Genomic DNA, 144,179 nt, shown 5'->3' with positions numbered 1-144,179 from the left:
CATTAACCATGTTGGAACTGACTACTACCTCCAAAGATATCACCAAGGGAGTAGTATTACTAGCAGGAACCATGCCAACTGTCGACTCACCAACATCACACATGACCTTTGATACATCTCTAGTCTCTGTGCCTTCAGTACTAGAGGCCACCACCCTGTCAAGCATACAATAATCTGCTACAATACCCAACTCAACTAAACCTGAATCTAGTGGGAATGAACCTAATATGCCAATGTTAGTATCAAGGATGGATGCATCCCCATCTCCACTGTCTCTGACAATCTCAGCCATGGACATCCTCGAATCACCAAACACCATAGCTTGTGACTGTATAGAATTAGATAAAGACTATAGTCACTCTAACTCCATGGTCACCTTAGCCAAATGAAACTGTGACTCCTTGAAAGCCAACTGTGTACTCTCAAGAATCTTAGAAGTCACCTCAAGCTGCTCAGTAAGCTCACTCACCTCATCTTCCTTGGCCAACAATGCATCATATGCTGTACTACCCCACTCCATAAGATAATCTCTGTCAGCTACCAACTGCATATAATTCTATCTCAAAATCCGAATAGCCTCCCATAAAGAGTGGATCTCTATCAAGGAAAGATAACTTCCTTCCTGCTCATCACTAGTAGGAGAACCCCATCCATAAACTGCTAATAACTGACGAGCAGCATCAAAATGTTGGCAAGTGATAGAAATGTCTCGGTCACTAACTCTCAACTGATTAGACACATGATGGCATTGGCTTGACTGTCTCCTACAAACCTCCTTTGATGCATTGTCTAAAGGAGTATCCTCAAAGTTACTAGTCTCTAGAGTATTACCATCCATGTCCTGTGAATCAACTCTAAAGCTCATATCAACATACAGAGTATCAAAAATTGTAGCACTGCTGTCCAACTCCTCTGTACCCAAAGAAACTAAGTCTTCAAAATTTCCCACTACATCCTCCTGGATGTCATCAATGCCAATATGATCTTGGGACTCATCTGTACACACTGCCAAATATGAAAGATCATCAATACATTCCAGCAAGTATGATCGACTAGATATATGAACAAAGCCCAACACCGGTGTATAAAAACTAATACAAACATCGGATAAGCTCCTGGCACAAGAAAAGACAACACCGTGCAATCTACTAATCAAATCCATGGTAGCACCCAAACAATCACTGCTACCAAAAAGTGTTAATGATTTACAGTCAACTGAACCCCAAATGCCAATATAAGAATCTCGAGTCCATATCTGTAAACTAGAATTAGCTGGTAACTCAAGAAAAATCCTGGCTTGAGTAATATGACCAATACCAACTAACTCCACATACCTGTCATGATGAGATAATGTAGTGACAATACTGTCTTCACACACCTTTAGTTGGCGGGATAAATCATGTGAAGTACTACTAGCCTCAACCTCATGTGACGAAGCATCTAACTGTGCCTGGTACTCTCTCTTAGAAAAGTCATGAATGCTCAATGTCTGCTCATCTCTACCAGGTATCTCACCATCCTGATCATGACCTTGAGTAGTCATTCCATGATACCACCAATCATAGGCTGCATCTTCCAAGTGTAGACTTGCAATTTGAACAACATCACTCTCCTTCATGGGGTTAAGTGTGAAGAAGGTCTATAATTTTTGTAGCCATGCTCTAGCTGAAATTTTATTTGTTCCATCAAAAGTAGGTGCTATAAACTTGCTTATTTTATTTTTGAGCTCTCTTCCACTTATGTCATGCTCCCTTCTATACACTTTCTTGGGCATCAAAGTGTTCATCATATCCACATATTCTCTAAAAGGAACTGAACTATGAAAGTCATCATCTAAGCCATTATAAGTAGCTCTTAATGTAATCAAGTTACCTGTAACCTCTTCCATAGGATTAATGGCTAGATTTGGTACTGGTGGCTCATCTGCAGGCAAGAAAATAGTTTTGGTTGATTTAGATGGTGTGGATTTCAGATTTCTTGGCTCCTCTGAAGTGCTCCCTTTCTCATTAATAGATGCAACTCCTTGTAGTTTTTCTGTCAATATTCGCAAAGCCTCTCTAGTTTCTGCCAAACTATCCACTATTTGCTTCTGAGTATTTTGGATGTCTTGGAAGAATTTCTTTGCCATCTCATCTGGATCAGCCATACTTTTCCCTTCCTGGGATTTTGTACTTTTACTTTCAACTGGAGGTTTGATCAAAATTTCTTTATTCTTTTCTCGCTGCAAATATCTTTTTTCTCTTTCACTTAGTTGCATGCGATCATAAATTTTGACCTACAACTAATTAGAAGCAACATGCAACCATAAAATATGACATGCAAGATCTGGGTAGTTGTCAAAATTGACATGCAAGATCTGGGTAGTTGTTAAAACTGACATGCAACTTCTACAAACCCTCGGGCTGGAAAGATCACGGCTCTGATACCACTGAAATGTCCCTTTACTAATTTTTCATGGTATTTCCAGCCTCAAATTAGATCTTTAAAATCAAACAACCAATATTACAAAGATCTGCCAATTTCTCAATAAAACCCAAATCGGGTATGTCCAAATTAGTGCCAAAAAACTTCACAACTTCACAAATTATTAATAAATCTGAGAATGGACATTTTTATAAAAATTTCAACAGCATAACAGCCTAAAAAATGACATTTCCAGATTTGTATAGCTTTAACACAACAGCTCACAAATGTAGGACAAAACTATGCTCAATCGGGGTCCCGAAATTAACACACAATGCCCAGAAACACCACAAAAACACCCATAAACTATCCCAGAAGTTTAATCACGACCCAATACATATATTCAGATCTATTTTAACATCTTAAAGTCTGAAATACAGAAGCAATTCAAACTGATATGAAACACTCAACTAAAAACACCAAACTCAAACCAGAAACAACCCCGAAAACCCACAAATCGGCACTATTCAGCACAAAGGCAAACTCTGTATGAGCATGCACATGGAATGGCTTCAAACTCCCATCCTTAGCCTTCCTAGAAACCTGCAAACTCCCATTCTTGGGTCTCCTTCTCCACAGGTTTGGTAGCCTCTGAAGAACAACAAGAAAATTAGCAAAAATCAAGTTCTGGAATCCCCCCCAAAATGCATCCAAACCTCTTTAAAAAGGGCATAACTGTAACTCACATCCAAGAGAGGTTAATGAAACATATTTTAATAATAATTATCATTTATTAGTCCAACGGTTTTCAAAGATTAACTCCCTTTTTCTGAAACTTCACTTTCTTGGGCCTGCCTGTCTTAGCAAAGATTATTATTTTTTAATTATTTGAAAAGGGGACATGACAGTATTCATGTATGAAGTTCACCTTCATATCTCCTTAGTATCATTTTTCATGGGTCTCATACTAAGTCTTCCCTTAAGCCAAGGTTTATTTTTCATTCAACTTCATAAGAAAGGCTACATTTGTATCTCCCACGATCTCATGTTGATGTCATCTTACATCTCTCATTGATTGTGGCATTGCACCTTGTCCTCATCTATATTTTTTTTGTTAGTCCAACATCCTCTATTTTCTAGCTTTGTTAAAGGCTTTGGTTATCCATTATCCCTCTAAATAGTCTATCTAAGAGCATGTGTTCATTATCACTAATGATCAATATATGTATACAAAAATCAATAGCATTTTTAAATCATGTGAGCACTAGGAAGATTCAACTTTGGTTCAAATCCATCAACACCCATGATCCCACATTGAAAAGTAATTGACCTTTATTTATTGCAAGATCATGAGATCTTGCCACATGTCCGTGGTGGAATAAGGTGGTATGCAGGTCCATAAGTGTATCCAAATCATCAATAGGTGTTTACTTTATGATTGGTTAGGATAGTTTTTAAAGCATTGAGGTGTTTTATACCACACATTACTCGATGTGTGACCTATTTGGCTAGTATGCTTAGATCACGCCACATGTCCTAACTGAATGAAGATTTCAAAAGTTGCTAGTGTTACTAGACATGTCATCCCTTTATTTTATGCCAAATTTGAGATTAAAATTCAATATTGATTTGGCATTTCCCATGATCTTGTGCTAGAACTTGCACAATCTTTAATAATCATAGGGTTACAAGATTATGCCACATCTCTAAGGTTGTTAGAGGGGCATGATATGGAACCTACTTGATAATAATGAGTAGTATTTTGTGATTGGATAATTTTGTATGGTATGGCACTAGTGTTTAGTAAGATCCACTATTATAAAGGTAAACAATGAGATATGAATGGTCAATATTTTATACACATGGATATTTTCAATGGAGATGTTTTAACTTGACAATGATGTTTCTTGTAAGTTAATACATCCTTTATTCATGCATTGGGATATCTTAGTTACGATGACCAAAAAATCCCATATTCTCACACTGAAAGATGCTTGATGGTTATACATCACGGGATCATGGGATGCTTACACATGTCCCAAATAGGGAGAAAGCAAGGTGTTGTAAGTTAGATTGTTGACGTGTATAATTTTGATGGCTTGTTGGTTTCTAATTGGGTATAAGTTGGACCCCTCTAACATGCTATTGGTTAAAAGATGGTGGACTCCTTATTATCCTCAAGTTGAACTAAGTAGATGGAGATCAGTGACTAAACTCCAAAGTTGTACTTTGCATCCTTATGATTGTTTCCTCATACATATGAATTAGTAGTGGAAAGGACTTGAAGTAATGAAGATAAAAGATGTATAAATAGAAAATTATTTTCATTCGATTCTTCTAAATATTATTCTTGGTCCTTTGCAACTATTTTGTGATCTGAAGAAGCTCCCTAAAAAGAAAGATTGAGTAAAAAAATATGTGAAAAAATTATAAGTTACTTGTACCCTAATTTGAATGTACTCGTGTATGTAAGGCCATTTTTTGCTAAATTGGTGAAGGAGTCCTATTATTGGGATAGAGTAAATTTATTTTTGTGATAATTTAATTATGAGGGATGTTCAAAATTATTTGAGAATTTTAGTAGGAAAAACTATACTCTAACAATTTTAGAATTGAAAATCTTAGTTACAAAGATGTTGCATTGTAGAAGATACTCTAGGAAGACAAATTATAGGATAGGAATGTATATTATGATCTCTTGGACCAATTAAAATCCTTTTCAAATGAAAAAAGCAATAATTGGAGATCTAACTAAGTAGGTAAGCCGATTGCTAATGAGTTGTGGGACAAATTTGGAAATGAAGAGGATGATAGGTTACAAATCTTAGGATTTGATCTATATAGGCAATGGCATGGTAAGGCCAACCTATAAAATCCTAGGTTAAATGCATGCAAGTTTGATCTTGGACAATTGGTTGTCCTTAATATCTATCTAGATGTATATTTTCTTCTCAACCTAGCAGAGATATATGACCTAATGAATAGTCTAATTACGGATATTAGTGGTGAAGTTCTAATTAAAGTGAATGTTGATAAAATTAGGAAATTATTTAACATAATTGAATTGTATTCAGTCCTAGAGGACATAGATTTGGGAAGGTTTTAAGTTTAGTATGAAAAAACCATAAATGTGGTGAAGGATAAGCCTCTTGTTACACATTTATCCAAGGTTGGGTGAATTAATTTTTTTGTGGGAGAACATAGCCAAGAGTCATTTATTTTGAGATCATTTAAAAAAAATTATAAGATACATTCTACTCCTTGTCCCAAGTGTTAGGAAGACAGTTTGGACATTGTATTCCATAAGAGTATCTATACATGGCAGTTCAAATCCAACTTTCTAGTTTTCTGAGAGTTTATTATTAACCAAGTTTTTTTGAATTATAAATACAATTGAGTCTATATAATTTGAAGAAGAATGTGAATGAATCATTTTTTTGGTATTCTTTCTTGATATATACAATCCATTATAGAAATGTTGAGTATTTTGGCATGTTCATAAAATTAAATAGAGAGAAACATGGTGAGTCTATGTCATTTTAGACCTGGTCAACAATATTGTCCAAGAAATGTTTTAATTCTAGTTATATTCTCTCTAAGTATTATTTTTCATCTATCCTTGTGGATACACTAGTTATAAATCAACCAAAGGATCCCTATAGAATTTCTACATTTCTTAAGGCCAAGGGAGAGAAAGCCAAACTTGAGTGTGCAACATAATTGTTGGGATATTATCCTTACCCTATCACTACAATCATTAGGATATATGTCTTCCTTTATTTTCCATTTTTTTTCCTTACCATTTTACAATGAGAATAGGCTCTCTTGAAGTTATTAGATGGATTGGGGAAATCAAAGAAAGGGAATTGACAAGGAAGAATATAGACACCTTTTCCCCTCATTATACTTTCCTTCATCACTTTGGACTTACTAAAGGGGGTTCGGTATACTTGGTTAAATTTATTGAACCTTATGGTATGGAAATTAGTATATCCAGATGCAATGATCTTGAAGGTTTCTATAGTATATTCAGGAAAAGGGTTGGACTATAGGAATTTGATCATGCTATCCATTTTCTTGAGGATTGTATATGAAATCTTTATAATGAAGAGGTGAGGGAGGGAAATAAATGAAAGTGTATTTTGTACAAATATTTATTGAATTTGATACATATATTTGATACCACTTACAACCCTCTTAAGTATTTAGTTCCTTTTGATATCAAAATGTCTAATTTATTAAAAAAAATTCAATGAGATTTACACTACCTTTAAATAGGAAATGGGAAGAATTAAATCTTCCAAATTGGTATCCTCAACTGAGAAAGAAGAGGGGACACCATTGGCAGAGATAATTTCACCTCAAAAGAAGAAAGTTGGGGAAAAGGATTTGAGATATTGAGAGGTGAGACGGTCACTAACTCAGATAGTGATGAAGAATAAAGAAATAAAAAGAAAAAGAAAGAAGAAGATGATATATAGAAGGGAAATTTATCCTCATCCATGGAATTTTAATGGAATAAGAATCTTGGAGCCTCATAATCCTCTAAGGAGAGAACCATCATTTCCATCCCATAATCCACCTCCACTTTCCTCTCCTATAGAAATGCAATAGAAAGAAATTAAGTACCAATAAGGAAAAAGAAAATATAAAGGAAAGGATGAAAAATTAGTTCCACTAGTGCATGTTCCAAGTGATAGTTTTAGTGATACAAATGAGGAGGATATTATTTTTATTTCTATGGAAAATTTTAAATTTTCTTTCCCTCTTCACATATAGATATGATGTACTAGAACTAAACACACAAAAAAAAACTACTCATCCTCCTTAGTAGAGTATTATAAGGTGGGAAGGGATAGATTAAGGCCCAGTGAGGCATTAAGATGAGCACTAGCACTGCAAGGACTAGCTCCAGAGTTATTCTTCCATTTTTTTCTCTTCTTCAGCTGATTCATAAATTCTTCTAGTGTTATAGCAAATTCCTCTTTGTCTTTTCCATTAAGTAACCAAATGACGTCTCCTTCTTCTCAAACTTAGCTCTATCTTCATTTAGGAGCTTGAGGAACTTGGTTTCATTTATCTTCATGATAACTGTAACCTACAAAGCAATATCAAATAAGGTGAGCCTTTGGAGAAACCCAGTAAGGGACTTTGACTTGCCAAGAAAAATGTCATTGTTCCTCAACTTCCAAATATACCAAAGCACTACTAGTACATTTTGGCAAATATGCGACTACATGACTATAACTTTTAGTCATGCCACTAAAAAATTTAGCCACGTGACTAAAATTGATCATGTTCTACTATTACTTTAGAATTTGCAACTGACCAAATAAGTGACTAATCTAGTCACTAAGTAAAATTACAAAATCAACCAAATAAAAATGACTAAATAAACTACCTAATAAATGATTAAACACTTAGTCACTAATAATTAGTCACACAGACATGTATGTGTTGAGATTTGGCATTACACTAAGAATGAAATTAACATTCTTCATACATGCAATAAGAATTCAATTCTTATTTGAGAAAGAAATACTACAATAGAATGCCCTTGTTGACACACTACAACCTTCAATAAGAAAATTAAATGATATTATAGCGTGAAAAACTTTTCACAAAACTTAAAATAATTATTTTAAAATTGCATGCAATATTTTCTATGAAATTTTCTACAATTTTAACGATTATGACTCAATCACTCTTTGTTCTCATGAAAATTTTCACACTCAAAATTCAAAGTTCAATTCCATCTAAAATTAAACAAACCAAAGAGAGAAAAACATGAATGCTCGAAATAGAGGCAAAAATGTGCTTGATGTAGGCATGCACTACATATCTAATGCACTTGAAGGTCATGATTATAGAGAATAAAGGGATGCCATTACCCCTCATGGAATGAAACCCAATAGTTATAAATGATTAAAAAATTATATAATAAGTAAATACATTTTATATATACTAGAAATGGTCAAATTTTGAAATGATAGTTATTGATCAACTATATAAGTGATACGATAAGTATGTGTAGGTTTCATCTTCATAAGGGAACATTTATAAAGCTTATAATTTAATGATCACTTATAAGGTAAAATAAAGATTTCAAGAGATGAAGTTCACCTTAATGCATTCAATATATAAATTTACCCATCTTTCGAACCATATACATACATATTCAAAAATTGTAAAGTTTCAAAAGTAAAACATGTATTTGAATAAATATACATCATAAAAATATACATATACATACATACATACATAGATACATATATATTCATAAATATAAGTTAAATATTTTATTAATATAATATATAATTAATTCATAATAAATATACATAAACATTCATAAATATAAATTAAATATGTTATTAATATAATATATAATTAATATGAGGCATTGTATGTACAAAAATATAATTGTTACATATTTTTACACCTTTAAACTAAAAGTAGCCTTATACATGATCTTAGTCCATCATTGAGAAATTTACAGGGGTTTATTATTAAAAGTTTTTTTTTTCATAAAACACCTTTGATTATGTTGTTAAATTTTGAAATAGAGTTTATATAAAAATATAATGATATTAATAAATTAAAATTGGGATTTATTGTTGAATTATAAAGAGAGAAAAGTACATCAAAATACTTCATTTTACTTAATTCTAGGAGACCTCAAAATAGCAATTTGTGACACATTTGACAATTTTAATGAATGATAAAGTTTCCATATGTGTGGTATATCAACTAAGGAAGGTTTTGAAGGTATAATTAGAAATTTATATTTATTTTTGCCTCTTATTTTTTAGGACTTTTAGTTACATCCAACTCATAAAGATAAATTAAGCATATCTAACAAAATTTTCAAAACGTTTCCTTCTCTCTTCTACATTTCAAGGAGATTCATTTTCAAATGAGGGAAAGTCTTTATGAGGCAAAATACAATTTCTTTTCTTGGAGATTATTTCTTTTTATTCCTAATGCATGTGTAAAGGATAAAATATATTGAAACTCAAATTTCAAAGAGATAGGTTTTATGTTTTGGAGAAGCATTTTCAAGTTGAAGCAACAAATCCTTTCATAAAAATGAACTTAGTTTCTTTAACAAATACTTATTGTTTTATATTATGAATGAATTATTTTAATGAAATTATTGTAATTTATTTTAGATTCATTTAATTTTTCATATACATGCAATATTGCAACAAGAAGATTGACAAATTTAATCTAAATGATAGGTTTTATTGAGTTAAAATCAATAGGTTTTAGTTGTGAATATTATTGTAGAACATTATTCATTTTTTCTTATAAGGATTTAGAGCCCTTTTAAAAAATTAATTAAAGGTGTATTTTTACTAAAAAAGGGCAAAAATTGTCTCCTTCTTTACATACAATGAGCTCAATGCTAAACAGAAAAAATAAATAGCCAAACCTCAATTTCTTTTCACTCATTTCAAATTCCTATTTTTCCTATTGTTGTGTTGTCATCATGCTAGGTCAATGCAGGTAGGGATTATTTGTTAATATGATGGATCTTCTCCTCTAGGCCTTCTCATATTTTATCAATGCTGTACAAGCCTATTGATAGGTAATTTCATCTATGTAAGCCCTTAGTTTATTTTTATTTTCATTTATTATTTTTTCAAGGTTGTTTCCTATGAAATAGGGTTTGTATTTTGAAATCTCATTGATGTATTTAGTTCTTTTAAGTCATGATAGCTTTGATAATTTTTTGTAGCTATATTTTCTCAAAAGAAAAGCTATTGTATTTGTGTTTTGCTAAAAATATTTTATAGAGATGATGGCTTCTTTCATTTGCAATGGTTGTGGGATCTTATATTCTTTGTTGTTGGAAAAAGTCTTTGAATTTTACTATGGCTAGGGTTTCATGTTTTATGTCGAGACACTTGAGACAAATATTTATTAATTCAAAGAATGTTACTATAGAACTACACAATAATAATGACTTCATTAAATCATTTAAAACTCTAGATACTCATAACCAAAATGTTTTGTCAATGACTAAAACCATTTATTATCTTTTGGCATGATTATCTATTTCTATATTTTCTAGATAATAAACTATGTTTGATACTCAATGAAACATTTCTATAAATAGAATTAGAATTAATTGTGAGATATTTGTTGGTAAATTCACCAACGTTCATCTTGAAATCTATTCTCTTTTATGGATATAATTTTTTTTAGATTGTTACATCTCCATTGTTGCTCTTGAATCTTGACTAGTGTATAATAAATTTTCCCACTAATATGTTATTCACTCCTCAAATTGGGAATTATAAGATTTAGATATTCTATCTATGATCAAAAAATATCCCCTACAATCTATTATATACCATCCTTCAACATTATGAACACTTATGTTAGATCATAGCATTTAATATGATGCTTCATAGTTGTTTCTTAGTACTTGAGGCTCACAAGTAATCTAGTTTTTTGAAAATGACTTAATCACATTGATGTATCTGAAACATACATTGATTTAGCTTTATTTATGCCACTCCAATCTTTTTATTAAAAAAGAGTATCAAAATATGAGATAGAAATTCCTCAATTCACTAGATGTAATAGTGAAATGCTTCTATGTTTTGTCATTGCTATTGATATAATATCTGATTTTTGTATTGTCTCAAGGCTTCTTTCTTCTTTGAAAAGATTTTGATTTTTCCATCCATAACATTTAGTTCACTTTATTAGGAAATTTAATTAGCATCATGATATTTTGTTCTCTTTTTTACTACACTAATATTGTTGGCTCTCTAACATTATTTTTTTATAAGTTCTCCTTTGAATTTGGAATCAACACATGAGCTAAACACCTCTTTGGAATGCGTCATCATATTGCATTTATCATTAGAAGATTTTTATCTCTATAATGTTCATTAAAAGAAAAACCTTGCCATGTATTTTATCTTGATGCAAAAACTTAATTTTCTTTGTTTTGTTGTAAAATCATTATGCCAAATTATTCACTTTGGAAGTATTCAAGGATTCAACATTTTATTATTAGATAAGATGTCAATAAGATTTACCATAGATGGTGATGTGCGTATTGAATTGGTATTTTTAGTTGAGAAGAATGTCACATGTTTTATCATATTGAGTTTCAAGACTTTGAGTGCAAATTATTTCCATAGAAGCTACTAAGACCATTATTTTTAGTTTGTAATTTGAAGCTTCCAATCATAGTGTATGGCCCTAGAAACATTATCTTTATTATTATTATGGTCTCTATTCTTGAGGTTTTCATCCTAATAATTACTTCATTTTTAGCTGCATTAACAACACATCTTAAGTTATAGTTTTAAATTAATATCATTCATTTCATTACACATTACTCTTGCAAGTATAAGATAATATCATGATTGTTGATATTCTTTTGATGTTGAAATTCAATTGTGTATTATCCTTATGCCTATAGCTCTACATGCTTCTTATGAATAGATTTATTTTTGTCCATATCATGTTTGCATTCAAAACTTTCATTTGTAATGTTGAAGATTTTGGGTATTTTATGCTCTTAAGTTTTTTCTCTCATGGCTCGATGTGAATATTTTGATTTGTATTACATTGATATTCATTTCAAGATGAGGTTGTAGTTGTTTATTAATATATTTATTAAAGCCATGAATTTATTCAACACTCTTTGATTTTTATATTTTCATTAATTGTATGCCTTCTTGAAATGGGTTTTCAACTCTAGCAGTGAAACAAGATGCAACAAAATTATTATATATCTTTTTAAATATTTTTTTTTGATTTTCATAGCTTTTCCTTCATTGAAATAACACATAATTTGATTACTAGTCTCAAATATATGCTTCCATATAGGAATTGAAACCTAACATGACACTCATAGTATTACATCTAATGTTTTGTACCATATAATGCATTTAGGCCTTGTTTAGTTTGTAGTTGTAACTCCTCTATAATGTCATTATTCTCCTTTCCTTAGTAGATCTCATATATTAATAGTTTTCATGTCTTTCCTTTTTAATGATATTTATCTATAATAGAAATGTAATTTGCACATCTTAGAATAATATACTCTTACTTTTGATTGAAGACTCTTTTAATCATAAACGTGTTTACAAATGTCCATATACATGACATAAACTCATTAGTACAAATATGAAACTCTAAAATATTATTTTTGATGCTCTTATTTCTCTAATTTTCTTATTTAAATTTTAGTTTTATGATGTGACTAAAAGTGCCTTGTCATGGAAGTTAGCCGTTAGAGGTGGAATTAAGATTTTTAATTGTTTGTTTTTTGATAGTGGGGAGAAACTTTGGAGGGTCATTGCTATTGATGATACCTCTTTTGAGCCTCCCTCTTTATTGCACAACAACTTCTCCTCTTTGGGGGACAAGGATGACATGCAAGTTGGGTTGACATGAATTGCTTTTCATGGAATGTGTGGGGGCTAATAGACCTCCATAGAAAATATTATGTTTGTGATACCAAGTGTCGGTTTGATCTTGATGTGCTTTGTCTCCAAGAAGTTAAAGCTTTGGGGTTTCTTCTTACCTCATCTTGTCATGCTATTTGGCTGGATAGTACCATTTTTGCTTCTTAGCATGAAGCTAGTTGAGGTGGTGTTGTTACTCTTCTCTCCCCTAGTTTAAATTCCTCTTTTCTTTTGCATGGTTTCAATTGTTTACATAGGGTGGTCTAGATTTTTCTGTCTTTTCAAAATTATTCTTTTGGTATTGTTAACATTTATGCCCCTAATGATGTTTTTGAATGTTCACACCTACAATGTTGGTTGGTGGATTATTTGTCACTTGTGACATGGGTTTTTTGTGGGACTTCAACATGGTTGAGCTGGCCTCTGACAAGGAAGGTATTTTACCATTTAGATGGGTATATAGGGAATGGGAGGCATGGTTTTAAATGTCAAACAAATTAGGATGTTTTATTGTAATGCTACTTGCCGCCACTCATATGGAATTTGGAACACCTGGAAATTTTTTTGAGCTGGGTCTTATAGAGTTTTCAATAGACTATTGGTGTTTTAAAATGCTACAGGTTCCAAATTACCTTGATGAGAACAAGACACATCTAGGGGTAGTTAAATCCCATCCTTAGCACATCCTTTCAGACACTAGGCCAACTATAAGGCTAGACCATTCTTCTACTTTAGGCTCTACAAAACCTAGGTGGGTGGACCCCAGATTCAATTTATATGGTATCAATGCTAAACATATTCTTTAATCTATTAATAACCCTTATTTCTCCTAATGAATCATGCAATAACATAGATCTACAATAGCTAAATGCAAGACAATGTAATTCATAAGCTGAGTGAGGGTTAGAGTTTGAATAACTTTCAACATAAAGGGAAAGGATGATTTAATATGTTGACAACAACAAGACCTAGGTATGAGCAACAAAGCTGAATGATCTTGTAGCTAATCAGTGCCTTATCTATCAGGTAATAACATGAATTACAACCATACATCTTATGGAAATATTTGACATAACTCCTACATTAGGATCCCTGATCTATCTTTTACCTTATGAATAGACATCTACATCAAAATGAATCTAATACTTGACCTATCCCACCATGAAATCTACAAATCCTATGATAAATATCAAAAAATTACATGGCTCTTTGTTCTACAAGCAAGAAATTTCAACCATGTGATTTTTAAAACAAAATGCCACCTAATTCATGCTCTTGGTTCACAAATTAGAAGAAATTACAAACTCATGAATATGAGGCAAGATTCAAAATGAATGTAAACCCTTTGTTGTGTTTTATTCATTTTCCTTGAAAACAAATACATGAAAGATGTATAGAAATTACTCACTACTCACCTAACATATGAGAATTATTTGTATAAAAGTTCATGCTACTCATTACAAGAGAAATTGTTGAATGAAATGGTATCTCAGTAGTGAGTAGTTTTTCTCAAAAATTGGAACCTCTACAAAGAAAAAGATAGAGAATGATATAGAGGAGAGTGAATTCCTTGATCTGTTATGCATCTAACATGTGTCCACTTGGAAAAAATCTCCTAGAAGTTAAAAGCTTCTCTCTAATCTCTCTCTACAACTAGTAAATCAAATACCCTTTCATTTTACCTCCTCAAAAAAAAAATATCTTCAACAGTTGATGAAAATCATAATTGATTGCAAAAGACAAAAATCTTTGAGAAGTTCCATCATAAAGTATGCAAATTGTGAAATAGTAGAGGCAAAAAATAATTATGTATCAAATTTTGAACATAATGAGCCAACCAAGAAAATCAAATGTATTGCAACTAAATTTTGTAACTGCACTAATGAAATCATTGCCTGCAACTGAGCATTTTATTAAAAACACAAAACCCCCTGTAGCATGCACCAATCAACACATGGGTAAAAACTAACTTCAGAAATGGATAGCTCATCTCTTCCTAGTTCTGATAGTATATTGGAGTGTATATTTTGGGAAAAAAATACCCCCTTGGTAGCCATTTGAAAATTCAGGTTCCAAATATATGTTTCATAGTTCAAATGTTAAAAATTGAAAAAATTTAAAAAATCTATAGTATAAAATATAACACATTCATTATTTAAAAAAAAATTTCAAATATCATGTTCAAGCTGAGAAAATATTATTTTTAAAAAGGTAATATCCCCTTGGCCAATCATGTGGCACCACTTGTCAAATTTTGATAGGCCCTTTGGTTGTTGCGGGTCCCACAACCTCTCTTTACTGGACTTTTGGTTTTTTGGGAAGGTGCCATGTCACTTGCCAAAAAACCTCTCATTTTCTAGTGGTGACATGGTGACCACTAGATTCTGGCACATTTTTGGGGAACTTGTCTATCCATTGATGCCACCTCAGCACCACGTCATTATGCCAGATCATCACTAGCTCAGCAGGTCGCTATGTCACTATGGTTAATGGTCATGCATCTTCACTTGGCGACATAGTGACTACTATGAGATCCTCAATATGTCACCATCCTATGCATTTGGTTGTTGAGCTTGCCACATCATCCTTGAGACTGTAGATTTGTTTAAAATTTTCCTATGATCACCTCTAGTTGTCTAGCATCCATAGGTTAGACAAGTGGGATCTTGGCTTATCAAAGTCGATGCCTTTAAGAAATCTTAACACTTATGGTCTCTTCTATTTAAATACATGAAAAACCCCACCAAAAGCAATGTGGGATAAAGTTTTTCATTATTTTTCCTCTATCTTCATTCCTATTGTGGTGACTCCCATATCATATTAGTTTTCTGCCCTTCCATTGCATCTAAATGCCTTCTACCGTGTGGTTTTCTTCTTACCTCCCCTAGTGGCTTCTCCATTGTGGACATCTCCTGCAACTTACATGAATGTGGATTACTCTATGGTGGCTACCCTACTATTTTTCTCAGGCTTTGAATGTCCTGGATGTTAGATTAACTAAAGTCTCTATTTTAAAACAATAGTCTCTCCAATTGAAGTGGTGGCTTTAACATGGTTACCCGGTGCTTTTTTTTGTAGTGGTTTCCTTATGCACATGGGCATCCCCTATTTCCTTCTTAAGGTGTAGATGTTGGCACCTCCCCTATTTCAAGAATTTGATGCTCTACTTCTTTGGTTGTATTTTCATTTTTACTGTGGGCTTCAATTAATAGAAAACAACTTCTCTTATATATGTGGGTGCTCCATTATTTATTATGGTGGTCTTCATTCTAAACTTCAACTTGTGAGCTTGTCTTCTCCACTTCATAAAAACAATGAAAAACAACCATTCTTGCAACAACTACCACTCTAACCACCCCAGCACGACTCCATGACACTCGATTCCCCCAATTGCCACCACAACTATGAGCACTCCCATAAGCTGTATGATATCCTACACAAGTAGGATCTTTGATGGATCATCCCTTTTGCTAAGGTTTCCACAATGTAGCCTTGATATTTACCTTTTTATCTCCTTTAGCTAGCTCATTCTTGTTGACACCCTCATTACATGTCAGTGTTGCTTCATGAGTTGTATAATTAATAAACCCAAAATCTTTGTGTCTAGCAGATGACATATTACATTCCACTTGTACATTCTCAATTTCAACATATTTTTAAAACTTCTCTTTCACATGATCCTCATCCCAAGCAATTGACAAGCCATAAAAAAGAATAGACTTAACTTGGGCCATAATTTCTTCATCTGGTTCAATACCAAACTTGGCAAATGCAACCTTTGCTAAAACATCAACATCAAAGAAAACATCTCATTTCTACAAATGCTTAAATGCATTTATTGCATCAAGATGAGTGTTCAATTCCAAAAATGCAGATCCTCTATTCATGCCTTCATGCTCTAGATCATCCATCAAAGTTAGCTCCTCAACATCTTCTATTCCATAGTCCTTCAATTTGCTTCTTAGATCATCCTTTGTCCAAGCTCTGCTAATGTTGTGTACATAAAGAGTCTCATTATGTTAGCTTTGTGTCACTTCACATCTCTTCCCCTTTACCTATGGATTCTTAAGATCTGCCACAACTTTTTTTGGCTTGCTTAACGATTGCAAAATGAATGAATGCAAAACCCTTATTCTTATGTGTATGGGGATTCTTGGCCAATCTAACCTTAGTAATTTAACCTAATTCACCAAATACTTTCTTCAGGTAATCTTCATTAGCATCCTTGTGAAGACCACCAAACAAAAACTTCAAACTCTTTCTATTTCCTCTGCTCCTTCATAGGTGTTGGCATTTCATCATGTTGTGGGTACTCTTCTTCTCCTTCATCAACCAATTTTTTTTCTCTATATTCCTCTCTTCTTAGCATCACCTCCAACCCAATGTCGACTAGATCATGCAAGCTAATTTTTTGCAAGATTATTAACTTGGTCATTCAAAGTTGCAGACAATAGCAAGTTTTGATACCATTAGTCGGGCCCCCAAAGTGGGTTCGACTAAAAAAATTTCATTTTGATGCAACTTAACTTTCAAATTGATCCATATAACATCAGGTAATAATTTCATTCAAATCCAAGCCTTAAACTACCATTTAAAACTGACTTTATCGCTCATTTGCAAACTATGATTCTCTGCTAACAAGGCCTGTCGACTAGCTTTAAAAACTAATACAAACACCTGACCGAGCTTTGAAATTTGATACACTGATTCTCTTTTCCACATACTCTTACCCTACTGAATCTCATATATTGAAGAATTATCAATCAAAATATATTGATTTTCAAAGTTGCCCTCTCAGAATTGCCTACAAGAAAACATGTCATAAAACCACAAAACTAGTTTAGATTTGGCTTTGAACACTAGGAAAACTGATACTTGGGGGAACAAAAATTGGGGGGTTAGTTCACTATCATAAAGAGAGTATAAATATATGATTTGGGCTCATGATTAATCTCAAGACACATGGTGAATGGTCAAAGTGAGCTACTCAAACTTGTAGATTGGAAACAATGTCAGAAAAATGTTTTTTGCAAATAAAATGGACCTAGGAAAGTGTGTAGATGGATTTGTCAAGACTTGAAAATTGGCACACTTAAAGTATTTTTGGTTGAGAATATAGTAGTACAATCCATTAGATCTCACCTATCACAAATTTCAAGTCATCACCTCACGAACAAGGGTACTAACAAATTTGCACTTCTTGACACCAGTAAAAAGTTACAAGTTGCATTTGGAATCACTTTCAAAAATTGATCAAATAGATTTGTCATAAGCTCAAAATTGAAACATAGCAATTTTCTAACCTCTAAAATGTGACACAAAAAGAATTTTCTCAATTTAGTCAACTGGGTCAAAATTATAACAAGTCAAACAAAGCTTCCCAGAATTTTGAACAATTCACATCAGCACGACAACAACAAATGACCAACTTTGATAGATTCAAAACCTAGTCAAACGTATTTATAATGACTCAAAATATGAAATATAGGTTCTCTAATATAGACACTAAACACTCTCAAAGTGGTGAGTCATGAAATAGTACTGGGTGCAAGATATTCACTGGTAAACAAGGCCTCCTGTCATTGTTTGAGACTCGAGCAAAAATGCAAATTTAGAAATTGCTAAAAATAGGACTTCACGAAATGACTCAAAATGGAAATTTATCATTATGGGATGCATAGAAATATTGAATGTATGGTGTTAGAAACATTAAACACCTCATGGGCCTCAAATAGATAGTCAAGTATGCATGCATCAAAAAATGTTTATAGGGCTTGATTTTTTAAATGGTACTCAAAATCAGGGCTTCAATTTTGAGTCCCAATAGTGGCTCTATTTGGGGATGCATGTACCCTATGGGAATGGCAAGGATTCAAATCTCTAGAAGAAGCAAACCATACACCTGACAGCAAGAACTTCTCTCTTGAAAAACTTTATTGAAAACAAAAACAACTACGCCTACTATGTACAAATGATGGCCCTAGGCCACTGAACTTCAACAAATTTTTTTACTTCTATAATAAATTTGATTCTCATCTAAACATTCATGAGGTAATTTGGTAATATTTCTTCTATCAGTATCACCAATTAGATTAGCATTCTGAAACAAAACACTTGGCAAAACTAAATTCACTTCTTCATTCTCATAGTGCATATATAAATCAACATTAACTTCTACATCACGCTCAGTATGAGAAAAAAATTCAGCTTGCTCATGTAAACTAAGATCAAACTGAAAATCATCACCCACATATGACTGTTACATGCTCTTAACCAGAAATACAAATGATTTGTAGTCTACTTTATTCAACAAGTTGCATATGTCAAAATATTGCAACTCACCTTGTGTAATTGGTGTGAAGAACATATAAAATCTGATCACTTCCTACTTGTAGTCATGTTGCTTATTAAATTAGATTTATCATTTGCTAAAACCTCTTCACATTCAAAAAACTGATTAGTTACCAAGTCTAAAAAACTATCATGAGAGTGCTAACATAGATCATGCTGATCGTAATCTTCATCAATCAATTCATTAGAATGAACTTTTAACTTATCATTAGCATGTAGTGAAAATTCTAAATTAGATTTATCACTTCTAACCTTTGCTTCTTTTCCATATTCAAAACCAATTTCAGTATAATCAGCATGATAAGAATCTTAAAAAAAATGAAACTTCTCCCTATTGGTACTCTCCTCATTAGAAAAGTCATTAGGTGTATTGATACTTAATTTCTTATCAAATACACCTCCAAATCTTGACAATAGATATTCTAATTCTATATCAAATTCAACATCAAACCTTGGTGAAATGATCTCACCTTGAGAAGAAACACAACAAGGGGCATCATGAGCATAGAAAGAAACATTTGCATATCTTTCGAGATCATGAGCTAGTAGTTCTGAAATCTCATCAACACTCAATAAGACTTCATTGCAAGTTTGTTCTCCTAGGTTCTGATCATAAACTGACTGATCTAAAAAATTCATAGCGGTAGTACACCTAATATGATAATATGAAAAACTAGAATCCATACTAAAACATATTAGCTCTTCTTTGCACAATACCTATTTACTAGGTGTATCATTCTCATTTTTACCAAAAGAAGAATTATCCATACTACTATTAAAACTTTTGACATTCCCCTACATATTGTCAAACAATTAATTTTTAGTCATATAACCGTCTTCATCCTCCTGACTAAAATCATCCAACTCAATAGATCTAGAATCCATCTCTTCATAATCACAACAAATGTTGTCATTATCTATGGATTTAGTAGACTCACTATTACTTTCAACACATTCACATTGGCTATATAAATTATTCTCAAATTTCTTCTAAAAATGATCAACATGAAAGATCTTTTGTGGCCTTAAATGTGATGGCCTGTTAACTAAATTAGGCGTAAAGACATCTAGGAAATCAATAGGCCATGAAAATTCCTTGGGTCTTAAAGACACATGTCACTCCATAAGTTCTAATTTAAACTTTTCATAAATCTAATAATCTTCTAGACCCTGAACACTTCCTACCACATTTCTTATAAATATGACAATTTGATTGCGAAGATCTTTCTTAATTTCTTCCACACCTTCCAACACATTTTCACATTTTGGTAACCTAATTTTAGATCCGAGATCTGATTCCATTGTAAAATAAAACTTCTACTTCTTCCTTCTAGTGCTAAAAATCACTAAATAGATGCAACCTTTTTAAACACTTGGCTTCTATTTAAGAGAAACATGAAAACCAAAATACCTATAGTGCTGATGCTAAACTTTGATCTACTAATTTGGCACAGGTGCAATACTAAAATTCCTTCACACCTCTAGTAAAAAATTTGTAGAGTCACCACCTCCTTGCAAGAGGATGAAGAAATCATTGCTGTGATTTTACCTTTTACATTTCAATTTCTTATAACAATAGATTGCAACAACACTTCAAAAAACCTCTCATGAATTTAAAATTGTCTTTCCAAGAGATTATTAAAAGTTTATGATCTACCCATACAACTAAAAATCCTTCAATATATTGTAATGAAATCAACTAGGAACAAACTAGTATAGAGATTTAAGAGTCACCACTCACACTTTGTGAGAAATAAAACATAAATTGTCACTTGACAAATTTGGACTAGACCTTCAACGTAGAGAAACTTGCAAATCATTAACACCTTGAAAAGAAAAAACACTTTATAAATCAATTCTTGACTCTAAACTTTCTCAACAACACTTGATTGAAGATAGACTTATAATAGTCATAGAACACAATGTACATCCAATTTTACAACATACTGCAATCCATAAATAAAGCTCTATTGGGGATCACAAAACCTTGCATACAAAACTGAATATGCAAAACATATCAGATGTTTCTAGCTTTGTAATTTAGGCATTTACAAGCATTTACAACCTTTTTCCCCAACAGAGTCAGCATTTTGTTGGTGTATTAAAATGCTACAGGTTACAAATTACCCTGATGATTACAAGGCACATCTAGGGGCAGCTAACTCCCATCCTTAACATATCCTTTTAGACACCAGGCCAATTATAAGTCTAGACCCTTCTACTTCAAGCTCGCAAAACCTAGGTAGGTGGACCTCAAATTAAATCTATATGGTATCAGTGCTAAACATATTCTTGAATCTATTAATACCAAATTTAACCCTTATTTCTCCTAATGACTCATGCAATAACATAGATCTACAATAGCTAAATGCAAGACAATGCAATTCATATGCTAAGTGAAGGTTAGACTTTGAATAAATTTCAACATAAAGGGAAAGGATGATTTAATATGTTGACAACAAAAAGACCTAGTTATGAGCAACAAAATTGAATGATCCTATAGGTGATTAGTGCCTTATCTATTGGGCAATAAAATGAATTACAACCATACATCTTATGGAAATCTTTGACATAACTCCTACATCAAGATCCCTGATCTATCTTTCACCTTATGAATAAAAATTTGCATCAAAATGAATCTCATACTTGAGCTATCCCACCATGAAATTTGCAAACGCTGTGATAAATATCAAGCAATTACATGGCTCTTTGTTCCACAAGCAAGACATTTCAACCACATGCCTTTTAAAACAAAATGCAACCTAATTCATGCTCTTGGTTCAGAAATTAGAATAAATTACAAACTAATGAACAAGAGAAAAGATTTAAAATGAATGTAAAAACTTTGCTATGTTTTGTTCATTTTCCTTGAAAACAAATACATGAAAGTTGTATGAAAATGACTCACTAATCACCTAACAAATGAGAATTATGTGTATAAAACTTCATGCTACTCATTACAAGAGAAATTTCTGAAGGAAATGGTATCTTAGTAGTGAGTAGTTTTTATCAAAAATTGGAACCTCTAAAAAGAAAAAGAAAGAGAATGATATAGAGGAGAGTGAATTCCCAAATCTGGTATGCATCTAACATGTGTCCACTTGGAAAACATCTCCTAGAAGTTAAAAGCTTCTCTCTAATCTCTCTCAACAATTGGTAAATCAAATCCCCTTTCATTTTTCCTCCTCAAAGCAAAAAATATCTTTAGCGCTTGATGGAAATCATAACCGATTGTAAAAGACGAAAATCTCTGAGAAGTTCCATCATAAAGTATTGTAAAATACTAGAGACAAAATACATCATTATGTATCAAATTTTGAACATAATGAGCCATCCAAGCAAATCAAATGTATCCCAACTAAATTTTGTAATTACACTGATGAAATCATTTCCTGCAACTGAGCATTTTATTAAAAACACAAAACCCCTTGTAGCATGCAACAGTGACCACCTATGTAAAAACCAACTTCAAAAATGGATAGCTTGTCTCTTCCTAGTTCTAACAATAAATTGGAGTGCATATTTTGTGTGAGAAATAGCCCCTTGGTAGCCATTTGAAAATTTAGGTTCCAACTATATGTTTCATAGTTCAAATGCCAAAAACTAAAAAAATAAAAAAAATCTATAGAATAAACTATAGCACATTCATTTCTTTAAAATATATTTTTTCAAATCTCACATTCAAGCTGATAATATATTATTTTTAAAAAGGTCATTGAGCTCATTTGGTCATTGAGCTTGCCATGTTATCCTTTGGATTGTGGATTTGTTTAAAATTTTCCTATGGTCACCTCCAGTAGTTTGGTGTCCATGGGTTGCACAAGTGGGATCTTGGCTTATAAAAGTTGATGCCTTTAAGACATCTTAACACTTATGGTCTCTTGTATTTAAATACATGAAAAACCCCACCACAGGGAATGTGGAATATAGTTTTTCATTATTTTTCCTCTATCTTCATTCCTACAATGGTGACTCCCACGCCAAATCAATTTTCTTCCCTTCCATAGCATCTACCAGCCTTCTACCGCATGGTCTTCTTCTTACCTCCTCTAGTAGCTTCTCCATCATGGGCATTTCCTGCAACTTATGTGAATGTGGGTGCCTCTATAGTGACTCCCCTGCAGTTTGTCTCAGGCTTTGAATGTTGTGGATGTTAGATTAACTAAAGTATTTGTTTTAAAACAATAGTCTCTCCAATTGATGCGGTGACTTTAACATGGTTACTCAATGCTTTGTTTTGTAGTAGTTTCCTTTTGTACATGGGTGTCCCCTATTTCCTTCTTAAGGTGTGGACATTGACACCTACCCTCTTTCAAGCATTTGATGCTCTACTTCCTTGGCTATATTTCTATTTTTACTATAGGCTTCAATTAACAACAAATGACTTCTCTTATACATGTGGGCACTCCATTGTTTGTTGTGGTGGTCTTCATTTTGAACTTCAACTTGCAAGCTTGTCTTCTCAAGTTCATAAAAGTAAACAAAAAAAAAAAATGCTACTGAAACTACCACTCCAACAACCCCACCATGACTCCATGGCACCCAACTCCCCTGACTACCACCATAACTGTGAGCACTCCCATAACCTATATGATATCCTACACAAGTAGGATCTTTCATGGATTGTCCCTTTTGCTAATGTTTCCATAGTGTATCCTTGATATTTACCTTTTTATCCCCTTTAGCTAGCTCATTCTTGTTGACACCCTCAATACATGCCAGTTTTGCTTCATAAGTTGTATAATTAATAAACCCAAAATATTTGTGTCTGGAAGATGGTATATAATTTGCCAATTCTACATTCTCAATTTCAACATATTTTTCCTTCACATGGTCCTCATCCCAACCAGCTGGTAAGCCATCAACAAAAAATTGACTTAACCTAGGCCATAATTTCTTCATCTGGCTCAATATCAGATTTGGTAAATGCAACCTTTGCTGAAACATCAACATCAAAGAAAACATCTCATTTTTGCAAGAACTTAAATAATTTTTTTTGCATCAAGATGAGTGTTAAATTCAAAAAATGTAAATCCTCTATTCATGGCTTCATGCTCAGGATCATCCATCAAAGTTAGCTCCTCAACATCTTCTATTCCATAGTCCTTCAATTTCCTTCTCAGATCATCCTTTGTCCAAGTCCTGCTAATGTTGCATATGTAAAGGGTCTCATTATCCTAACTTCGTGTCTCTCCACATCTGTTCCCCTTTACCTATAGATTCTTAAGCTCTACCACAACTTTATTTGGCTTTCTCAACAATTGCAAAATAAATGAATGCAAAACCCTTGTTCTTCTGTGGATGGGGATTCTTAGCCAATCTAACCTCAATAAGTTTTCCCACTTCACCAAATAATTTCTTCAAGTCATCTTCATTAGCATCCTTGTAAAGACCACTAATAGAAACTTCAAACTCTTTCTATTTCCTCCACTCCTTCATAGGTGTTGGCATTTCATCATGCTGTGGGTGCTCTTCTTCTCCTTCATCAACCAACACTTATTCTCTATATTCCTCTCTTCCCTTAGGATCTCCAATCCAATGTTAACTAGATCATGCAAGCTAATTTTTTGCAAGATTATTAACTTGGTCATTCAAAGTTGTAGACAATAGCAAGTTCTGATGTCATTAGTCGAGCCGCCAAAGTGGGTTTGACTAAAAAAAAATTCTTTTTCATACAACTTAACTTTCAAATTGATCCATAGAACATCAAGTAATGATTGGATTCAAAGTCGAGCCTTAAATTACCATTTAAAACTGACTTTATCACTCATCTACAAACTATGATTCTCTACTAACAAGTCCTATTGGCTAGCTTTAAAAACTGATTAAATACCTAATCAGGCTCTAAAATCTGATACACTGATTATATTTTATACATAATCTTACTCTATTGAATCTAATCTCATGATGAATTATCAGTCAAAAGATATTGACTGTTGAAGTTGCCCTCTCAGAACTACATGTAAGAAAACATGTCAAAAAACCACAAAATGGGTTCGGATTTGGCTTTGAAAACTAGGCAAATTGATACTTAGTGGTATGAAAACTAGCGCATTGGTTCACTATCTTAAAGAGAGTATAAAAATGTGATTTGGGCTCATGATTAATAATAGGACACATTTGGTGAATGGTCAAAGTGAGCTACTCAAACCTGTAGATCAGAAACAATGTCAGAAAAATATTTTTTCCAAATGGAATGGACCTAGGATAGTGTGCTGATGGATTCGTCAAGACTTGTAAATTGGAACACTTAAATTCATTTTAGAGGAGGATATATTAGTCCAATCCATTTGATCTCAACTATCATGAATTTAAAGTTATGACATCAGGAATAGGGGTACTGACAAATCTGCACTTCTTGACACCAATAAAAAGTGACAAGTTGCATTTGGAATGATGTTTGGGATCAAATAGAATTGTCATAAGCTTAAAATTGAAACATAGGAAGTCTCTAACATCTAAAATTAAATGCAAAAGGAATTTTCTCAATTTAGTCAATTGGGTCAAAATTATAACAAGTCAAACAGGGCTCCCTAGAATTCTGAACAATTCACATCAGCATGACAACAACAAACGAGCAACTTTGAGAGATTCAAAACCTAGTCAAAAAGATTTGAAAAGACTCAAAATCTAAAACATAGGTTCTCTAATATGGACACTAAAAACTCCCAAATTTGCAAGTCATGAAATGGTACTAGGTGTAAGATATTCAATTGCAAACAAGGCCCCCTATCATTGTCTCACACAAGCAAAAATGCAAATTTGGAAATTGCTCAAAATAGGACTTCACGCAATGACTTGAAAAGGAAATTTATCATAATGGGATGCATAGAGATACTAAATGCATGGTGTTAGAAACATTAAATACCTCATGGGCCTCAAATAGATAGTTATGTATGCATCCATCAAAAAATGCTTATAGGGCTTGATTTTTTAAATCGTACTCAAAATCGAGGCTTCAATTTTGAGTCCCAATAGTGGCTCTGTCTAATGATGGATGTCCCTTGTGGGCATGGAAAGGATTCAAATCTCTAGAAGAAGTAGACCACACACCTAACAAAAAAAACTTCTCTCTTGAACAACTTTATTGAAAACAAAACCAACTACTCCTACTATATACAAATGATGGCTCTAGGCTACCAAACTTTAGCAAAAAATTTTACCTCTATCAAAAATTTTATTCTCATCTAAAAATGCATGAGGTAATTTGGAAATATTTCATCTATCAATTTCACCAATTAGATTAGCATTATGAAACAAAACATTTGGCAATACTGAATTCACTCCTTCATTCTCATAGTGCATATATAAATTAGCATTAACTTCTACATCACACTCAGTATGAGAAAAAAATTCAGCTTGCTCATGTAAACTAAGATCAAACTGAAAATCATCACCCACATATGACTGTTACATGCTCTTAACCAGAAATACAAATGATTTGTAGTCTACTTTATTCAACAAGTTGCATATGTCAAAATATTGCAACTCACCGTGTGTAATTGGGTGTGAAGAACATATAAAATCTGATCACTTCCTACTTGTAGTCATGTTACTTATTAAATTTGATTTATCATTTGCTGAAACCTCTTCACATTCAAAAAACTGATTAGTTACCAAGTCTAAAAAACTATCATGAGAGTGCTAACATAGATCATGCTGATCGTAATCTTCATCAATCAATTCATTAGAATGAACTTTTAACTTATCATTAGCATGTAGTGAAAATTCTAAATTAGATTTATCACTTCTAACCTTTGCTTCTTTGTCATATTCAAAACCAATTTCAGTATAATCAGCATGATAAGAATCTAAAAAAAAAATGAAACTTCTCCCTATTGGTACTCTCCTCATTAGAAAAGTCATTAAGTGTATTGATACTTAATTTCTTATCAAATACACCTCCAGATCTTGACAATGGATATTCTAATTCTATATCAAATTCAACATCAAACCTTGGTGAAATGATCTCACCTTGAGAAGAAACACCACAAGGGATAGCATGAACATACAAAGAAACATTTGCATATCTTTCAAGATCATGAGCTTGTAGTTCTAAAATCTCATCAACACTCAATAAGACTTCATCACAAGTTTTTTCTCCTAGGTTCTGATCATAAATAAACTGATCTAAAATACTTATATCAGTAGTACCACTAATATGACAATTTGAAAAACCAAAATCAATGCTACAACATATTACCTCTTCTTTGCACAATACCTCTTTACTAGGTGTATCATTCTCATCTTTACCAAAAGAAGAATTATCCATACCACTATTAAAAATTTCAACACACTCATGCATATTGTCACATGATTCATTTTATGTCACATAACCATCTTCATCTTGCTGAATAAAATCCTCCAACTTAGTAGATCTAGAATCCATCTCTTCATAATCACAAGAAACATTGTCATTATCTATGGATTCACTAGACTAACTATTACTTTCAACACATTCACATTGGCTATTTAAATCATTCTCAAAGTTCTTGATAAGAGTATCAACATGAAAGATCTTTTTTAGCCTTAAATGTGATGGCCAATTAACTGAATTAGGCATAAAGACATCTAGGAAAGCAATAGGCCATGAAGATTCCTTGGGTCTTAAAGACACATGTAACTCCATAAGTGCTGATTTAAACTTTTCATAAATTTGATCATCTTCTAGACCTTGAACACTTCCTACCACATTGTTTATAAATCTGACAATCTAAATGCAAAGATCTTTATTAATTTCTACCACACCTTCCAGTACATCTTCATGTTTTGGTAAACTTATTCTAGATTTGAGATCTGATTCCATTATGAAATAAAAATTCTACCTCTTCCTTCTAGTGCTAAAAAAAACTGAATAGAGGCAACCTTTTTAAACACTTGACTTCAATGAAAGAGAAACATGAAATCCAAAACACCTGAAGTGTTGTTTCTAAAATTTGATTTGCTGATTTTGGCACAGGTGCAAGACTAAAATTCCTTCACACCACTGGTCAAAACTTTGTAGAGCTGCCACCTCCTTGAAAGAGGATGAACAAATCATTGTTGTGATTTTACCTATTACACTTTAATTTCTTATAACAAAAAATTCCAACAACACTTAAAAAAACCTATCAAGAATTTAAAACTTCCTCTTCAAGAGATTAGCAAAAGTTTATGATCTGCCCATACAACTAAAAATCCTTCAATATATTGTAATGAAATCAACTAGGAACAAACTGGTACAGAGATTTGAGAGTCACCACTCACACTTTGTGAGAAATAAAACATAATTTTTCACTTGACAAATCTAGACCAGACCTTCAATGTAGTAGAAATTTGAAAATCATTAACAGCTTGAAAAGAAAGTACACTTTATAAATCAAATCTTGACTCTGATATTTCTCAACAACACTTGCAAACTAAATTGATTAAATATGGACTTATAATAGTCATAGAACAAAATGTACATCCAATTTTACAACATACTATTTTCCATGAATAAAGCTTAACTAGAGATCACAAAACCTTGCATACAAAATTGAATATGCAAAATATATCAGAGGTTTCCAGCTTCGTAATTTAGGCATTTACAACCTTTTCCCCCAGTACAGTCACCATTTTTCTGGTGTTTTAAAATGCTACAATTTCCAAATTAATCTCATGAAAAGAAGACACATCTAGGGGCAACTAACTCTCATCCTTAACATATCCTTTCAGACACTAGGCCAACTATAAGGCTAGACCCTTCTTCTACTTCAAGCTTTTAAAAACCTAGGCGGGGGGACCTCAGATTCAATTTATATGGTACTAGTGCTAAACATATTCTTCAATCTATTAATAGAAGATTTAACCCTTATTTCTCCTAATGACTCATGCAATAACATAGATCTACAATAGCTAAATGCAAGACAATGCAATTCATAATCTGAGTAAGGGTTAAACTTTGAATAATTTTCAACATAAAGGGAAAGGATGATTTAATATGTTGACAACATCAAGACCTAGCTATGAGTAACAAAATTGAATGATCCTACAGCTGATCAGTGTCTTATCTATAGGGCAATAACATGAATTAGAACCATACATCTTATGGGAATCTTTTACATAAATCTTACATTAAGATCCCTGATCTATCTTTCACCTTATGAATAGACATCTGCATCAAAATGAATCTCATACTTGAGCTATTCTATCATGAAATCTACAAACCCTTTGATAAATATCAAGTAGTTACATTGCTCTTTGTTCCACAAGCAAGACATTTCAACCACATGATTTTTTAAACAAAATGTAACCTAATTCATGCTCTTGTTTCATAAATTAGAAGAAATTACAAACTTAGGACTAGGAGATAAGATTCAAAATGAATGTAAACCCTTTGTTGTATTTTATTCATTTTCCTTGAAAACAAATACATGAAAGATGTATAGAAATGACTCACTAATCACCTAATAGATGAGATTTATCTATGTAAAACTTCATGCTACTCATTACAAGAGAAATTACTGAAGGAAATGGTATCTCAATAGTGAGTAGTTTTTCTCAAAAATTGGAACATCTACAAAGAAAAATAAAGAGAATGATATAGAGGAGAGTGAATTCCTAGATCTATTATGGATCTAACATGTGTCCACTTGGACGAAATCTCCTAGAAGTTAAAACCTTCTCTCTAATGTCTCTCTACACTTGGTAAATCAAATCCCCTTTCATTTTTCCTCCTTAAAGAAAAAAATATCTTTAGCACTTGATGGAAATCATAACTGATTGCAAAAGAAAAAAATCTCTGAGAAGTTCCATCATAAAGTATTGTAAAATAATAGAGGCAAAATAAATCATTATGTATCAAATTTTGAACATAATGAGCCAACCAAGCAAATGAAATGTATCCCAAATGAATTTTTGAATTGCACTGATGAAATCATTGCTTGCAACTAAGCATTTTATTAAAAACACAAAACCCCCTGTAGCATGCACCAATGACTACCAGTATAAAAACCAACTTTAGAAATGGATAGCTCATCTCTTCTTTGTTCCAAAAATATATTGGAGTGTATATTTTGAGTGAAAAATACCCCCTTGGTAGCCATTTAATAATTTAGGTTCCAACTATATGTTTTACAGTTCAAATGCCAAAAATTGAAAAAGTTTTAAAAATCTATAGAATAAACTATAGCACATTCATTTTAATTTTTAAATTTTTTTCAAATCTCATGTTCAAGCTGAGAAAATATTATTTTTAAAAAGGTAATATCCCCTTGGCCAATCATGTGGCACCACTTGTTAGATTTTGATAGGCCATCTGGTTGCTACAAGTCCCATGGCCTGTCTTTGCCATATTTTTGGTTTTTAGGGAAGGTTCCATGTCACTTGCTAGAGAACCTCCCATTTTCTAGTGGCAACATGGTGAGAACTAGATTCTAGCACATTTTTTGGTGAACTCCTTTGTCCATTGACACCACCTCAACACCACATCATTGTGCCACATCATTGCCAGCTCAATAGGCCGCTATGTCGCTATGGTTGATGGTTGTGCATCTTCACTTGGCGACATAGCAACTACTGCAAGATCTTCCACATGTCACTATCCTATGCATTTGGTCATTGAGCTTGCCACATCATCCTTTAGACTATAGATCTATTTAAAATTTTCCTATGATCACCTCCAATTGTCTTACATCCATAGGTCGCACAAGAGGGATATTGGCTTATAAAAGCCGATGCCCTTAAGACATATTAACACTTATGGTCTCTTATATTTAAATACATGATAAAACCCACCACAGGGAATGTGGGATAAATTTTTTCATTATTTTTCCTTTTTCTTCATTCCTACCATGGTGACTCCCATGCTAGATTAGTTTTCTGCCCTTCCATGGCATCTACCTGCCTTTTGATGCATGGTCTTCTTCTCACCTCTCCTAGTGGCTTCTCCATCATGGGAATCTCTTGAAACTTGCATGAATATGGATGCCTCTATCACAACTCCCCTATGGTTTGTCTCAGACTTTGAATGTAATGGATGTTAGATTAATTAAAGTCTCTATTTTATAAACAATAGTCTCTCCAATTGATGCGATGGCTTTAACATGGTTACTCGTCCATTTTTTCCTTCTTAAGGCATGTACATTGGCATGTTCCCTATTTCAAGCATTTGATGGTCTGCTTCGTTGCCTACGTTTCCATTTTTACTACAGTCTTCAATGAACAATAGACAACTTCTCTTATACATGTAAATACTCCATTGTTTGTTATGGTGGTCTTCATTCTGAACTTCAACTTGTGAGCTTGTCTTCTCCACTTCATAAAAGTAATTAAAAACAACAACTACTACTATAACTACCACTCCAATAGCCCCACCATGACTCCATGGCACCCAACTCTCTTGATTGCCACCATAATTGCTAGCACTCCCATAACTTGTATGATATCCTACATGAGTAGGATCCTTGATGGATTGTCCCTTTTGTTGAGGCTTCTATAGTGTAGCCTTGATATTTACCTTTTTATCTCCTTCAGCTAGCTCATTCTTGTTGACACCCTCAATACATGCCAGTGTTGCTTCATGAGTTGTATAATTAATAAACCCAAAATATTTGCATTTGGTAGATGGCATATTATGTGCCAATTGTACATTCTCAATTTCACCATATTTTTTAAACTTCTCCTTCACATGGTCCTCACCCCAAGTAGCTGGCAAGCCATCAACAAAAAAAAACTTAACTTGGGCCATAATTTCATCATCTAGCTCAATGCCAGACTTGGAAAATGCAACCTTTGTTGAAACATCAACATCAAAGAAAACATCTCATTTCTACAAGCTCTTAAATGCATTTGTTGCATCAAGATGAGTGTTAAATTCAAAAAATAAAAATCCTCTATTCATGCCTTCATGCTCTAGATCATCCATCAAAGTTAGCTCCTCAACATCTTCTATTACATAGTCCTTCAATTGGCTTCTCAGATCATCCTTTGTCCAAGCTATACTAATGGTGTGTACATAAAGATCTAACATGTGTCCACTTGGAAAACATCTCCTAGAAGTTAAAATATTCTCTCTAATCTCTCTCTGCAACTAGTAAATCAAATCCCCTTTCATTTTGCCTCAAAGCAAAAATATCTTTAGCACTTGATGGAAATCATAAGTAATTGCAAAAGACAAAAATATCTGAGAAGTTCCATCAAGTGTGCAAATTGTGAAATACTAGAGGCAAAATACATCATTACATATCAATTTTCAAACATAATAAGCCAACCAAGCAAATCAAATGTATCCCAACTAAATTTTGTAATTGCACTAATCAAATCAGTGCTTGCAACTGAGCATTTTATTGAAAACAAAAAACCCCTTGTAGCATGCACTAGTGACCACCTGTGTAAAAACTAACCTTAGAAATGGATAACTCATCTCTTCCTAGTTTTGATGGTATATTGGAGTGTATATTTTGATTCAAAAATACCCCCTTGGAGCCATTTAAAAATTTAGGTTCCAACTATATGTTTCACAATTCAAATGCCAAAAATTGAAAAAAATTAGAAAATCTATAGAATAAACTATAGCACATTCATTTTTAATTTTTAATTTTTTCAAATCTCACGTTCAAGCTGGAAAATATTATTTTTAAAAAGGTAATATCCCCTTGTTCAATCATGTGGCACCACTTGTGAGATTTTGATAGGCCCTCTGGTCTTTATGGATCCCACAACCTCTCTTTGCCAAATTTTTGGTTTTCAAGGAAGGCCCCATGTTGCTTGCCAGAGAACCTCCCATTTTTTGGTGGCAGCTTGGTGACCACTAGATTCTAGTACATTTTTTGGAAAACTCCTTTGTCCACTAACACCACCTTAGCACCACATCATTGTGCCACATCATCGCAAGCTCAATAGGTCACTATGTTGTTATGGTTAATGGTCGTGCATCTTCACTTGGCAACATAACAACTACCACAAGATCCTCCACATGTCACTATCTTGTGCATTTGGTCATTGAAATTGCCACATTATCCTTTGGACTATAGATTTGTTTAACATTTTCCTACGGTCACCTCCAGTTGTCCAACATCCATAGGTTGCATAAGACGGATCTTGGCTTATAAAAGCCAATGCCCTTAAGACATCTTAACACTTATGGTCTCTTGTATTTAAATACATGATAAACCCCACCATAGGGAATGGGGCATAAAGGTTTTCATTATTTTTCCTTTTTCTTCATTCCTACTGTGGTGACTCCCATGCTGGATCAATTTTCTGCCATTCCATGACATTTACCTACCTTCTAATGCACGATCTTCTTCTTACCTCCTCCAATGGCTTCTCGATCATGGGCATCTCCTACAACTTGTGTGAATGTGGATGCCTCTATGGTGGCTCTTGTATGGTTTGTCTTAAGCTTTGAATGTCATCGATGTTAGATTAACTAAAGTCTCTATTTTACAAGCAAAAGTCTCTCCAATTAATGCGATGGCTTTAACATGGTTATTCGGTGCATTGTTTTGTAGCAGTTTCCTTTTGCACATGGTTGTCCCTTGTTTCCTTCTTAAGGCATGGATGTTGGCACCTCCCTATTTCAAGAATTTGATGCTCTTCTTTGTTGGCTATATTTCCATTTTTATTGTAGTCTTCAATGAACAATAGATGACTTCTCTTATACATGTAGGCACTCCATTTTTTGTTGTGGTGGTCTTCATTCCAAACTTCAAGTTGTGAGCTTGTCTTCTCCACTTCATAAAAGTAACAAAAAACAACAACTGCTATTATAACTACCACTCCAACAGCCCCACCGTGACTCCATGGCACCCAACTCCCTCAATTGCCACCATAAATGCTATCACTCCCATAGCCTGTATGATATCCTACACAAGTAGGATCCTTGATGGATTGTCCCTTTTGCTGAGGTTTCTATAGTGTAGCCTTGATATTTACCTTTTTATCTCCTTCAACTAGCTCATTCTTGTTGACACCCTCAATACATTCCATTGTTGCTTCATGAGTTGTATAATTAATAAACCCAAAATATTTGCATCTGGTAGATGGCATATTATATGCCAATTGTACATTCTCAATTTCACCATATTTTTAAAACTTTTTCTTCACATGGTCCTCATCCCAAGTAGCTGGCAAGCCATCAACAAAAATAGACTTAACCTAGGCCATAATTTCTTCATCTGGCTTAATACTAGACTTGGCAAATGAAACCTTTGTTGAAACATCAACATCAAAGAAAACATCTCATTTTTGCAAGCAATTAAATGCATTTTTTGCATCAAGATGAGTGTTAAATTACAAAAATACAAACCCTCTATTCATGCCTTCATGCTCTGGATCATCCATCAAAGTTAGCTTCTCAACATTTTCTATTGCATAGTCCTTCAATTGGCTTCTTAGATCATCCTTTGTCCAAGCCGTACTAATGTTGCATACATAAAGATTCTCATTATCTTGGCTTCATATCACTCCACATATCTTCCCCTTTACCTACAAATTCTTAAGCTCTGCCACAACTTTTTTGGCTTGCTCAATAGTTGCAAAACAAATGAATGCAAAACCCTTGTTCTTCTATGTATGGGGATTATTGGAAAATCTAACCTCAATAATTTCACCCACTTCACCAAATATTTTCTTCAAGTCATCTTGATTAGCATCCTTGTTAAGACCACCAACAAAAACTTCAAACACTTTCTATTTCCTCTACTCCTTCATACGTGCTAGCATTTCATTGTGTTGTGGGTGCTCTTATTCTCCTTCATCAACAAACTCTTCTTCTCTATATTCCTCTCTTCCCTCAACATCACCTCCAACCCAATGTTGATTGGATCATGCAACCTAATTTTTTACAGGATTATTAACTTGGTCATTCAAAGTTGCAAACAATAGCAAATTATGATGCCGTTAGTTAGGCCCCCAAAGTGGGTCCAACTAAAAAAAAATTGTGTGGTCTTGGCTTGCTTTCTAGCTGCAAGCAAGGGATTTCCCTCTATTCCAAGTGGGTCATACGAGTTCTCATTGGTGACGAGGCTTGGAGAATCTTGTTAGAGCACTACATTTCTTCAGGCTTTTTGATTAATTGGCTAGCCTAAAAGGGGATTGGTTTTCAAACCCTTCTTGTGACTTCTTAACCTATTTAGATTCAAGAACCTTTTGTTGCTAAGAGTATTTGGAAATATAGGGAAGCCATCAAATCTTGGCTTCATTGGGTTGATAATGGATTCAGAGATGGGCTCTCAATGAACCAACAAAACCTTCGATGGTTGCCCTTGTTTTCCATTCAAGGTGTGCCCTTAGCCAAGAGTTAAGGAGCCAGTGCTTTACATTTATTTTTTAGGGGTGTTAAAACACCCAAAGGCTTATTCTCCAAGACTACTATGAGCCTTTTCTCATGGGAGGTTCTGCAAGTGTAGTTTCGGCTTATCCATCCAGATTGACAAATAATTGATCTTCTAGTTTCTATAGTTCCTACCAATTTGTTACACAAGCCTAGAATTCATTCATCCTACCCTTGGTGAAAAGATTGGAAGTGGTACCCTACCACTCCAATGACCAGTTACAAGCCCAGGCTAGGGTATCAGTGGCTAGTACCCTATCTTCCAATGGTTGATACTCTCAATCCTCAATGGTATCTATATTCCTCACATAAGACTTGGAGTCTTAGATTTTCCATTGTCTAGCATTCCGTCATAGAGCCCAAGATTGATCATTTTGCCTGGTGTTTCCTTTTCCAAGGCCTTTGGGGCCTTGGCTCTAACATCTAGGAGTTCCTAATTTGAGATGCCCTTTTTGTGGTCAAATTGAAAGCTTTCTACATATTTTTTGGTTCTGTAGAAGAGCTCAAAATCATTGGCTCTAGATTTATGATTTTTCAGGCCTTTTCATTTGGGGGCTTTCACTTGGCATATGGTGGTCTTGGGTGATGCTCCCAAACTCCCTTTTAGATATGCCAACTATCAAAATCATATCATTGTGTCTATAAAATGTGTAATAGCCAGCTAGTTTATGAGCTTTCTTTGTACAACATGAACTACAAAATATACAATTCTCTTTTTGTTTAAAGTTATTGTACATATATATGCATTTTATCTACATAGCTTCCTTTTTTGGTATGAATTTAAAAAGTATTTAATTCTATTTTTTTTTTAGATTACTATTCTTGTCTGTTAGCTTTATTATTGGTCCTAAATAAATCTGATAAGTAGTTGGTTGATGAGTTATGTTTATAAGGTATGGTTTATTCAAATTATACTATTATGTTTGGGTTATAGTACTTATGCATTAGTTGGTGTTTAAATTTTATTATATAAAGAATTGTAAAAGAGTATTTGATGTTGAAGTTCACTATGTCCTTCAACCTTCATTCAATGCTACAAAAATATATTCTTATTTATAGTATTCTTGAGATAGCTCATTGGTTGTCTTCATTATCCCTTCTTATAATGGTATGGATACATTACATGAGTGAAGACTCCTTGTACTCAATGCTGATCTTAGTCATCATTATTGGTGATAATCTTCTCATTCAATGTCATTATCTTATACATATATGTTTTCATCCCTTTGACCAAAAATTTCTAATTCTTCACTCATTTAGTTTGATTGAATTTGACCATTCCCGTGGTGATTTTAAATGAGGATAAATGTACACTAATTATAAATAGAAAGTTGGTATAAATCAATAAAGAAATGATAAGGAGGTTAACTCAAAAGGTATGACAAAGATAATGTAGAAAGTTACACATTGGATGGTTATTATTTAAAGGGCTCTAGCTCAATGGAAGAGCACATGCCTTACAAGTAGGAGGATGGTGGTTTGATTCCATCATGCCCTATTATAATGAAATATATGATTAAATATGCTACAAAATATGTGACCAAATATACTATTGAATATGCTACTAAATAAACTAGTAAAAATGTGACTAATTATATTAAATATGTGATCAAATATAAAACTAAATATGCTACTAAATATACCACTAAATATGTCACTAAATCAATTATAAAATATATGACTAAATATGTAACTAAATATAGTACTCAATATGTGACTAAATCAATGATCAAAATTAGTGACTAAAATTATTTAGTAGTAATTTTAGTCATGTTATAAATGATTGGATATTAACTACTATTAGTCACATGACTAATTTTAGTCACTTATATATAGTTTTTAGTAGTTTTTTTAGTCACATATTACTATTTATGTACTAGTGCACCAAACAAGAGAAAATAGACCAAAAATTTGTCCATTATTTATAACTACTAATGATGTTCCTAGATATGACATTCAATAGGCTGAAATTAGTAAATGGTTTAAGGTCGAACAGTTCCCAGATAGCTCTAGCCAAAGGGTGATCAAAGAAAACATGCATAACAAATTTAGTTGAAGATAAAAACTACACAAATTTAGCTCTAGCTCTAGCTCTAGCCAAAGGAGGGTGTGAGGGTAGACAGAGGTGCAATAATTCAAGGGAAGATTGAGGGTAGATATTGCCTCCTTAACAATCCTATAGGTCCTCCACTATGATTGGGGTATATCAAACATTATTTTAACCTCATCCCAAGATAATTTTTTATTATCAACAATAAGGTCTCTAAATAGAAAAATTCCTTTCTTTGTCCATTTCTTCATAGAGCAACCTTGGAGAAGGGCCAATGATTTTCCTTTGTGTTTGAGTTTCCACCAAATTGACCTATTACCACATATAGTGTTGTTCTGAACATAGAACTTATTACACTCAAAAGCATGTCTAACATGTTTCCAACACTTCCACAAAGATTTAGACACAACTGAGCCTTGAGCTCACAATTAACACCAAGAGATAGTAGATAAAATAGATGAAACACTCTCCAATATTTACATCTCATAAGGGAGGCTCTAGAAATATTTTTTCTCACAACAACATTTTAGGGATCATTTCCTTATGATGCCTTTGTCAACCATTTAACTGACAAGGTTATGCCTTGTAGCTTCAAATCCTTCAATCCAAGCCCTCCTACTATTTTTGGGTAGATGCACCAACTCCAAATAACTACATGCATATTCTTATCATGAGTGTTTCCAGCCGATAGAAATTTCATTATCACCTTATGGTGAATCTCAAACTTATTACAATTAAAAAGCCATATAGAAGAGAAATATATTGAGTATGAAGATAGGATTTTCTGACAGACTTGTACTCTTCCTAGTAAAAGATGTATTTACAATCCCCTATGTTTAACTTCTTATCCAATTTAATCCTAATCCACTCCCATATCTCCCTCAGGTTGGGATTGACTACAAAAGAAATACATAAATATCTGATAATATGGTTGGGTCCTCCCCATTGTATTCCAAAACTTGTTCACTATTTAGGGGCATTATCATCCCATCCTAGAATGAAAGATTTAGATAAAGAAATATTGCTACTAGAAGTAGCACAAAAAAGATCAAGCTTCCTTATAAGGTAGCACATGTTCTCCTCACTTAGTTTAAATATAACAACAATATCATCAGAAAATTGTACATTAGACACATCTTATCTGTTTGGTAGAGAGAGAACCTTAACCCTTGGAGACAATAAAGAGTCTCTCAACAAGTAGTGAAGAGAGTTAGTTGTAAGTGCAAACAAGGCAAGAGCAATGGGGCATCATTGCCTAATAGATTTTGATAATTGAAATTTATAGAGTCTTACTCCATTCACCTCTATGGTAGCCATTGGCCCCTCAATCAAGGTAAAGACTATGTTGATAAATGATAGAGGAAACCCAAGAGCATCAAGCATCATGTTGAGGAAACCCCATTCAATTCTATCATAGGATTTTTCATAATCTATGATCAACATCCTACCCTGTTGTTGTTGGAAATCTGATTGAAAAGATGATTGTTGAAGATCAAAGAGGGAGATTGTTGTTAAAAGAATGTTTTTAATCATTTTTTTGTCATTGATGTCAAACCTACTATTTGTAGAAGTGGAAATTGCTTATAAGATCCAAGCACTATCACTTAGTTTATTGATGAAGAGGATTTGATCAACAAGATGTAACAAAAGCACCTAAGGGAAAGGTTGAGTTATGATTTTGTAATGAACTGCAAGGATTAGTTAAGACAATGGTTAAATGATATATTGGTAACATACTTGAAGACACAAAGGATGGTCACACTTGGAAACATTAGAAGTATAAGTTAGAATGAGGTTGACTGCAAAGTTTAAACTAAGTTCATCAGTGGGTGTGGAGCATTCTAGTTTAAGTTGAGAAAATTTTCAGTTGGAGCCGAGCATCAAAAAATCTAGTGTGTGTCGAGTGAAGTTCAGATGCCAAGTAAAATTTAGGTGTGTTGGGTGATGAGATGCGCTCCCCTGCATACAGGTGGTTAATTATGCGGTGTTCCATGTGTTGAGCATCAGTAAAACATAGTTAGTGCCAAGTAACATAGCATATGCCGAGCACCAAAATTTTAGTAGTGCCAAGCTACTGCATTATTGGAAATGACAAAGATTCACTAAATATGAGCTGACAAAGTTGTTACCTTGAATTTTGCAAACCAGTTAGAGGATAAGGATGATGAACTGGTGGCACAAAATTTTATGTAAACCATCTTTGAGTGAATTCTAGAGGATTCTTCATGATGTTTCTAGAAGAAACATAATATGGGTTAGATTCAATGAATCCTACCCAATCCGTACAAATTGAAATTAAAGGAGGGAAGAATCGAGTAGGAAAAGGAACTTTAAGACTTCTATTTAAGGAGCCACAAACCAAGAAGCAAGAGTTTTTGGTGTGCCAAATTGTGAAGTGGTTGAAGGGAGTCAAGGAGAAGACATCTAGGAGAAGGAAGAACAAAGCATAGACTTTTCTTCGACAAGTGGTCAGAGAGAGATGACTGGATTGATACATTGAGCATGGAGACTCAAGAAGACAAAGCTTGAAAGGAGGGCAAGCTGTCAAGACTTGTAGAGATTGAAAGCTAGGAAATTTTATGAGTTGAGAAGTGATTTGAAATTAGAAAATTGATTTGTATTCTGTAATTAGGTCAAAATCAATTATTGTTACTCTCTAGCAATTGTATTAGTTAGGGTAGAAGAAAATCCTATGGACTTAGGTTGGTTTAATAGCCATTTGTAAATCCTTTGACAAGGTGGCATTCCAAGTGAATTTTTTAAAGTCCTCTAACCATGCCCACTTCTAATAGGGTGGTTAAATCCTTTAACCAAGTCACATTTTACAATGTGTTGTAGCCTTTAATAGGGCAGGCCTTTCATCAAGCATCACTTCAGAAGAGTGACAATTGAGTAGCATGTTGTTGGTGGTTTTTCCCAAATTGGGCTTCCATGTAAATCATTGTGTTATGAGTTGATCTTACATATGTTATGCTTGCATGTTGATTTATAGTAACTTGCTAAATAGGAATGTTTAAGCTTGGATGAATGAATGGCTGAATGGGCTCACTACACTTAGTAAAAAGTTTGAATTGGAAATTTGAACCTTGAATAACTGATTCACACCCCCCCCCCCTCCCCCTCTCAGTTATCCTAAAGAATTTCTAATAGTTGCTATTAGATCCATCTACTAATTTAGTTTCAAGGTACTAGAAGCAGGAAGATCAAGATGTCCAAGAGAGAAGTACCCAAGCTCAACAAAGACAACTTTTTTGCATGGCAGAGCCTGATGAAATTGCACCTTGGATCAATAGGTGATTATGCAAAATCTTCAATTGGAACAAAACATGTAGACCTAGTTGGACCCCTTGATGTAGATGATTTGAGCAAAAGGAAGGAGCAAAATCAGGTAATGCTGGAGATTGCTTCTATACTTAGTTATGTTGAATTTGATGACATCAAAGGATGTGATGTTGCATTCAAGATGTGGAGAGCCTTGTTAGATATCTATGGAGGAGATCAAAATTTTCAAAGAAGAAAGAGAGAAAGTCTTAGAGGAAAGTTTGATGACATAAAAAATGGAAGAAGGTGAGAATGTTGCTCAATATGGATCTACAATGAAAGAAGTGGTAAGTGCAATAAGAAGTCTAGGCGGTCAACTAGAAGAAGAGACTGTCAATAGAAAATACTTGACAACCTTGCTCCCTATCTATGCTATTAGAGTTTTAGCCATCCTAGAACTAAGGTGTGTATAGGGAAACACACTAACCTTTGAAGGTATAGTGGGAAGACTCACTGCATTCAAACTGTCCAACTTTGACAACTATAGACCTAAGAACCTTGAATCTATTTTCAAGGAAAGGCTAACATTGAAAGACACTATGGAGGTGACATCAAAAAGGAAGAGTATAAAAGGAAAACATGCATCCAATGATAGCAACATAGATGAGGAAGATGTGGAACAGTTGGAAGCACTACTTACTAGAAGATTCCATAGGGGCAAAGGTAAATTAAAAGGTAAGTTGCCTATTATTTGTTTCAATTGCAATGAAGTAGGACATATTGCTACAATATGTACATAGAAAAATAACTACAAAGAAGGAAACAAGTACAAGAACACGAGAGAAGATAATAGTAGAGATTACAAGGATAAAGGCAAAAGATGCTACATTGTTGAAGAAGATTCTGATGAGAATGATGATGAAGTAGTCTATGTGGTGATGAAGGATGAATTAAATAAAGATGAAGATGAAGCAATAGCATTGGTAACTTGTGTGAACAAGAATGAAAAGTGGATCATAAATAGTGGTTGCTCACATCACATGATAGGAGACAAAAGTAAGCTTATTACCTTTACTCAATATGATGGAAATAGTGTTAGATTTGGTAATGATGCTCCATGTCAGATCAAAGGAAAAGGCTCAATTAAACTTACAAAGAAAATTTCATGTGATAATGCATACTATGTTGAAGGAGTGAACTATAATTTGTTGAGTGTATCACAATTAGGAAATGTAGGTTTCAAAGTAGAATTTGGAAACAAAACTACAAGATCTATGAAACTGATGGAAATCTGATAGGAAAAGGTGAACAAACTAGGAGTAACTTGTTCTACCTAGATATGGAAGATGCAACTAGTCTTATTGTTAGACCAGATGATGTGTGGTTATGGCATAAAAGATTGTGTCATGTTAACTTTAACAATCTGATTAGCATCAGCAAAAAGAAGAAAGTTAGAGGTTTGCCTAAACTGAAAAAGCCTAAAAATACAATGTGCAAACAATGTCAACTAGGGAAGATGACTAGGTTTAGTTTCAAAAGAAAAACATATACTTCCAAAGAAGTACTAGAACTAGTCCATATAGACTTATGTGGTCTAATAGAAGTGCAAAGTTACCTAGGAGATAGATACATAATGCTATTTGTAGATGACTATTCAAGGATGATGATTGCTATGTTCTTAAAGAAAAAATCTGATGCATTGAAATGTTCAAGTGGTACTTGGCCAAAGTTGAGAAGGAAATAGGTAAGAGTCTGAAATACCTAAGATCAGAGAGAGGAGGAGAGTTTACATCAAAAGAATTTGAGATACTCTGCAATGACAAAGATATCAAAATGAAAATATCAACATCAAGAACTCCACCTCAGAATGGTATTGCTGAAAGAAGGAATATATCAGTGATAGACTGTGCAAGAACCTTGATGATGGAGAAATTTTTTGCTTTAAAGTATTGGAGAGAAGTTGTAAGTACTATTGTTTACACCTTGAATAGAGTCCAAGTCAAGAAAGGTACAAATACAACACATTCTAAATTATGGTATGGTCACTCACCTAATGTAAAACATTTCAAATTCTTTGGTTGTAAATGTTATATTCTTAAAGATACTAGAAATGGAAAGTTTGATGCAAAGAATGATGAAGGGATATTCCTTAGATACTCCACTAGAAGCAAAGCATATAAGTGTTTGAATACTAACACTAACAAGATTATGGAGAGTGCAAATGTAAATTTTGATAAACATGTAGAAGTCCAAGTTGATGATTCCAACAAGTAAGAAGATTATAGATATTTTATATACTTCTATGAAGAAATGACTATTGAAGACAATGCTGCCAGTCAAGTTGGGAATCAACAAAAAATCTCAGTATCAGCCGAGTCACAGCTAGTGAATGCCAAGCTGCATTCAGAAGCTGAGTTGCAAAATGAAGAAAATGCACATTCTGATTCTAAAATTAGTATACATGAAAGATATGATAAAGTACCAGATGAAGAAGAGAAAAATAACTCTAAAGCTAAAGGATAAAACATGGAAAGAATATTAGAACCAAGATTAGCCAAGTATGTAAGAAGACATCACCCTTCAGATCAAATCATTGGTGACAAAGATGAAAGACCTATGAAAAAGAATAGACTAAGGAATGAATCATGTCTATTGAGCAAGGTTGGGCTTAAGATAGTAAAAGATTCACTACAAGATGATGACTAGTATATAGCTATGGAAGAGGAGAAAGACCAGATTTAAAAAACAAAACATAGACTCTAGTTCCTAGACCAACTGATAAGAATGTAATTGGTACTAAATCGGTGTTTAGGAAAAAACTTGATGAGAATGGTGAAATAACCAAAAACAAAGCCATACTAGTTTTCAAAGGCTATAAACAAGAAGAAGGACTGGATTATGGAGAAACATTTTTCCCTGTTGCAAGAATGGAAGGAGTAAGAACACTACTTGCATATGCTTCTTACAAAGGTTTCAAAGTCTACCAAATTGATGTAAAGTCTACTTTTCTGAATGGTATACTAGAAGAGGAAGTCTACATAGAACAACCATAGGGAATTTTTGATGACAACAACAAGGATATGGTTTTAAAATTACATAAGGCACTTTATGGTTTGAAGCAAGCACCTAGAGCATGGTATGAGAGACTGCACAAATATCTTATGAAGATAGGATTTGAGAGAATAGATGACAACATCAACCTGTATATCAAGGCTGAAAAAGGTAAAGACATTTTGATATCTGAAATGTTTGTTGATGATATAATATTTGGAGGAAAAGATGTTCTATGCAAAGATTTTTCTAATCAAATGAAACATGAGTTTGAGATGTCAATGTTTGGAGAAATCAAATTCTTTGTTGGATTCCAAGTACATCAATTGAAGTATGGTTTATTTGTAACCCAATCAAAATATATCAAGGAGATACTCAAGACTTTTGGATTAGAAGATTCAAAACTAGTTAGCACACCAATAGTGATAGGACATAAGTTATCAAAGAATGATGAGTGAGCTGAAGTGAATCAAACAATGTATAGATCAATGATTGGAAAGTTGTAGTATGTTGTACATAGTAGACCAAACATTGCATTAGTTGTTGGAATAGTGGCAAGATTTTTTGAAAATCCAAGGGAAAATCATCTGATGGTAGTAAAGAGAATACTGAGGTACATCAAAAGGAATTGATGACATTGGTTTGTATTACAAGAGAAGTGAAAAGTTTGAACTAAGAGCCTACACTGATGCAGATTGGGGAGGTAATATTGATGATATAAAAAGCACCAATGGAGGAGCACTTCTCTTAGGAAGAAGATTGATTACATGGACCAACAAAAAGAAAAGTTGTAGCTTACAATCCACTTCAAAAGCTAAATATGGTGCAGCTACTATCAATTGCACCAATATTGTCTGGATCAAACATCTATTGCAAGGTATAAAGGAAGAAGTGAATGAGCTTGTGATACTCTATTGTGATAATAAAAGTGCTATCAACATATCAAAGAATGTTGTAATGCATGCCAAAACTAAGAACATTGCAATCAAGTATCACTATGTAAGAGAATTGGTGGAAGACAAACAAGTGAAGATGGAATATGTTAGCTCAAAGGAATAGATTGCTTACATTTTCACAAAAACACTACCTAAAGATGCTTTTGAGTATCTTAGAGGTAAGGTAGGGGTTGATACCCCTAACAAAGGCTACTTAAATCAAAAGCAAGACAACTCTGCATCAAATGAGCTAATTGTTGAAATATTACATATTGATGCAGAGGATATTTACTTTAGGATTCATGCCTTAAGTAATTAAAGTATTGAAGTTTCAAATCAGTCACAAGCAAGGTGATAAAGGGAGAAATTGAAGGAACCTACAAATGCTATAATTGCATGAGAAGATACTAAGATGTTTATATGTCTTTGGCACTGTTGTCAAAGAGGGAGAGAGTGCAAAAATTGATCAAATTAAAAGAAAGAAGGGAGATTGTCAAATCCAAAGGAAGAAAAAAAAAAGTAGGAAGAAGATGTAGTAAGCTAATTAGAGCAAAGAATAGCAGAAGATGTAGTAGTACATATAGAGGGAGAGAAGAAAAGAAAAATGATACAATAGCTAAGAGGGAGAAGTAGAAATGAAGCAATCAGGATAGTAGATCAAAAGAGGGAGATGTGAAAACTGATGGTAACACAATTACTTTGGCATTTGACTTACTGTTCTAACCTAGTTAGCATTTTGATAACATGGTTGAATAGTTTGGTCTGATGGTTGATCAGTTTGGTTTTCCATCAATGCCAAAGAGGGAGATTGTTGGAAATCTGATTTAAAAGATCATTGTTGAAGATCAAAGAGGGAGATTTTTGTTAAAAGAATGTTTTCAATCATTGTTTTGTCATTGATGTCAAACCTACTATTTGTTGGAACGAAAATTTCTTATAAGATCCAAGCACTATCACTTAGTTTATTGATGAAGAGGATTTGATTAACAAGATGTAACAAAAGCACCTAAGGGAAAGGTTGAGTTATGCTTTTGTAATGAAGTGCAAGGATCACTTAATAAAATGGTTAAATGATGTATTGGTACATACTTGATGACAAAAAGGATGTTCACACTTGGAAACATTAGAAGTATAAGTTAGAACAAGGTTGACCACAAAGCTTAAACTAAGTTCATCAGTGGGTGCTAAGCAAGCTAGTTTAAGCTGAGCAAATTTTTAGTTGGAGCCAAGCATCAAAAAATCTAGTGTGTGTTGAGTGAAGTTCAGGTGTTGAGTGAACTTCAAGTGTAGAGTGAAATTTAGGTGCTGAGCATTAGTAAAATGTAGTTAGTGCCGAGTAACATAGTATGTACCGAGCACCATAATTTCAATAGTGTCAAGCTGCTACAATATTAGAAATGATAAAGATTTGTTGAATTTGAGCTGGCAAAGTTGTTACCTTGAATTTTGTAAACCAATTGGAGGATAAGGATGATGATGAGGTAGTGGCACAAAATTTTATGTAAACCATTTTTGAGTGAATTCCGAAGGATTCTTCATGATGTTTCTAGAAGAAACATAATATGGGTTAGATTCAATGAATCCTACCTAATCCATAGGAATTGAAATTAAAGGAGGGAAGAATCGAGTAGGAAAATGAACTCCAAGACTTCTATTTAAGGAGTCACAAACATAGAAGCAAGAGCTATTGGTTTGCCAAATTGCAAAGTGGTTGAAGGGTGTCAAGGAGAAGACATCTAGGAGAAGGAAGAATAGAGCATATAGACTTTGCTTTGATAAGTGGTTAGAGAGAGATGATTGCACTGGTACATTAAGCATGGAGAGTCAAGGAGACGAAGCTTGAAATGAGGCCAAGCTGTCAAGAGTTGTAGAGACTAAAAACTAGGCAATGTTATGATCTGAGAAGTGATCTAAAATTTACAAGTTGAGTTGTATTCTATAATCAGGGCAAAATCTCTTATTGTTACTCTCTAGCAATTATATCAGCTAGGGTAGAAGAAAATCCTATGGACTTAGGTTGGTTTAATAGCCATTTGTAAATCCTTTAATAGGGTGGCATTCCAAGTGAATGTTCTAAAGTCCTCTAACGAGGCCCACTTCTAAAAAGGTGGTTAAATCCTTTAACTAGGTAATTTTTAATAGTGTGTTGTAGCCTTTAATAGGGTAGGCCTTTCATAGGGCATCACTTCAGAAGAGTGAGAATTGAGTAGCATGTTAGTGGCTATTTTTCCCAAATTGGGTTTCCATGTAAATCACTATGTTATGTGTTCATCTTTCATGTGTTATGCTTGCATGTTGATTTACAATAACTTGATGAATATGAATGTTTAAGCTTGGATGAATGGGATCACTACACTTAGTAAAAAGTTTGAATTGGACATTTGGACCTTTAATAATTGATTGAACACCCCCCCCCCCCCCCCCCCTCCGCGCTCCTCTCTCAGTTATTCTAAAGCATTTCTAATAGTTGTCTAGAATCTCTAGTCCAATCTAGGGATTCCCAGAAGGTGGTAAGGTTTTCAAGCATAAATCTACCTTTCACAAATTTAGTTTGAGAGGGGTTGACCACCTTTTGTAGGATATTCACCAATCATAGTGTAATGAGTTTAGCCAAAAATTTATTTGAGATGTTCAAGAGGGTAATAGGCCTCCAATTACTTATTAAGATATTTTCACCTTCCTTTGGAATAAGCTTGATCAACCCCTCATTGACATCTAGGCCTAGAGACCCTCTTGCAAGGGCCTCCTCATAGACCAAGTTAAGCTCTCCACAAACCTTCTCCTTATTATCCTTGTAAAATTTATGTAAGCAATCCATCAGGACTAGGAGCCTTGTCATTACTAAGATTTGAGAATGCTCCTCTAATCTCTTCAATAGACCTTTGTATAATGAAGTGGGTTGATTTTTTGAAAAGGATTTAACTGATCCACCTATTAGGATGAAGTAGTAGCTAATCTCTAATCTGCAACTTGGTTTGTTGAATGAGATACCTTTGAGTGTAATGATCACCTTGTTGTGATAGATAAATCTTTGTTGCTCCTTATACTACTTGTAGCCTTTGTATTCACTCTTCTTCTCTTCTATTCTTGTTACATGACTTCTTATTATTACAATGGATATGATATAATACTTTACATATATGCCAAACCAATTACAAATTAACAAAGTAAGTTATAATACAAGTTTAGAAAAAATATACAAAGTTTTCCCAACTATAGGAACTCAGGTTTTGAAGATTAGCTTAGTGAGGTTCTGATACTTGACATCCATTGTCAATGTTTGGCATTATCATGCACTCAGTAAACATAAAAGCTTGGTCCATATTGATCGCTTCTAAGTAGTTTGAAACCTTGTCTACACTGGTGACTCTGTGAACATTGTAAAACTTGGCATATAGACTAAATAACTTGGTTGACACTAAGTGACTCAGTCAACACTAGATTCACTATGAGCTCAGTATAGATTGAATCACTTGGTTGACACTTAGTGGCTTCATCAACATTGAATTCACATGACTATAACTATGAGCTTGGTAACCACTACATAGCTTAGTTTGCACTAAGGAACTTGATAAGCCTTCTAAAGATCAGTTTACACTGTCAATCACCTTCATGTAGAATCTGCTTGGCACAAACTGAATACTATCTAAAGGACTTAGTAGCAACTATAAGACTTGGTAAAGACTAAGATGCTTGGTTAACACTATTAACTATATAGTAAGCTCAATAAATACTTACAATCTAAATGAGTATATGTCACTAATAAAAAATGTGATTGTAATGTCAACAGTGACTCCATCACCTCTCAGGTGTTCAGAGAAAAACCAAGACAATTAACCTCCTTCCTTTCTAGCCATGATGATTCCTCTACGCGCCTCCCTTTCCATTTGACTAGGTATTCTTTATAAGTTTTTTTCCTTGTACTTTTGTCAATATGACTGTCCAATATCTCCTCAATCTCTTTTGTAGCCGAACTAGTTGCTAAAATATTCCATCGCGCTTCTACAACTTCATCTCCATTGCCTCCTTCATAATACTCTTTCAAATTTGAAATATTAAATACTAGTGAAATATTCAATTTAGAAGGCAACTCCACTTCATAAGCATTTTTAGAATCATGCATTTTCACTATCTTGAATTGTCCAAACTTCTTCATCTTCATTTTATTATATGTACCCATTGGAAAAAGCTCCTTTCTCAAATGAAGTATGACTTCATCTCCAATCTAAATTTTTTTATACCTCCTTTTCACATCTTCCTTAGCTTTATACTATGTATTCATCTTTATAATGTGCTTCCTCACTTCCTCATGGATGTTCTTCAAATGTTCAACAAAATCTTCTACTTCAACACTACTTATCTCTCCTTTATCCAACTGCCTCAATTCAAAAGCATTTCTGGGACTACTCTTGTACATAATCTAGAATGGTGATTTACCAGTACATTGGTTGACAGAATTATTATATAAAAATTATGCCTATGGTAAAATTAAATCATGTCCTTTTGGTTTTTCTCCGACCAAAAATCTCAACAGATTTCCCAAAGTCCTATTCACCAATTTTGTTTGTCCATTAGTATGTGGATGATGCAATGAACTGAACTTTAAATCTATCTTCATTTTCTTCCACAATGTACGCTACAAATACCCAACAAATTTGGTATCTTGATTATAAGCAATACTCTCTAGCAGACCATGTACTCTCACCACTTCTCTGAAAAGCAAGTCTGCCACATGAACAACATCATTGGTCTTCTTGCAAGGAATAAAATGTGTCATGTTTGAAAACCTGTTAACCACCAAAAAAATAGAATCATGCCCACATTGAGTTTAGGGTAATCCAAGAACAAAATACATGTTGACATCCTCCCACAACTTCTTTATTTAAGGTAATGGCTGATACAACCCTATATTTTGCTTTACTCCTTTTTCCATCTCTGCAACTCTATACAAACTTCTTCACATCTTGCTACAACTATGGCCAGTAATAATTCTCAGCAACCAAAGCTATGTTTTATCTCTACCAAAATGTCCAGCCAATCCTCCACTATGTTTCTCTTTGATGAGATTCTTTCTCATTGAATTGCTAAGAATGCACAACTAGCTTCCTTTGAACAATGTACTATCCTATATCATGAAATCCAACCATTTTGTCCTATCAAGTGTAATAGGTTCTATAGAAGCCTTCTACACTTCACCAAAATTAGGATTATCTAGATACAAAGTACTAAGTTCGTTGAACTCGATCGCCTCTATCTACATTCCTATTAGCAAAAGTTGTCTTCTACTAAGAGCATTTGCAACTTTGTTAGACTTCCCACTCTTGTGTTTTAAAACAAATGTATAACTTTGCAAAAAATCAACCCACTTCAAATGTCTTTGGTTTAATTTTCCTTTCCTATTCAAATATTGCAAAGCTTGATGATCAATATACAAAAAAAACTCCTTAGGAAGAAGATAGTGTCTCAACTTCTTCAATACTTGAACTATAGCATAAAATTTCTTATCATAAGAAAAATATTTTTTTTTTGCATCATTCAACTTCTCACTAAAATGAGCAATAGGTCTACCTTCTTGGCTCAAAAGAACTCCTATTGTAGTACCACTAGCATCACTGTCTACTTGAAACACCTTGTTACTAAAATAGGTTGCTCAGTAATTTTCTATTTCAATAGATTAAAACTGTTATCTATTCCTATAGTCCACTTAAATTCTTTCATATCCACTCTCATTGTTTCAGTCAAGGGTCCACAAATACTGCTAAAACCTCTTATGAACTTTTTGTAAAAACTAGCTAGTCCATGAAAAGATCTTACCTCAATCACACTTCTTAGAGTAGGTCATTCAAGGATAGCCTTCACTTTCTTTGGGTCCATTTTTAGACCTTCTGCTAAGACTACAAATCCCAAGTACACCAACTCTTTCTTTAAAAAACTACACTTCTTCAGGTTTATCAAACACCTTGTAAATATGGATCAAATGCTCCTCCAATGTCTTACTAAAGATCAAAATGTCATCTAGGTAAAAAATGACAAACTTACCCAGAAACACCTTCAGTACCTCATTCATGAGGCACATGAAAGTTCTCGGTACATTGGTTAGCCCAAAAGGCATGTCTAACCACTCATACTGTTGGGACTAAAAATTGCATGATCAATTTTGAGAACCATTGAAAAAATCAAGCCCTTAAATGCTTTTAAATGAGATTGTACTTGGTTGTTAGTCTGAGGCCTAAGAGGTGTTTAATGTTTCTAACACCTTTCATTTAGTGCATCTATGTGTTCTATGAAGTTAAACTGACATTTCAAACCATTCTACAAAGTCCCATTTTGAGCTAGTGTCAAAATTTGCAATTTTGCCCAAGTATCAAATAGCGATCAGAGGCCCAGTTTGCATTTGAATATCTTATACCCAGCAATGTTTCATGACCTGCCACTTTGTGGATGTTTAGTGTCCATAATAGAGAACCTATGTTTCAGTTTTCAAGTCATTTTGAATCCGTTTGACTAGGTCTTGCACATCGCAAAGTTGGTCATTTACTGTTTTGTGCCTTTAGCTAGTTGTTCACAATTCTGGGAAGCCCTGTTCGACCAATCATATTTTTGACCTAGTTGACCCAAATGAAAAAATTATTTTTGCATCGTGTTCTAGGGTTTAGACACTTCATATGTTCAAATTTTGAGGTCATTATGAATCCATTTGATCAATTTGCTAACATGATTAAAAACCCAGTTTGCATTGTATTGTTGCGGCTAAGGTATCCAGATTGATCCGTACCCCTGTTCGACAAGTTATAACTTTGATCCTGTGATTGGTGAGCCTAAATAGATTATATCATTGTGTTGTCTCCTAAAAATCCTTGAAGTATGTCAGTTCCCAAGTCATGAAAAATCCATTTGCATACTTTCTTATTTCCGTACATTTGCCAAAAATTACTTTTTGACACATTTCTTAGTTAAAATTTCCAAGTGCCTATTTTTGGAAATTCGCCAAATGTGCCCTGTGATTCGTCACGAGCCCAAAATATGGAATCATTTTCTCTCCATGGCAAAGAACCTATATCCAAGTTTTTAGAAGCCCAAGTGATCAATAACCCCAATTTATAATGGCGAACTCGAGCCCAGTTTATGTTTTATAACATTGTTTGCCTGCAGGTTAATTAAGTATGGATGTTCGGCAATTAAAATCTCCTGACTGAGAGTTCATCATGGGCTGAAAATTTGCAGTATTATAGAGTGTGTAGGATTGAACACTCGTGCCAATTTTTGTGGCCTGACTATTTGATTGAGTCATTTTTTAAGCCCAATTGGCAGGCCTCCAAATACAAATTCATAGTTTGTAGGCAAGAAGTGATACTCAAATTTAATAATCAAAATAGATACATGAGATGTTAAAGAACATGTGAAAGTGTTTTGAAGCCTCTAATACCCTCAGACATCATCTTCATTTCTTCATAGCTGAGCATCAATGAATGGCTCGAAAAAGATTACAAGCTAGTATAAAAAATTAAATCCCTATGTTCTATATTGAGGATTGCCATATCATTTGCAAAAAATTTGAAATTCTATCAAAGGTTATAAGCTAACATAAGATAAACTTATATTATATTCCAATATAATATAAGGATAATGGCTCATAATTATACTCTCATAGGAATTATGTCCCAGGTGAACATAAATCTCTAAGTTAAAGTTGATTGGTGTTGTACGAAATTTTGTCTTATGATATCCTTTGAGCTTAGAATTTGAAATAAATGAGTGTATGATAAAGTGGAGAGTAAGAGGTACCTGTTCAGTCATGTGGCTAAGATAAGATGTAGAGTTTTATACAGGAGAGCCCATGGTAGAGCAGACAACAAGTAGTAAAGGAATAGCATTGAAAGGAGCAGTCAGCACATGAGATAGCAGCCAATGGAAGAAGTCACAGGCATGATAAAGAAGAGCCCACGCACATGAATAGAGCAGTTTGATATTCCCGATCATTCAGTTTTGTGGGACAAAATTGAGATTTAAAAAAAAAACCTTGGACTGAACATTTATATTTCCATTTTTTGAAGAACAAATAAGCATCACTTTTTAAGATCACTTGCATTTCAATGGATGCTTTTTGAGCAATCTCTTACAGACCATTGTGATTTTCTCATGCAATTTGATTGCTAAGATGTATTATTTGAAGAAGCAGAGCTCTCCACAACCAGAAGAAAACAGTGCCATTTTGACTCTTGTTACTTTTAGAAAATATATTGGCAGGTTTGGATATGGGTGCATGATTCTAAAAATATGTTCATATGCTAAAACTATTGAAGATCAGCTTCACATTTTTTATGGGTTACGTGAAACACAAGTTGTGCTCTAGTTTCTCCATTTCGTTGTCACATCCCAACTATTCAGCGTTGGAGGGCAGCGAGTAATGGAAGTGCCAGATGATCTCCCCTGGCTGGAAATGTTGTACAAGGGAGGGAGCACCTAAAGGAGTGATTCACATTTTTGCACTAGCATTAAGAACCTTTCCACGGTATTTGGTGTTTGCAATAGTTTTAAAAGGGTAAAAAAGCCGCACACTGGGGAGCTTCTTCAACATTTTTTTTAAAAAAAAGGAATAAGGAAGCCGATTCCAACCATAGCCAAACCATAGAAGAGAGCATTATCAGAACAAGACAATGGCCACACATAACTTGGAGATGCTTATTCAAGCAAAATTTGAAAGTTTAATAGAGAAAGCCGCCATTCATTGCAAGGAAAGAGCCCTCAATTTTTTGGAGTTCAAGCCATGCAAGTCAAAGAAGCCGTGCCACGCCACAGAGACCCTACATTTTAAAAGAGACTCCCAGGCCATTAAATCCCACATTGGCTGGGCAAATAAGTTTTTAACAGTTCAAATAGAAATGAACACAATACACATTATGAATTGAAGGCAGAGGCTTGTGAGAAGCTGCAAGTCAGAGGGTGAGTCCCATTCATCCGGCTAGTTGGAAGATAAGTATAATTTTAAACAAATGCGCAGTCTAAGTTGGTGACATCAGCACGATTTGAGGCAGTTGAAAAACTCAAGAATCTGGTGCCTCACTACGTCGCCAGCCGGAAAATCTTGGCAACTCTAGCTAGCGAGATAGCGAGGTCACCGAAAAACCCCAAAATTTGGCGAGATTCAAAGTGTTATGTGGGTCTCGCATGTAATGCCATCAGCAAATTAGGTGGTGACAAGTGGCAGCGACAGAATGATTAGATAATGATGTGGTGGGAAAAGCTCATAGTTCACCAGATGTTGACACGTGGATGATCTGACAGTTCTCGCTAACTCACCAAGTGGAAGATGCACGACAATTAACATAGGGAGTTAGCGAGAAGATGACATGTGGTAAATGGTGCAAATTAGGCAGGTCAATTAGCAAGTGACACGTGGCACTTGGTCAACAGCAGTTGACCACAGATTAAAAGGGTGAGGGAAATATAGAAAAGTTAAAAATAATAATATTTTATTATTATTTTTGTTGGAAATGCCCACGTCAAGTTTTAAAATCAAATGGGACATTTTCTAAAGTTTATACTTTAGAATTTTTTTAAAATTTTATAAAAAATCAAAGTTGCAAGCCTGAACCTTCTAGCGGGGGACTAATTTTTGAAATAAGATTCTAGGGGTTTTCAAGAGGCCAGATAGGTGATGTTATATATCGTCAAAATCGAGAGAAGACAAACTTTTTGATTTTGGAGTCAATTGTTGCATAGGTATCAGTTTGTTTGAGCTACAGGATGATTTGTCTCAGATACTTGAATTGCAACCGTTTTGAGAACAAGAAGTTCAGTTGTGATTTTTGGCAAGTTAATAGCTTGAATGTGCGTAAAAAATAAGGAGAATTCAATTGGGGGCATTTCTGAGTCAGTTAGATGAAGTTTTATCAGCATTTTGATGCAAATCAGATATTTAGCAAATAAGGGATTTCATCATTCAGCTAGGGATATTTTGCAAATCAGTTACAATGTAATGATGAAATAGAAGATCAGATGGGATGAAAGAAGAAAGAGGTTACTCAGTTGCACAGGATGGAATTTCAAGTGGACACTTGTCGTCTTCAGAACAGATTCGAGAATTCTTTCTCTTCTATATCTTTCTTTCTTGCTTTCATTGAAGGGTTCTAGTTTCTGGGAAGAAGAAGTTCATTGCTATGATACCATTAGGGATTCCAGTTTTTGCACTGTGAGACCATTGGTTCCAATATTTTGACATGTTTCCATGACTGTGACACCATTTTTCTTCAGCACAACTCTCATGTGAACATTATTGTAGAGATAATATAGATAGTTCTGAGATATTAGGTTGTTCCATGTTTTAATTTTATGCATCTGAATGTATAGTTTCAAGGAAATGAATACATATGAGCAACAATTTCACTAGTTTTGTTCTGGTTCTTGTCTCCTATCTCAGCAATCTGTAAGTCTTATGTGGTTTTGGAACAAAGATTTGAGACCCATTTGCATCCCTTTCAGGTTGTATGTTTGATGTATTTTTTTGTTGGACCAAAGGGCCAAGTAAATGCTCGATATGTTTAAACAAGGTTACTGGTTGTTTGAGAAGGATATTTCGTGAGAATGAGACCTGAATGAACACTGATGTCTGAATCACAAGGTGGTTGGATAGATCTGATGTCTGGGTATATGAGATACGTCCTGATGTCACAGATGTATGTTTTGAATTCATGGAATTGCCCAATGGATTAGGCACTGATCAGTTATAGGATCACTGGTTATACTGTTGTATATTTGAGGTTTTGTTGAATCAACATCTTTAATCAAATGAATTTCCCTTTCATGTTGAAGAGCCATAAACAGAATGCCCTCACTCAGCTTATGAATTTCATTGTTTTTCATCTAGCTACCACAAATATATGTTATTTCATAAGTTATTAGGAGAAATAAGGGTTTCTATCTACTTTGTATTAGATTTAGTGTATGCTTTGATAACTGGTACCATATAAGGAATCTATAGGTTCACCCGCCTAGGTTTTGCAGAGCCTGAAGTGTAGAAGGAGTATAGCCTTATAGTTGGCCTACTGTCTGAATGGATGTGTTGATAATGGGAGTTAACTGCCCTTAGATGCATCTTTTTCTCATTAGGGTAATTGGAAATGGGTAACATTTTCAAACACCGACAAAATGGCGACTCTGCTGGGGACTTGCATTCAGAAAGAACCAAATCCATGCCATGAAACAGATTGGATACAACATATCAATAGCAAGATGTGTTCCCTTTTCCTTGCTGAAGTTTCATGTTCCCCAGTTAAGCTTTATTCATTATCAGCAGTATGTTGAAACTGGATGAAAATTGTGTTCTATGACTATCATAGGTCTATCTTTAGCTAGTTCAGTTTTTGCAAATACTGTTGAGAAAGTTTCAGAGTCAAGAATTCATTTATAAAGTATATTTTCTTTTCAAGATGTCAGTGATCTACAAGTTTCTCCTACATTGAAGGTCTGGTTCAGATTTGTCAAGTGACAAATTATGTTTTATTTCTCATCAAGTGTGACTGGCGACTCTCAAATCTCTGTACCAGTTTGTTCCTAGTTGATTTCATTGCAAAATTTTGAAGGATTTTCAGTTGTGTGGACAAATCTGAGACTGTTGATAGATCTTGGTAAAGAAGTTTTAAATTCTTGATAAGTATTAAAGTGCTATTTGAAATCTTCTATTATAAAGAAATTGAAATGTAAAAAATCAATCACAGCAGTGGTTATTTTATTCCTCTTGAAAAGAGGTGGCGACTCTACAAAGTTTTGACCAGTGGTGTAAAGGATTTTCAGTCTTGCACCTATGCCAGATCAGCAGATCGAAGTTTTCCATCAGCACTTGAGGTATTTTGGTTTTCATGTTTTCTTTTGATGAAAGTCAAATGTTAGAATCAATGCCTCTATTCAATGATTTTTAGCACTAGTAAGAAGAGGTAGAAACTTTTTTGTAAGATGGAGTCAGATCTCAGATCTGAGATTCGTTTACCAAATTCTGAGAGTTTAGAAACTGTGAGTAATAACATTACTATGTTGAATACAATGGTCTACAGAAGGATTGCCAATCTTATAAGAATCGAAGTAGGCAGTACTCAAGGTCTAAGTGTCGAACAATTTTTTAAAGGCTTAAGTCAGTAATCAGTAAGATGCCTTTTCATTGTAGACCTAATGAATCTTCCCTGCCAAATATTTTCCTTGATGTTCTAGTACCCGATTCAGTCGATTGGTCAGCACCTATAAGGTTACAAATAATTTTGCAAACTGAAAAATTCATTGAGGAGATGGAAAGTGGTGATTATAGACTTCATGTTATGTCTCTTGATGATAATGAGTGTGCTGAAAGTCAGGGTAGTAATGAATACAATGAGTATGTAGAGCAAGATAATATGTCTTTCGAATGTGAAGAGGTGGATTCAAATGTTACTGAATCAGGTAATAGTGATCAGCATGAAAAAGATGGATTTAAAAGAGAAGATAAATTTTGTTGCAGTACATATGAAGTTGAAGAAAGTTGTAACAACAGTAGATCTAATGATTGCCATGATACAAAAGAATGTTGTAATAATTCTTATTTTCCAGATTGTTACACTAATGATCTTCCTATTGTAAGTTCTTCATGTTGTCCAGATGACAATCACAGCCATGAGAAGATTTGCGAGGTAGTCTTCTTGAGTTCTGATGTAATCTCTGTTTTATTGGCTCGTGAGTTTGAAAAGCACGTAAGTATTTCTAAGGATCTTCATATTTTTCGTCATGATATTTCTTCATTCAGTTAGATCAATTCCCCAAAGTTTGATGTGGAAAAAGAGGTGGAATCTGAACAATCTTTGTTAGACTTTGGAGGTGTATGTAACAGAACCTCAAATGTTTTTGCACATGACGATCTGCTAGATGTAGGGAATGTTAATGAAGGGAAGGTTAAGGCTGTTTCTAATTTTGTTTATGTTGATCTTGCTGAACATTGTTTTGATGTTTCATATGATGAAGTGGAAAATAGTAAAGGTTGTCAATCAGATTATATATTTTCTTCATGTGCTGATAAGTCTTGTAAAGATGAGTTCAAGGTGCATTCCGACATTCAATTTGATGAAGAAAATGATAGGGATCAGCATAGTTTAGATCAACACTTTCAGAATGAATTTTCATGTATGGTGACTAATCAATGTTTTGAGTGTGAAGAGGTTTTAGTAAAGGATGAATCTGATTTAGTGAATGATACGACTGCACGTAGACAACAATAAGATTCCAAACACTCTTTGCAGCCGGAGACATAAGGTGAGTTGCAAGTTTTTGGTCTTTGCGACTTGGTGAATGATGTAGATTTTGAAGCTTTTGTGTTTTCGATCAGCATGCATGAATCATCATTTGATTCTAATTCTCAGTTCAGTTTGTGTAGTCATGAGCACGCTGATGCTTTTTCTCATAGTGAGCATGAAGATGAAATGGTCTTCGAATTTTATATGCGCTATGAGAATGAAGGAAGTTGTTTTGTTTTGCCAAGTTATTTGTTTCAGTATGATGATCTGATTGGTGAAACAAATGATAATGAGAATTTCAGTTTACCTCAGGGAGATGTAAATGAGAATCAGGTTTATGACAGAGGTAAGGAGTTCTGAAACTTTTCGGTGGTCCGGGTCATCGTGTGTACATAGTAGAGTAGTTTCCCTATTTTCAATAAAGCTGTTCGAGAAGTTTTTGCTGTCAAGTGTGTGATCTGCTTCTCCCAGACATCTAAAATCTTGCCATGCCCACAAGGGACATGCATCCCCAGACAGAGCCACTGTTGGGACTAAAAATTGCATGATCAATTTTGAGAGCCATTGAAAAAATCAAGCCCTTAAATGCTTTTAAATGAGATTGTACTTGGTTGTCAGTATGAGGCCTAAGAGGTGTTTAATATTTCTAACACCTTTCATTTAGTGTGTCTATGTGTTCTATGAAGTTAAACTGACATTTCAAACCATTCTACAAAGTCCCATTTTGAGCTAGTGTCAAAATTTGCAATTCTGCCCAAGTGTCAAATAGCGATCAGAGGCCCAGTTTGCATTTGAATATCTTATACCCAGGAATGTTTCATGACCTGCCAATTTGGGGATGTTTAGTGTCCATAATAGAGAACCTATGTTTTAGTTTTAAAGTCATTTTGAATCCATTTGACTAGGTCTTGCACATCGCAAAGTTGGTCATTTACTGTTTTGTGCCTTTAGCTAGTTGTTCACAATTCTGGGAAGCCCTGTTCGACCAATCATATTTTTGACCTAGTTGACCCAAATGAAAAAATTCTTTTTGCATCGTGTTCTAGGGTTCAAACAATTCATATGTTCAAATTTTGAGGTCATGATGAATCCATTTGATCAATTTGCTAACATGATTAAAAACCCAGTTTGCATTGTTTTGTTGCGGCTAAGGTATCCAGATTGATCCCTACCCCTGTTCGACAAGTTATACCTTTGATCTTGTGATTGGTGAGCCTAAATAGATTATATCATTGTGTTGTCTCCTAAAAATCCTTGAAGTATGCCAGTTCCCAAGTCATGACAAATCCATTTTCATACTTTCTTATTTCCGTACATTTGCCAAAAATTACTTTTTGACACATTTCTCAGTTAAAATTTCCAAGTGCCTATTTTTGGAAATTCGCCAAATGTGCCCTGTGATTCGTCATGAGCCCAAAACATGGAATCATTTTCTATCCATGGCAAAGAACCTATATCCAGGTTTTTAGAAGCCCAAGTGATCAATAACCCCAATTTATAATGGCAAATTCGAGCCCAGTTTATGTTTTATAACATTGTTTGCCTGCAGGTTAATTGAAGTATGGATGTTCGGCAATTAAAATCTCCTTACTGAGAGTTCATCATGGGCTGAAAATTTGCAGTATGATAGAGTGTGTAGGATTGAATGCTCATGCCAATTTTTGTGGCCTAACTATTTGATTGAGTCATTTTTTAAGCCCAGCTGGCAGGCCTCCAAATACAAATTCATAGTTTGCAGGCAAGAAGTGATACTCAAATTTAATAATCAAAATAGATACATGAGATGTTAAAGAACATGTGAAAGTGTTTTGAAGCCTCTAATACCCTCAGACATCATCTCCATTTCTTCATAGGTGAGCATCAATGAATGGCTCGAAAAAGATTACAAGCTAGTATAAAAAATTAAATCCCTATGTTCTATATTGAGGATTGCCGTATCATTTGCAAAAAATTTGAAATTCTATCAAAGGTTATAAGCTAACATAAGAGAAACTTATATTATATTCCAATATAATATAAGGATAATGGCTCATAATTATACTCTCATAGGAATTATGTCCCAGGTGAACATAAATCTCTAAGTTAAAGTTGATTGGTGTAGTACGGAATTTTGTTTTATGATATCCTTTGAACTTAGAATTTGAAATAAATGACTGTATGATAAAGTGGAGAGTAAGAGGTACCTGTTTAGTCATGTGGCTAAGATAAGATGTAGAGTTTTATATAGGAGAGCCCATGGCAGAGCAGGTAGCAAGTAGTAAAGGAATAGCATTGAAAGGAGCAGTCAGCACATGAGATAGCAGCCAATGGAAGAAGTCACAGGCATGATAAAGAAGAACCTAGGCACATGAATAGAGCAGTTTGATATTCCCGATCATTCAATTTTGTGGGACAAAATTGAGATTTAAAAAATAAAAAATCTTGGACTGAACATTTATATTTCCATTTTTTGAAGAACAAATAAGCATCACTTTTTAAGAGCACTTGCATTTCAATGGATGCTTTTTGAGCAATCTCTTACAGACCATTGTGATTTTCTCATGCAATTTGATTGCTAAGATGTATTATTTGAAGAAGCAGAGCTCTCCACAGCCAGAAGAAAACGGTGCCATTTTGACTCTTGTTACTTTAAAAAAATATATTGGCAGGTTTGGATACGGGTGAATGATTCTGAAAATATGTTCATATGCTAAAACTATTGAAGATCAGCTTCACATTTTTTATGAGTTACGTGAAACACAAGTTGTGCTCTAGTTTCTCCATTTCGTTGTCGCGTCCCAGCTATTCAACGTTGGAGGGCAGCGAGTAATGGAAGCACCATATGATCTCCCCTGGCTGGAAATGTTGTACAAGGGAGGGAGCACCTACAAGATTAATTCACGTTTTTGCACTAGCGTTAAGAACCTTTCCACGATATTTGGTGTTTGCAATAGTTTTAAAAGGGTAAAAAAGCTGCACACTGGGGAGCTTCTTCAATATTTAAAAAAAAAAAAAGGAATAAGGAAGCCAATTCCAACCACAGCCAAACCACAGAAGAGAGCATTATTAGAACAAGACTATGGCCACGCATAACTTGGAGATGCTTATTCAAGCAAAATTCGTAAGTTTTATAGAGAAAGCCGCCATTCATTGCAAGGAAAGAGCCCACAATTTTTTGGAGTTCAAGCCATGCAAGTCAAAGAAGCCGTGCCATGCCACAGAGACCCTACGTTTTAAAAGAGACTCCCAGGCCATTAAATCCCACATTGGCTGGGCAAATAAGTTTTTAACAGTTCAAATAGAAATGAACACAATACACATTATGAATTGAAGGCAGAGGCTTGTGAGAAGCCGCAAGTTAGAGGGTGGGTCCCATTCATCCGGCCAGTTGGAAGATAAGTATAATTTTAAACAAATGCGCAGTCTAAGTTGGTGACATCAGCACGATTTGAGGCAGTCGAAAAACTCAAGAATTGCCTCGCTACTTCGCTAGCCAGAAAATCTTGGCAACTCCGGCTAGCGAGATAGTGAGGTCACCGGAAATCCCCAAAATTTGGCAAGATTCAAAGTGTTATGTGGGTCTCGCATATAATGACATCAGTGAATCAGGTGGTGACAAGTGGCAGCGACAGAATGATTAGATAATGATGTGGTGGGAAAAGCTCATAGTTCACCAAATGTTGACACGTGGATGATCTGACGGTTCTCGCTAACTCGCCAAGCGGAAGATGCACGACAATTAACATAGGGAGTTAGCGAGAAGACAAAACGTGGTAAATGCTGCAAATTAGGCAGGCCAATCAGCAAGTGACACGTGACACTTGGTCAACAACAGTTGACCACAGATTAAAAGGGTGAGGGAAATATAGAAAAGTTAAAAATAATAATATTTTATTATTATTTTTGTTGGAAATGCCCACGTCAAGTTTTAAAATCAAATGGGACATTTTCTAAAGTTTATACTTTAGAATTTTTTAAAATTTTTATAAAAAAACAAAGTTGCAAGCCTGAACCTTCTAGCGGGGGACTAATTTTTGAAATAAGATTCTAGGGGTTTTCAAGAGGCCAGATAGGCGATGTTATATATCGTCAAAATCGAGAGAAGACAAAATTTTTGATTCTAGAATTAATTGTTGCACAGGTATTAGTTTTTTTGAGCTACAGGAGGATTTGTCTCAGATACCTGAATTGCAACCGTTTTGAGACCAAGAAGTTCAGTTGTGATTTTTGGAAAGTTAATAGCTTGAATGTGCGTAAAAAATAAGGAGAATTCAATTGGGGGCATTTCTGAGTCAGTTAGATGAAGTTTTATTAGCATTTTGATGCAAATCAGATATTTAGCAAATAAGGGATTTCATCATTCAGCTAGGGATATTTTGCAAATCAGTTACAATGTAATGATGAAATAGAAGATCAGATGGGATGAAAGAAGAAAGAGGTTACTCAGTTGCACAGGATGGAATTTCAAGTGGACACTTGTCGTCTTCAGAACAGATTCAAGAATTCTTTCTCTTCTATATCTTTCTTTCTTGCTTTCATTGAAGGGTTCCAGTTTCAGGGAAGAAGAAGTTCATTGTTGTGATACCATTAGGGATTCCAGTTTTTGCACTATGAGACCATTGGTTCCAGTATTTTGACATGTTTCCATGACTGTGACACCATTTTTCTTTAGTACAACTCTCATGTGAACATCATTGTAGAGATAATATAGATAGTTCTGAGATATTAGGTTGTTCCATGTTTTAATTTTATGCATCTGAATGTATAGTTTCAAGGAAATGAATACATATGAGCAACAATTTCACTAGTTTTGTTCTAGTTCTTGTCTCCTGTCTCAACAATCTGTAAGTCTTATGTGGTTTTGGAACAAAGATTTGAGACCCATTTGCATCCCTTTCAGGTTGTATGTTTGATGTATTTTTCTATTGGACCAAAGGGCCAAGTAAATGCTCGATATGTTTAAACAAGGTTACTGGTTGTTTGAGAAGGATATTTCGTGAGAATGAGACCTGAATGAACACTGATGTCTGAATCACAAGGTGGTTGGATAGATCTGATGTCTGGGTATATGAGATACGTCCTGATGTCACAGATGTATGTTTTGAATTCATGGAATTGCCCAATGGATTAGGCACTGATCAGTTATAGGATCACTAGTTATACTGTTGCATATTTGAGGTTTTGTTGAATCAACATCTTTAATCAAATGAATTTCCCTTTCATGTTGAAGAGCCATAAACAAAATGCCCTCACTCAGCTTATGAATTTCATTGTTTTGCATCTAGCTGATCTGGGGGATACTTTCGTCAAAATTGAAGTATCTCCAAAACTCCAATAATCAGCATCATGTTAAAATTCTCGAAATTCTAAATTCAATGCAATTTGAATGGACAAAAACGGAGTCCATATGCAAAAGTTATGGTCAGTCAAAGGTTGGTCAAACCGAAAATGAAGGTCATAAAAAAGATGAAAAAATAATCATCTCCAAAGTGGTCAACAATGGATTTCAAAATAAAGAGCTCGTCGAGAGCTTTCTGACGGTGTTTGTTTCATCAAAAACGGAGCCCGTACGTGGAAGTTATGCCATTTTGAAGTTCAAAGTAAGAGATGAATATAGTTGATGTCATCATGACGTCAGCAAAATGGGAAAATAGTAAAAAAAGAGAGTTCATGGTCGGATTTGAACTCGTGACCCTTTACCTTTAAAATTTATGCTTCAACCACTACACCAAGCATAGATAAATGCTATCCAACGCCAATTTTGAATAGGGAAGGCCATGCCGCTGGCGGGGTTGGAACCGCCGACCCGGCATGCAATAAAATTCAGTTGGCCGTTGCGCCATTTGGGTGGTTGATGATTGATCAACGCGATATCATATTTAAACTTAGTATTATTCTGCCTAACCTTAGTAAAATAAGGTTATTATTTATTTTTGACCCCAAAATTGACATGGAGAGAAATCTGTCAAAAATGGCTAACAGGTTATTCCAAGAGGGGAATTAATTGAAGGGGTTATTTTTGTAAATTTTGTTATAGCCTTATTTTGGCTAATTTCATGTATAAAAAGGGGGTTTAGGAGACTCTTGGAGGCATTGAGAAAAAGGAGAGAACGTCGAAGTGCTGAGAGCAAGGGAGATTTTTGAAGTGTTTATTCCTGTACTTTGAAACAGCGTGATGTTGTTGTACTTCAAAGGAATGACTTTGTAAAAATTTGTACCTAATTTTTGGAGATAATCGGATCGGTCCCCCTATTGGAGCTGGACCCGGAGACGTAGTCCATACGGATGAACTCCGAGATCAAATTGTTTGCGTCTTCTTTCTCTCACTGTCTCTTTTATCAGATTAATCTTGTTGTTCTCTTATTTCATTTACATTAATTTGATTCATTAAAAGTTTAAAATTAATTCTATGTAATCAATTAGCATTCCTCTGTAATAGTCCTAGATCCTAATCAGATCACTAGCTACCGTAGATATATGTTATTTCATAAGTTATTAGGAGAAATAAGGGTTTCTATCTACTTTGTATTAGATTTAGTGTATGCTTTGATAACTAGTACCATATAAGGAATCTATAGGTTCACCCGCCTAGGTTTTGCAGAGCCTGAAGTGTAGAAGGAGTATAGCCTTATAGTTGGCCTGGTGTCTGAATGGATGTGTTGATAATGAGAGTTAACTGCCCCTAGATGCATCTTGCTCTCATCAGGGTAATTGGAAATGGGTAACATTTTCAAACACCAACACATACAATCCTTTTGTCTTAAAAACACTTTTCTCCTCATCACCTTCTCTTATACGAATTTGATGGTACCCACTCTTAGATCTATCTTTGTGAAATACTCAGCTCCACTCAAACAATCTATAATATCTTTCATCCTTGGTAATAGAAATTTTTACTTGACTGTGATCTTTTTGATAGCATAAGAATATGTGCACGTCCTCCATTCTCCATTCTTCTTTGGTGCTAATATGATTGGTACATCACATAGACTCAAACTATCTCAAATCAACCCCTTCTACAATAGCTCATGAACTTGTTTGTTCAAATATTCACTTTCTATTGGTGCCATTCTATGTGCTACCTTGTTTGGAAAATTGGTTCCTAGAACCAAATCCATCTAATGACTAATTTTCCTCATTAGGGGAAATTCATCAAGTACATTATCTAACACAATATCAAAAAACTCTCCCAACATATTTGCAACTTCTGTAGGTACCTCCTCTACTTCTTATTTATTGTCTATTGGAATTATAGAGAAACACATATGCTCACACTTCATAAATTTGAGAAACTCTTTCTGATCAAAAAAACATATTTTGACAACACTACAGACCTTTTCTTCTTTCTCCTTCAATGGCTTCAACTTATGCTTCACTCCATCCTTGGTCAAAGTGTAGGTATTTGCTTGTCCATCATGTACAACATGCTTGATAAGTTGCCATGGCCTATCTAGCAACATATGCCATATATTCATAGATATGATATCACATAGTACCTCATCTTGGTAGCTTCCAATCTTGAACTTTACTAAGCACTACTCATTGACCATGATCTTGTGGTCATCTTGCACCCAAGAAATATGGTATGGATGTGGGTGTTTCTGTCTCTTCAACTTCAACTTTGTGACCTTCATTTATGACACTAGGTTGAGTACTTCCACCATCAATGAGCACATCACAACACTTATCTTCATATCTGCACCTTGTACAAAACAAGCTCCTTCTTTGATTAGGTTCATTCTCACCACTCAATAGTTGATGAAGGGTGCTTCCCTTAATACCATAAACACATAGACAAAGAAACAACAACATATGCAAGAACAAAATATGGAATTTTTATTATTTTTGTAAATGTGGAATTATAGAATTCACAAGTACAATATGCTAACCCACATGGGCACCTTGATTACAGTAATCTACAAGACTAAACTATAAACTACCACCCAAAGTTGTCTTAGACAATGTTTGGGCCTTTCTTAAATAGGTAATTTTATGTCACTTGAGAAGGTTCTAGATAGTCAAACTTAATACTTAGGGCCAAAAGACCCTAACAATACATATAGAGTCAGCCAAATACATCTTTGACAATTATTTTAGAAATTTTAGTTAGCCCAACTTTGTAAGGCCATAACTCTCAAACTATTTCTTTAATTGGCTATTATAACCACTTTTTAGAAATGAAAAATCTTTATCTATAGTCTTATAATGGTACAAGTGCCCTTTTGCCAAGTTTTCAGACCTCATCTAGGGCCTCTAAGGCCTTCAAAACTAAGTTCATAGATTTTTCTCCAAAATTTTACACCAAAAATCTGAAATAACTTCTCTAATACTTAAGTTGGAGCAATAAGATTTTTATGGTAGGCTTATAATTCTAAAATGAACCTTCAGGTAGAAAATGAGAACATTCCAATCTTATATGACAAACTTACTAAAAATAGCAAGTTCCCAGAAATAGGTACCCCCTTGTCTACTAGTCCTTATTAAAATAGAAAAGACTAAAAAATAAAAATATTTCTTTTGGGTGATGCAAGATTTCTCTTATACCCAGGATGCTCTTGCATCATTAGAGATCTTCTTTGGGATGATGTTCATAATCTTGTCTTTGGCTTCTTTTAGCTGCCCTCCAATATCTTTGGAGGTGAAGAGATTACTATAAAATTTAGTGAAGGCTAGAAGAATATCATCTTGAGAAGTGATATTATTATTACCCTCGCAAATAACTTCAATTATCTCCTTAGCTTTATTTTTCTTTAGGGTATTGAAGAAATTTTTTGAACCCTTGTATCGAAGGATCAACCAATTGATCTTGGAGCATTTCCTAGCTCTAGCCACCTTTCCCTATTGAATCCTCCTAAGCATATCTCTGGTGGAAGAAAGGACCTCAAGAACATCAAGATTTCTAGGTTTTCTCTATAACTTTGACTCCACATCTTGTAAAAAATCAAACAATTCCCCCTCCACTCTCCTAGCGTCCTTGGCTTTCTTCTTTCCTACAACTTTAAACATATTCTATTAGGTCTTGGTATTTTTGACCCAAGTCTCTATATATTTACCATCATTAACCCCCTGATTATTAAACCAATTAATAATACTAGTAGCTACCATAAATACATCACCCTTAAGAAGAGAAGTGTTAAGGAAAAGGCATTGGACTTCTTGGTTTGATTTTGTGCTCTTATCAATCCTCAAAAAGGAAGAAACAATTGGATGGTGATTAGAGAGTGTATAGAGAATCACTTGGACTCTAGATCATCCACCAATTTTAAGACAGCTAAAGGCATCCTTATTGACATAAAACCTATCTATTCTAGAGTATATCATGTTATTTCCCTTCTTGAAATTATACTAGGTATACCAAATACTCATATTCTGCCCTTTCTTGCCTTCAAGTGGATCAAGCAACCTAAGTTATGTCAACATTCTAATCCTGTAGAGTTGTTGATTTCCTTTAAAATTAAAGGAAACTCCAAAAATGTTTTCTTATCTAGAGGAAATCATGTTAAAATATCCCCCAATAATCCAAGGGATGTGAGGTAATCTAGTGATCCATTTCCATAGATAAACTTTCTCTCTAACCTCATTAGGGGCATAAATTGAGCACAATCCAAAAGTAAGGTCTTTATCCTAAATGGTTAACCAAATGGCTCTCTAGCATGGGGAAGTTCTCTATTCCTTGACACATTTAGACCACTTGAGCCCAAATAAGATAGAATTTCACTCCTTCCCCTTTTGATGTGAGGTGGATAAGTGTTTAGCATCCTTCTAGATGCATTTCAAGGCAAGGTCTAGATAAAAGCCAACTGCCTTCACCTCTTGAATCATAAGAAAGTCAACCTCTTTTATGGATCTCAATAGTCTCTTAACTATATAATTATTTTCATGGGACTCAAGACCCCTTACATTTCATGTAGTTCATTGATTAATCCTTTATCCAACATCCAATAGAGCTCGACTGATCTTGAAGAAGTCAGGTAGATAAACCTCACAAGGTTTGATATTTTTTTTGGGGATTTCCCACCAAGGGTCTAGCCCTCTTTTATTTAACAAATGGATCTTCATTTTCAATGTAATCCTTAGGCCTACTAGACCCCCTAAATCTCCTCTTGTGAGGAATACCCTATGCAGCAAAAACAAAACCTTCTACCTCACCTGCAGATCCTTACATCTACATATTAGAGACATTATCCCTTTATCTACAGACACCTCTCTCCTCACTAACTGAAATCACTACATCTTCCTCAATCATCTTCATTGAAAAAGGGAGAGTTAGTGTGGGCCCCCTCTTAGGTAGATAGTCCAAAATTTTAGGGGGGAGGTAAGGGTGGAGGAGCTAGAATAAAAGTGACTTCAAATCCCAAAATTTTGTTATCTTCTTAAGTATCATAGCTAACTTTTAGCCCATTAGGCTGATCTAGAAAAAAACTCTTCCCTCCCTCCACTTTATCTATATCATAGGGTAGCACCATCTCCACCTTCTCTACTAAGAAGGGTGTGGGTGAGGTAGAATCAAGGTTAGAGTTAATAGGGGTATCTAGCCCAAAATCCAAAATAGAGGGCTTTCTCCTCATGTAGGGTTTCCTTTTAATGGCCTCCTCTTTGTTTTTTGTTTTCTCTATCACAATTTGTTGGGCATTTATTCTTATGTGCCTAGGTTTTTCCTTATTTCTAAGGAGACCAAAACCAATACTTTGAATGTTAGGAAAGGAATCAAATATCTCAAGGGTGAGGTCTCCAATCTTAAGAGGAGGTGTCATTTTATCAAAGGCACCTTTAAACTTGTCCAAAGTTTTTTTTCATGTTTTGATTAGATTCCAAATGAGTCCTTGGGACTAGGAGTATATCAACACGATTCTTGATCCTCTCCCAAAAAATTCTAGGCTCAACAAAAGGGTTAAAGATAATTGGCTCTTTAGGATTAACACAAGGGGAAGGCCAAAATCATTTTTAATCAGAGGTCAATTTCAATGTTGGTGATCCTCCCTCATGCACAAAAAACATGCATAAGGGCCTCCTAGGGAAGTGACAGGGCATCAAATTGGGGACCCATCAAGGTCAAACAAGATATTTTGTGGCATAGATGAATTAGCATTTAGAGCTATCAAGACCCAAGCATCAGTGTTAGGAATCAACATTTTAGATCTATCAAGCTTCAAGAGTTTTTGAAGAGGCATGAGGGATTGCGGGATAAAGTTCCACAACAAGGGTGGGAGATTATTAATTGTAATCCATCTAGGGAAGTAATCAAAAGATTTTCTTTACTAGTAACCTCCTTTGACCAAGGAATGGAACTAAAATTATAGTTTCCCACTTTCTAGAAGCATCTCTCTATGACCAATTTTAGGGATTTGGCATCACAAAAAAAGATAATAAATGAACCCTTTTGTATCATCCTACTATATGGAAAAAAGAGTCCAAATCTCCCTTCTCATATTCTATTCAACCAATAAATTAAGAATTATGGGATGGAAGGCTGGAGACATCATCAACAAAAAATAATATAGCACAATTACATAGTTTGATTTCCTCATGTTTAATAGAAACAAACATTTGGGAATTAGGGCATACCAAAAAATCTACTGGCAAGGGTCCCTTACCACTATTCCCTTCTTCCACAATAATGACCAATGGAGAGCACTCTGTTTTGATGAACCAGGCTCCCTCTAAGAGTACTAGGGTCCCCTCAACAGCTTGTTTGAATGTCCTAACTATTGACACAACACTTTTACCTTTTTCATCTTCCATGCCAAGATTCCTTGAACCAAGACCTTGTACTAGAATGATAGGGTTACAAAAATATTTATCTACTTTAGAAAAACTTAGAACAACTATAGTTTTGGCATCTTCAGGTCTCTAATTCTCATTTTTTGACATCTTGTCCTTGCTTAGAGAGGTAGACACCATCAATGCAATACTAAAAACCTTCGTACAAGTCAAGTTGGCTGTGCATGTCATTGTTATGCTTGCCTATGGATAAAGTAATATCCAAATTTATTATTATCTTGTTTGATTTATTTTTTAAATCATCATATTACCTAACATAATGGATTATAATTAGTTATATTTGCTTCCTAATAATAAGAAATAGCCATTTAAAATTGATATTCCATTCATGTTGTAATTACTTTCACAATAACTATTTAAATACTTTTAAATATACAAACATTTAGGTTTATAAGATTTGATAAAATAGGTCATTTCATTTATTTGTGATTCTCTAGACTACTTGACAAAATTAAATTAGTAGTCTACTAACTAAGCTTCTTTCGAGAATTATCCTACAAGATTTTTCTTTGTAATATCTTTATACTCATTTTCCAATGCATCACAAAAATCTCTTTTTCATTCATCCCAAATCTTGAAAGTCTTTATTTCTAATGAATCATTATGCAATTTATAAAGATGGTGTATGATGGGTAAATTTATAGCAAGATAAGAGAAAAATTAATGATCAATATTTATATAGATAACTACATTACCTACATTTCTCTTAATCAACAAGATTGCCTACACCCACCTCAATAATATAAAGGTATCATCTTGCTATTGATCTTTAGGTCTTCAAGAAAATGTTAACACCAACAAACATATTGTGCATGATCAAACTAATTCTTAGCATGCCTCATTAAATTTTAGTTAATAAATGCATAATTTTTTGATCTGAACTCTTAAATATATAAACTTTGATCTATATCTTCCTATTGGTGTAATCATTGCACCTTGTTAATGTGTAATTTCTAGTTTAAAGTATCTTAAAATCTAACTAATCAGAGTTCATCTTTAATGTCTATGAGGCCAAACATTCTATCAGACTTAGGTATAGCTAGCAAACAAAAACAAAAAAGTGAAGTTTAAAATAGAAGGCTCTCACAAACTATATTTATTTTTCCTTTGACAACTTGGATCATCTAACATACATTTCAATTACAAAATTTGCAACCCTTACAATTTTTCTAACTTTCTTCAAATAGATTAAAGTCTTCAAGTTTGGCATAACAATGTGCTTGATTTGAATATCCTTGTACCTAAGAACTTTATGATGTAATTTCATATTGTGTCCACCACTTATTGAGTGCAATAAGATCTTATTATCTCTACCCACTCTTATTTACATATCCTGCATCTTCTAGCTTCACATATAAGATCTTCACATATCATATGGTGTAGTCTAATTCCTAGCATGTCAATTCCCATTTTTTTCCCCATTCTTATTTAATTCTTTTGAGTATGATAATGCATGTGGTTAAAAAGTTTTATTTGGTACACATTTTCCCTCCCAAGATGTCAAGTCTTCATGTTTTCTTTAAAATCAACTTCAGCATAATATTTTGTTTCTTTTTCTTATGGTTGGTTGGTTTAATCATTTAAAAAAATTTAAGATTAAACATCAACAAACACAAGCACATTTCTAGCTGGGGACTCTAATTGCTCAAATCTTTGTATAAAGGAAGTATATGCTAAGAGCTTTTGATAAAGATAAATATCATATAGATGTAATGTAAATGTAGAGAAAGATGGTAGTGGTTAAACACATTTATTGAGAGTCCAAAGAAAAATAAACATAAGAAAAGAATAATTGTCTCAGATATATGTAGAAGAATAATAGGAAGTGTGGAGGGGTAGAGAATTTGTTTTATTACTATTCATTTTGTGTTCATCTAATTTTCCAATTATCAATTAGAAATAAAACAAAAAATTATAATTAATTTCAGTCTACTAATAAATTTGACATATATTAGTAGATTCCCACTTATACCCTAAATACAATTAATATTAATTGGAGGAGTTGTGCAACTTTATATGTATTCCCACTTATTCCATGAAGGGCTCTTGTTGCTAATCTATGATTTTTTTAAGGTTAGGTCTATGGAGAAACAAATTAAGAATAGGAAGGTAGGGAAGAAGGGTATAGATGATTTGAATGAGTTAGGAGAGGACTATACTTCTTTAGATACTAAGGATAGCCAAGAGATGCACTTGGACATGGAGGAGTATGCTATCCCATAGTACAATATTGGTAAAAAAAAAGTATCAAAATGGAGAGAAATGAGAAAATAGTGAATATTGAACCTAAATAGGGCTTTGATATTTCATCCAACAAGGACTATAATGAAAGGGTAGAGGGTATGGACACAGAGGGTGACAACACTGTTAGAGATGAGGAGATCAATCTCAAAGAAGGGGAGGACAAAAAGAGGATGAGTGGTAAGAGAAACATTACCTTTAAGATGCCAGCCAATAGAGAGGAGGATTTTGAGGTCAAGACTTTTAGGGGTGGTAAAAGAGGGAGAGATTCTGAACCTAATGAGGAAAATTAGGAGGTGGGGAAGGATAGTGATGAGTATGATAAGAAGCAGGGGTGTGGGGAAGAGCACGAGTAGGATTGTGAGGAATAGGGATCCAACCATTAAAAATGCATGATTACGGGAAAAGATAGAAATGTGGTGTGGAGGAATTTTGATATTATTTTTGCAAGGATGGGGATCCATAGAGAAATTATTAGAACAATGGTCAAGGAGAATAAAGAGGGCAAAGTTAAAATGGAGGATCTTGTTGTTTGGTGGACATAGCCTAGGGATTGGGTGAACCACATTATGTCTTGGTGTCTTGTGTTCTTTTTTGTGTGATCTATTGTTTTCTAATATTGTTTATATTTGCATGGAATTGCTATTTCTATCCATGGTTTATTCCTAATAGAGCTGATTGACCCAAATCTTGTTATCTTAAGTGATATCACAAAGGAAAAACCTCAAATGGATGTGCTTAATAATGCAAAAAATAGTGTGGTGGACAATTATAGAACCACCAAATGGATTTTCCATGAAATTTAGGAGCTCAAATATAGAGTGAGCAATTTGGAAAGGGAGAACTATAGCCTATAAAATAGGAAAACAAAGGAGGAAAAGGACATGAACAACAAAGTGGAGGAAGAGAAGAGTAGGGTTCAAACCAAGGAGGGCTCTATGCAAAACATTATAGAGAAAAGCTAAAACATCCTCAAAGAGGATAATGATAATATTAAGGTGCTCATCAACAAAATTGAAAAACATAGGATCAAACAAAAACATGACCATTCTCCTAACAGCGCCAAAGAAATGTCTCCTGAGGATGGCTTGAGGAAAAGAACTAGATCCAACACAAAGAAGAAGGATATCCAAGAACCTGAGAACTAGATCTATCTGATATGAAAGAGGCATGGAAGAATGTCTGAACTATAAATTCAAGCTACAAAAATACTTAGAGAAATAACCTAAGCAGCCTTCCTAGCTTTTGGGCCTCTCCTGGTTTTTTGTTCTACTCCCTTGTTTTTATCTAGTTTATATCTTGTTTCCCTAAGGGGGGCTATTTTAGAATGTTTCTTTTAGTTTGTCTAATACTTTAAGCATTTTATCTAAGTTTCACTTTTAGTAGTGTAAGGATTTCAGGGCCCCATTAAAACATATTTTCCTTAATCAAAAACTTTATATGTATCCATAATACACAACTATTGGGACATTTATTCTAGAGTATTGACAATGTTTAGGGTTGTTGTAGTGCACAATTATTGGGGAATCTTTAAGTATGTATTAGGCACCATATTAAAATGACCACTATTTAACACTTTTACACAAAATATATATATATAGTATGCATCATTACAAGTTATAGAATAGAACAATAGCTATGAGTAGCTAACTGAAATATAAAATCAACAAAAATAAATCATTAAAATAAGATGTACCATTTAAGATCTATTGGTGCACAAATTAACTATAGAAGTTATTGTTAAACTTCTCCTAAAAGAATTTTAAGAACTACATTCACTTTGTACAAGAGAGATTTCCATTTCATTGGCTTAACTAGGTATAATAATTGAATATTTTATCGACCATCAATCTAGGTGAATCTCAATCATTAAAGATATCAATAGCCAAGGTCAATTACAATTCTATAAAATATTGCTTACCCAGTTTTGTAGTCATTAATGTCATAATACAAACTGCAATATTAACTACTATCACATATACTAAATTTAGTTTGATAATTAAACATGATACTTGATACATTTAGTTCAATAATGATGCTCTGTAGTTGACATATGATTCATAAATAGTTGCATGCATGAAACTTTTAGTAGCACATTGCATTGACATGGAAATATGGAACATTCAATAATATTTAATTTTTCATTTAATACAATAAGGAGTATGGCACTCCACGTGTATAGTGAGTCCTCTGTAATTTTCGGCACACTACGAGACTTGTACCAACTAATGTTCCAACTAATCCAACTAAGGAAGCATTATCTTTGTTGTTACTACATCTTGTGATATAATGAATTTATAAGTTACAACCCAAAGTAGGATATTTTTCTTTAGTCACAATCATAAAATCTCAAAGGATTTGATCAATATGCCTTAATTAGTTTTAAGTTTGAGGCAGAGGTAACAGACAAGTTGAAATTATTAATCACTTGAATCAAAGACAAAGAAGATGAGCTCATAACTGATTGATACATGGAATTTTGGGGCTTGGTATAGACCATGTAATGAATAAGATAAGCTTGATAAATCATATGCCACAATCCTAACAAGGGCTTCCTTATAGTGACTTGCTAGAAACAAACATATTATAAAATTAATAACCTATAACGCAAGAGCATGGATCAAATTAATGAATAAATCTTGTATCAAAACTACCTTGAATTGTCTATAGATAGACCATGGAACATATATAATGCAAATATGTCATAGCATTTAATGAGCCTTTGACATGTCGTAATTGTTATGTAGGAAAATGCTTGTCATTATTTAGGGCAAGGAATATATAATACAAATATGCAATATCATTTAATGAGCTTTTGACATATTGTAATTGTTATGTAGGAAAGTGTTTGTCATTATTTATAGCAGAGAAAATATATAATGCAACTATGCGATAATGTAAGCTTGGATTACACAATCTTTCTCAGTATTTTCCTAGGCTATGAAAAAGTTGGGAACTTTGTCACTCTAATGGGATTGTATTGTTGAGTTTTGTGGGTTTGATTGTGTCAAACTAGTAGGGATGCTCCATTGTGTGATGTTGGACACCCCAATGTTATGTTATAAGATCTTGTTTTGAGTAGAATGTACAATTGGTCTAGGTCCATGTAGGTCTTTGGTCTTGAACAATTGTGGGCAATCATTCCTCTAGTGGAAATGCTAGGAAATTGTCATGTAGACCATCTTTGTATAATTTGTTGGTTCCATAGGGTTTTTGATTCAGATGCAAATTGTAGACTATACAAGCAATCGTGGTAGAGCAGTTCTTGTACACAATTGGCATTAATTTGGGGCATGTGGAGCATGTTTTCCAACTACATTTTTCCTATTCCTTCTAGGAGATTGGTGTATTATAGTTTTGATTGTATCAAGGCTAGTTGGAATCATACCTTGGTATCTAATATATTTCTAGTTGATTGCAAGTTGCTCTATAGGTTACCATTTTGAGGTATGTAGATCTTTGTAGAGGTGACTAAAATTCCACATTGGTAGTGTCTAGTATGTTATTTGTCTCTTTTTTTGTAGGGTATGTTGTGCTATTATTCTTACAAATATCTCTTTTTGGTTGACATTGTAGAGGTTCCAAGCAATCACTAGTCATAATTATCCTCCTTTGCAACATATCTACACAATTAAACATGGTGACCCATTAGCAAGGATTTTGCACTGTTGTTAGATAAATTACTCAATAGTTAGGTAACTCATTTTTAAACATGAATAAGAAAAAGAAACTTTAGCTATATGCAACTTACACAATAATAAATTTGCATAGCTTAACCTCATTCTTTTGTGGTATGTGCTTTGTATATACCCATCATGGTGAGTGTCAAGTTGTCAATTCACCGACTGAATAATCATTTAGAATCTATGTATTGCTCATTAATTGATAGGAATGAAAAATAAATCTATGTAAACAAGTCCATAATATACATGTATATATGTTCATCTATAGGCTACATGTTCATAGTTTGTAGAATCTAAAAATGAAAATTGGTCCTTGTTGACAAAGTGCCTCATTGAGCATCAACTATAATCTATACAAGAACATGTTATTTTCTAAAAAAGAGAAAAAAAACTAGACATATATAGAACTATTATTCAAGATGATAATTAAAACAACATAAAATCCAATTTAGATAGGCCTTTACAAATGGTTGGAGGGAAACCATTACTTTAGTTAAAGATTTACGACACTGAAAAAATAAATCAATCTTTAAGTTGATAATGAAGAAGAGAATGAGATGAAAGAAATTTCTACTCCAATTCATATTCAAGATTAGTTAGGCCTTTAAGAATCTAGTTTTCTTTAATCATATGGCTAGAAATCTAGAGCTTTGCAACATTGATTAATTAAATAAACTTGTTCTATGTGATATAGTAGGTCAGGAATTTGTTTCTAGTTTGGGCCTCAATCCAACTTGGTTGTTTTCCACCCTGAGCTTTGTAAGGAGATATTGTCCACTAAATTTTGTAGCTTTATAAGGGCCACAAAGGGCCCTCTTACAAGAAAATTGGTTGTACAAGGACTTGTGGAATTGATAGTTGAGAAATAGACTCATGTCAAGAAAATCATCAATCATGCTTTCCATATGGATCTCTTGAAGGCAAGGCATCGAGTGTGAGTATTCATCTTTTAGAGATAAATCACTCGAGTTATGACTTATAATTGATAACACTCTTAGGTACTTTAAGAGGGTTTATTCATACTCTAGAGTATGTAGAATCTATAGCTTACTGTTATATTGTTATAGTTTACTTGGTTTTATGATGTTTGAAAGAAAGAAGTAGGGGAGATACAATGATAAAATTAATGGAAGCCTAATTAAAGAGGAAAACTAATGAATGAAAGAGTTTCTACTTTTATGGTCATGAAACCACAACTGTACTTGTGACATAGTGTGTAATATTGGTATGCATGTATCAAGGTTGACAAGGGAGACATCAGAAAGAGGTGTTAGATGTATATAGGATGAACAATAATCCAAATGTAGTTAGTTTAGGTCACTTCAAAATTGCAAGTAATAGCTAACACTTTCCCAAATTTCCATGTGAATACAATAAATTATATGGAAACTTGTAAAATAACTATGAAATCCACTCAAAAATAGACTGTGGAAATCTAAATTGAATTAGAGCATTAAAATCCCTATTAGGATTAATCATAGACACAAATAAAAATTACATGCAAATATAAACAATATCATAAAATAATAGATTGCATAGAAGAGAACACAAGAGACCAAGATTTAACGTGGTTCACCCAATCCCTAGGCTACATCCACCAAACAACAATTCCAATATTATTACAATCTAGTGATTACAACTTGATTACAATCTATAATCGCTTACTACTCAATATAGCTACAAGAAACAATTTTCACATCACACATTACTAATTTAGGGTTATAACTAATTATTACAGATAGGCCTAAAATCTTGATTAAATAGGGACCAAAAGAATTATGAAGTATGTATAGTACTGATGCAAGACTATCTTGGGTGTAAAAGCAATCTTGCATCACCCAAAAGAATTTTATTTTCAATCTTTTCTATTTTAATAAGGACTAGCAGACAGGGTGGTTACTATTTATGGGAACTTTCTATTTTTAGTAAATTTTTCATATGAGCTTTGAATGTTCTCATTTTCTACTGGAAGGTTCATTTTAGAGTTATAAGCCTACCATTTAAATATCTCATTGCTCCAACTTAAGTATCAGAGAAGTTATTACAGATTTTCAGTGGAAAAATTTATAGAAAAACCTTTGAACTCAATGTTGGAGGCCTTAGAGTGCCCAGATAAGATCTAAAAACTCAACAAAAGGGCACTTGTGCCATATCAAGTTTGTAGATCAGCAACTGACATTTCTAAAAAGTGGTTATAATAGCCAATCGAAGAAATAGTTTGAGAGTTATGCCCTTTTGAAGTTGGGTTACCAAAAATTTCTAAAATAATTTGTCAAAAATATATTTAGCTGACTCTATATATGTATTGTTAGGGTCTTTTGGCACTAGCTATTAAGTTTGAGCATCTTGAACCTTCTCGAGTGGCATACAATTGCCTATTTAAGAAAGGCTTGAACATTGTATAGGACAACTCTGGGTGGTAGTTCGCAGCTTAGTTTTGTAGATTAGTATAATTAAGGTGCCCATGTGGGTTAGCATATTGTACTTGTGAATTCTATAATTCCACATTTGAGGTGCAAATAAGAAGTCCATATTGTGTTCTCACATTTGTTGTTGTTTCTTGGTTTCTATTATGTGTTTATGGTATTAAAGGGAGCACCCTTCATCAAGTACTTCTTTGATCAGTCACCACAAACTAGCAATCTCCCACTTGGGGATTGATTAGGCTCCACACTAGAAAAAAATCTCCCACTTGGAGAAAAATCCTATAGCTATGCCACTACTTTGTGAGGCTCCCACTAGATCAAACCACCCTGGACTCTGTTGGTCTTTTATTCTATTCAGTCTAGAAGACCAATTGAAGTTGAAGAGGAGTTCAACTTCTCCCTTGTCACTACCTTTGTAAACATATCTATTAGATTGTCATCTATGTGTATCTAGTCCAACTTTAACTATCCATCATCCAAAACTAACCGAATGAAATGGTACTACAGGTGAATGTGTTTTGTCTTTGAATGCAGAGCTGAATTCTTTGCAAGATGAATGGAACTTTGACTATCTGCAAACAAATAATTATCCTTCTGAGGGTGTCCCAATTATTCTAGGAAGAACTAAATTCATATCATCTCCTTGGCTACCTTTGTAGAAGAAACATACTCTCCCTTTATAGTGGATAAAACATTAACCTTCTATAACCTGGAAACCTAGCCCACTGTTGCCCCACCAATAGTAAATACATAACTTTAGTACTCTGCCTAGTATCAATATCCCCTACCAAATTTGAGTCAACATATCCCTCTAACTCAATAATAAAGCCCCCAAATGTAAATGCTTATTGGATGTTCCTCTCAAATATCTGAGAATCTATTTAACTGTATTCCAATGCTCAATTCCTAGATGACTCATACACCTGCTAACGACTCTCACTGAATGTGCAATATCTAGCTTTGTACATACTATAACATACATCAAGATTCCTATAGCTCAAGCATAAGGTACCTTAGACATCATATCCTCCTCTTCTTGTGTCTTGGGACACATCTCCTTAATCAACTTCAAATGACTAGGTAAAGGTGTGCTGATAGCTTTAGCATTCTGTATAGAGAAACATTGCAACACCTTCACAATATAATTAGCCTGAGATAACGTCAACTTTCTATTCTTTCTATCTCGACAAATATTCATACCAAGAATTTATTTTGCTGCCCCCAAATCCTTCATAGAAAATGCATGTGCTACCTAGCATTTCAACCCCTTAATGTGATCCATGTTAGACCTAGCTACATGCATATCATTAACATATAAACATAAAATAATTTAGTTGTCATCATCCAACCTCTTAAAGTAAACACAATGATCTAAATGATACCTACTATATCCATGCTCATGCATAAAAGTGTCAAATTTTAGATACCATTACCGATGTTCTTGTTTCAAGCCATATAAACTTATGTTCAATCTACACACTAAGTTCTCCTTACCTTTGACCTCAAATCCCTATGGCTAAGCCATACACACACACACACACACACACACACACATCTTCATCCAAATCACTATGAAGGAAGGTTTTTTTAACATCGAGTTGCTCCAAATGCAAATCTTTAGTAGCCACAATACTTAATATAGTACAGATAGAAGTCATTTTAACAACATGAATGAATATCTCATCAAAATCAATGCCCATTTCTTGTACAAATCCTTTTACAACTAACCTGGCTTTAAATCTTTTCTTACCTCCATCCTCTTCTTTCAACTTGTAAATCCATTTATTCTGTAAAAGCCCTTTTATGTGCAGGCAACTTGTATAAATCCAATGTCTTATTTCTTAGCAAAGAGTCCATTTCATCTTTCATTGCAGACTCCCACTGAATCTTAGTATCCAACTACACAACTTCATCATAACATTTAGATTCACTAGCATCAGTAAGTAAAATATAGTACAAAGAAGGAGAAAATCTTTCTAAAAGTCTACTTGGCCTTGTTGACTATCTAACATGCACTATAGTGTGTGGTATTTTTTGTTTTGGTTGTTACACATCATGAAGAATTGTTGGAACATCATCTCTTGGAGTATCATCTAGCACTACATAATCATCTTCTTTCTTCTCATGTTGTTGCAACAAATCTTTGTACAACACTTTCTCATTGAATATGACATCCTTGATTATTACAATTTTATGATTTTCAAAATCCCAGAGCCTACAACCAAATTCATCACTTCCATATCCAACAAATATGCATTTCTTTGACTTAGCTTCTAGCTTGGTTCTATTTTCAAAATCTATATGAGAAAATGCTTCACAACTGAAGGTTTTGTGAAAAGAATAACACGCCTTCTTACCAGTCCATGCTTTCTTTGAAATACCACAACCCAAAGGAGTAGAGGGACCTCTATTGATCAAATATATAGTAGTACTAATGACCTCTACCCACATGTTTATGGGAAACACCACATGTAGCATCATTTTCCTTGCACGTCCTAGTATAGTCTTGTTCATGTGTTCAACTACTCCATTTTCTTGTGGAGTCCTTGGAAAAATTTTCTTTCTATGAATACCATTAGTGGAGCAATAATCTTCAAATTCAAGACTGCAATACTCACCACCATTATCAGATCTCAGACATTTTAATTTCTTACTAGTCTCATTTTGAACCAAGCATTTCCATTTCTTGAAAGTTTGAAATACATCAAATTTTTGTCTAAGGAAAGAAACCCATACTTTTCTAGTTGCATCATAAATAAATGTAACATAATAATGAGAGCCACCAAAGGAAGATACTTGAGCTGGTCCCCATACATTTGTATGCAAAATCTCTAATCTCTCACTTTTAGTTTCCTCCCCTGTCTTCACAAAGCTCACTCTACTTTTTTTTCCATAAACACAACTTTCACAAAAATCTATATTGACACATTTTAGACCTAGTAAAAATAGCTTTAAATTAATTACTTTCATACCTTTCTCACTCATGTGCCCAAGTCTATTGTGCCATAGTGCTATATCAGAATCTACATCAACTATTTGTTCTCTCTACTCAACTGCAACAATTGTTCCTAAACATTCATTTTTCTCTAAAATAATCAAAGTAGAAGGAACAATATGACTTATACAAATATAGAAGGTTCCTAATTCACACCTTTTGCTACTACAAGGGAACCTTTTGAAACCTTCCAATTTTTGTCTTTAAAAGTAACTACACAACCCTCATCATTGATTTTCTTTACTGAAACTAAATTCCTACTCAGCCTTGGAACATGTCTTACCTCATGTAGTAGCCAATGATTCCCATTATGCAAATTAATCTCAACTTTCCCCTTTCCAACAATCTAACATAGTTCATTATCCCCCAAATAAACAAGCCTAAAATCCCCTTGGACATGATCAATGAAATAACCTCTATGAGGTGTGATAGGCCAACACTAGGGCAAATAATAATAAATAATTAACAATTTATGATAGAATTTGGGTGGTCTATATGTGTCAATCTGAGAGCATAAGCCTGCAAAAGGTTTTTGAGCAATATGCTATCAAGAGGTGATAGTTGTGAGATGAGGGTTTATGAATGCATCTACAATGCATGCAAGTGAATCTATGAAAAGCCATGTAAATCCAAGCAATAGGAACTATCACTTCCTAGCGACGAGAACATTAGAAATAAAGCAAACTCAAAAACATCAATATATAGTAAGATAATATCAATAATGATTTAAAGTATTCACTAATCTGGAATATAAATCAACTAATCTAGAAATCAATAAAATGATGAAAACCTAAACATCTAATTTATTAGAACGTGTGAATGCATAATGAAACTGTTAACACTATATAGCAAACAAGCTATACTAAATAAAATAGTCATCATGCTTTACCAAAGAGTGGGCCCAAACTCCTCAGTTTTCATGATGAGTAGAGAAGACAAACTCTACACTACTATAACCATGTCAAAATAGATGTTGTTATTTATTGCAAAGTAGTATAGTTTAGACCTATGTCAAATAGTGTTTTCCTCCAGGATGTTGTAGATTACCAATTTGCCTCTCCTATATGCTTACACTACCTTTATATGTAGATCTTATAACAAGTTCTGAGCCATTTTGAAAGTACAAACAATAAGTAATACTTGGAAATAGAACAAAAATTTGTTGCATGCTAATAATAGGTAGCTTATTGCTGTCAAAACAACATTATCTTCACCATAAATCTTGCTTGCAGAAATGGAACCATGAAAAATGGATTAATATTACTTGTAGCAGCTACAACAGATGATATTATTTGAAGCCTCATTTCCATCCACCATTTTGAGCTATGGTTTTAAAAATTTTATTGTTGTAATAGAGTATAAATATGGAGCAAATCTAGCTGACAGTAATGTTGTTCATGTGATTCATGAACTACAATATTTTTTATTCATTTTCTAATAGCCATTTACTCCAAAATACTTAGGAATGGTTAATCTTTGGTCCAACTTTTTTCCCATCCTTTGGCACGTAACTCTCCTTCATATTCATGTCATATTTATGAAGTCTACAAAAAATATTATAGTTAATATGTACATTAAAACCTATACAGCTGGAAAATGCATCCTCGACCAGTCTTCAATGCCCTTTCCACATATTTACATAGGGTGGATGATATGTGCAACAAATGTATCTTATTTCAAATTTGATGGAGTTTTATATTGATGAAAGATCTACAAGAAGATGCATAGCAGGTGATAGGAAGAACATATTATCAACTTGTTAGATAAATACAATTTCATCTGTTTATTCACATATTCTATCTAATAACTGTATTAAATATTACTTATAAATACTAGATAATTTGCAACATAGAAGGAGAAAATGGAATATTAAAATAGATATTGAAATGAACATGAAGGTTTATATGAAAGGTAAAATATTGCATAATTTGGGACATAAATTGCTCTCATCAAGGTGTAGCATGAAATGAAGCACTAAAATCTAAAGCCCATGAATCATCAACACTTTCTAAAGACAAAAGCAAAGAATCCTCTTCAAATTTTTTACTTACCACATTTGCCTCATTGTTCCCTTCTGGTTTATCTCCTTCATTGTTCTTTTGAGTTCAACAATATTTCTTCTTATGCCCTAGTTTACCACAGTACTAGCAATCTCTTGGTCCTCTAGATTGAGACCTTTTCCCCTTTGACTTTCCTGATTTCCCACAATTTTTGGAATTATTTCCTCTCTCATTCATTCTACCCTTGCTTTATGCATTCAAAGCACTTCCTGTTGTAGATCCACCTAAGGTTTTCTTACAAGTTTCCTCACTCAAAATAATATTGATTGCATCATCATATTTTAGGGTATTAGATCCAAAAATAGAATTACTCACAACCATTACCAATCCATTCAAGCTTTCAGGAAAAGAACAAAAAATCAAGAGAGCCCTAATTTCTTCATCAACATTAATACTCACAGAAGATAACTAAATAGTAATAGTATTAAACTCATTTAAATGATCTACAATAGATCCACCTTCTACCATTTTTATATTAAATAAATGCTTCATGAGAAATACCTTATTTAAAGTGGAGGGATTTTCATACAATTTCACTAGGGTTTCCATCAGCTCTTTTGTTGTCTTCACTTTTGTAATGTTACTAATAGTGCTAGGCATAATTGAATGCTTCCAAGTGCCTTTTTGTCAAAAATCTCCTAGTCCTCATTTGTCAAAGTTCCCTGGTTCTTAGTTTTTCCTTCCAATGGCTTCCATAAATCCTTCTAATAGAGATAGTGCTCCATTTGCATCTTCCATAGCTGAAAGCTCTACCCATTAAACTTGTCAACCCTTAGCTTACCCTCATCTTCCATCACTCTCACTCAACCGTGAGACTTTCTTATAGAGGATAACTATAAAAATAACCTCACTCTGATACCACTTGCTAGGATAAACCATCGACATAAATAAAAATTACATGCAAATATAATCAATATCATAAAATAATAGATCACATAGAAGAGAACACAAGACACCAAGAATTAATGTGGTTCACCCAATCCCTGAACTACATCCACCAAACAAAAAGTCTAATATTATTAGGATCTAGTGATTACAACCTAATTACAATTTGGAATCCCTTACAACTCAATACCGCCACAAGAAGCAATTTTTGCATCACATTATGAAACAATCCCTAACCCTAAGATCTTTTTATACAAGTATTTTTACTACTTTAGGGTTATAATTAATTATTACACATTAGCCCAAAATCCTAATAAAATTATGAAGTATGTATAGTACTTCCTTGATCAGTCACCACAAACTAACAAATTTCAGTTCCACACAAGTAAATTGATCATTTCACAACATATATAAGTTGTCATGTAAATATAATAAGACACATAAATTGAAAAATAAAAGGCATATTAATCTAATTTGTATACTAATGAGCCAAATCATAAAGTATTTAGCTAAGAATCACTTTGCATATGATGAACCATAAAACCTAACAACATATGTAATTCATCACTTCCATTATAGACCTATCACAATAGTTCTATTGGAAAGTGTAAATTATGTCACATATTTTCATTAGTTATTATTACAAATATAGGAAATTGGATAGTTTTTAGGGAGACAACTATTGTACTTGAGGTGAAAATGTATAGTGTACTCAAATACCCAACAACTATATCATGCTACAATGTTAGGCTAGAAAGAGATCATCCTAAAGAAATTTAATGGTAGTGGGATTTGTGGAAGGCAATGTCAGGTTGCTTGTCTTAAATTAAATGCAACTATTCTTGGAGATTCTTCACCTCCCATATTGCTAAAATATAGGTAGTCCCTAAAATAGATGCATTAATCAAACTAGCTATCTTATTTGGAAGTAGTGTGGGATGGATGCAAATGGAATCTCTATAAATACTTTCCATTTCCAAAGCAATGGGTGTTCTTCATTGTGAACTAGTTGATAAATAACTATTTTGTGATCCTCAATTACTAAGAATATGATAGTATTGAGGAGCTATATGCAATAGTAAAATATTGATGGTTTTTATTGTTGCTTATAGTTTGAAATGAGAATTATTTTAGTTTTACCTGGGTGAGACTATCATCATGGATTTTGAAACCTAGAAGACCAATATAGGACTTGCTCCAAAATTGGGAACTTTTAAAGTTGATAATTCTAAATTATACCTTTCTTTTTCTATCTAAATGTGGTTGTTATATCTATTAGTTTTACAAGGTCTGAGCTGATATGGGAAACCCAAGTTGTGATCATAGACAAGTTGTGCATTCTAATGTAACTTGTGGTTCCTTGAAAGATAACATATTCTTCGTAATGGAGGGAAATCTTCTTTAAAAAAATCATTGTATGGTACCATGTGCAACACCTTACTATTAGTTTTTTAGTACATAATGGTCCAGAGCAACCTTTTTAATTTCCATAATGTATATTTTGGAATACTTTCATAGTTTAGCAATTGAAGTTTTCAAAATAGAGAGTAGAGGATTGAGAAATGTCTGTTCATTTTTTTAATAAAAAAATGTGATTACTCACAAAAAATAATATAACAATTATCTTAATATTTTCCACATTTTAGGCATCCATGAATATTTTCATTATTGAGGAGGGTATCAAGTTGAGGACACTTGTTCTTAGCTCATTTGTGAATAAATTGAGGATATTTTCTTGTGAAACATATCCTTGATTTTATGTCAAATAATTGATTCCTATTTATCTTTTTGATGATGGGGATGGAATTTTTATTTATCTTGTGGGTGTCACTTATTGGCCTATGCTTTCCTTTTATTTAGTGGGTGTCACTTAGCTAACATATACTTTCATTTGATGGGATAGTATTGGCAAAGCATATCATCAAGGATTCAAACCAAAAATAAATGATAACCTTTGACCAACAAAAAATGTTGAAAAGGTGTGCATGGATAGGAAGATTATCCAACTCATGCATAAGGAAGGATTTCCAAGTAATAACACATGGCAACAATAAAACTATATGTACTTGCATCTAGAGGAGAATTATTGATGAGAAAAGAAGTAGAGGTGGTAGATTGTCGTAGCATGCATTGCTTTGTTAAAAATATCAATCTTAAAAAGAGAGGATAGGAGGATTTTACTACACAAAGTTTTATTGATAAAAACCATTTGGAGGAGAGGGCTAAATTCTAGGGCACTTATATTCTAAAGCAATTGATAGATGAAAAGCTCTTATTTATTATTAAATGGTAATATTAAAGAGTATTGATATTTAATTTGATGGACTAGTGAACTTAAAATTTGTGCATTTTCTAATTTAAAGTGAAAATGTTGTTAATAGGAAAAAAAAAAATAATAATTATTTTAATTATTTTTGAAATTAAGATGAAGCCAAAATGGGGGCTAACCCATTATAGAGAAAAATAGTTGTTTGAAGATTAGTTGGCAGACATTACCATAAAATTACCCAACCCAAATTTCAAAAACCCCCCCATAAGCATAACAGTAAGGTAAATACTACCAAAAACATTAAAAGTATTAACAATATACATAAACTTGGCCATCAAATACAAATTTACCAAATACTAGTCTAGCATAAAAAAACCTAACAATGCCCAAAGGCTTAGAGAGTAACTAACTAACATAAACAAAAAAAATAGAAAGAACACTAGTGGTAGGACTGATCATTGGTTCCTCGGGTTCTCCAATAGCAAGAAAAACTAGTAATTGGCCAGGAAGCCATATAGTGAATGAGTATCTCCACATCCTTTTCATTTGTGGCACCATCCTTGCTAGTCAACATGAGGTAGAGCATAGTGCTCATTGAGTGCATGACACACCAAGAAATTAGTAACCCTGTCAAATTTATTCTCCAAGTCCATGTTCCTTTTGATCATATGAACAATGGACCTTTATAACTTCACCTTCAAATTTTTCTACATTTTTTTCTCCATTTCCATCATGGCATCTTATTGTTGAGTGTTCTCTCTCCCTTGTGCCTTACCATTATCCTCCCCTTCACCCCTAGTAATCTTCATCTGGGTGTGGCTATTTAGATTACCCATCCTAACTAGCAAAGTGACTGTTCCTTGCTCCTCAACATTCTTAGATTTCCCAAAATTTGGGGTGATGGTATTAGTCTTGAAAGTATCTAAAACCTTAGAGGGAAAAGGACCATTTCGACCTTCCTCCATAACATCCTCATTTTTATCTCCACTCTCCACTTCTTCCTTGTCTTGTTCTTTGCAATTACGTCTAGTGGCCATGCATTTAGGTCTAAGGCCATAATTTTTCCCTAGGTTGTCGAACTTAGGCATAATCAAGGGATTTTTCTCTCTTAGCCTCTTACTTGACTATTTGATGCTCTTCCTAGAAGTGGTACTAGTTTTTTCAACATTAAGGATTTTAATTTTTTCCTTATTAATCTTCTTAGCCAAGGCAATGAGGTCCTCTTCAAGCTTGTGTTTAGTAGGGGGGCAAAAACTTTAGTAGGAATTTTTAGGGGTGATGGGCTAAGGCTCAAAATTTGAGGGTCAAGGCCTTTTGTAAAATTTAATAAGACAAAAAATCAAAGCTTGATGGTAAACATAGTAGGTTTTCCCCTCCTTGCATTTCTTCCTAATATTCCACACACAATCCTCAATAAAATGTAAGAAGAGAAAAGGGAAGGAAATATAATCTTTGTTCTAGAAGTGATTCATAATAGGAAAATGATAGTAATAATAGACATTAACCCTATCCTCCATAGTAACATAATGCATTATGACTTAGAAAACCATATCCCACATTTCAAGAATCTTTTCCCTTGCAAAACCACCATGGAAGGGGACAGGGCTTGTTTAGAGAAAAAGAAGTTCCTAAGGTTTGTCTTGTCCACCACTCTAGGTTGCTTCCACTAGAATTTTTCTTATATTGGTAGGCCAGTTGCATTAGCTATTAGCTCTTAAATGACCTCAAAGGAGATCCTATCAATTGTAACCCAACACTTTTTCTAGGGGATAATGAACTACCAAGTGACCATCTCATCATGGACCTCGATGCTTTCCATGAAAAGGATGAAAACTCCTTCCTTCAAATGAGAAAATGTCACTCTATCTTACCTAACAACCCTCTCAATTTTAGATGGATCAATTCTTGAATTAGCTCCCTCCATGACCTTGCCATCATCAAGGTCCACAACTAGATCTTCTTCCCCTTCCTTAAGTCTAGTTGTCATAGCCTTCACTTGTTTGAAAAAAGTGTTGAGAAAATCCAGAGCCAGATCCTGAGTAGCAAGCTATGATGCTTCATATTTTGAAACCCCAAGTGAATAAAGGCCATTTATGAATTGTAGCAATTAATTTACAATAAAAAAAAAAATTTATAATCACATTATATATGATTTCCTTTTGAAGCCCAGTCTCAAGATTTAAAAATCCATCTTGGATGATGTAAAATATCATCCCAAATATTGCACTAAATATTAACTTTCCAATTCTCATCACAAGTAATGATTGCCACCTTTTCACTGAGGTAGCTCTATAGTAGATAAAATATTGCTCTAAATGTATCACCATCATGATGTGGCCTACTAAATAGGAAAAATAGTTAGTGGCCATGTAAATTTCCATCACTAAGCCTATTGTGAAAAGACACTCCCTATCATACATCAATTTGTACTCAATCATTTAAAGAACTATTTATGGATGAGTGATTTGATCAACACTTGAAGATCTTTCTCATTCTATCAAACTTGAGCATTGGTGACTTTGCATCTATATCTTGTTTGGTTGTCTACCAAATGGTTTCCTTCCCTCTAAACATGTTGTATCCTAATATCAATAAGACTACTCAAAATATATTGGGCATCCCTAATGATCAATGTGGCATTCCAACTCATCTTGATTTCCCCCTTGATAGCTTTAATGACTAACATAGAATCTCCCCCCATAATCAAATTTTGAATTCCCATAGTACTAGCTAACTCCACCCCCCACAAGATCCCAAGTAATTTTGCATGATTGCTTGAACCATTGCCACATTTTTTGGAGTATCCCCTAATACCAACACCTTGAGCATTCTAGATTATTCCTACCATAGTAGCTCCCTCTCTACACTTTGACCCATCAAAAGTCAATTTTAACCTATTCAAGGGGGTGACTTCCATTAAGTTTGTAACCTCTCCTTGATCTTAGAATTATCAACTCTCTCAATAACATGGTTGATGTTCCAAACATTCTCCTAGTACCACTCAACTTGTGTAGGGGTGGAGGGGTGAGGAGGAGGAGTTTTCCATCTCCAATTTAGGGCCTCCTCACTTATTCCTCCCATACATTTCTGTGTAACCACCTAAGGGGGTACTTGTATCTCTAAAGATATGATTATTCTATTCTTTCCATATGTTCTGATTATGTTATAGTGGGGAATGGCCTTCCATATCATTTTTATCAAGGAGTGGTGTACAGGGCTCTACTATTCCAAGGATAAATTTGGAGACAATATTATGAAAGACCCATGAAATTTGAAGTTGGCCAAAAATAATCTGTTAAACCTAAATAGAGTAAGGACATTGAATGAAAAGATGAGGGATGGACTTTTCATCTTGGCATCACATCACACACCTATTACACATCTGAAAGCCATGCCTCTAAAGGTTGTTAATGGTTAGAATGCTATTATGCATGACCAACCACCAAAAGAAATTAATTTTAGGGAGAAAATGGGAATGCCAAACATTCTTCCATTCCAAAGCTCCCTCCTCACCAACCAAGGATTGATAAGCCAATTTCACACTAAATTCCCCACAGATTTTTGTCCTATATTATTATATCCATCACCAAGAAGGGGAGGATACAAATCTCCTTGAGGAGAGAATTTAATTCTTTTGATAAGACTTTACCCATCCCAATAAAGTTACTAGTGTTAAAGGTCTCCCACTTGTAGTGATGGATATTGTATTTCACCATTTCCCCCATCTCAATCTACCTTGCCCTTTTAATGCAATCAACTTCATTTCAACTAAGGGAACTTACACAATCCATCCATCCCTATAGAATTAAGGCTAGTTTTTATCACCAATGCTCCATCTTATGCCCCCTCTCAAGTGTTCCCTTATCCTAATTGATGGCATGAAGAAATATATGTCTTTTTGGCCCTTTTTGTGAACATTTGTCTATAACATACTGAACTTTATCATCTTTTAACTATAATATTTTGAACTTTTTATGTATAAGGTATGGACATATGGCATAAGAATGATAATAAAAATTATATCTAAAAAGGGTTCATTTTGTGATAAAAATATTTCCTCATGAATGTTTGACATGGTTAGATCTTCTTGCAGCAGAAGAGATTGCAAAAATTGTTAGTTGAATAATTAATGCTTTTTCTTTATAAATTAATAAATATAAATAAATTTTTTTAGGAAGTTTTGTGCGCATTCAAGTTTGATCACAAGAATACAAGCTAATATGGAATTGATCAAAAACAACTGTGAAAGATTAGCATTGAGGAATTGTTGGTATTAAAAGAGAAATTTTATGGCATCATTGTAGCTAGAAACTTGGTGGCAAAGTTAGAAGGGACCTATTTTAATAAATAACAAGCTGAGTAGGAAAGCAAGCATCAAAGTGATCAGTTGAGCATGCAAGGAACTGATATCTAGATTCCTAGAAGTTGTTTAAGTCAGATAAAAGAGTAGATCTAGCATTCACTATGCTCTATGTTTATGGGAATTTAAGGAGATAACTAATGTCTTTATGATTGCATGATTACATAAGCCTTGAACTATAAGTAACTATTCCTTATGAGGAAGTCATAATTGTAGGAGTTTGTTATTTCCTTCCTTTTTAAATAAGACCTTGTTTGTATCTGTGGGGTTGATTAGTAAGTAGATTGATAGAGTTGATAGACATCTTGTTTTTCCAAGCTATTGTAATACTACATATTTGAATGAATACATGACTTTTCTAAGTTTCTACAATTTTGTCTAAGTTTATCTTTTATTTCATTCTTCTATGGGGGGCCATGTGGAAGGTGGAGTTTATTTTAGTAATTAGGAGTTAGATTTAGTTTTCTAAGTTAAGTTTAGAACTGTTGTTCCTATAGCCATTGGAAATAGAACTAGACACTATTCCTACAACAATAAGTGCATAGATGTATGGTTAAGTAATTAGAATTTCCTTCCAAGCATTTGATAGTTTTCTTTCCTTTGAATAAACTAGATTTCCTTAATGGTTATTGCATTCAAGGTAGTAGTGACTTTTAGCAAAAACTAGAGCATATACTTTATAGGCATCATCTCAAGTTCACACTCCCAGATTGATATTTAATGGAGATCAGCATAGTTCTTTGGTAGTAAAGGATGTCCAATCCTGCAACTAAAAAGGTGTTATATTGGCTTGACATTTTTGGCACCATTGCTGAGGATGGTTTTAGTCTAGTATTCAATATTGAGTCACTTAGTTTCATTTTTAGTATTTTGCATGCATAGGAGAAGAGACCACCTTGGAAGATTTCTTCCCAACTTCAATCAGGAAGATCATTTTCATCTTGAACTTGAAGAAGAAGAAGAGCTATTTGAGAATGTATTTGTAGAAGTACTGGATCAAGTACAATCACCAACCACTTCTAAAGAATCCTTCCATTTGAATAATCTTTTTGCTAAGCCAGAATATCAAGATAATCCATTAGCTCTAGTCATTTATCAGTCACCACTAGGACATCCACGAATGGTAGCTGCTCAGCCTAGCTTTCCCTTTCTAATTCCTACTCAGTAGGGTAATCAAAATCTAAAGAACATACCCTCAACTGCCCTACCAAAGTTGTATGCCCTTATTACTGAAGATCCAAAAACCTTTCTCTTTGACTTTGACATTCTTCATCAAAGTTATGACTACGTCATCAATGCTCATAAACTAAAATTGTTTCCATTAACTCTCAAAGAAGTTGCCTTAAGATGGTTCATGAGTCTAGGTGCCAATTCTATGACAAATTGGCCAACTATGAGTAATCTATTCCTTAAAAAATATAATGAATATTGTAGAGGCCATGACTTAAAGGGAGATGACATTTTTAAGATGTCACAAAAGGAGGATGAGACTTTGGAGGACTATGTTGCCTAGTTCATGTTTAACTTGTAGTGCAATATGCAACATTAGCTAAACGAGGAGTCCCAAAAGCATCTCTTTTTGAAAGGAGTGCATGAAAAGAGTATGGAAGCCTTAGACTTAATGGCTAGAGGTGACATTACATAGAAGACATGGGTTGAAATCTGAAACATTTTCTTGAACTATTCCAGAGCAACAATAAAAAAGGGACAAGGCTTGAGGGACCTACTCCAAATAACCCCTGGTGCTAGAGTATCTAAGATAGAACTATCAAACCTCTTGTTAGATTTCAAGAAAGACATCATTAATAATGTCTCTACACAACTAGACACCATGCAAGCATGAAGGAAGAAGGAGGATGATGATATTATGTTAGCAGAATGTTGCCCTCAGTGTAAAGAGAAGAAACACAACTGTCGATGCAAGCCTATTGCTAGCTTGGAATCACATCATGTGCCTATTGAATTCAAGGCAATTGATGAAGATGGAGAAGTCCTCTATATTTCTCAATGAAGGTCATGGGCTCCAAGATTAGGCATTCCTCAAGACCCACTCCATAATTATGGTGGTAATAGCCAATGGCAACAACAACATGGTGATTATAATAATTGGCAACAACCTAACCAAGGTTGGCAACAACCTATCCAAGGGTGGTAGAAACCTAACCAAGGGTGGAAACAGCCTAACCAAGGGTGGTAGCAACCTCAACAAGGTTGGTCGCAACCCTAGAACTAGCAACAACAACAACATCAACTAGCCTTGACTCAACCTCCTCAATAGTAAGCCTTAATGCCTCCTATAGCCAATACAACCCCTCCAAACTAGCCATAGTTACTTGCACAACCTGTGCCTAATACCAATAGTGCAAAACCTTTAGCCCAGCAATGAAGCTATTCCATCACCTTGAATAATATTCATCTATGATCAGGAACAATGCTTGCATCACCTCAGTAGCCTATTATAACAGAAGTAGATGATACAAATGCTTAGTTAGTTCAAGAACCTACCACCACTATCTCTCCTGCAAACCAAGAAACCATCATTTCCTAGTAGGTTAATAGATCAAATTCTGCCAAATGAAAATTAAGTTGCACTAGATTTACTTGAACAACTCAAGCAAATGACAGTAAAAATTCCCTTGCTCGATGCAATAAAGGAAGTACCCATATATTCAAAAGCCATCAAAGAAGCCTATATTAAAAATCTAGGAAGGAAAAGGAAAGACCCAAAGACTATCCATGTCCTTGGCCAGCTTTTTGATCTTATGCTTGATAACCTCAAGATGCCCAAGTATGCAGACCTTAGAAGTTCGGTAGTAAGCGTTGCCATTCAAGAAGTACACGTGCAAAATGTCTTAATAGAGCTAGGAGAATCTATTAATGTAATGACCTAGGAAGTAGTGTCCAAATTAAACATCATTGGTCTAAGAAAAATACCAACAATCTCGCAGTTAGCAGATAGGTCTACCATCATTCCTGATGGTATGTTAGAAGATGTCACTATCACATTACATTCATGGGATTATCTAGTTTTTTTTGTAGTACTCTCTCCAAAAAAAAGTATTGGGGGATATCCTATTATTCTACAATGACCATAGTTAGCAAAAATAGATGCTTATATTGCATGTCAATCAGGGAAAATGACTATTTTAGATGGGATGAACAGTAAAAATTTAACCCTATAGTCTCCTACTCAGCCTTTGTTGTAGGATGGCCAAGTTGACTGGCCAAATATGGGTGACTCTAATATGGACATAGATTTTATTAAACAATTTATGATGATCTCAAGGGACTCATTTATAAGCATTAAAGAAGAGGATGATGTCATTTCTTCTATCATACTAAAAATGTATGGAACACAACCTGAGACATCTTCTAAATAGGATTGTGTTTTACAAAGAATTCTACCTTTACCATCTAAACTTCATTATTCTGAGTCTACATAGCTTCTACATTCACTCTTGCCACATGAAATAGACTCACACCTAATTGCTCATATTTCAATGGCTGAAAAAGAAGTTAAAACAACACTTGTTCCAGGAAGAGAACTAAACTTAAGAAAGTCCCTATCTTAGGCACAACATCATAATGTCCTATAGCTGTTACAAAAGAACCAAGATGCTTTTGCTTGGGAGTATATAGATATGAAAGGTTTGGACTCTACACTCTGTACTCATAGGGTCTATATAAATCCTGATTGCAAACTTGTGAGACAACCTCAGCATAGGATAAACCCAACATTATGAGATATTGTCAAAAATGAATTGCAAAAATTGCTCAATGTTGCTTCATATATCCTATTTCAAATAGTCAATGGGTTCACCATTGGTTATTATTCCCAAGAAGGGGGAAAAATGGTGAGTTTGCATAGATTATAGAGAACTTAACTCAACTACCAAGAAGGATCATTTTCCATTTCCTTTTGTCGATTAGGTTCTTGACAATCTTGTAGGAAAGAAGTACTTTTCATTCTTGGATGGGTTTAGTGGCTACAATCATATCCAGATAGCACCAAAGGATTAGGACAAGACTACATTCAAATGTCCATGGGGAACATTTGCTTATGCTGTCCTACCATTTGGTTTGTGCAATGCACCTACAACTTTCCAACGAGCTGTTATTAGCATTTTTTCTGACATATGTGCAGATTGTTTGGAAGTATATATGGATGACTTCACCACATATGGGCAGACCTTTGAAGAAGCCAAAGAAAAATTGGACAAGGTTTTGCAAAGACTACAATTTGTCTTTAAACAATGAAAAGTGTTTCATAATGATGTAAGGAATGGTGTTGAGACACTTTATTTCCCCCAAAGGAATTGAAGTAGATCTAGCAAAGATAGAGATCATACGCACATTGTTTGTACTAGCTAAATTGAAAGAAGTCATGAGTTTTCTAGGACATGTAGGGTACTATTAGCATTTTATCAAAAATTTCATTCAAATTGTAGCACCTCTATATAAATTTCTTCGAAAAGATACAGAGTTTGTATGGGATTCTGATTGTACAAAGGCATTCCTACAGCTTAAGAAAGTCCTCTCAATAGCACCAGTTCTTTGAGGACCAAATTGGGAGTTACCTTTTCACATACATACCAATGCTTTAGATAATGCCATTGGAGTAGTACTTGGCCAAAAGATGGAGTCAATAGAACATGCAATTTACTATATCAGCAAAAATCTTCAAGGAGTCGAGTATAACTACACTGTAACAGAGAAAGAAATCCTTGCTATAATTTATGCTCTAAATAAATTTAGACATTATATTATAGGGTACCAAATATTTATCCATATAGATCACTCTGCTATAAAATATCTAATGAAAAAACTAGCAATCTTTGGACAATTGGCTCCATGGTTATTACTAATGCAAGAATTTGACATTACTATTATTGATAAACTAGGTAAAGAAAATGTTGTAGCTGATTTCATATCTCGTCTTCAAACACCTGATGATCATGTAGCCATAGAAGATAGCTTTCCCAATAAACATCTCATTCTTTTTTTAACACAAAACCCTTGGTATGCTGACATTTCCAACTACCTAACCACTGGTAAAAGACCTCCACATTTCTTTGCAAAGGAAAAATTGTTGTTGACAGAAAAGAGTTTTAACTTTCCATGGATCTCAAGGTTCATGTTTTATACTGGACCAGATTAGGTTTCTTAGAGAGGATGAAATTTATGATGTTCTTCATGCATTTCATGATGAGTCCTATGGTGGCCACTTTGCTAACAAAAGGACTGCATTGAAGATTTTAAATACAGGTTATTATTGGCCCACACTTCATAAGGATGCAACTCAATATAAAAAAAAATGTGACAAATGTTAGAGAATGGGTCAACTAATGAAAATAGATGAAATGTCCCTACAATCATAGATAGTAGTAGTACCATTTGACAAATGAGGGATTGATTTTGTTGGTCCTATTGAACCATCATCAGAAGGGAAGAGTTACATCCTAGTTTGCACCGATTATGTTACTAAATGGGCAGAAGCAAAGCCAATGAACCACCCTAGTGATAATAATGTCACAAATTTTCTGTACAAATGTATCTTTACCAGATTCAATATTCCAAGAGAATTACAATCAAATCAAGGGCCCTAGTTTACATCTAATCTAATAGCTGCACTCATGGAGGAGTACAAAATTTGGCATGCAAAATCTTCTCCATATCATCCACAGGCCAATGGATAGGTTGAAGTGATAAATAGAGAGATGGAAAATATACTCACTAAAATAGTGTCCTTACATAGGAAAGATTGGGTAGCTTGACTTCCTAAAGCCTTATGGTCATATAGAACAGCATGAAAATCTACTACTAGTTTTACACCTTTTGAGCTCCTATATGGGAAGACAATTGTCATGCCCATTGAATTTGAACACAAGACTCTAGGGATAGCCTTGGAACTTGATATTACTCTTCGCACAACCTAGTAGGATTTCATTTTGCATCTCAATGAGGTGGATGAATGGTGAAAGTTAGCTCTTCATAACACAGAATTAATTCAGAGTTAGAGGAAGCAATGGCATGATAGATTCATTAAAGATAGAGAATTCTCTGTTAGTGATTGGGCACTCCTATATGACTCACAATATCAGCATCACTACGGAAAATTTTAGACTTGGTGGCTTGGTCCATATGAAATCATTGCAATTTTTAACAATGGAGTAGTTCAACTATCAACAATTGATCTAGTCAAATTCAAACTCCTAGTTAATGGACATCACCTAAAGTTATATCATAAACCAACATCCCCAGAGGAATTTCTTCAATAGTTCAACACAACAGAAGCATCTCTTCCTATAGCCGCTCGATCTAAGTCTTCCACTTAGATTCCTACAGCCCCTTGAATTTATTTCAAGGCCCTCATAATAATTTTTTATTTATTTATGTGAAATTTATTTCTTTTCCACCTCATTCCATCTCATCTTCGTGTCTTTCCATCATCACTCTATCCCATCTTCTCTCTATCATACGATACTACTTGGAGCACCCTTCCTATCACACCTTAGATTAGTTACACTTGACCCCTCTACATTTATTTAATTTATTATTTATTTAGAAAAGCATGTTATTTCAATTTTTAGAATTTGTAATCTTTAAGGTCTAGTGGGACCCAGTCTTTGATAGGTTGGGGGGAAGGAAAATCAAAATCATAAATGAAAATCAAGGTAAATATTAAATTGGCATGAAGGATATATGGGGTAGGGTCATCTCAGTAATGAGCTAGCACCCCTTTATAATTCTGAAGTGTGTGTGAAATAATTAAAAAATCCAACCATTAAATTATGATTTCACAAGCACATAACCCCTCATTAATATGGCGTATGTTTTGGGCATGATCTTTATCCTCATTATGTTTTGGTGATTAAAATGCCATCATGAAGTACTGAAGGATGTGTGAAGTACTGAAGGATGTGATGTTTGGAAAGCGTTGAAGTATTTTAAAAGATTTTGTTTCATTTTCCAAATGCCATTGTTAAAACCCTTGTAGCCATCTCCACCCACACTCTCAATCACTTACAATGAATTTTCCTGTTATAGCATTTTTTTAAAAAGAAAACATGGGTGGAGAACCTCAGTGGCATGAACTAGTAGATCATAGACTCTTGCTGGCAAAACTTGCAACATGCAACTTGTTTCAACAATGAGGTTGGTTGGATTACTATCTCAGTTTGAAGCAGTTTGATCAGGAAATTGCACTCAAATTTCATAACACACTAAGGGATGGATATGCAACTATTAAAGGTATCCAGATAGAGTTTACAGAGGAGGTGGTCACAGAAGTTCCTAGTTTTCCTACAAATGGAGAATGATGGACAAAGGACATGGATGCATGAGCAAAAAAAGAATTATTTTCAATGCATAAAGATCCTCAACTGGAAGAAAACAAAAAACTAGGTACATTACAATTATCTCTACCCCTTCCATTTATCCACCCTACTGAATTTATCATAAGGTATTTTACTTATGAGGGGAGGTATTCCTATTTGAATGTTGTTCATTTAAAAATTTTGGGTGGTTTACAGTATGGTGATTGTCCTGTAAATCTCCCAAGTTTCCATTATAATATTATCAAAAGGAAAGCTACCTAAGTACAAGAAGGAAAAACCTAGTCAGTATCCCACCATTGCTTAATTAGGGCCATAGTTGAAAGGGAATTGAGTAGGCAACACTTGGGGACATGGGAGGATTTTGTAAAACTCAAGCCAGTGGGACCCCAAAGGGGTGGACCTAAAGGGCAAGGAATGGGGAAAAGAGAGAAAACTATTGTAGGAATCAGGAAAGTGGTATATAAAATAGCTCAAGAAGCTTCAAATTTTGCGTCTATAACCAAAATTGCAAAAAGGAAAAAATTTCTCATAGAAGTCTCAACCTCTAAAAAGAGGAAATCACACACAGCTACTACAGAGGAAGGTTCAAAAGAAGTATCTCTAGTATCACAAGAAGTTGCACCCAACCTTAATAAAGGGAAATCTATTGATAAGGGTAAGCAAACAATTTCTACCCCATGATGAGTTACTAGATTTTCTAGGGTGGACTTGAAGACTGAACCTTCCATTCCACCAGTTGATTTAGAAGCTCTAGTACATACACCTGTGTAGTCCTCAAAGCCTACAACCCATACTCATAAACATGAAAGTGATCTTGAGGAAATTCCTGCAAAACTAAATAGCCCTATTAACATTGATAGTGACATAGAGTCCTCAGAGAAAATAGTGTCTAGGTTTGAATGACCAGTGAAAGAAACTGATAACTTATCACCAGAGGAATATCCATCTGTTGTACAAGAAATGGTTCAAGAAATTGTTGAAACATTTCAAGTTAAAATTGCTATTGTGCCCTATCCTACAGCTATTGTGCCTTCAGAAAAGGTTGATAGTCCTGTTGCTCATCATCCTCCTGAAGATGACAACACTATTGCCTATCAAAATGATAGCTTTGTTGAATATCACCATTTTGAGGATGGTCCAAGTGTTAACCCTTCTACTCATCATGATCCTAATCACCACCTTGAAGATAATAGCCCTATTGTCCATCATCATACACCACCAAAAATTTCTACTCTATTAGTAGCCATCTTTAGTTTGTACCAACAATTTCAATGGGAAAAAGAAAATCGGGACCTAGAAAGGAAACAATTGCTCAGAACTATCATGGAGAAAGCACAACAAATTGAAGAAAAAGATAATGAAAATATGGTCCTATAGCAATGTGGCATGAAGGTAACAGAGCTCATTCTAGAGCTTATAAATTGTAGGTCACCATCTCCAGTTTATACATTGTTCCTAAAAGAACAAATGATTAATTTTCAATTGTCTCAAATTACTTAGAGATTGAACTCTTCTTTGCACACTTCCTAGGAATTTTACATAGCATTCAAATCAGTCTCAATGGCTTTGCAGAATCTCCTCTGTGAGTTATATGTTCATAACCTTGTGGTTCCAGATGATAGAGATTGGAATTCATTGTTATATGTTGGAGATGTATAATTTAGAGAAATTATGTCATGGATGCAAAATGAGATTAGTCGAGAAAATTAGGTTATTCCTTGTAGGGAAAAAGAAATGTTTGAACCATTATACATTTAGCCTAAGGTGAAAAACACTCATAGGGTATTCTTTGATTGGCTGTCTATTAACAACAATAAAAGTGCTGCTACTAAAATTCACCCTGTCTGAGAATAACCTTTTCTAGATTCAGAGAAGCATTGCTCTATAATTGTTCATGATTCCATACAAGCCTCTACTCAAAGATGGATCTGATTATCCAAAGATCTGAGAACAAGGGAATTGCACTCTCCTCAAAATTTGGAGTTGGCTATCAGCAAGATGCCTAGGTATATGATGCTAGGCAACAATCATAAAAGTTATTAGGTTCTTTTTTATTTCCAACCACCAATACTCTTGCATTCTATGCTTGGAAAATATGATTCATTTGATGAATATAACATGGGCATTGAAGAGTAAAAATGGGAAAGGTTAAAATAGAATCATGGATACTTTAATTATAGAGCTCATTCATCAAGTGAGAAGATCACTAATGATCTTAGGCTATGGATAAGGATCAAAAATCTATAGATGTTGAAGTGACTAGCATTAGGATAGTTGGGGGGGGGAAAATATGGCATCAAGAAAGAGATGTCTTTTTGGCCCTTTTTGTGAACATTTGTCTATAACATACTAAACTTTATCATCTTTTAAGTATAATATTTTGAACTTTTGATGTATAAGGTATGGACATATGGCATAAGAATTATAATTGAAATTATATCTAAAAATGGTTCATTTTGTGGTAAAAATATTTCCTCATGAATGTTTGACATGGGTAGGTCTTCCTGCAGCCAAAGAGATTGCAAAAACTATTAGTTGAATAATTAATGTTTTTTTTTAATAAATTAATAAATATAAAAAATCTTTGTAGGAAGTTTTGTGTGCATTAAATGTTGATCACATGAATACAAGTTGAGTTGGAATTGATAAAAAACAACTATAAAGGATTAGCACTGAGGAATCATTGGTATTAAAAGAGAAATGTTATGGCACCATTGTAGCTAGAAACTTTGTGGCACAGTCAGAAGGAACCTATTTTAATAAATAATAAGTAGGACCTGATAAAGCATCTAAGTTGGAAAGAAAGCATCAAAGTGATTGGTTGAGCATGCAAAGAATTGATACCTAGATTCCTAGAAGTTGTTTAAGTTAGATAAAAGAGTAGATCTAGCATCCGCTATGCTCTATGTTTATGGGAATTTAAGGAGATAACTAATGTCTTTATGATTGCATGATTGCATAAGCCTTGAATTGTAACTGACTATTCCTCTTGAGGAATTCATAATTGTTGGAGTTTGTTATTTCCTTCCTTTTTAAATAAGACCTTATCTATATATATGGGGTTGAGTAGTAAGCAAATTGATAGAGTTGATAGACATCTTGTTTTTCCAAGCTATTGTAATACTGCATATTTGAACAAATACATGACTTTTCTGGGTTTCTACACTTTCATCTGAGTTTATCTTTTCCTTCATTCTTCTATTGGGGCCTACGCAGAAGGTGGAGTTTACTTTAATAATTAGGAGTTAGATTCAATTTTCTAAGTTAAGTTTAGAACTATTGTTCCTATAGCCACTAGAAATAGAACCAGTCACTTTTCCTGCAGTAGTAGGTGCATATATGTATGGTTAAGTAATTAGAATTTCCTTCCAAGAATTTGATAGTTTTCTTTCCTTTGGATAAACTAGATTTCCTTAATGGTTATTGCATTCAAGGTAGTAGTGACTTTTAGTGGAAACTAGAGCATATACTTTGTAGACATCATCTCAAGTTCACGCTCTCGGATTGATATTTAATGGAGATCAACATAGTACTTTGGTAGTAAAGGATGTCCAATCCTACAACTAAAAAGGTGTTATATTGGCTTGACACTGATGATATTGTTTCATATCCTTGACCCCATTGATAGACCATTTCCATAGATATCTTGGTTAAAAGGAAGAGATTTCAAGTACTTAGCACTCATAATATGACACCAAGGGGTAGAGTTTTGAGCTAGACTTTAACCTTCATCATGAGGACTTTATTAAAATCTTCATTTTTTCTTACATTCACACCTCCTTGAGATTTCTCTTTATAGACCTTATCCCAACTAACTAGGCTTAGCTTTTTCTTTTCCTTTGATCCCATCCATAAGAAATTCCACTATATTTTCTCAATAATATCTCTAGACTTGCTAGATATCTTAAATATAGATAAAAAAAAAAAGATAGGAATTCCTTGTAAGGAAGCTGAAAGTAGTTGAAGTTCACTAGCATTACTTAGGATCTTCCCCTTCCAACTTGATATCTTACTCTGCATCCTCTCCACCACCATATTCCAAAATTGGGAGGTCACTTCCTTGACCATAAGGGGAAGACCCAAATAAGTAGATGGAAGGTTGGAAGCCCTACATTACAACCCCCTTATAATTATTTGCTAAAGAGTCATCTCAATATTGTAGAACTATAACTTACTTTTATTATAATTGATATGTTGCCCCAATACTTATGCATACCCATTCAGAGTCTTTTTCTAGGCCTTTGCCTCCCTTATGGAAGACATTCCATAGAGAAAGGTGACATCAAAAAACTACTAAAGAACCTCGTAAGGGAGGGTCAAAGTACATTTAATCCCTATGATTTCATGCCAAGACGCCAAGGCTAGTAGGTTCCTACCAAGAAGCTTAATAACCATTATAAAGAGGTAAGGTGATAATGGGTCTCCCTATCTAATCTCCTACTCTGCTAGGAAAAAAGGCCCTAGAGAACCATTAACAAGAATACAGAAGTGGATTATGTTTGTCATTTCTCCAATCAAAGTGATAAAATGCTCCCCTAATTTGAATTTCCTAAAAATTTGAAAAATAAATTCCTTCCTTGCCTTATCATAGGCCTTGAAACTATCAAGATTTAGTGCCATAGAAGGGTTACCTCTTCTTTTCATGGAGTGCAAGACCTCATGGAAAGTGATCACAACATCCAAGATATTCCTCCTAGGAACAAATCCATTCCAAGTCAAGCTAATAGTAGTATTCAGAATCAATTTTATTCTAATGACAATCACCCTAAAGAATATCTTGTAAATAGTGTAATAGAGGCTTATCAATCTAAAGTCTTCCATCTAGGTGGGCTTGTTAGTTTTAGGAATCAAGATTATAAAAGTCTTTTTTAGCTCTCTAAGGATCTTACTAGTTTTGATGAAATCCCTCACTGCATGTACAAGATCATACTTGACAATCTCCCAGAATTCATGGAAGAATGCTAGGGGAAAACCATCCAATCCAAGGGCTTTGAAGCTTCCCATGGAAAATATTTCCTTCTTGAAGTCATCCTCGATCACCTTCCTTATTAAGTCCCTGTTAGTTCTATCATCAAGAACAAGGTGTAAGACTTCTAGGAAGTTTGTCTTAGTCTAAGAACTAGCATGTGTTATCTGGGGATTGTATATGTCATGAAAATAACTAGTAGTCCACCTCCCTAGTTCCTCCTCATTAGTAAGTTCTTCATTGTCATTGTTGATCAACTTCCTAATAATGTTTCTTTTCTTATGCTTAGAAGTCGACGAATGAAAAAAATTTGTATTCCTATCTCCTTCCAAGAGCCATCAAAACTTGGATCTTTGTTTCCAAAAGACTTCTTCTCTTCCAATCACTTGGTTCCATTTCCTCATCCATCCTTGTTCCTCCTTGTGGGTAGCAATTGAGAGGTATCCTTCCAACATCCTCCCTTTTAATTCATCCAACTTACTTTTAATCTCTTTTTTCTTTTTGAAGATATCTCCAAAGTAGTTTTTACTCCACTTGATAACCTCCCTTCTTATTATTCCTAGCTTCCTCACTATATGAAACATGGTTGTCCCTTTTATTTTTGTGTTCCATCAATAATTAATCTATTCTCTAAACTAATGGTGTGAATGCCATATTATTTCATAGTGGAAGGGTTTCTTCTTATGGTGATTTTTGGTAGACCAGGTAAATAGAATCATAGAGTGGTCTGAGATAGATCTTGACAATCCCTAGAGGGAAGTATTGGGTAAGATATACCATCCTTCCAAAATGAACATTCTATGAAGTCTTACCTAGATAAGGCTTTTTTCCATCTTGTTATAGACCAGGTGAATTGGAATCTTTGTAGCTCAACATCCATGAGGTCATTTCCACTTAGGAAACCATCGAAATCATGCATTCTCTCTAAACCATCATCCAATCCACCCTTCTTTTTTGAGGGGTATAAGGGGGTATTAAAATCCCTAGCACAAATGAAATGGGCATCCTTCTAGTTCTTCATGCATATAGAGGCTTCTTCCTAGAGGTGGAGGTGCCCTTCCCTCATGTTCAGAGGATAGAAGTTTAGTAACACTTGGTTATTCACCTCATCATTGAAAGAAACCATAATAAGTTAGGGGTGGAAGTGAAGCTCCACACCGTTGATATTATTAGGGTTTTATGTAGTAGTGATCCCCCTTGATGCAAGAATGACTTCACTATAGACATATTTTCCTTCTTTTCATAAATAGTTGGCCATTTTTTTCACAATTTTGTTTACTCGTCTTAACTTCTTGAATGAGAAATTTTTCTCCCTTCTGATCTTTGATCATAGATCTCAAAACAAATTGTTTCCTCAGATTTTTGAAGTCCCTAATATCCTATGAAATTAATTTCATTTCTTACCTCTTAGGGTATCATCCAAGGTCCTTTGTGACTCCTTAGCAATGTCCCATGAGGTCACTTTGTCTCTTACAACCCTTGTTGGAGGCCTTCTAGTTCTTGTCCCTGAGCCCACATCAGCGTTAGGTTCACCACACCCCTTTCATTAGGGTTCTTGCCACCCCTCATCCATCCCCAAAGGGGTATCTAAAATTAAGGATGGAGAAGAAAGTTGAATCTCTATACAAGGAAGATTTATAGTAAGAGTTTCATGTGGCGAGGAGCATCTCAACCCATATTTGTCACCCATCCCCACCTGCACCTCCTATAGTTGAGCCTGTCTCATCTTTTCCTCAATAGTCTAAGGTACCCATACCTCAATATCCTATGTCACCCTTTCCTCACTAGTCTCCATCTAAAATCCTCTTTCTTCCTAAAGGTAATAAGCCTAGGTCATCCTTTCCTCCATAGCCTCCATCTAAACTTCTCTTCCCTCCAAGAGGTTGCATGTTTCCTTGTTAACTACTTTGGAGATAGCATTATTTATTTGATCATTGTCCCCCACTTGGATGACCTACCCCACCTTATCCCCCTTCCATAGGGACTAATCCTAGTTCATCTCCAAGGATTCCCCTTGACCCCCTGCTAGGGTAGCCACCTCTTTTATGATTTATTTCTCTTTGCTACCATCCTTTTTGTTGGGGCTCCTTTGCATTCAAAAACTACATTGTTGTATTGTCTACATTTTGGAAGTATAAGTTAGCATTCTCATAACTAATAGCTTTCCTCCAACTTCCCCACTTTGAGTTCAAGAAAATATAACTTGGGAGGGTATTATTGATAACCACATTCACACAAAGTTTGGAAAACCCTAAGCAAGACTTTTTTGGGTAACAACATCCACCTTAATAAAGTAACTGAAGGAGTTGCTTACCCATTGAATAATTTTACTTTTCTAGAATTCTAGTGGTAGGCCTAGAAGGCGAACCCAAACTAGGACCATTCTCTATTAGGTTTCTATTTAACCACAACCAAATTGTGTTTCCCCAATCTCCAAGAACCCACCAACATTTTATTATAATCTCCTTCATTTGTAAATTTAAATAGGAAAGTTTCTCCTACCATGACCATAACCCCTTTTGACTTCCACCTGTTAGAGATCCATTTTCTACCCATCTCTATGGAAGGTCTAAAGGATAAGAATCTTCCAACAAAGCTTAGAGAGAAGCCTTTGGAAACATTTTCTACAACCACTTTTGGAAAGGAAATCTCCAAACTAGAGTCCCCATACATGAACATATGGGTAACATTAGGTGTGGGGCCAGAGTCCATTTGAACCATTAGCACACCTTTTCAATGCATTTTAGGGTCAGTTATGCCTGATACACTCCCCACGATGATGGGCTTAGAGTGCTACAAAAATGCTAGATCTATTGGTAGATCTAATGAAGTAAAAGAGCTCAACCTCCCACCTCCAGAGGTATACCTAGCATCGAGGCTTTCTCCATTTAACATAAATAGCCAGATGTTAGGGTAGACTAACTAGTCTGGAGGAGCCAAGTTATCTCATGAATAGGCCACCATTAACATCCAGGAAAAGTTACAAATCTTGCCTTTTCAGAAGGGAATATTGATTTTACTTGTTATATGTAAGACTTATCAAATATTGATTTAGTGTATTGAATGTTAGAATACTATTAATCTCTAATATTTTTTATTGAATATGAATATGAAAGTTTCTAGTAATTGAAGACACATTTTTACTTTTATCTTGAAAATTTTGAATATTGAAAATTCAAGAAAAAGTGAGCTGAGGTAAATGGCTATCTATTATATCAATAATAAGTGTAGTCTTAGCTCTCTTAGATACACATTCTACTTGAGAAAATAATACATAGGTTCTACATAATTTTTTATTACTATCCATTTAAATATAATCTATTTAATTACTTTGGATCATTTAGTTGTGTTTTAATTCCTCTCAATTGATATTATTATAAGATTCAATTATAATATGTAATTATGTAAAGTAAATAAAATGTGATAGAATGCAAAGTTGAGAAGTGTAGAGCTTCATAATGAAATTGGTTCTATTTTGGGCTCATAAAAATAACAATTGGTGTAAAATAATAATAGTGCAAATGTTCCAAAAAGTTGTTTCTTCTAGTTTGTTATTGAGCTTGTACATTTGAAACTTTTTTTTAATTTTATCAATGAATCTCCTTTCTTTATATAAAACTTACTCTCATTAATGAACACTATCTATAAATTGTACTTTTCTTTAGTATGGATCAATTAGTAATATCATTTGGCAAATTACTATAACATTTGGGGTCAAATTGCGATGATAATTTGCAATGGGAGTGTAATTTGTGTGTGATTTTCAAAAACAAAATTTCAAGTGTCCACAATTCCATCACAATACCAATGGGGAAATTTTTATTTTGGTACCTACATGATTATAAAAGAAAAAGAGTGGCTATTTGTCATTTTCCCAAACCTGGCTGCGCACACAAAGATGTCATGCCCATAAATTTACATGGCCAAACACGTCTAATTTTTATTTTTATTTTTTGAATGAAGAGAATGAAGGTAGGGTCTCAATCAATCCTTGAATCATGAGGGAATGAGGAATGTTATGGGGGTACAACGTTGCCTACTTGGAACTGGATTTCAAGTTCCTCCTGTGGTGGTTATCTATTTACTAAAAACTAAAAGTAAACTAAGAAGGGTGCAATGGTTGTGAGCACTTAATCTTCTACATCTGATACAAAACATTTTGATGGCCAAGTATTACTTAATTGTGACATTATAGTGGTAGAGGACCTCAAGAGTTCAATCGAGAAGATGTTATATCATTTAATCATTTGCTTCCATTGATGTTAGGTGGATCTTTAAATTGATATTAATATTATTATTATTTAATTATTATTATTATTTATTTATTATCATAAATATTATATTTAAACGTCTATATTTATTACACATATTTTATTTCAATTGCTAACAATATCATTCTTAATATTTAAATTAAATTTACTACATTTGAGATTTTTGTGCAAGTAATAAACAAATCAAATTATTATTATTATTATTATTCACTATAATATAAAAGATAAATATTCATTTATATCTAATATGTCTCCCAAATATCTACAATCTAAAAAGTAACTAAAAGAAATGTCTCAAACTAAAACATATATATTCTCCCTATTTTCTTTTAATCAAGATACCATTAATTAAACCATAATATTAATTATACAAACCTTAAATTCAAATTTAAGATAAAATAAATCAAGCCAAATTTTAACAATTTAATCTAAACCTTCTATATACATATTAGATTCAACTAAATTTAAAACTACAAAATACGTTATCATCTCCAAACAACCAATGAAACATACATCAAAATAATCTAGAACCTAAATATATACCTTTATCTACTAACCTACCATATTTTCCCCATAGCAATAGCTAATATTTATACATTCAAAAATTTATGTGCTAAGCTACTTGCTTCACATGCATACCTCTTCTACTTAGGCATGAATGGGAGGAAGATTTTAGTAATCATTGCTCCCCATGCTTAGGACTAGGTGCCTAGAAGGGAAAAGGGGCCATGCCAATGCAATGATGGGAAGTGTGCTATGATTTCTTTGGTTATTTTGACTCCCACCTACCCTCTCACATGGCCGTCTATCCTCTTTCTTGTTGCCTGCACTTTTTTGCAATGGTAAGGTGGTATAAGAGAGGAGGGAGGATGGTTGACATGACAGCCCCCTCCACCACATTTAATGGGATTTTCCTGATGTAAGGCAGCTAGTAGAAGGAGGAGTCCTTTCTAAGACTTAGGGATGATTAACATATTTGAATTTAAACAATTTTATGTTCCCTTTTACAATTTGACAGAGAGGGTTGTGTGGGGATGTGACCCATCCCATCCTAGTTTTTATTGAATTCCTTTCTTTTAAAACTATAAATCTGACAACCCTTAAATGACCTGGAGACATATTGTTATCATGTGGTAATTGTTGTTTTTTATTATTATTATTTTAATGTCTATAACTTGGGAATTTTTGTTGTTGTTGTTGTCCATACATTTTCTAGAGAGTTTTATGCTTCTTAAGGCCTTTATTTGAGTTTAACTTCATGCCTAGATTCATTCATGAAATCCCTCAAATTGTTTTAGACTGAGTTGTAATTGTTCCAACATCCCATTTTGCTTTATAATTTTTCAATGAAACAAGAAACTATTATAAACAACTAGCATATTTCAACAAATCTACTTACAAGATATATTAACATGGGCCTTGGATGAATTCCATTGATTCTAACTTTTCAGGAACATCATGTTTTAAAATACATTATTGACATTCAATTTAAATCCAAACCATCTACATTCCAAAATTAAATCAATTAAATATTTTACCACAAGATCAAAGAACATTACCAAAACTCCAATGCAACTAATTATCATTATGGAAATTTAGGAGGTAAGTATACCAAAATGCTAATGTCTATTCATCCCTCTAAGAAAGATCATATTACAACCTCCTTTCTTCATCACATTCTAATTCAAGTATTGCCAAAGGTATCAATATCAAAAGAGTAATGGAATGAGAAAATCATCATATCGAATACACAAAGGAAGGATCATTTGATAACATACATTACTCAAATCTCTCTTTTTCTATGGACATATGAATTGGAAACAACCACTACACTCTTACAACACAAATTTCTTCACATGACTTATGAATTGAAAACAATCACTACACTCTTATAATACAAATTTCTTCACACAATAGGTGGAGTTTATCTCTCTATTTCCAACACAATAACAATGAGTCTTCTCCTATGCAACAAATAATCTACATAACATCAAGCTGCCAAGCTCTTCAACAAATACTTGCACAAGAGAGACAAATAGGGAACCATGGAGGCTCACCTCCCAACCTAGGCCTCAAGGAGGCCACCCATCAAGCTTGGGGAAACAAGGCATAAATAGTTGCATACTAAACCTTCACATGCCATGCATATTCACAACAATATGACAAGATTTAACACAATACAATTACAACACATCCCATCCCAACGCTTTGCACAACGATTCAACAAATGAATCAAGTATAGGGTGAAGTTGGGCTCTCACCATGAGGAGAATTTCCAAATCTATGATTCAAAATATAGACATCTTCTCATTCTCAACATGCCCTTTCAAGGCATACAATATCTTCCTTTCCACACACCTCCTTATGCCTCCCAAAATGCAAGCAAGCAAGATAAACACATTCCATTGAACATATACAATCATCTCCACAAATGGGAGTATTTCTCAACTACATGTGTGAGCCCAACTAACCCCTTCACTCAAGCATCTCTTCCCTCCCAAGGATGAGTGATGCTTCACACCCATTTCACAAAACACATAACACGAAAACAAGCAAGATTCAAGGAGGAATTCACACAAGACTTTTCACATGTAACATTCAAACAAGATCTTTTCCCAAAAACACAACTACAATAGACCAAAAAAAATGCATCATGAAACATTGAAGAATACCACACCTATTCAACATGTAAAATGAGGAACACCACAGATCAAAGGTACCAACCTCACTCCAAGAAAAGGAAATGAAAAGTTGTAGTAGAGCTCCTTCCTCTTCCTTCAAACCCTAGTTGTCTCTAAAGATAGAGAGTGGCCAAGTGAGTTTCCAATTTAGCCATGCCTCTATATATCCTTCTCATTTTCGGATTCAATAAAAAAATGTCATTTTGTTGGGTTCTCCTAGGTCTACTAGACATCCTAGAGGTCATTATTAGCTTCCTAACTTATAGTATTAACATGGTAGGGTTTATTTTTGTCACAAATTCACCCTAGAGTTACTTTATGGCCCTCCCAATGCTAGGTAAATCAATTTTCAAATTTTACTAATTTTAGGGCAATAATTAGATTTCTCAATTAAGGAATTTAACTCAAAATAAGGTGGCCTCATGATCCATCATCAAAGAAAACATGTTGTTTCACATAATGAGTACAAGTGTCAAGTGACACACATACAAAATACACTATACATCACACATGACACTACGTGGAATACATACTACACACATACATCACACATTTACAAAATAAACACATCATGACGGGGTTTATGAATCTTACAAAGATTCACCTTGGCAAAGTCATTTAAACATGTGTCTATACCTTGTTTCCCCATTAAATTTCCATGGTTCCTCTTCTTGCACATCAAACTTGAGCATCAATAGTCCAAGGAGTCAAATAAGCATATACAACATAAGTGCATATAATAATAATATCCATACTAACATAATTCAAATTAAATATCCTTCCCTAATATTCAATTATTCCACTCAAAATGTTAAGATATAACAATTTGCATGTCCTAAGCATCACAATCAAATTAACATTCATCCTTAAATTAGAAATCATTAGAAATAAATTAACATTTTGCATTGCATCAAAATCTAATAATATCATGTCATAAAATTGCATCCATATATGTTTGAATATTTCTTACACAATAATAGTTTCTTAGTCCATATAACAATGTGAAACACTAATAAAGCATCAAAATCAATAGATAAGAAAATCCACTGTCCATCTAAGTCTTGAATGTCAAAATGTAAATAAAATATCCATGATATGTCGGGTTAGGGTGAGGCCTCACAGAAGAGGAGCTAGAGCGATTCTTTTTTCCAATTTCCTTTTGCCCTTGCCAAGAGAAAAATAGAGTTGATTAAATATGCATATTTACTAACATTCACCCTATACTCGAGCCAAGTAAATCACATTCCATTAGGTGAAATTTCTATTATGTTTTATTTTCTTAAAAAAGCTAGCCAATTAGGCATTTTTTTTTGTATGAGTAAAGGCATTGTTGCAAAAACCCATTCATTTTCATTATTTTTTTGTAAACAAGCTAGCAATGGAAGAATTGAAATAAACTATGTTTTCTATTGTGTCTCTTTCTAAGTCACTATGTGCTTCATGTGTGAGCATATTTTTTCTATCCATTTCACATTTGAAGAGCAATGCCTGGAAAAAATACTCCTTGTCCATCCCTCTCAATAAACAAAGGTCTTTTAGGTTGGATATAATCATCATGTGTTTTCCTTGACTTTCAAGTCAATGATGCCTCAAAGAAGAAGAATGGTTACTGTCTAATGCACACATCTTGGAAAATGATGTATATGATGGAGATTCATTAAAAAATTCACACACTTTTTTCGGTGATCAAGTGATTGGATTGAACGATGAATTCAATAAATGAGAAAATTGGACAATTTGGATATCCTTGTGTTTTGGGACCACTGTAAAATGTTCAATTTCATTCATTCAAAAGTATCTTCAAAATGAAAACAATGCCTCAAATTTAAATATTATTAGATCCTTTTCATACATACATCATATTCTTATCAAACATCCACCATTGATCTATGCATCTCTTCCATTCTCCCTGCTATGGTTATAAGAGAAACTAGTACGATGTCAATAAGAAAACTTTTTTTAATACCTGTGCATACATATCTATCTTTGATCTATGCCTCCTCATGCTTCTGTGCTTATGGTGGACAAGGAATGAAACAAATTGACTTGCTTACTATTGTTTAAGTGAATAGATAAAAATTTCATTATCAACATGTCAGTGGTTGATCCTATTTTGATTTTTTTACCTTTTATGCAACTCTATCAACTTGAATGATATAAAGTGCTCTTCCTTTAATCTTCAATAGTGATGATACTTTTAATTGTTGCTTTACCATTGTTAGTAATGATATTTCTTACCTCTATTATTTTTATTCTTTGTGATTGATCACTACAGGGAAACACATAGACTAAGGTTCCTTTTTCTCCATTTTCTAGATGTTGTGATCTACTTATATATTGATTTGATTATGATTTTCCCAATATGATGTTTCTATATCCTCTTTGGCCCAGATGGCCATTGAACATTAAATAGTATGAAACTTTGTCATTTCACAATTTGTTATCTTTGTTGAACATTTTCAGCTCTGCTTCTAGTGAGATTGCCATTGTTTATCATTGGAGGGATAGTTATTAGATGTTTTGTCCATTTTCCTAAGGCCCCCTATACAAAATCATGCATATGATTCACCTTTGGAAGTGTTTTTATGCAAGTTTCCATCTTTTTGTACCTTTATTTAGCGAGAATTCAAATTGTCATTTATAATGCTAAAATGGTGAAAACAGACTAGATAAAGCTAATTAAGATGCAAAGATGATCTAATAGATTGTCATGTATTCCTAATTTATAATAAAATATGTAGGTGATGTTTTGATACCAAATTATTATGTTCCACTCTAGAATACTTCTATTGCTAAAATGAAAATAGATAAAACTACATGCCAAGTAGCATGAGGGTTATCATGTTTACATATTTGGGGAGTTTTATAGACACATCTTCCTCTTTTAACACAATAAATATGGTTTGTTGGATTTTTCCATATTGCGAGATCACCCTTTTGAATAACCTTCTCTCAATGTAGATGCTTTGCAACAACTTCATTTTCATCTTACTTTACTTTCAAGTCCTCTAGAGTTATTGCCCAACCCTTATGCTATGCTTCCCAATATATAGGAGGACTAGATAAAATCCAATAGCCACTAGGCCTCAACACCCTATCCACTTCTAGTAAGTAAATTCCATATGGTGGAAAAAGCATGGGTTTATCAAAGAATATTATATTATTGATAGTTATGTCTCCCAATATGCATGATTGAACTGAGTAACATAACTATTTGCATGACATCACCTAGATAGCTTAGAAAAACATATTTCATCCATTACTAAAGCTATATTGAAGAAACACTTTGGATTTAGGTTATTATCATAGTCTTTCCATGGAATAAGTCAACTATATTGTTGTATATGGCATTCTCTCAGAAGCCATGATACCAATCATTTCTAGAACACCATGTTCTAGAAAAAATTGTATGTGTGCTTCATGTGTATCCCTTGATGCAAATGACATTATTGAAATGTTTTTATTTAGTAGGTACACACCCCCAACTAGAAACCTACAAATGATTATGAAAGAAAGTTACTTTTCAATTCTAGTAGTTGTTGTGTGCAATCAAATGAGCAAGCAATTTCAATTTCATTTGATTTATGTAAAATCTAAATACATACCTTATTATGTGTCTAGGTTAGTAGAAAGAAAGACAATGCAATAAATAAGAAATTTTAACTTGTAAGAAATCAATTGGTTTTTTAGCTACATGAGATGGAAATGTTTAAAAGTACTGTGTAAAACATTTTTTCCTTTGTCTCTATTTTTTTCCTGAGTGTTGTATTTAGAACATAGCACCAGTTAAAGTGTTTAGATTTGTAGCTACTAATTGCACTTACTTAGAAGTCTTTTAAACTATTTTATCAATTTCATTCTAATAAATGATGCTATAATGGCATCCCATGCAATATCATTTCTCTGAGGTGACATTGTTAAATAGTACACAACCTATTTTGAAGTCACTCACATTTTGTACATGTATACTAGTGCAAATGTTGTCATCTATGTTCATGCCATAGTTTGTCTCATTGATTGCGGGGATTGTTTCAAGCATATTAGTTATGTGTATGTGGTTTAAAAAATTGTTGGTATTGATTTAAGAACTTAGTCAAATCCTTACCAAGATCTACATAATTCCACATTTTGCACAAACGGCTATGCTTCCACAGGTTTTCTCTTAAAGAATTTCAAATATAATCCTTTGAAAAATTATCCCTTCAATGATGAATTGGTGGAAAATTATATCATTATTTCAAAGTTTTGATTCTAGCAACAAACACATAGGATGATGTCAAGGGTTATAGAATTTTGTCTTTCCAACTACTAATCATAGTTTCTTGAAGCCTATGAAACCTATTTGAAAAAAACTATTTTGTGCCCTTTCTACAACCAATAATCATTACCAATATTTTCTTTTAATACATTGTAGGAATAATGGTAGCATTTGTAGAATCCTCTTGTTTTCCAACTCTTTGAAGGTTCTTGAAAGATGGTTACAAGTTCTTGAAATTGGGACTTCAAAAGTTGAAAATTTTGAAATAATTTGGGAACAAAAGGAGGTCCTCTCAAAACATGAAAATTGGAGTCTAAAGTGTAAAAATATGTAAAGAGGAAGTTTTGGGGGAATCAACATCAAAGTTCGGTGTTCAAATTCAAAAGGTAAAAAAGCTATAGTTTATGGTTGCAAAAGTGTAAAATTTAAGGTTTTGAATGATTCTATGCAAAATGATAAGATTTTAAAACTTTTTTGTACAATGAGTCATTAATGAATGGGATAAGACTTCACACAAAAAGTTTCACATGCAAAGGAGAATGACTTACAAACTTTCACATGTTCCAAACATGATTATAGAGTCTAATGAAAAATGAAACAAACTGGGGTTTTCTTCTTAGCATTAAAATCAAACAATAAAGAATATTGCAAGGTTAGTGAAAAATGAAGTGTGGAAACATTTAAGGTAGAAGTGATGCAAGACACTAAAGTTGTTAAAGAAACAAAAGCTTGGATTGTTATGGTGGGTTTGTCAAAGTTCAATTAGTGATCTAGAACTTGCCTTAGAGATTTAAAAATTTATAGAAATGCCCCAAGATCCTTGAAATAGATTGCTTCTCAAGAACCAGGGACCTTTAAATATGAATTTCCCAAAATGCTCAAGTACCATTTTGCACCCATATAAATATTTCCTAAATGTGACACTATCAATGACACCACACCCACTATTGGCCAATTTAGTGGACCTTTGCTAAAATATATTCTTATAATGTTAAGAACAATCACTACTATGTTAGCCACTGTACTAATGTAAACTACCTTCATAGCTTGGAGATCTCTATAGAAATCTAGTGCACACTATAGATTATAAGAAGAATAATATGTAGCAAGATGACAATAAATAGATCATATTTCAAGATGACACTATAAAATTCATATTTATAAGATAAATCTTGTTTAATGAATAGTAGACATTGTTTAATGAAGCCACCAAAAAAATTGTGATAATTTACTGTGAAAAACCATTTTACCAAATGTAAAAAATACACTATAGAATGTGTACTCTTTCCTCAAGCCCATCACCATCAAGATATTTTTTTCAGCAATCAAGAACACACCAACCACTATCATAAAAATTTAGAATGTAAAAGACATGCAAAGAAAATGCTATGATGGTATGCTTGTGAATTATTCCTAGAAGAAGATTGAGTGAAAGAGGACAAAAAACACAACTTCTACCTTCTACATATAACAATGTACTCAAGAATTCAATGCATGATCAAAGAGTAGGTAGATGAACCAAATGCAAGAGCTAAACAAGTAGTTAATAGAAATAAAATCTAGATGGGAAATGAAACTACCATTAAAGAAGATATTTTAATTAGAATTATGCCAGACTTATGAAGATATCATAATGGAATTAGAATTTGTAAATTTTTGTTTGACATTTTTTGTCACAACTAAAGAGTTTTTAATACGAGAAAATATAGTGAGCATTTTCTATCAATACCATATGTGTAGATATAACCATTAAGTAAAACATATCCAATATTTTTGCAAATATACAAAATAATTGCACCAATTTTTTTGCAAATATACAAATTAATTGCACCAATTTTTTTCTTTCAAAACCATATGTGCACATATAAATGTTAAGTACAATATGTCCAATTTTTCTACAGATATACACATTGAGTACACAAAAAAAATTCTTTCAAAACCATATGTGAAGATATAAATATTAAGTAGACCATGTCCAATTGTTTTTTAAGGTTTTCTCTCTAATGTTAATGTGTGTGGTGAAATGGTTATCAATGATAGATCTAGCAAGTACAACCAATTCAATAAGGATACAAGAATAAATTATTCCCATGAAGAAGGATCATGTCAGATAATACAAGGGAATTTGATCAAAATAGGGAGACAATCAGTAGATTTTTGTCTAACTTTTAAAGAGACTATGTTGAAAAATGTTATCATCCTTGCAAGAGTTGTAATGGCTTAAAGACATGAAGAATTAAAATCAAAATAGCTAAGAGACATTGTAGGGAGAATGGTTACATTGAAGGGGGGTTTTATTATCATCCATTGGTAATTATTTTGTTATATTATTTTTGCAATTACGATACATATGAACCATGTAAGAGGGTTTTTATTATCATCATTTTTATATAGGTCGATCTCCCCAAGGTAGGAACATGGAGGTGTGAGAATTGAAGGGGAAGATCATGATCCCATGAAATTGTTGAAAATAGATTGATGTAAGTATGATAAATGTGTTTTAATCATTGTTTTGCCACTGATGTCAAACCTACTACTTTTGGTTAAGACAATTACTTATATGATTTAAGTACTATTATTTATTTGATTAATGAAGAGGATTTGATCAAATGAGGTAACAATAGCACCTAGAGGAAAGGTTGAATTATGATATGAAAAGGACTACAAGAATAAGTTAAGACAGTGGTATTATAGTGCATTAATAATCTACTTAAGGTTGCAAAGGTTGGTTACACTAAGTAAATTTAGAAGAACAACTTAAACAAAGTTTTTCTACCAAGCTTGACTGAGTGGATAGTAGGTGTCGAGCAAAGTTAGTGCAAGCAGAGCAAAAAATTAGTTGGAGTCAAGAAAAGTCAATTTCAGTGTAAGCTGAGTGAAACAGTGTAAGATGAATAAAGTTTAGTTGATGCTGAGGACCAATAATCTTTAGTTCATGCCAAGTGATTTAACAATGGATGTTGAGCAATGTAGTATGTGTCAAGCATCAAAAGATAGTTGATATTGAGTGTTAGCATTATGAGAATGATTGAGAATTCAATGAATTTGAGCTGACAAGTTTATTTTCTTGGATTGTGTGAACCATGTGGAAGATAAGACTAATGAGCTAGTGGCACAAAATTCAAGATAAACTATTTTGAGGTAAATTCATCAAGGAGAAGTTTCTAAAAGGGAATGAAATGAAATGATGGGTAGATTCATTGAATCCTAACTAATCTAACCTAACCCTAAAATGGACAATAGAGGATAAACAAAAAAAGACCTTAACTCTCTATTTATAGAGATGGTTGGTTAGAAGTAATAGTTGATGTGCAAGAACCTAAGGAAGACACAAAGTCTAGGGTATTGCTTAATTCAATGACTTAAGAGATGAGACTGCATTGTCAAGAAAAAATAAAAAGGCTTAAGGGTATGAATTCTTCAAGGGTGAACAAGTTATTAGAGCTAAACTATATGAAAGCCAAGCAAAATGGAGGACTGATACAGAGATCTGTAATCTAAAAGTGTGTTGTAAGTTGTTATCGAATCAAACCTTATTGTTACTCTCTAATCATTGTATTAGTCAAGGGTAAATCCTTTGGATTAAGGTTGTGTTGGAATTACAAGTGGAAAGAAAGTAAACTTCTAGAGGGGGGGTTGAATGAGGAGTTTAAACTTAGACCCATAAAACTTTCACCATTCATACTGATGCAGGAGCATGCAGAGGTATAAGGGCAATCCTGTGTCACCCAAAATAATGTACTTAGACTTAGTTTCTATTTCATGTCTTTACATTTTTGGATACCCATTTGGCTCAAATAAAGGTTCCAACTCTCATAGTTCAACTATCAGTGCATTTGAAAATCCCAAAAAAATAGGAGCATGAATTTGGGCCATCATTTCGGTAAACTAGAAGGTGTGAATTGGCCAAATGAATGTAATCATGATTTAGAGCATTTCAAAAAAAGAATCAGGTCAATAGGCCCCACGGTTTGAAAGTTATTGCAGTTTTTTGAGTTTTGGAGACCTCCTAAGAATGCTTCAAAGTCAGGTTTGGGACATTAAATGACCTCAAAAAGGGTCAAAAAATGGGGGACGAGCAAAGATGGTTTTTAGGGCTATAGAGCACTTCGAGAGCTTTTCGAAAATGTAAACGGTTCATCAATCGGAGCTACAGTTCAAAAGTTATGCCTCCCGAAAGTTCGGCTACCATTTCTGGATTCTTCTAGATTTGCACCGACTTCTAACGCAGCTTTTGGAACCTTCTATTTTGTCGGTGGATGCCTAATAGCACTTTCTAGAATGTACTCCTAGTCCTTAACCCTCCGAGGTCTATTTAAGGAGATTTCTGGCATTGTAAAAGGCAGTTCGGGGTGGAGTTTGAGAGGAGGTGCTATAAGGAGAAATATTCTCCAGATTTATGCTATTGTAAGCCCTTAGGGCATGTTCTGAAGTTTATTTTCTCTGTACTATTTGTACTGGCTTATTTTCTCAGTTAATATAATTTCCCTTTTCTGTTGTGTCCATTCTGTTCTTGGGTTGTGTCCCCATCAAGTGGTATCAGAGCGGGTTTTCCTGAGTGTGTAGACAGAGCACCGACTGTGAGGCAATTTGCACCAGGACTGTGTGGTTGTGGGTTCGAGTTAGAAGATGCCTCGACAAAGAGAGCATGGTGGAAGGGCCAGAGCTATTGATCCTGAGGAGGTTAGAGCCCTCCAGAGACAGGTACAAGCATTGCAAGAGGAGCTTCGTAGAGGAGCAAATGTTGCCACAGATGACAATAGTGAGGATGACAATGAAGAGGAAGTAATGGAAGTTGACAGGGAAGTTCTGAATCCTATAGAGGAAAGTCTTTTTAGGGCCATTACTAAGTTTGGGAAAAGACCTACAATTGAAGTGGGTATATTTTCGGGAAATTTGAAACCAAATGAGTTGATTGATTGGATCAATGAACTGGAAGAATACTTTGAGTATGAGGATATAAGGGACCCAGATAGGGTTAAGTTTGCAAAGGCCAAATTGAAAGGCCATACCAAAATCTGGTGGCAAGAGATTCAACTGGAAAGACTTAGAAGAGGAAAGGAGAAGATAACAAGATGGGATCGCATGGTGGATAAATTGAAGAAGCAGTTCATTCCTGTGGACTACGAGCTTGATTTGTTTAAGAAGATGCATGGGTTAAAGCAAGCAGGAAGATCAGTCCAAGAATATACAGAGGAGTTTTACCGACTCCTGATTAGAGCGGGGCATGTAGAAGAAAATAAGGAGAAGGTTGCTTGTTATATCAGTGGGTTGCGACCTAGCATCCAGGAGGAATTAAGTCTGGTAAGAATGACCAGCGTTGAAGATGCATACCAGTTTGCCCTACGAGTTGAAGAGAAGCTGAATAAAAGGTTTGAAGGAAGACAAAGAGGACACGGTCAAGGAGGAAGGGGAAGTGGTAGATCATCTGGAGGCCACAATGAAACCCAAAAGAAAAACGAAGATGTGGGTACTAGCAGAAACCAGAGGAATGAGGCTTTCAACCGCTCCCATGATCAAGACTTTGGAAATCAAAGAGGAAGAGGTAGAGGACGTGGAAAAGGAAGAGGAGGCTTCCGTGGTACCTGTTTCCATTGTAATGAAGAAGGTCATCATGCCTTTGAATGCCCTCAACGAAAAGGAAGGACAGATAGGAGAGATGTGGGCCAGGCTAGGGTTGCTCATGTGGATGAGGATGCACAATCATCACATTCAGAGGATGCAGAAAGAGGAGAGACCTTGGTAAATGAAAGAGTCCTACTAAGTGGTGAGAATGAACCAGGACAACGGAGGAATTTGTTCCATACCAGATGCAAATGTGAGGATAAATGTTGTGATGTGATCATTGATGGTGGTAGCACTGATAACTTGGTATCAAAAGAGATGGTCTCTAAGCTGAAGCTCAAGAGGGAGAAACATCCCCAACCCTATCAGATTTCTTGGGTAAAAGATGATCATAAGGTCTTGGTAAGTGAACAATGTTTAGTAAAATTCAAAATTGGGAGTTACCATGATGAAGTTCTCTGTGATGTTATTTCGATGGATGTTTGCCATCTATTGTTGGGTAGACCATGGCAGTTTGATAGACATGCAATACATGATGGACATGCAAACACATACTCTCTAACAAAGGATGGAGTTCGCCACAAATTGAAGCCCATGAAAAAGGAAGGTGAAAAGGTATGTAGCAGTGCTAGGATTTGTCTTGTTGATGGAAGGAAGTTTTTAGATGGCATGAAACATCAATGTATGTGCTATGCTTTGATTCCTAGGAAAGATAAAGAAGGTAGTAGTGAAATACCATTTGAAGTTTCAAATTTACTAGGGGAATTTGGAGATATTATCTCTGATAATGTTCCAGATGGATTGCCACCAGTAAGGCAAATCATTCATCAGATAGATCTGATTCCAGGAGCTATTTTTCCTAACAAGGTTGCTCACAGGATGACTCCTACTGAAACAGAGGAGCTAAATAGATAGGTTCAGGAGCTGTTGAGGAAGGGCTTGATTCAAGAGAGCCTGAGTCCATGTGCAGTACTTGTAGTACTTGCACCAAAGAAGGATGGAGAGTGGAGGATGTGTACAGATTCTTGAGCTATAAATAGGATAAGCATCAAGTACCGATTTCCTTTACCAAGGATGGATGATCTTATGGACTGCTTGAGTGGAGCTCAGTACTTCACAAAGATAGATCTGAAGAGTGGCTATCATCAGATATGGATTCGAGAAGGAGATGAGTGGAAAATAGCCTTCAAGACCAAGGAGAGTCTTTATGAGTGGTTAGTCATGCCCTTTGGATTGACGAACGCCCCAAGAACCTTCATGCGGCTCATGAATGAGGTACTTAAGAAGTTCTTGGGAAAATTTGTTATTGTCTATTTGGATGATATTTTAATTTTCAGCAAGACTTTGGAAGAACATTTACTGCATATTCGTAGTGTCCTTGAAAGGCTAAGGGAAGAGAAACTGATAATTAATCTAAAGAAGTGTGTCTTTGCAAAAAGGGAGTTAGTCTATTTGGGATTTGTTATATCACCTGAAGGTCTCAAAATGGATCCAGAGAAGGTAAAAGCCATCTTGGAATGGCCTACTCCAAGGTCTGCTACTGAGGTAAGATCATTTCATGGTCTGGTTAGTTTTTACAGGAAGTTTATTAAGAATTTTAGTGGCATATGTGCACCTCTAACTGATACAATAAGAGGGGATAGAAAAGAGTTCAAATGGACTACAGCAGCTGCGAGAAGTTTTGAATTGCTGAAGAAGAAGGTGACTGAATAGCCTGTGTTGGCACTTCCAGATTTTAGAAAAGTATTCCAGGTGGATTATGATGCTAGTGGTAGCGCTATTGGGGCTGTACTAAGCCAAGAAGGTAAGCCTATTGCATATTTTAGTGAAAAATTGAATGATGCAAAGAAGAAGTATTATGTTTATGATCAAGAGTTCTACGCAATAGTTCAGGCCTTAAAGAAATGGAGGCATTATTTATTGCCAAAGGAATTTGTTTTGTATACTGATCTTCAGGCATTACAATACCTAAATAGCCAAGGTAAATTGAATCAGAGGCATATGAAGTGGGTATAATTCTTGCAGAGTTATACATTTGTGTTGAAGCATAGAAGTGGAAAATCTAACAGGGTTGCAGATGCATTAAGTAGGAGACAACTGTTGCTTACAACAATGCAGGTTGAAGTAGTTGGGTTTGATGAACTCAAGAATTTGTACCCTGAGGATCCTGATTTTGCTGAAGCTTGGAAAGCTTGTAAAGAACCTATTGCTGTAGATAGAACCAAGTGGTTAGATTATTTGATTCAGGATGGCATGTTGTTCAAAGGTAGTCAATTGTGCATTCCAAGGAGTTCCATGAGGGAAAATTTGATTAAGGAGAAACACAGTGGAGGGATGGCAGGACATTTTGGTCGAGATAAGACCATTTCCATTCTTAGAGAACATTATTTTTGGCCTCAAATTTCACAGGATGTGAAGAAGTTTGTACAGAGTTGCTAGGTTTGTCAAGTTGCCAAGGGGTTTAGTCAAAATACTAGCCTATATCAGCCGTTGCCTATTCCATCAAGGCCATGGGAGGACATAAGTATGGATTTTGTTCTTGGATTGCCAAGGACACAAAGGGGTAATGACTCAGTATTCGTGGTGGTGGATAGGTTCTCCAAAATGGCACATTTCATTCCATGCCACAAAACTCATGATGCTGTCCATATTGCAGACTTGTTTTTCAAAGAGGTGGTAAGACTACATGGTCTTCCAAGGAGTATAGTTTCTGACAGAGATACTAAATTTGTGGGGTATTTCTGGAGGACATTGTTGAAGAATTTGAGAATAGACTTGAAATTCAGTTCCACGCATCACCCACAGACTGATGGCCAAACAAAAGTGGTAAATAGAAGTTTGGGAAATTTGTTGAGATGTTTAGTTGGAGATAAGCCCAAGGGATGGGATTTGATTCTACCACAAGCAGAGTTTGCTTATAATAACTCTGTAAATAGGAGTACTAGAAAATCACCATTTCAAATTGTATATGGGAATAGCCCAAGGATTGCACCAGAATTGAGGAAGATAGAACAAGGGGAGAGGACAAGTTCTAAAGCTGAGGAATTTGTTGAACACATCAAGCGTCTACATGAGGAGGTTCAAGCACACATTATCAAGATGAATCAAGAGTATAAAGCTAGGGCTGATCAAAGGAGAAGACATAAGGAATTCCAAGTAGGGGATCTAGTCATGGTGCACTTATGAAAAGAAAGATTTCTAGCTGGTACTTACAACAAGCTGAAAATGAAGAAATTTGGCCCTTGCAAAGTTTTGAAGAAACATAACTCAGGAAATGCATATGAGGTGGAGCTGCTAGATGGTATTCACATTTCTCCCATTTTCAACATTGCAGATTTAACAGAGTATCATGATGATGGTGCAGATGAGGAGCTGGTTTTAGAGCCATGTCCAATTTTTGCTTCTAAGAAGGAGGAGATAGAAGACATTCTAGATCATCGTTTGGGTAGGAGTACCAGAAATAGGCAGTATGAAGAGTATTTGGTCAAATGGAAAGGACGGCCAATCGAGGACTCAACTTGGATTTCAGCAGCTGAGGTTTCCCATTTGGGATTTCCTCTACCATCCATAAAGTGAGAGGGTCACTTTTCAATCTACCCTGGGTTTCTGATGCAGGAGCATCCAGAGGTATAAGGGCAATCCTGTGTCACCCAAAATAATGTACTTAGACTTAGTTTCTGTTTCATGTCTTTACATTTTTGGATACCCATTTGGCCCAAATAAAGGTTCTAACTCTCATAGTTCAACTATCAGTGCATTTGAAAATCCCAAAAAAATAGGAGCATGAATTTGGGCCATCATTTTGGTAAACTAGAAGGTGTGAATTGGCCAGATGAAAGTAATCATGATTTAGAGCATTTCAGAAAAAGAATTTGGTCAATAGGCCCCACGGTTTTAAAGTTATTGCAATTTTTCGAGTTTTGGAGACCTCCTAAGAATGCTTCAAAGTCAGGTTTGGGGCATTAAATGACCTCAAAAAGGGTCAAAAAATGGGGGATGAGAAAAGCTGGTCCATAGGTCTATAGAGCGTTTTGAGAGCTTTCCAAAAATGTAAACGGTTCGTCAATCGGAGCTACGATTCAAAAGTTATGCCTCCCGAAAGTTCGGCTACCGTTTCTGGATTCTTCTAGATTTGCACCAACTTCTAACGCAGCTTCTAGAACATTCTATTTTGTCAGTGGATGCCTACTAGCACTTTCTAGAATGTACTCCTAGTCCTTAACCCTCCAGGGTCTATTTAAGGAGATTTTTGGCATTGTAAAAGGCAGTTCGGGGTGGAGTTTGAGAGGACATGCTATAAGGAGAAATATTCTCTAGATTTATGCTATTGTAAGCCCTTAGGGCATGTTCTGAAGTTTAGTTTCTCTGTACTATTTGTACTGGCTTATTTTCTCAGTTAATATAATTTCCCTTTTCTGTTGTGTCCATTTTGTTCTTGGGTTTTGTCCCCATCGCATACATCACATGCATTAATATACTGAAATAACATGTAAAGCATATGCATCAATAATGTAAACATGAAATCAAACACACACATAACACTAGATATGACTACCTAGAAGCCTTCCAAGTGAGAGGGTAAAACTAGGGGGGGGGGGGGATGACACCCACAAATCTTCACTACTACAGCAATAAAGTCTATCCAATGAAGATTACAATTATTTGACCATGAATCATGGTATGTTGTATGAAAGACATTCTTATTAAAGGCTTACAAAGATAGTTAAGTGCCACCTTATTAGAGGATTTAAACACCCTATTAGAAGTGTGCCTAGTTAGAGGACTTCAAGTCACAATTAAGTAAGCACCTTGTTAAAGGATTTCATACAACCTGTTAGGACTACTCTGTTAAGAGATTTAACTAAAATCACCTATTAAAATGTCTCTACATAGATCCTATGATTGGCATGTGCTTTCTTGATAATAGATCACCTCTACACAATCTCTGATTGATCTTTCACAATCTAATGTATCAATGTTGCATCCTTCTCTATCCTCTGTTCTTCTCTAACTGATTTTGCAATTCACTCTTACTTCTAAGTCACCTTGAATGTTCTACAAACTATCTTGTTTTCTCTTCAAATTCAATCATTCACCCCTTGTACACTCGTTAAAATTTTAGGGCTTCATCCTCCTTAAGAAGACTCTAGTGGCTTAGGGTTAGGTATGAATCTATGGCTAAGATTCATCCATTTTTCTTCTTAAACCTTCCCTTTTTCTAATTGGTTGCATGTAATTGCATAGGGAATCTACATATATATTTGTCCTTATCTTGAAAAGATTGGAAATTATCATTAAGTTAGCTTGGAAAAGGTTTACATAGTTGTTTGTGCCATTACAAAAAAATATGTCAAAATTGTGTCACTCAGCATATGAAGTCACTAATGCTCAACATACATTGTATTTCTACTGCTCAACATCTACTATTTACTCGACACTTCAATCACTCGACATGGTCTACATTCTTGGCACTAGAGTGACTAGACATATGAGTGACTTGGCACTTATTGCAACTTGGCATGATCTAACATTTACATGTTGTACTTGGCATGTATTATTAGTTTGGAATGAACTAAGTAAATGGTTTAAGTGTATTAACACTCACTTGTCAAAATCAATCTAAGATCAACAATCTCCCCATTTGACATGAGTGTCAAAAACACTTAAACATACAATATCCTACTTAACTTCTCGAGCATAACATATCCATGACTCAGCTTATATACAAAACTTCAAAATTTTAGAATTTTACAATAACCTATATACCTCAAAATTGATAACTCTCCCTGAGCTAATGTGTCTATTTTGTATCCAAAATATGTCCTCCTCTCTGACTTCAATGCATTGTATCTAATACTCTTTCATCTAATATGATGCTCTTTCATCTAATATGCTCTGTCATAGCTGATATATGTATCTGTTTACTGCTTTCTTCAAAAATATGTCTCCAAAAATGTATATCTCCCTCATGATATAACTTTACTACTAGGCTTGCCTTTGTTATTTCTTCCTTTCTTTTATTCTCTACTTCCCCTTTGTTCATACTTCTCCCTTCTGGATATTTCTCCCCCTTTCTATATTTCTTCCCCTTTTTGACACTTATGTCAAATGGGCTATACACGTATAGTGTGTTTGTCTAAAAAGGATTTATGGACTTCCATTATGATTTTAAGAGTTGTATCCTAGTTGTCACATGCAACATCTAATGACTTGATCTAGATAGCAAGCTTGGCAGCAAGGTGCACTAGGCCATCTAAGGTAGAAAGATTGGGGTTTTTCTTTAGCATAGTCTCTACATAACCTAGTTCCTTGTGTAGTATCTCCATATTGGGGTAAGGGATGCCTATATACATGTCAATTTGGCTCTTATGCTAGCCTCTTCTGCTATTAACATAGCTAATTGAATTTGTGTTTAAAGAAATGTATGAAAGTGCTTCTCACTTTGAGTAGGGTTTTGAGGTAACCTTGTACCTAATATGTTGAGATTTCTCTCCAGGCTCTAAATATGATGTTTGGTCTCTTGGGTGAAGAGTGTTGGGTCACACAATTTGATGTACAATGAGAATATATTCTCAAGTACCTTATGCACATCCTCAACCTTTGTTTCCAATGCAACTTGAGTGAGTGCTATATCACTAGATATCTTTTCATTTACCTTGCTCTAAATTTTCTTTTCAAACCATTCTAAGAGTTTAGCATTAGTATCAATGTCTTTGTTATTGGCCTTTTCCACTATATCTAACAGTTATTCTAGTAGTGACTTGGTTTCTTTTGGAGTTGGCAGACTAAATGCATCTAGAAAGATGTCCTTAATGTATTAAAGTGTTTTCCTCCACATGTTTTCTCTCCTAAGCATTTCTTGATGCTTTTTCTTCTCTAAGGCTTGTTACAAAATGTTTATTTGGTCTAATGTCATTGTATCATAATAAAACTTAGGTATAACAATCTCTTCATCAAGAGTGATATATCTATAGTAAATTACCTTTTCAACTTTTGAAGAGCTAGAGCCTAGCACTAAGATTTGCAATGGTTTAACTTCTATGCTTAGCTTATGAAGAGTTTGTGTAGGTGGAGTGCCAAATGTTGGTAGAGTTACCAATGCATGACTGGCTTCCTACTCCTTTACCTTAGCTGTTTGCTCATGTTCTTCATATTTTCTCTTTTCTATTACAATGACATGACTAGCACCTTGTTCTTGTGTTTCAGGTATAGATGAATCTATTTTTCCTACTTCCTATTGTCTAGTAGTAGTGTCTTTTTCTTCTTCTACAGTTTGCTTTTGCTCAATTGTGTCAATTTTATCAAGTGTCTCAACCTTAGTAGATGTATCTATTGTTGTTTGGGTCAAAGGTTGTACTTGAGTAACTAAAGGGATGATAGAAGGTGGGTCTTTTGAATTCACCTTGTCCCTTATGACATCAATTATTGCCTTTTGGAGCTCATCTATACTAACTAAAATTGGATTATCACATAGCTTGGCTTGCAGTGTAGATTGGTCCAATATCTTCTTTAAGTCTTTTATAGTTAAGGGATTGGTGTTCTAAGCTGAAAGGTTAGAGACATCCTTAACAATAATAGTTTTAGTAGACTTAACTATGCCATGTGAGGGACTGACACTTGGCACTTGTGTCTCCCGCACACTTTGTTCATCTTGCTATTGTTCAGTTGTTGCCTTGTCATCAGTTTGCTTTTCAGTTTCCTCCCCCACTGTATCATCTATTTCTTTTTCATTGTCTTTTTATTCTTCATCCTTATCATCATCTTTACCCTCAAAAGGGTTAGCTTCTCCTTATTTTACAATGGTCAACCCATAGATAATTTTCCATATTTGGCTTGATTTCTTTACCACATCTTCAATATTATTTTGAAGAATGCTGAAGGCTCTATATTTAGGTGTAAACCTAACTCCATATTTCTTATTAGCCTTAGCAATCTACACTTTTTTCAATTCTGGCATTACTTGGGCTAAAGTGGTTGTCCCTTTTTGTTTTTCCAAATTTAAATAATAATGCCAATTTATTTCAAATAAATCATATATTTTCTTGGGTACTAAGTTGGAAAATTCTAATGGTGTTGTCTTAAATTTTGACATCATTACATATAGGGCTTCTTCCACTAACTTCTTTTCTTCTTTACCAAGTTTCTCAAAATCAATATACTTTAAACCAGATAAATTTGCATTATTCTTGACATTTTCACACAAATTTTCAAGATCAGAGAGTGGTTTGTGACTTACCACTTTGAATTGGCTTATAACATCTAATTTAGTCCTTTCTTCATCTAAATCAAACTATGCACCATATTTTCTTCTTTATTTCTTTTGCACTTGGCCACCTTGCTTTATTTGCTTGGACTTCTCCTTGGCCCTCTGTGTTTTTTCTCATGTGCTTTCTTTAGTGATAGGTGTTGTTACCTTGTTTGGGCTTGGTTTAACAATTTTCTTTTCCTTAGCCACTAGTTGTGTCTTAGCCTTTCTCTTCTTTGGTTCATCATGAGTGGGTGCTTCCTCAACTTCTTCTCCCTTGCCACCTTTTGTTTCCTCCTCTTCCTTATCCTCTCCCATGCCTTGAGTTAATGCAAGAGGTGCTGGAGTTTTTTCTTGTTCTTCCTCTTCATCCTCTTCATCTTCTTCCTCTTCTTCCTCATTTGCACCCTCACCAAATTTGGCCTTTAGTTTCTTGACCAACTTATCTTTCTTCTCGAGTGTGGAAGTAGTTTTCAACTCAATGGTAATCTTTGATCTTACCATTTCATAGTCACCAAATATCTTTGCACTTTTGTCCACTTCTTCTCCTAGGAGTGTTTTGATGGAAACTGAAGCTTCATCAACATTAATTTCATACCCAAGTGGCCTTAACCATCTAACCCTTGGTATGGCAGCTTGTACAAAAGTGTAATCAGCATCAACCAAAAAAATATATCACTATTATGTTGCTCAACCAATAAAACAAGTATCCTCATTCTTTCCTTCATTGATATCTTGAAATCTTCAAAATAACTAGTCATCAATGTCTTAAAGTTTTCTCCCATCTATTCAATGAATTCATTAATCTACATTGCTATTGAACTATTTGTTTTCCAACCTATAGTACCAAAAAAAGGAATGTATTTTGCACATAGAAGAATATAAAAACTAGAATTGAACCAAATTTGCATTGAACACTCTTGGTCTTCTTGATTGCTCCAAGATTTTTTATTAGTTGTTGTAGTTAGAGCTTAGCCAAATCACAAGTATGATCTTTCTTTACAATTTTGTAGCCAACATCCATAGTAGTATAGGATACACTATTCAATTTACTAGATTGATAGAATTTATGAGAAATTACCCTTACAGAAAAGTTCAACAATGGATCAATAAAAGTATCTATTGTCATGACTCTTTTATTCTATTTTGCTCAAGCGTTTTTCTTTATTACTTCCTTCGAATCACTCCTCAGAGTCTTGAGGCAATCTAGGGTTGGGTAGCTAGTAACCATATGAATTATTTTTTTGGTAATCTTAATTGGTCCACCATCTAGCCATAAAGATCCATCATGTATTAAGCTCAACAAAATTCTAATCCATTTAATTTTAAATACACTAGGAAAATCTAGGGCACAAGTTAAACCCTTCTTCTCAACAATTCTATACTCTTCCTTTAGAACACCATTTTCACATAATTTATCATATGCTTCTCTGATTTCTAAGTCCCCAATGCTACCAATTTTACAATTATAACATATCGTTACATCTTGCACCATTATAACATTTAGTGGGATCATGGATAAAGCATTAGAAAGATCTTGTTTGTAAGCTATGTTAGGAATGGTCTTAAATATAGGTTATTTGACTTCATTACTGACAAGCTAAAAATTCAAAACCTCTTTCCCTTCTATATTTTTCAAGCTAGACACCATTTGTAAAACTAGGGTTTATGCAAAGTAAAATTGTGTAGCTCGGCTTGTGATAAATACCTTGTGAAATCTAAATAACTAGTGTGAGATCATTGTTCAATTTTCTACAAGTACTTTGGACAGGTTTCTAAATCACTTTTCACTCTACTCACTCTTGCTCAAATTTGAAATGATGAATAATGAGAAAAAAATGATCATATACCCTTCAAAAACCTTACGTTTAATGCTTAGTTCTTGTATAGTTGTAAACTTGGCATCAACTCAATTTTAAAATCACTTGGCATCTATAGATATTTCCAACACTCAACAACTACTATAGGCTTGACATCAACTAGCATTCCACTTAGCATACATAGAAAAAATTTCATGCTCAACAACAACATGAAAACTTTAAAGATTTAACTTGAAGTTTCAACATCTTACATCTTTATTCATGCTAATGTAGTATTTTTAGTACTATCTCCTTTGGAACTGATGTATGATATTACACTTGAATATCAGTCCCACATACCTCTTACTTATCTAGTTTGATGAGGTGTGATCACCTAACCATTGGGTAAAGTGATCCCTTCTCCATTTGATGTGCTACAAGCATCTTTCTTTTTCAATGTCTTTTTCATCTCATCTCTGATGTGTTCAACATCTACCTTCCCTTTACCTTTATCAAATTCATGACTTGGTGCCTTTGACCTAGTTGGACAATGTTTGCTAATGTGACCAATCTTCAAATACTTAAAACATGTAGTTTGACTCAACCATCTTTTGTAGTTGCCACTAAAGTGTGCTCTAATACAATTCTCAAGAATATGTCCATATTCTTTACAATAGTGACAACTATATCTTCTATTGTAATCCAAATTATAAAGGTTTCCATAGCTTCTTACATTTGTTGGCTTGTTTGATGACCACATGGATTTGGATTTGCATTCAAAGGCTCTATGTCCATACTTCTAACAATTGTAGCAATATTCTTCAAATCTTTGTGTGTTCATGGTCTTGGTTCTATATTCATTTGTCTTATGACCTTGTTTGTTGAACTTATGACAATGAGTTACATTCTTAGGCTTGACATTTTAATTTGCATTCTTGCTCCTGCATACATCAGCATTATGTCCTTTCTTACCACAATTATGACAAGTAAGTTTGGAGTTCATACCTTTGATTTTCCTTTCTTTAGCAACTTTGGATGATTCTCCTTCTTTAGTGCTTGTGTAGCCTAGTCCTGATGTATCTTTGTTGGATTTAGGGGATCTTAGTAATTGCTCAAAGTATTTGATGGCTTCATTTGGCTTGTTGAGACTTTTAGAAAATTTCTTTTCTCTTTTTAGGTCACTCTACAACTGTTCATTCTATAACTCTAATGTACTTATCTTGATGTCCTTGACATTCAGTTCATAGTTGGCATTCATCATTTGACTTAGAGTGTCTAGTTGCATGTTGAAGATCTTGGTCAGCTCTATTGACTTCTCTTCCAATTCATTTTCTAGAATTATTTTGTCTTCTTCAATCATGGAATTGTCTTCCATGGCTTTCTTGTTTTGTTCAGTCACCTCACATAGTAGTATAGCTTGTGGTTCTTGCTTTAGCTTGAGATTTTTAATTTCCTCAGCTCAGATTCTATTCATTTCCATTATATCTGCAACTACTACATCAAATTCATTGGAGTTACCATCTGCAAATAGCTTGGTGGTGTCTATCTCTTTGTATAGTGTGTCATTCTCTACAATAGCAATATTTTTCCTTCTCTTTATGGACTTCTTTAATTCCTCTTTTTCCTCATTTATCTGATGTAGTATGAGATGTGTTTCAATCTCTTGGTTCTCAATAGTCTTTCCCAACTTGTAGACTTCCATTTCAAGATCTTTCCTCTAAGCTACAAAGCTTCTCTTTCAAAAAACAAGGCTCTGATACAAATTGTTAGAAATAGAAGTGGAAATAGACCAAACTTCTAGGGAGGGTGAATTAGGAATTTAAAATTGGACCCATAAAAATTTCACCATTCATATATCACATACATTAATATACTGACATAACATGTAAAGCATATGCATCAATCATGTAAACATGTAATCAAACACACACATAACACTAGATATGATTACCCAGAAAACTCTTCAAGTGAGAAGGTAAAAATGGGATGGGGATGACACCCACAAATCTTTACTACTATAGTAATGAAGTGTATCCAATGAAGGGTACAATGATTCGACCATGAACCATGGTCTACCCTATTAAAGGCCTACCATATTAAAGGCTTACAAAGACTATTAAGTCTCACCTTGTTAGAGGATTTCAACACCCTGTTAGAATTGTGCTTGGTTAGAGGACTTCAACTCACAATTAAGTAAGCACCCTCTTAAAGGATTTCATACAACCTATTAGGACTACCTTTTTAAGAGATTTAACTTAAATCACCTATTAAAATGTCTCTGCATAGATCCTACAGTTGGCACTTGCTTGCCTAATAACATATCACCTCTACATAACCTTTGATTGATATTTCACAATCTAATGTATTAATGTTGCATCCTTCTCTATCCTCTATTCTTCTCTAATTGATTCTACAATTCACTCTTATTTCTAAGTCACCTTGAATGCTCTGCAAACTATCTTGTTTGCTCTTCCAATTTGATCATTCACCCCTTATATACTTGTTAAAAGCTTAGGGCTTCATCCTCCTAAAGAATAATCTAGTGGCTTAGGATTAGGTATGAATCTATGGCTGAGATTCATCCATTTTTCCTCTTAAACCTTTGCTTTTCCTCATCGATTGCATGTAATTGCATACAAAATTTGCATATATATTCATCCTTATCTCTTAAATAATCAAAATCTATCCTTAATTCATCTCAGAAATGGTTTACATAGTTGTTTGTGTCATTACCAACAAATATGTCAAAACTATGTCACTCAGCATATGAAGTCACTAATGGTTGACATACATTGTGTTGGAAATATTCAAGATATGACAAGTTACTGAGAGGGGAGGGGTGAATCAGTAACTTCTAAAATTTCAAACAATAAAACTGTATACTGATATATTCACCATTCATCCAAGTAACCTACTGTAAGCATGAAACAAAATCATTTGCAACATTTGAACACACAGATTTGGTGACCCAGAAACCTTCCAAATAGAAAGTAAAACTAGGGTGGGGATGAAACCCACAAGCTTCGTTACTGCAGTATGAAGTTGGCCGGTTAAGGCTTATAATGACCACTTCTGGTGATCTGCCCTGTTAGGAGCACAAAGGATTGCTAGATCCACCTTGTTAGAGGATTTCCAAACATACAATAAAGTATGCACTCTGTTAGGAGATTTACAAAATACTGTTAAGTCTACCTTGTTAAAGGATTTACAAAAACTGATTCACCTGTTAGAATGAAACAGTGGTTCTGATTACAACTGATTGCTGATAAGATCCGCTATGCTCTGATTCACCTTGATGTGATAGATAAAACTTTTCTGCTTCAAAACTCGACCTGCTGAATATCTTCACAATTCAGCCCACATACTTTCGCACGCATGTATTTCTTTTGCACTTTCACACTTTCACATTTCCATTCATTACCATTGCCATAACAACTGTTGTTTGAATGATACAATACATTGCATATATATACCATCCATATAAACAATACATGCAAGGTCGGCTAAAACAACAAGTGCAAATCTCTATACAAAGTCGACCCAAGGTAAAAACTCGAGTTCACTGAACTGACTTGGTGTCCTTCTGATACTCGGCGTCCACTGCGTTACTCGGCATCGTCATGCACTCGGTAGAAGTGAAGGCACGGTTCATACTAAACACTTCGAGTAGTTCTGAACTCGGTAACCACTGGAGACTCGGTAGAAGAGATGTCACTCGGTGAATAGTTCTATCTGAACTGTTGCTCGATGATCAAAGGAAACACTTGATAGAACCTTGAGACTCGGTGATAGTTAGTTTCCTTGATATCCGTCTAAGCTCGGTAAAAATTAATTTCCTTGATAACCTCAGGAGCTCGGTTATCATGAAGTTCTCGGTTACATCTTAGTACATCTTTACTCAGTCAAAACTGATTCCTTTCTTTACCTTGAACACTCGGTAAACACTGGTTGCTTTGTTCACCTTGATCACTCGGTAAACACTGACTTCTTTGTTCACCTTGATTACTCGGTAAACACTGACTTCTTTGTTCATCTTGATTACTCAGTAAACACTAACTTCTTTGTTTACCTTGATTACTCGGTAAACACTGACTTCTTTGTTCACCTTGATTACTCGGTAAACACTGAGAACTAGGTAAAGCTTGGCTTCCGGTGAGAGCTCGGTAAGCATTCAGAATCCAATAAGTGTTGTAACTAATGACAAAAATGTATCATAATGCCAACACATTGTATTTTTGTTTCTTACTTAGAACCTGTATTGCTCAACATCTACTCTTTCTTTGACACTTGAATCACTCAACATAGTCTATCTACTCGACACTAGAGTGACTTGACACATGAGTGACTTGGCACTCATTGAAACTCGACATGGTCTAACATTTACATGTTGTGCTCGACATGTATTACTAGTTTAGTATGAACTAAGTAAATGGTTTTAAGTGTGTTGACACTCACTCATCAAAACCAATCTAAGATCAATAGGCTTACCTAACAATCATTTGTAAATCCTTTAACTAGGTGACTTTCCAAGTAAATGATCTAACTTCCTCTAATAAGGCTCACTCCTAACACGGTGATCAAAATCCTTTAACTGAGTCACATTTAACAATGTGCATTATAACCTTTAATAGGGTTGGACTTTCATAATGGAAGAGTAAGAATGATTGGCATGTTACTAGTGGTTTTTCCCAAATTGGGTTTCCATGTTAAATCATTGTGTCAAATATGTTATTGAATTTATTATGTTTCATGTTTACATTTCTGGAAATTGATTTGATAGTAAACTACAAGTTTGAGTGATTGCATAATCTAATGGATGCATGCATGATGAAAATGTTTTATGGATATGGGTTCACTAAGCTATGAAAAGTTTTATTTGTACATCTGGACCTTGGATAACTAATTCACCCCCCCAGTTATTCTAAAGAATTCCAAGAATCAGTATCAAAGCCATCTGCTTAAGAAGACTAGTTTGAAGGTACTAAAAGTAAAAAGATGAAGATTTCAAAAAGAGAAGTACACAAGATTAATAGAGATAAATTTATTACATGGAAAAGTCTAATGAAGCTACACCTAAGTGATCTTGGAGATCGTGTACAATCTATGATTACTATTGAGCATACTGATCATGCAGGAGCCCTAACTGCTAAAGATTTGAAAAAGAAGAAAGAACACAACAAAGCAATGTTGGATATTGCCTCTACCCTAAGCCATACCAAGTTTGATGATATCAAAGGTTGCGAGAATGCAAATAAAATGTGGGATGCTCTACATACTATTTATGGAGGTGACAAGAATGTTCTAAGAGCTAAAGCTAAAAGTCTCAAAGGTAAATTTGGTGACATGAGAATGCAAGAATGTGAGAATATTGCTCTAGGATAAAAGATCTTGTTAATTCAATAAGAGGAGCTACTAGTAAACTAGATGATGATACTATATTAAGTAAAGTTTTGAGAATAGTATTGTCCATCTATGCTATTAGAGTTTATGCAATACAAGAACTAAGACGTATGCTAGGGAATGATCTAACTCTTGAAGGTCTAGTAGGTAGGCTCATTTCTTTTGAGCTATCTAATTTTGATAATTACAAACCTAAAAATATTGAAACTTCTTTCAAAGATAAGTTTTCATTTAAGGAACCTAATGAGAAGAAGAAGAAGAAGAAAAAGAAAAAGTATGTGTCTAGTGACAGTGATACATATGAGGAAGATGTAGATCAACTTGAAGCACTATTAGTAAGGAGATTTTATAGAGGTAAAGGAAAGTTTAAAGGTAAGCTACCTATCATGTGTTTCAATTGCAATTAGGTTAGTCATATTGCTTCTAGATGCCCATAGAAGAAGAATTACAGAGGTGGTGACAAGTACAAAAGTAGAAGAGAAGAAGACAACAAAGAAAAGGGAAAAAGGTCTTGCTACATTACTAAAGAGGAAACAAAAGATGGATCTAAAGATCATGATGATGAAGTAGTGTATGTTGCAATGAAGGATGAGGCAACTGCACTACTATCTTGTGTGAACAAGAATGATAGATGGATCATTGACAATGGGTGTTCAAATAATATGACTAAAGATAAAAGTAGGTGCATTACCTTGAACTATTATGATGGAAATAGTGCAAGATTTGGTAATGATGCACCATGTCTGATAAATGAAAATTTTCTATCAAGCTCACTGAAAAGATTTTATGTGACAATGCTTAATATGTTGAAGGACATAACTATAATCTGTTGAGTATGTCACAACTAAATAATTTGGGATGTAAGTTTGAGTTTGAGAAAAAAATTGCTAAGATATATGATATTAATGGAAAACTAATTGGAAAAGGTGATCAAACTAAAGGTAATCTATTCTATCCTGATATAGAGGATGCTACTCATCTAGTTGCTAGTGTTATGGAATGGTTTCACTATGTATTATATCTCTAGACTAATTGGACAAAAATAATTTCAATTATTCTTTTATGGATAGTTCATGATGCCCTAGGGTTGACACATTTCTATGGTATGTTATGTTGAATTCTAGTTGTACACAATAACTCAAATTCTAAAAATTAACACATTTAATCGAATCATATCATTATCTTGTAGGTCTTCAAACAAAGAGAAAATTTGCATGTCCAATTTGCATTCCGAAGATGAAAAATCCTCATTCCGAAAGTTTAAGAAATAAGGTGTTTGATGAGTATAGGCAAAAGTACCGAAAAACATCTTTTCAATGGGAAAGAAGAGACTACATCAAAGACACAAAGAATGACACCTCACCTATGGTAGTTGGAATATAATAGAATTCAAGGTAGTATTGCACCATCTAATGGTTTATGTTTGGAAATTATATATTTCAAATTTGTTTTGTTGGCTAATTATGTAATTAATGATCATGATGGTTGTCAAGGCATCACTAACTACCTTCCAAAGGGAATACAAAATTATCCTAGAGAATTTAGTAGTATTCCTTACTATGAGCAGCTACAAATTGTGTATTCTTTTGATACTATGCATATTGGAAAGAATGTAATAGAGACACTATGGTAAATATTGGATGGAAGGCATGACAAAGAAAAACATGCCAAAATTTTTAGTGACATTCATGATTCCAATTATGCAATGAAAAATATCATTAAATCAAATAGCAATGAAAAATGGATTAATGCAAGTGCCCTTCCTTGGTTATTAATGGAGTAGAAAAGTAATGCCATAAAAGAATTCATATAAAAAAATTGATTTCCTACAGGATTAGCTATGAATATAAGAAATATCATATCAAAGAAAAATGAATTTAGGCTAGGGACGAAATGCATTATTGGAATACCTTCATCAAGGTAAGTCATGGTCTTTTATATTTATAAGATATTTGTGTAACTACATTCAATTTCCATTGTATTACGCTACAAAAGAATGAAATGGTTAGTTAAAAATTGTTGTGGTATGTGCTACCCCTATCACTCCTAAAGGATTCGACAATAATATAAAACAAGTGATATATGATCTTGGAAAATACATGAGGTAAGTAGTGATATTTGTTCAATATATCAAATAAGTAATATATTGTAAAGTCTTGTATTTATATATTTTTGTATCTTGAATCCCTTGTAGGTGTTTGTCATCTAAAGAAATCCATAAAGAAGATATAAAATATTGGAAGAAAAGAATTTTTTGACAAATGTGTGAAATGCAAAAGTGTTTACTTTCAATTTTTTTCAATGCATAAGAAAAAACTATCTCATACACCAAGTTGAGGAGATTGAATTGTGTGGACATGTACAACCTAGGTCAATATGGATGGTTGAGAGACATTTGAAAATTTTAAAGGGTTTAGTTTGACAAAGATCACGTCCTAAGGGTTATATGGTTGAGGGATGTATATAGTATACTAGATGATGGTATACATTACTCAATATCTTCCTAATCTTGTAGCAAAGGTTCATATAGATTGCATTTGGGATCTTGACTCCATTAAAAAATATGAAGGGGAGTACTTGTTGGGGAACACTAGATTTAAGAAAGTGAAAGGTAATAAATTATGAGATGTTATTGTAGTTAATTTATTCTTAATCTAAAAAATAAATTAGTTGCAAGTCATCTATTTACTTTTGTAAAAGTGCTAAAGAATGGGATGCAATACATTTATTTATTGCAAATAATCAAGATTGGATGGCGGTATTGATTGAATGATGTCAACATTTTGTTCATATATTAAAATGGGTATCCTTGTCTTCATTTGTTATACAAGATCATTGTAATGGGGATCCCAATGTTACACAAAAGGATATAGATTTAGCATATGGTTTAAGAAATCTCCAAGTACTTATAAATTTTTTAATCAACTATATGTTTTTAAACTCATGATGCAATAATTTATATATGTTTGACATTATTGTAGATGAATCACCACAAGACTATGTTATGAAATGGTTATAAATATTTTCCATCAAAAAATTTGATGGCAAGAAGAGAACTTGTGATTATGGGATAAGTGCAGCCCTCCAAGTGACCAATATTTCATCTAGAAATGATTTACATCCTTGAGAGTTTCAAAACTGATACTATGGTATTTTGGTTGATATACTTGACTGTGACTTTAATTCCTTCAAATTAGTTCTCTTTGTAGTCAAATGGTATAGACTAAAACTCAATCGAAATGATCCTTATAGAACTATTATTAAGCATGCAAATGGATTTCCAATGATTGATACAAGGTTGATTGAGTCAGTTGGGGTGAGCACTATGTTCTTCGAAGCCAATGTGAAAACTTGGTATTTTACTTAGAGATTCCACATAAATTAGGTTGTTCATTTATTGTTAGAAATGATCCAAGAGGAAGGTTGATTAGGTATAATGAAATGGAAGAAGAAGATGCTAAGGAAGAGGAAGAAGTGGATCACAGTCGAGAGTTAGTCAATGATGCTCCTAATGCAAATTATGTTGTTATTGATCATGATGATGAGCTTCTACTAATCACAATGATGATGATGATGATGATGATGATGATGATGACAACCATGATATTGGTGGTGATAATATTGTCATCGATGATGATCTCAAGGAGACTGATGGATAATAATATCAATGATGGGGGGGAGGTGTTGATTAGCTAGCATTGAAGGGGGTTTTATTATCAATGAAATGAATAAAATGCACAGTTATGTGACCAATGTAGGTATGCTATTCAATATTAAGTTCTTAATAGATCAATTATTAATTTGAGTAACTTGTCATGAAACCTTTTAATGTTTATATTTCACATGTGAAGCTAATATTTGATGCAATTTTGAGTATATATCATGAATATTTTAGCTAACATAAGACAATTGATTTACATATGAAGAAACTTGAATCCCTTTCATGAGCATCCCACACAGTCTCATCGATCATCAGGTATAAGTAACTATGTACCCCATAGAGATTAATGTCTTTTACCATTTGTAAAATATCTCTCATTACCACCCATCTCTCTCATTTCATGGAGTGCAGGTATCAGTGAATGGAAATTTGTTAGATTTGTCTTCCTCAAGAGAGAAAAATGTAGGAATGGAAAAAGAAAGTGAGATATTCAGTATGCCTAAACCAAGGAGATTGATTCGAGGTCAAAAGATTAGAAATAAATTCAATATGCACATAGAATTTTTCCTTTCTCAAGGGAGTTCATGTTGTTATGATGATGAGAGTGAAAACAACTTCAATGTGCCCTTTAGGTATAAATATCTACATAAACAATGGGTCCTCAATGAAATTCCTCTAATAAATACCAAATTTTATGTTAGAGAGAGGATATATCGCATAATAGCATCCTCATTACATGGTTTGGGCCTATTTTGCATGGATGGAATAAAGGTCTCTTACAAAAACATTCTTGAATTGATGGAGTATGTTGGACATTTGTATGATTACAGATGTAATTGGATGTAGACTGTTAGATATAAAATAAAGAATGTGTAGATATGCACTCATGAAAACTTATATACAACAAAAATTTAGTAGACAAAGTAAAATAGTCTATATACATTGTTAGAAGGCCAAAAACATCATGGAATATTGTAGGTTTTATAAATAGTACATGACCTATGTCAACTAAGAAGCAACCCAACTGCATATTTGAGGCACACAAGGGAAATGGTGTATTTGTATGTGTAGTACTTCAATACATGGAGGCAAAGAGCTTCTTATTGATTACTATTTGAATAAAATTGATACAAACAAAGCCACTATTATGGGCTAGGTGGTATATACTATACACATTTAAAATCAATTCCAATCAATGAATCCAGCACACCATTAATTTTCTTTTTCTGCTAACTTAGAATAACAAAAAATGTTTTAACATGTTTGAATATTTTTTTATTTTAAATATAGGGCTATAGTATGGATCAACAACCACATGATACACATGGCAATGATAAATCTCATGGGAATTCTTATTCCTAATAGGAAAAACTCATTGTTTTTGTACAAATTAGATACAAGAAATATGTTAATTTTTATTATATTTTATTCTTCACTACTATTTTGGATTGATTTTAAATATTAGCACTAATTTAATATTAATCTCACAATGAGTGTTGATCAAGAAAAGGGAAAGGAACAAGTAGTCCATGAGGCACCAAAGGATGGGCAAGATCCATTCATTGTTGATTTTGCACCAGTCATTGATCTCGTGGATGCACTGCAAAATGTCCTCCGTGCACTATCAAGAACATTAACTCAATTGGCAACAATTCAACCTCAAACTCCTCAAATACAGATGAGATAGAATGATTTGATGCACTTGGTTTAGACTTATATAGTAAGTATTAATGTAGTTTTTTATTATAATAAAAGTTCAATAATTCTTTTTATAGTATACTTGTTTATTTATGTTATTATATAAATCGCATATGTGTTATTTATAGAGGATGTAGAATAGTTTAAAGGGCCATGCCCCAGACGAAGATACCTCAAGTGGTTTAAGTACATTGCATGTTCTATCCTACATTTGTGTTTTGCTCTGAAAATAATTTTTTTAATAGGTCTAACAATCTTATTTTTCAGCACCTAGCATTGATCCTATGTTCAGTACGCTACCTACCATGAAGAATAGAACTACATAGGTAATACTAACAACAATGTCAGTAACATGTAGCATGGCCACATATGCGATGGAAACAACTATTGGTAAGTAGATTCCTATTTAGATTCCTATTTTTTATGTGTTTATTTCACTTGAAATATTATTTCTCAGGAAGCATTTTCTAATATAGGATTCATTTTATGTAGGAGATGATAAGGGCATTCCTAGATGTACTCATGTTATATGTATGGGAACAATAAAGAATTGTGGTCAATTTCTTGTGAGCAATGAAGATGGACTTCCCCTTAGAGTAGCCCAATTTCCAAGTACTTTAAAGATTGATCCTTTCTTTTACCATACAATCTTATGTTCATAATCAAATGCACTAACCTCTTTTGTATTCCCTTGCAATAACTACTAATCCCTTTATTATTTTACAAGGAATAATCTATTTTATGAAAAAGTTAATGATGAATGTTTGTGTATATTTGGGTTGACCATAAACACAGACTATCATATTTTGATTTCATTGCTACATCAAATATCTTTTGATCCATTTCTTCAAGTAAATTATATGGTAGCTTCAATTCATTTATGAATCTAACAATTGTTTTCCCTTAAAAGGTGGACTTTACAAGTTAAAAGTTAAATGATAAACTCATTGATGCTATGACAACACTTTTTGGACCCAACATCTTTCAAAAACTTAGGCTCCTTGAGAAAGTGGGTCAAGCTTTGAAGTATATTAGGTACAACTATAGGACCCAAATGAAACACAACCCTTATTACAAGAGAAACCCCTATATTCCTATTATTAAGTGGGAGAATATTAAAAAGGGTGCCACTGAGAAAAGTGCAAGACATGATAGAGAAATAGTACCATCTGAGGACAGAATGTTTAAGAATGAAATTATGTACTAATTACTCTTAATACTTATGTGATCTAACATATTTTAAACTTCACATAGGTTGCTTGACACATCAAAGGTAACCAAAGCAAGAAAATAGAAGCATGGGAAGCACAAGCTCGGCTTGGGTGGATATTCAAAACTTGTTGCATGAATTATAAGAATATGTAAATAAAAAACCATATGAAAGTATTAATAAATTGTAAACAATTTGGTCTTGACGAAATTCACTGCAAATTTAAAATCCATGATACCAAGCAAAAATTTCAACCTTGGACTTTAAAAAAAAACCAAATTATGAAGAGGACAAGAAAATAGCCTACAAACAAGGGTACATAGCCATGGTTGAATGACTCTAAGAAATGAGTGTGCAAGGTTCTTCTATAGGATCTATCGATCAAGTGAATAAGTCAATTGATTTTTTATTTCAGATTTAATACTTTACCAATTACTATATTTAATATTAAGTTACAAAATATAAGTCATTATATTTATTTTAAGTAAGGAAACAATGATTATATATTTGTTTAAAACTTTAAAGTGAATATATATATATATATATGATTAACATTTCTTAGTATTTTTCTTGTATTTATATGTACATATTATTGATAAATGCACTAATTATTTACATTGGATTGCAACCTGCCAATCCTAATACACCATCCAAGCACCATGGAGGTATTGATTTGAATGTGCATTGTATTACCCAAGGTATATATTTTCTATTTGATATTTTATTTCTAAATTATTAATACAAGTAAACATTTTAAATTGAATTTGGTGTAGTAATACAAATTTAATTGTATTATGTGTTGGGATTGAGAAAACATCTTGTATTATAGTTGTAAAGGATGTAGACGTTGTTCTTGATGAGCCTGTTGAGGTTCAAGCCACCAAGTAAGATGATGTGGTTGGACAAGGTAAAGAGTGTTATGATTATGTTCTTTAAAGTCTTTATAGTCTTGAATTTTTTAACTTTAACTCTTTTTTTGTTTTTGTAGAGGACCCTCATTTACAAAGGATAGCAAGATCACATCCATAGGTGAGAAGAAATATCAATGACGACATGGATATGCCTCTACAACAATATAGGGAAGGACAAGAAAAGAAAAAGACAAAAAAGAAATGATTCTCATTTATGTAACTTATTTGATAATGACTAATGTTTATGTCTTGATGTTTTCATTATGTGCTATTAAATGTTCATGGAAATGTTTTAATGAATCTTATGTTTTAATGTAAATGTTCATGTTCTAATGAATTTTATGTGTTAATGAATGTTATCATGTGAGAATTCATGAATGTTACATTTTAATAATAGATGAAGGAATGAATGAATTTTAGACATTAATGAGGAATTTAGATGTTGGGGGTCAGGGGGATGGGCAACAAGGGGGAAAATGAGCTTCCACCTTCATGTGGTTGGCCCTAGCACTAGTAAATTTGGAACTAGCACTAGTAAATTTGGACCTATTTTTTGGTTCTTTGATTCAAAAATGTCAAAAATTACCATCACTAAACTGCAATAAAAAGTTTGACAACCAAGATGAGTGTCAATGTATCGATGGAAAAAACCATTGGAAATTATTGCCATCATTGTCCCATGGTGGCATTAGACAATTGGTTCAAAACGTCAAACTATCAACACCTATAAGAGATGGTTCGATGGGTTGTCCACATCATCGATGACAATAGGTGTCAAACTATCGATGACCTAGAGATATGTTGTAATAGATTTGTCATACTCTTGATGGTAATATCTGTCAAGCTATTGATGACCTATAGAGATGTTTTGACAAGTTTCTTATACCATCAATGATAGTAAATTTCAAAATAGCAACGGTAGTTAGAGTTTTTTAATTTAAAAAAAATGTAGCAACAAGTAGAATTCTATAAAATATTTGATATTGAAATCATAACTATAGAACTATCAAAATTATTTTCTATATGACATCCATTAGTCATATGGTTTAATTGAAATATGAGCTTAAAGAATTTGTTCAATTGATCAATGGAAGATTTGAGACTAAGGTTATGATTTTTTTTCTACATTCTACTTTCCCTATCCCACATGGTTGAAGACATGAGATGATTCTCTAATTCTAGCGTGGCAATTGGATGAGTCGATTCTAAAAATTGATGAGCATCTAAGATCTATTTGAGAGGTGCAAATATAGCATGTATATTGAGAAGGGAATAAAGTGGCTGACAAACTAGAAAAGCTGGGGATTGAAATCAAAGAGTTGAAAAGGTTTGATTGTGTAGATCTATTGCTGACATCCTTGTAGGAGACTATTGTAGAAGATAGACAGGCCTTCACAAGAAAGGATATAGGTTAATACAAAAGAAGTCAGATCATATGTTGAAAGGAGTGTTTCTCATGAACTA

The 144,179-nt window shown here is 34.0% G+C and overlaps 1 pseudogene; it reads right to left on the bottom strand.

The window, feature by feature from the left end:
• Window positions 1–31,278: 31,278 nt before the first annotated feature.
• On the bottom strand, window positions 31,279–87,390 carry LOC149546253 (heterogeneous nuclear ribonucleoprotein Q-like; annotated as a pseudogene).
• Between the last annotated feature and the right edge of the window lie 56,789 nt (window positions 87,391–144,179).

The sequence above is a fragment of the Cupressus sempervirens genome, chromosome 7, assembly GCF_028749045.1.
Source record: "Cupressus sempervirens isolate cs-2001-9-10 chromosome 7, ASM2874904v1, whole genome shotgun sequence".
Lineage (NCBI taxonomy): Eukaryota > Viridiplantae > Streptophyta > Pinopsida > Cupressales > Cupressaceae > Cupressus > Cupressus sempervirens.
This window is presented reverse-complemented; position numbering and strand designations above follow the sequence as displayed.